General features: G+C 39.6%; 3 protein-coding genes across 14 annotated transcripts; 2 read left to right on the top strand and 1 right to left on the bottom strand.

The window, feature by feature from the left end:
* The first annotated feature begins 21158 nt into the window (after positions 1-21158).
* On the top strand, positions 21159-46268 carry PCF11 (PCF11 cleavage and polyadenylation factor subunit). Of its 5 annotated transcripts, none has more exons than XM_080688647.1 (16): positions 21159-21663; positions 25316-25441; positions 27791-27979; positions 28335-28529; positions 29325-30439; positions 30827-31007; positions 31113-31203; positions 32115-33676; positions 36947-37046; positions 39504-39623; positions 40126-40231; positions 41844-42027; positions 43393-43548; positions 43937-44029; positions 44502-44537; positions 45160-46268. In XM_080688647.1, the coding sequence occupies exons 1-16, from the start codon at positions 21472-21474 to the stop codon at positions 45373-45375; spliced, it is 4662 nt and encodes a 1553-aa protein (XP_080544773.1). In that variant the 5' UTR covers positions 21159-21471; the 3' UTR covers positions 45376-46268. The 5 variants fall into 5 exon arrangements, with proteins under 5 accessions (XP_080544773.1, XP_080544770.1, XP_080544774.1 ...); XM_080688644.1 differs by having other exon boundaries at positions 31113-31596; XM_080688648.1 differs by having other exon boundaries at positions 40129-40231; positions 45160-46262.
* A 7720-nt stretch (positions 46269-53988) lies between these two features.
* Positions 53989-112490, top strand: ANKRD42 (ankyrin repeat domain 42). 6 transcript variants are annotated; one of them, XM_080640420.1, is made up of 12 exons: positions 53990-55014; positions 57784-57950; positions 65624-65731; positions 69751-69870; positions 74135-74270; positions 83584-83784; positions 88767-88892; positions 93855-93960; positions 101839-102011; positions 103172-103298; positions 110422-110566; positions 112059-112490. In XM_080640420.1, exons 1-12 carry the CDS (start codon positions 54957-54959, stop codon positions 112146-112148), a joined length of 1557 nt encoding a protein of 518 aa, XP_080496546.1. In that variant the 5' UTR covers positions 53990-54956; the 3' UTR covers positions 112149-112490. The 6 variants fall into 6 exon arrangements, with proteins under 6 accessions (XP_080496547.1, XP_080496546.1, XP_080496548.1 ...); XM_080640421.1 differs by lacking the exon at positions 57784-57950 and having other exon boundaries at positions 53989-55014; XM_080640422.1 differs by lacking the exons at positions 101839-102011; positions 103172-103298 and having other exon boundaries at positions 112059-112294.
* A 5035-nt stretch (positions 112491-117525) lies between these two features.
* On the bottom strand, positions 117526-137694 carry CCDC90B (coiled-coil domain containing 90B). 3 transcript variants are annotated; one of them, XR_013958994.1, is made up of 10 exons: positions 137188-137689; positions 135092-135211; positions 133405-133508; positions 127578-127679; positions 126887-126928; positions 126721-126792; positions 126572-126625; positions 125295-125506; positions 124119-124233; positions 118266-118816 (listed from the first exon to the last, which is right to left on the bottom strand). XR_013958994.1 is itself a non-coding variant. In XM_080640426.1 (9 exons), exons 1-9 carry the CDS (start codon positions 137285-137287, stop codon positions 118761-118763), a joined length of 765 nt encoding a protein of 254 aa, XP_080496552.1. In that variant the 5' UTR covers positions 137288-137694; the 3' UTR covers positions 117526-118760. The 3 variants fall into 3 exon arrangements, 2 of the variants coding, with proteins under 2 accessions (XP_080496552.1, XP_080496553.1); XM_080640426.1 differs by lacking the exon at positions 125295-125506 and having other exon boundaries at positions 117526-118816; positions 137188-137694; XM_080640427.1 differs by lacking the exon at positions 125295-125506 and having other exon boundaries at positions 117526-118816; positions 135172-135211; positions 137188-137677.
* Positions 137695-144179: the final 6485 nt, after the last annotated feature.

Here is a 144179-nt window from a genome sequence, read left to right as displayed (position 1 = left end):
CCACTGTGCCTTGTGGGACCCTGATCACTTTGATAATAGTTCCTTTATAAAAAAATCTTCCTTAGCTTTGAGAATACTAACTGTTTCCCATTGGGATCTTGAGTAATACACTTCCCAATATTTATTTTCCCCTTATTTGGGAGCAGAATGCTCATTTTTACTTGAGTTCATTGCTATACAACCAAAAATATATTTTTTCAAGTTTCTCTTGTAGCGAGGCAGGGCCACAGCAGTAGAAATGATATATAGTTCTTATATCTCTTTAAAAAGGATATAAGAACGATATTCTCTCTTCCTCCATCCGATGATTCCTGGAGCTCCAACATCTGTCTTGGAACATGAGGATCAGAGCCACACCCTAGAGATGATGGAACAGAATGTTACAAAGAGCCTGGGTCTCTGACAACTGAAAACTTGCTCTAACAGCCCTGGACTACCTATTTGTTTTGCATAAGGAATAAACTCTATATTGTGCAATTCTCTGTTCTATTTGATTTTTCTGTTATGTGCAGCCAAACAAATCCTAAATAATGTATTTTTGGAACTGAGATTTTATGCTATGGTAGCTACCTGTCTACATAACCTTTATCACCTCCTAACATTATTTCCCTCCCATTAGAATGTAAGCTCCTTAAGGGTAGGGATTTTGCTTGTTTTATTGTATCCAGCACTTAGGACAGAGTTCATCAGTAGTAGGGGCTCAGTAAATATTTGCTAAATGAATGGAAAAAAACACAAACACAGATGAATGCCATCTGGTACAAATTGCAGAGATGCCACTACTGACTGAAGGAGCTACACCAGGAAGTGTTAACTCCTGTACTCATTAACATGTGATGATTACATCGAAGTCTTATTGTTTCACATCTCCATGCCTTTGCATGAGCTATTCATCCTGCCAGGAATGCCTTTTCCCCTTGTTCACAAGGTACACTACTACTTATATCTCAAGTTTTAACTTAATTATCACTTTTTCTGGGACACTATTCTCCAGTCCCTGCAAGTAGAGTTGATCTTTATTCAACTCTATTTTCAATTCTTAGTTGAATTACAGCACTTACCACACTGCATTGCATTAATTGTTTACATGTCTGCCTCCTTGACTAGACTCAGGGGCCTTGAAGGAAAGTCTGTAACTTATTTAGCTCTATATTCCTAGCACCTAGCCCTGCCCTTCTCATGGTGAAACTCAATATGTTTTCTGAGTTATTAGCAAGATGACAGAGCTAAGACTGTGATTTGATTTTTCTAGTGGGAGTAAAAACCATAAAGACACTTTTGAATTACTTGTTTAGTGGAAACAAATACTGTGCTGGAGCAGGCCAAGGAAACCTGGTCCCAATCCTGGAACTTCCTCCCAGGTGAACTCTTTAAATAATTTTAGTCTCTTTGAACATCTAAACCCTCAACTATAAACTGGGACCTCACAGGTTTGTTGTGATCAAGTCAATGATTGTGGGTGAAAGCTCTTTGTAAATATACTGGTAAGCTTCAGGCAGGAACAAATTTAAATTACCCAAGTGAGGAGTTTGTCTTTTTTAAAAGAACTATAATTTATGATCCCAGAATGTCTTCCTACCAGTCCTCGAAGTGCAAAGATATATCTATGCTGTAGTTTAGGTCTCTGCTCCTTATTCGTAGACCCTGGAGAGCCTCCATGAGTTGGGGTAGCTTTCACATTTTAAGGCCTCTCATCTTTTTATTTTAATAGTAGAGGCCCGATGCACAAAATTCGTGCAAGAGTAGGTCTCCTTCCCCGGGCTGCCGGCACCGGCTTCCCTCTGGCACCCAGGACCCAGGCTTCTCTCTGGCCACCGGCAGGCACCTGGGACCCGGGTTTCCCTCGCTGCCCCAGCTTCATCTGGAAGGTCATTCAGAAGGACATCCTGAAGGACATCTGGTCTAATTAGCATATTATCCTTTTAGTATTATAGATATTTTTATTGATTTCAGAGAGGAAGGAAGAGGGAGAGAGGGAAGCATCAATGATGAGAGAGAATCATTGACCGGCTGCCTCCTGCACATTCCCCGCTGGGGATCAAGCCCAAAACCAGGGCATGTGCCCTGACTGGGAATCAAACCATGACCTCCTTGTTCATAGGTCATTGCTCAACCACTGCACCATGCTGGCGGGGCTGAGGCCTCTCATCACGAATCAGCCTTCTTCCTCTAATGAAGCTAGTCCTAGGGATGCATATGTTTCATTTAGGGTTAATATTTATGACAAGACCCTTCCTTGCCCCCCTGAGCATCCAACACTGAATAGCAGCCAGAACCTGAAACCCCTGGTGCTTGAAACCTGGACTAAATGGTTCCAGCTCATGGAAGACCCCTCCCTCAGCCTCTCAAAATTGGGCCTTTTCATTGTGAGACAGTTTAACATTCACTTTGTTTTTCTCTTGTCCTTTGAGCCTCACCTTGATTTGCTCTAGCAGGCTAAAGAGCTTAGCAACTCAGCCAGTGAGAGGGAGTCCTTATGATCCAGTGGAAAGGATAGAAGGGACAGGGAGGTTACAGCGACAGAAGAGACTTTTATTGGCACCCTTAGTGCTCAGGAATGTTTTCATGGGCCTCACCTAGAGTTATACTTGGATCAAATAAAAGATGGGATCATTAACTCATCTCTGGAATGCTGTCTAGCAACACTGGTGACATAATTGCTATAGTCTGATTCCTCTGGGCTGACTGCTCACAGGGAGTCCCAGCTGTTGTTGGGAGATCCTGAGCATTTTGCAAGTTTCTCCCGTCTTCCTATTGCTTCTGTTTTCATGATGGTTGTAACTACCTTTTCCCATTTTCCTTTGTAGTGTCTCTAATCTCAGGTTAGTTTTTGGATTGAAAAGTCTTCCTATCAGTTCATAGGTGGCCCCATGAACACTGGAACAGCTATGGCATTCAGTTTTTCAAACTTCTGCTCCATTCAGACTATTTCTACCATACCTGCCATATTCAATCTTACTTCCTCACTTTTGCCCTCACTATGGCCCTCACCTATAGTGCTCTTCCCTTATTAATCTTTTTTTAAATTATTCTTTTTTTATTGACTTTTTTTTTTAGAGAGAGAGAGATCAATTTGTTGTTTCATTGATTTATGCCTTCATTGGTTCATTCTTATATGTGCCCTGACCAGGGATCAAACCCACAACCTTGGCATATGGGGACGACGCTCTGACCAACTGAGCTCTGGCCAGGGCGTCCCTTATTAATCTCAAATCAAAATTTAATTAAACTTTTATCAGACTCCTAGTATTTATTACATGGTAGGCATTGTGATAGATTGTGGGGACACAAAGGTTAATGAAATGAGAATGTGGCTCTTGACCTCATGGAGCTCATACTCTTGGAGGGAAGGAAGGCAAGAAAACTCATTGACTACAATGTGATCAGAGGTATCACTTGATGGCAAGGGAAATACACATGTCTGGAAGAGGTTAGGGCAAGTTATGTATTTTCTACAGAACTGTTTTGCCCTGGCTGGGTAGTTCAGTTGGTTAGAGCATCATTTGGATATGCCAAGGTCGTGGGTTCCATCCCCAGTCAGGGCACATCCAAGAATCAAACAATAAATACATAAATAAGTGTAACCACAAATAGATGTTTCTCTCTTTAAAAAAAAATAATAAAAGTTTTTAACTGTTTTGAACCACTCAAGCCCACATTTATGTATATTTTCTGGGAATTCTTATTATACTTGGAGTCACTTAGCTTAGTTCATGTTATTCTTGTGTCACAGATTTAAGCCTCTTGAATTTAAGAACCATGTTCTTTTGTATTGTACCCATAGCACATAACATATTATTGAACATAATATTCACTAATACATACTTATTTGGCTTAATTGTTGGTTGCTTGATTTGGGATAGAATGGAGTTGGAGAAAGAACTTGGGCTGGGGAATTAGGTGGCACTGGGTTATAATTTCAGCAGTGGCATCTGTAAGTGGTAGACTTTGGCAAGACAGTTAGCCTCTCTTGAGTCTCAGTTCTTAAAATGGAGATGAGAACTCTTTCTCTGAAGTTGTTACAATTTAATTAGATAATTTAAGTGAAGTACCTGGTTTTAAAGTAAAGTTCTCTTTCCTCTTCCTCTTTGTGAGAGAACTGTGGGAAAGAGATGATCTCTTCACAACTAAAGTGACCATATTTTTTTAAAATATATTTTTATTGATTTCAGAGAGGAAGGGAGAGGGAGAGAGAGATAGAAACATCAATGATGAGAGAGAATCATTGATCGGCTTCCTCCTGCACATTTCCTACTGGGGATCAAGCCCACAACCTGGGCATGTGCCCTGACCTGCAATCGAACCATTACTTCTTGGTTCATAGGTCCGATGCTCAACCACTGAGCCACACTGGCAGGGCTAAAGTGACCATATTTTTAAAAATAAAAAATATGGGAACAAGCTTTGAAAACTTTTCTTCCCAATTTGTGAATTTATTTGTATCAAAAGTCTTCCAAAGCATAAAAATTAAACCATATCCAGTGACTCATGTAATTACAAGATTATAAACTCCATGAGGACAAGGATCATGTCTATCTTGTTCAGTAGTATAACTTGCTTATCTCATGCAGGTCTTCAATAATAATCTAAAGGAATGAATAAATTGATGATAATTTCTATAAAAAGAAATACAACAATTCACAAAATTAATTTAGGTTATCTGGATACTGGATATTTGGACTATCTCAAAAAATCAAGGTCAAAACTCTACACTCTGACCCCAATCTGACTGCCTGTGGCACAAAGCCAAGCACCACCGGAGTTTGATTCAGGATGATAGGGAAGAGGATCCATACTGAAGCAGTCACTCCTGAGAGCTCAGTGGGGTGGCTGCAAGCAGAATAAGCACAGAAATGGAAGTTTCACACTGAGTAAAGTCTAAAAATGCCTCAAAATGTTGATTTTGAAAAGAACAGGAAAAGTGACACCCATCTAGTCAACTATTATCTGAAAAAAAATAAGACTTTTTACCAGTCAAGGGTTAGGTGGGGGATTGTTAGCACCGTGATTCTAGAGTATTTTCTAGTCAAAGTGTTTTTGCGTCTTTCTAGTCTTCTAGGGTAGTTTAGGTAGCTCAGTAAACATTTCAGCATTTTCTAGGTCCCAGATAGTGTGCTTAATACCATGGACACAAACATGAATGTCATTGATCTTTATAGTAGTAATAATAATTGCCACTTATTGGGCTCTTAATACTTGCCAGTCACTGTAGAGAGTTGTTTTTAAAAAATGTATCATCTCATTTAATCTTCAAATAATCTGTGAAACTGACATTATTATTGTTGTTGCTTGTTTTACACATAAAGAAAATTATGTTTAGAAATGTTAACCTGTTAAGGTCACATAGTTAACAAGTAAGGTTAACAAGTAAGTTAATCAGTAAGATATGGGACTCTAACCTGGGTTTACCTGACTCCAAAGCCCCCCATTCTCTTAACAAGCTACCAAAAGATCCTAGTAAATAAGTTGGCAAACAGTTGCTTACTGTTAGAAATGTGTCTCAAATCCTGTATGAAATAAATTAAGTTATATATTTTAAAAAATTAAAAATTTTAAATGTTCTTTGCTGAGTAGGCGTTCCTTCCACCAACTTTTTAGAAAGTCATTTGACATTATAGATAAAAATTTTAAATGCTTAACTCTTAATTCTGCTTTAGTAATTATCAAATGAATCTAAATAAGCACATATATGATAATGTTTTGAGTTGGGTTAATCCTGAAACAGTCCATGAGATAAGGATTTGACAGTAAGTGGTTAATTGGAACAGCGGCCCCAGAATCACTGATGAGGAAGTGAGGAAATGAGAGAGGGAAGGGCAGGAAGCCAATATGAGTGCAAGATTAATTAACAAATTACAACTGTGGGTAACTGGGGCTCAGTCCTTTTCAGGGGACTATATAGAATTTTCCCCAGAGGTGTCTTACCCAAGGAAGTTGAGGTAGTTATTCACAAATTTCCATCCATCATTAGATGGTGGGCTGCTGAGTTGTTAATGCCCTGCCCATGTGTGGACCAAGCCCAGGGCCTAAGTCCAAGTCACAGGTGCTTGAAGTAGAAAGAGAGCCTGAGAGTAAGGAAACAGTGAGGACCAAGGAAATATCCATGGAGCACTGGCAGCATCTGTTGTAATCTATATACATAAAAGGCTAATATGCAAAGTGTCCCCTTGGGAGTTCAACTAGGAGAACGGGAGTTCCATCGCTCACTATGGCATGCGCTGACCACCAGGGGAGGCATGGAATGAAGGAAGGCCCCACCCGGCAGCCGGAAGGCCCTGATAGGCCCTGATCACCAGCCAGGCCTAGGGACCCTACCTGTGCACTAATTTCATGCACTCGGCCTCTAGTTTACTAATAATATACAAAGGTGTCAATTGAGTCATTGTGTATAATAATTAAACACTATACACAACATACATATATTTTAGAGGGGATTGGCTAAGGATGCCTAACCAACCTTATGATAAAGATATAATTTCTGTTAAGCGTTTTCAAAGACTAAAACAAGGAGTCCTTAACCTAGTCTGGAGGGTGAGAGAAGGCCTCTTTTGGGAAGTGATGGCAGCCATGTGTACGTTGGGAGGGAAGCTAAGGGGAACAATCCAAGCAGAGGGAGTAGCACTGCTAAGCCCTGAGAAAGGAGGAGGCTTGGAGCTGGACTTATGTGACTGGAATATAGAGAATCAGGACAGACTGGCTTCCTGAGGTTCATGAGTAGGCAAGGACCAGAGTAAGTGGTATTAGGATTTAGGGACTTGATCCTGGGGGCAATGGGAAGCCATGGAAGGGCTTAAGTTTTGCAGCAGATGTTTAGAATGATGGCTCTGATTGCAGAATATAGAGTGTAGAAACCTACAGTATACTGGTTGGCCTCTAAGTTCTTTGGTGAAGTGAAGGTTGTCAGGCTGCCAATAACATATTCCAAAGCTGATTATTATTGTATTTAAACAAAAGAATGATATACTTAAATGCATAGCCCAAGGACAAGGGCAATAGGGTAGAAAAGACCTGGGGGGTTGAGAAAGGACTGGGAGGAGGGGTGAAATGGGAGATATCTATAATACTATCAACAATAAAAATATATTTAAAACAAGATATTGTGAAAAGCATTATTGGGAAAAAAGAATTATATACTCATTTCAAATAATCAGAGCTACTTTTAAAACATTTTTATTGAATTTATTAGGGTGACATTGATTAATATAATTATATAGGTTTTAAGTGTACAATTCTATAATACATCATCTGTATATTGTTTTGTGTGTTCACCACCCAAAGTCCCCCCTTTATCCTCTTCTATCATCCCTATCCCCTTTTCCTCTGGTAATCACCATGCTGTTGTCAGTGTCTGAATTTTTGTTGTTATTGTTTTGCTTAATTCCTTCACCTTTTTCATGAAGCCTCCTAATCCCCCTCTCCTCTGACAGCTGTCAGCCTGTTCTCTTTATCTATGAGTTCTAATCTAATAAACAAAATAAACTAACAAACAAAATAGAATCAGAGGTACTTTTAATTTTTATTACCTAACCTGATTCAACAGAGGATTTTGTTAATGTGAATTTTTAAATGTCCAAGAGTGACTTTGTACAAAGAAAAGACTTTTAATCAGTATTGAAATTTTAAAAAATTAATATTCAATATATTAAGATGACAATTGAAGGAACTTACTTTTCATCAGGTCTTTGAGTTAAAATAATAAATTCAAATATTTTATTTATACATCTAGGAAATGTTAAAAATGCCTGATTAATGTTCAATCAACTCCACTTGAATAAACAATCTTCATCAAACAATCAAACCTATTTTCAATTTAGTTAATTGCATTTCTTTAAACATTTAAACTACACTTAGAAATTTAATACATTTTGTTTTCTTTCAAGCACTTTAAATGCTTGACTTCATAAGCAAAATCTTTTCAAACTCTTGAGTTTTTAAATATTGCAATACTATTTATGAAAAGTAAAATCATTTTATGTCTAGCATTAATTACTCAATTACACATTTTTATTTAGAAGTTGTAAGTTTATGTGCCAGATTCTCTAAAAACCTAAATTCTCTAAAATCATAAGTAATACTTTAAAAAAGTGAATTGCTTAAATTTATGTAATATTCAATTTATTAAATACCACTCATCTCAAAACAATGAGAGTTCTTTGAACATATTATAAAGGAATAAAGTAGATTATGAAGAATAGTGTTACAATTTTGGTTCAGAGGCAGGTGCTCTTAGAGAAGGCTTTGGTTATTGAAGCCTTTGATTTATAGCAGGGAGAGTAAACACATTTCAAAGATGGTAAAAATAAGGTCATGTAAAATGTCTTACAATCAGAATATTTCTTTGATTTAAAATGAAGTGAATAAATAGAAGCATATGAAAACCCTGACTCATCTGAGATCATAGGGCAGCTGATTTTTCTGGATTAATCTGTAAACATCAAAACAATTTTTAAAATAAACATACAGTAGTTAATTGTTTATAATAGAACTCTCTCTGAAATTTTTTTTAAAAAATAAATTTTTATTGATTTCAGAAAGGAAGGGAGAGGGAAAGAGAGAGAATCATTGATCAGCTGCTTCCTGCACACCCGCTACTGCGGATCGAGTCAGCAACCCAGGCATGTGCCCTGACCGGGAATCGAACTATGCCCTCTTGGTTCATAGGTGGATGCTCAATCACTGAGCCACACAAGCCGGGCTCTCTGAAATATTTTATACTACAGGCCCCGTGCATGAAATTTGTGCACAGGTGGGATCCCTAGGCCTGGCCAGTGATCAAGGCCTATTGGGGCCATCTTGCCCAGTCCCAATCAGGGCCGGGCTGGCAGGGACCTGCCTGATGGGGGGAGGGACTGGGGGAGGTTGGCTGGCCGTGGGAGGTTGGCTGTGGGAGCACACTGACCACCAGGGGGCAGCTCCTGCATTGAGTGTCTGCCCCTGGTGGTCAGTGCGCATCATAGCGACTGGTCAACCAGTCATTCCAGTCATTCTGGGCATTCGGTCATAACGATTGCAATGGTCACTTAGGCTTTTATATGCATAGACTAGAGGCCTGGTGCATGAAATTTGTGTACGGGGGGTGGGGGGTGTCCCTCAGCCCAGCCTGCACCCTCTCTAATCCGGGACCCCTTGGGATCGGGCCTAAATGGGCAGTCGGACATCCCTCTCACAATCCAGGACTGCTGACTCCCAACCACTTGCCTGCCTGATTGCCCCTAACCCCTTCTGCCTGCCAGCCTGATCACCTGCTAACCACTCCCTTGCCAGTCTGGTCACCCCCAACTGCCCTCCCCTGCAGGCCTGGTCCTCCGCAACTACCTTCCCCTGCAGGCCTGGTTGCTCCCAGCTACCATCCCCTACCTGCCTGGTCACCCCTAACTGCCCTCCCCTGCCTGCCTGGTCACCCCCCACTGTCCTCCCCTGCTGGCCCGGTCACTCCTAACTGCCCTCCCCTGTAGGCCTGGTCCCTCCCAACTGCCCTCCCCTGCCAGCCATCTTGTGGCGGTCATCTTGTGTCCACATGGGGGCAGCCATCTTTGACCACATGGGGGCGGCCATCTTATGTGTTGGAGTGATGGTCAATTTGCATATTACCTCTTTATTATATAGGATTATATAGGATGGTGAAAGTGTACAGAGGGTCATGAATCCAAAACAGAGCAAATTCACAGGCTTCTGGCAAAATGTAAAATATTCATCAGCATATGAAAAAATGAAACAAAACCTCTGAGGAAACCATTTACTTAAGAGCTAGAATGTTAATATGTTACTGATGAAACTAAGTATTTCTCAAGCCTCTACCATTTACACAGTAGTTCCCCCTTATCTGTGGTTTAACTTTCCAAAGTTTCTTACTCACAGCCAACTATTGTCTGAAAACATTAAATGTAAAACTTCAGAAATAAACAATTTAGAAGTTCTAAACTGATGCCATTCTCAGTAGCGTGATACAGTCTTGTTCCATCCCACTCCATCCTGCCCAGGATGTGAATCATCCCTTTGTCCACAGTATCCATACTTTATGCCCATTATTCACTTAGTAGGCATCTCAGTTATCAGATTGACTCTCCTGGTATCACAGTGCTGGTGTTCACAGAACCCTTATTTTACTTAACAATGGACCCAAAGGGCAGGAATAATGATGCTGGTAATCAGCTATGCCAAAGAGAAGCTGAAAAGTGCTTCCTGTAAGTGAAAAGGTGAAATGTCTTGACTTAAGAAAAATAATCGTGTGCTGAGGATGCTGAGATCTATGGTAAGAATGAACCTTTTGCCTATGAAATTGAGAAGAAGGAAAAAGAAATTCATGTTAGTTTTGTTGTCGTACCTCAAACTGTAAAAGTTATGGCCACAGTTTGTGTTAAGTGCTTAGTTAAGGCAGAAAAGGCATTACATTTGTGGGTAGAAAACATAAATGGAAAATGTGTTTTGATTGATGACAACATGTTGCACCAGAAAGCCCATATGAAGATTGCAGCAAGGGATCCTCTGAAACAACTGACACCAAGCTAATTACTGCAAGGGATGATTACACATATTCAGAAATAGGTTCCCACTGAAAAGTATAAAAATTTCTAGAAATAGAGAGAGACCACTTTTATTATAGTATATTGTTGTAATTATTCTATTTTATTATTAGTTATTGTAGTTTATATCTAACTGTGTCTAATTTATAAATTTAATTTTTTCATAGGCATGTATGTATAAGAACACAGGGTTTATAGCGTTTTTTATAAAAACACAGGGTTTGTTACTATGCACAGTTTTAGGTATCCACGGAGGTCTTATGATGTATCCTCTACAGATAAGGGGCCACTACTGTATCAAAAATCTCAATTCGAGGTGACTAGGAAATAATGGCCAGATATTTACTGAACTACATTTTAAGCTTTATGTTATTTCTGTAATTTCCATTTGGTTCTTTTTTGTTTCAAAGATGCATTTCTTTGTTAAAATTCTTTTATCTTTACATTCATTTTGTTGATCTTTTTTTTCAAATTTCTTTAACATATTTATAAATGTATTAAAGTCCTATTTCAACACCTGAGTCATCTATGGATCTGCTTCTATTGACTTTAGTCTCTTGATTTTAGGTTACATTGCCCTGCTTCTTCTTAAGTCTTTCAATTTTTAAAAAAAAATCATTTATTAATTTTAGAGAGAGTTAAGGGTGGAGGAGATAGAGAGAGCAAGAGAGAGAGGGAGGGAGAAAAAGATCAATTTGTTTTTTCATTTATTTTGTTTATTTTATTTATTTTTTATTTCAGAGAGAAAGGGGGAAGAGAGAGAGAGAGGGAGAGAGATTGATTGATTGATTCTGGTCAAAGGCACATGCCTAGGTTGTGGTCTCCATCCCCAGTAGGGGGCATGCAGGAGGCAGCTGATCAATGATATTCTCTCATCATTGATGTTTCTATCTCTCTCTCCCTCTCCCTTCCTCTCTGAAATCAATAAAAAATATATTTAAGAAAAAATGATGGGATGCAAACCCCTACTGTTGCCACTATTTTACTCCCCTCTCCCCCAAATAAATACCAAATATGCAATAAGGGTTTAATTTACTTCATTGTCTCTATATTTACCAACCCAAGGAAACTGGAGAATTGGAGCCCACTATGACTGCTGTCATAATTCTTGAGCCTTAAGGAGCACATTGGGCTCTTTTAAATGGTATGATAGATTAAATCGTTCGCAATGCTTCATGACCTTTCTGTATTGGAATTCTGCATCTATGTCCTTATCATATGACTTTTTTATTTGTCCCACTAGAGAACATTTCCTCTCACCCCAAGTGATGACGTGCTTAGCTTTATAATTTGTTTTATTCAATTTTGAGATGTAGGCCAAAGTGACAAGTGTGCCAGTTCTAGGCCAAGAAGGCCTCAAAAGGCATCTTATGTTTCTTTTTCTATATGGTTTAATATTTAATAAAACAAATATTCACGTTTCATGCCAACCTAAAAAATCGTTACCAACCTCTTGCTTCCAAAAAGTTGTCTTTTGCCAACGAAGTCTCTCCTGCTGTTCCTTAATATCACTTTGTTTTCTTTCCATGTCATCACGGCTATCATCCATGCTCTTTCTCATTTAAGTTTTTCTCCCTCCTTCAGGCCATTTCTAACCAATCGACCTTCTAACATGCCCACCCGTAGAGCTCCAAGCAGCCCCTGCCCATTCGAGACCATGGTATCGCGTTGAGCAGCTGGTACCCAGGTCCGGTTCGGACCACCTGCCCTAGCCCGGAGGAGCAGGGCCTGCGGGTGGAGTTCTCCCCTACGGAAGTCCCTCCCCCCTCCTCTCTCCCCCCACCCCCCCAGCCTCCTGCCACATGTTATGTTTCTGCTCATTCTCTTGGACTCCAGTAACCCTCCATGAAAACATGTCCCAGGGAGCCACTGGCCCAAGGAGAATGAGGCAATATGTGGAGAGGCTTGAACCCAACCAACTGCCTGGAGTCAAGCCCGATTCCAATCAAGCCGAGCAGAGCCATATCCAACCTACACCCGTGAGAGAAAATAAATGTATTGCTAAAAGCTCCTGAAAGTTTAAAGTTGATTGATATGCAGCAAAAACGGTTTCAAACCAATGATTAGTATTAAGCATATTTTTAAAGTTTATGCTGATTTGGCTCTATAAAATTTTCTAGTTTGTCTTTTTTTTTTTTTTTTTTTTTTTCATTTGAAACGATCGGGTAGCTCATCTACTCGCTGCTTGACTGAATTGGACATTATTTTCAGATTCTTGTTTGCCTATCTCCACATTTGTTATGCTAAGATTAGAATTGCTGGCAAAATAAAAAATTTAAGTCCCCAAACTATGAACTAAACTTTGGAACATGGTGGTCACACCATCTGAATTGTCGATCTGCCTCCCTAATAACTATCTTGAAACTTGATAACATCAAGTTCAAGTTCTGTCATAGGTTCTCAGCTCAGTATTTGCCTCTTTGAGTTAGTAAGACCGCAACAGTGGTCAAGTAAGGTGAAATTGAAATCAGAAGGCCTGGATCAGTCCACAAATATTCATTGAATATCTACTGTGTGCCAATTTTAGAGCCTCCTTTAGAGGTAACACTGGGCTGGCTTTATTCTTGTCTGAGCTATCTTTCTAAGCCACAAACTTAAAAAACAAATGCTTTGACTTATATAGCTTTAGGACTGCTCATGGAAAGATGTATGTGATACCCTAAGTTTAAAAAACAAGTAATAACTATAATGATCCCATTTTTTGTAAAGACCAAAAAAATAAAATGCTATATACTTTGTGTTTGGGTGTGTGTGTTCATTGAAAAAGACATGGGAGGATTACACATTAAACTATGAACAGTGGTTACCTTCTGACCAAGGACAGCCAGAGGAATAGTCATTTTAAAAAATATATATTTTAGGAGAAACCAAGATGGCGGCATAGGTAAGCACCTAAACTGCTGCCTCGCACAACAATTTCAAAACTACAACTAAAAGACAGAACGGACACCATCCAGAACCACAGGAAAGCTGGCTGAGTGAAAATTCTACAACTAGAAGGAAAGAGAAAAGCTCACAGAGAATTGGAGGTACGGCAAAGGGTCTTTGTGCATGCAGAGAGGAAGGGCGGCTGAGAGCCTGGCTGACTTTCTCTGGGGAAGGGGGAATGAAGGCCCCAGTTCTGACTGCACTGAACCCCAGTCCTGGGCAAAACCCCATGGACCCAGGCTCATACAGGGGGAGTCTGGACTGTCAGGTAGAGAGAAAGGCACCCGGAGACTTGGAGACCCGGGGGAGACCCGGGGGAGCCCCGGCGGGCAGGGGTCTGGAGGCGTGCGCGCCAGTGTGCACAAAGGCTGCGGAGGTTGCCACAGGCTTTCCCTAGCAGAAGGGAGTCGGAAGCTCTTGACTGCACGGAACCCCAGTTCTGACTGCACTGAACCCCAGTCCTGGGCAAAACCCTGTGGACCCAGGCTCATACAGGGGGAGTCTGGACTGTCAGGTAGAGAGAAAGGCACCCGGAGACTTGGAGACCCGGGGGAGACCCGGGGGAGCCCCGGCGGGCATGGTCTGGAGGCGCGCGCGCCAGTGTGCACAAAGGCTGCGGAGGTTGCCACAGGCTTTCCCTAGCAGAAGGGAGTCGGAAGCTCTTGACTGCACGGAACCCCAGTTCTGACTGCACTGAACCCCAGTTCCAGGTGAGCCCCTGGGGACCCACACTCTTATGGGGGGGGAATCTGGACTCTCAGGTGGAGACTCGAGAGCCAGGGAAGGCAGAGGTCTGCAGGCGTGCGCATGCCAGTGCGCACAAAGGCTGCGGAGGTTGCCACAGGCTTTTTGTAGTGGAAGGGAGTCAGAAGCTCCTGACTGCACTGAGCCCCAGTTCTGACTGCACTGAACCCCAGCTCCAGGTGAGCCCCTGGGTACCCACGCTCTTACGGGGGGGAATCTGGACTCTCGGGCGGAGACTCGGGAGCCGGGGAAGGCAGAGATCTGAAGGCACGTGCGCGCGCGCAAGGGCAAGGCTGACTGGAAGCCAAGACTGTCTGCTCCGCCCTGAGACTCCACCCCATCCAAGCTGAGCACAGAGGCTATTGCAATTTGGCAGTCTAATCCTATAAGGCTGTCTCCAGCACCGAACTTCTCCCAGCATAGACACAGCTGATCCTTACAGCCAACTGGCCTGGAGGTCAATTCTTCCCAGTGATACCAACAACAATCAAGACTTAATTACAACAAGGCTGTACACACAGTCCACAAAGGGGTGCACCAAGAGTGTCCACCTCAGGTTAACTGGGGAGGCTGACCCACTGGGCCATATAGGAAACCTAGCACACAAATCTACCCTACCAACTCAGGGAAGCAGTGAAAATGCGGCATCAAAGAAACAGATCACAAACGAAAGAAATGGAGGAAAACAAACGACTAGATATAGAATTCAAAACCACGGTTATAAGGCTTTTCAAGAATATCCTAGAAAAGGCCGATAAATATAACGAGACCCTCGAAGATATGAAAAAGGACCAACTAAAAATTAAACATACACTGACTGAAATAAAAAATATTATACAGAGACCCAACAACAGACTAGAGGAACACAAGAATCAAGTCAAAGAATTGAAATACAAAGAAGCAAAAAACACTCAACCAAAAAAGCAAAAAGAAAAAAAAAAAAATCCAAAAAGTTGAAGATAGTGTAAGAAGCCTCTGGGACAACTTCAAGCGTACCAACATCAGAATTATGGGGGTGCCAGATGAAGAGAGAGAGCAAGATACTGAAAACCTATTTGAAGAAATAATGACTGAAAACTTCCCCCACCTGGTGAAAGAAATAGACTTACTAGTCCAGGAAGCGCACAGAACCCCAAACAAAAGGAATCCAAAGAGGACCACACCAAGACACATCATAATTAAAATGCCAAGAGCAAAAGACGAAGAGAGAATCTTAAAAGCAGCAAGAGAAAAACAGTTAATTACCTACAAGGGAGCACCCATACGATTGTCAGCTGATTTCTCAACAGAAACTATGCAGGCCAGACGGGAGTGGCAAGAAATTTTCAAAGTGATGGCAAGAACCTACAACCAAGATTACTCTACCCAGCAAAGCTATTATTCAGAATTGAAGGTCAGATAAAGAGCTTCACAGATAAGAAAAAGCTAAAGGAGTTCATCACCACCAAACCAGTATTATATGAAATGCTGAAAGGTATTCTTAAAGAAGAGGAAGAAGAAAAAAGTAAAGATAAAAATTATGAACAACAAATACATATCTATCAACAAGTGAACCTAAAAATCAAGTGAATTAAAAACCTGAGGAACAGAATAATCTGGTGAATATAATAGAATCAGGGGCATAGAAAGGGAGTGGACTGATAATTCTCAGGGGGAAACGGGTATGGGGGGGTTCAGGAAGAGACTGGACAAAAATCATACACCTATGGATGAGGACAGTGAGGGGGAGGTAAGGGCAGAAGGTGGGGTGGGAACTGGGTGGAGGGGAGCTATGGGGGGAAAAAGGAGAAACAATTGTAATAATCTGAATAAAGATTTATTTAAAAAAATAAAAAATATATATCTTATTGATTTTTTTACAGATGGAAGGGAGAGGGAGAGAGAGTTAGAAACATTGATGAGAGAGAAACATCAATCAGCTGCCTCCTGCACACCCCCTACTGGGGATGTGCCCGCAACCAAGGTACATGGTTGACCGGAATCAAACCTGGGACCCTTGAGTCCGCAGGCCGACGCTCTATCCACTGAGCCAAACCGGTTAGGGCGGAATGGTCATTTTTTATTTTTATACTTGTATTTGAATTCTTTAGCATAAGCATGTATTATTTTTATAATTATAAGATGTGTAAACAATGTTTAAATGGATAACATTGTTCATGTTTATAGCAACAATATATACATTATATACAATGTATAAGTATTATATATACATATACCAGGTATATGGTATGATATTGTACAGGTGGGGCAAAAGTAGGTTTACAGTTGTTCCTATCCTATCTAATAAAAGAGTAATATGCAAATTAACCATCACTCTGCTACATCCACCAGCCACGCCCACCAGCCAATCAGGAGCAAATATGCAAATAAACCCAACCAAGATGGCCTTCGGCCAAAGTGAGTAGGAGGGAGGCTTGGGTTTCCCCCTGCAATGGAGGAAGCCAAGCTTCCTGCCTGCCCTTGCTTGCCTAGGCCTCCACTCAAGGCTACAAAGTTTCAATTATAGAAGATACATAAATCCCAACAGAAATGGTTGCAGCCACAGAGCAAGCAGAAGGCTTGGCTCCACTCCAGGCTACAAAGTTTCAATTGTAGAAGATAAATAAACTCCAGATCCCAGGGCCTCCACTTGGGTCGCCAGGGGGTGTGGCCGGCCTGCAAACCACCACAAGCCCCTCACCCAGGCTGCCCCATGCCCCAAGGGAACCCCCACCCTGATCCGGGACACCCTTCAGGGCAAACCAGCTGGATATTACTCTTTTATCTAATAAAAGAGTAATATGCAGATTGACCATCACTCCAACACACAAGATGGCTGCCCCCATGTGGTCAAAGATCCTGCCCCCATGTGGACACAAGATGGCCACCACAAGATGGCCAGCAGGGGAGGGCAGTTGGGAGGGACCAGGCCTGCAAGGGAGGGCAGGTGGGGGCGATCAAGCCTGCAGGGGAGGGCAGTTAGGGGAGAACAGGCTGGCAGGGGAGCAGTTAGGCATCAATAAGGCTGGCAGGGGAGTGGTTAGGGGGTGATCAGGTTGGCAGGCAGAAGCGGTTAGGGGCAATCAGGAAGGCAGGCAGGCGAGCAGTTGGGAGCCAGCAGTCCTGGATTGTGAGAGGGATGACCGACTGCCCGTTTAGGCTCAATCCCGGTGGGCAGTCAGACATCCCTCGAGGGGTCCCAGATTGGAGAGGGTGCAGGCTGGGCTGAGGGACACCAACCCCCGTGCATGAATTTCGTGTACCGGGCCGCTAGTGGAAAATAAACAGCTAGGTGGCATCATGACCGAACGGGCAACCGATCACCATGAAGTGCATGGAGCACCTCTCGGTCCTCTCTCTCCCCCAGCCCCCGAGCTGCTCACCATGAGGGGGAGCTGGCGGTGGGGCGGGACTGGGGACTGTTGAGCGGTGGTGGTGGGCTGCTTCACAGGGTGGCCGTGAGCTTAGCGGAGCAGTCACCCAGGCAGCAGTGAGTTTCATGAAGCAGTTGTGGGGTTGGGGAGCCTTGTGGAGCAGTGGCAGGTCAGGGGGAGTTTCGCAGAGCGTCCAACGGCGAGCTTCACAGGGCGGCAGCAATCTTCATGGAGCAGTCGAGGGGTGGGGCGGGGCAGGGCGGCGGGGGGTGGGGTGGGGGGGAGACCCACAGAGCAGTCGAGTGTCCGTGAGTATCACGGAGCATCCTGGGGCGGGGAGCTTCATATAGCATTGCGGGGCGGCAGAGGCCATATGATGGAGGCCAGGCTAGGCCTAGGGACCCTAACCGGCCACGATTTAGTGTGCGCTGGGCCTCTAGTTAATAAATAACAATACAAGAATAAACTGTTTTACATACTCACAACTGTAAACCTACTTTTGCTGCTGTTTCACATACAACCATAAATCTACTTTTGCCCCACCCTGTATATACATATACTATATATATGGTGTAAATATTATTCTTGAGTATTATTAACACACACTGGATTCACATGTTTAAGGGGAAATTCCACCTGCTGGCAGTGCTAGTTAATAATCTGCTTTATGTTTTCAAAGGGTTTGCTTTTTTTAAAAAAAAATAGCTGAGGTTTTTATTTATTTATGCTTTATCATTGGGGTCTGCTGTATATATTTTAAAATAATTTTTTATTTTTTAGTTACAGTTGATGTACAATATTATGTTCCAGGTGTACAACCCAGTGATTAGACAATTATATAACTTATGAAAGGGATTGCTTTAAAAACTTTTTTTTAATCCTCACCTGAGGATTTTTTAAATTGATTTTTAGACAGAGAGAGAGAGAGAGAGAGAGAGAGAGAGAGAGAGAGAGAGATCAAAGTACTTGCCCCGACAGGGGATTGAATCAGAAAACGTTTGGAGTTTGGGAAGATGCTCCAAACAACTGAGCCACCTGGCCAGGGTCAAAGGGATTGCTTTCTAATTTTTGTTTCCTTTTGTAATTTCTGTTTAGTATACACATTTCAGTTTTTCTAATGACAAAAAATTTACATCAGAAGGGTAATTGATTGCCTAGAACAGAGTTTTTTTATTTAAAAACATTTTTTTAGGAGAAATTAACTTCTTTTGCACCCTGTGAACCAAGGGAGAATGCTATTTCCTTATATTAAAAAAAGGTTAAGTTTCATATCCTTCAGAAACACAATAGTCAATGGGTTTCGTTTTTTAAAACAGTTCTGGAATACATTCCACTGTTTCCTAGTCAGATGTAGTACTTTTTCATACTACTCTATGAGATTATAATTATAATTGGGCTTTAAATTTCATGAAGGCTGGGCCAAGGGCCTATCAGGTTCACCACTGCAAATAACAGAGATGGGAAGATAGCTGGGGCTTAATGTTGGTGCAAAGAGGTCATTAGGTGTGTATTCTGATGAAAGAACTGGCACCAAAACTATCATGGGAGAAGTTTCAGGCATTTATTTGTATATTTAAAAATACTGATTACCTAGTTTGTTATCTGTCCTGAGGATATAAAGAAAAATAGTCTTGCCCTAGCCTAGCCGGTTTGGCTCAGTGGATAGAGTGTCCTCTTGCGGAATGAAGGGTCCAGGGCTCTATTCCGCTCAAGGGCACATGCCTGGGTTGCAGGCTCAGTCTGACGTGCAGGACACAGCCAATCAATAATTCCCTCTCATCATTGATGTTTCTATCTCTCTCTTCCTCTCTGAAATCAATAAAAATATATTTAAAAAAGAAAAAGTCTTGTTATAGTATTGCACATGATTTAAGATTGCTACTTCACTCGAGTTTTCTGTGTCCTTTGTGGGTGCATAGATTTGTTGCTTTATATGATGCTAGGCATATATTGTTTACTCTGTGCTTAGCCTGGGAGTGTTACAAATAGAAGCGAAATTAGAGCTTTGAAAACTTTAAATTTTTTGAAGCACACTTGGTTGTTAAAAAAAATATTAAAAATGACAGGCAGATATGTTCTATACCTCAAAGTTTAGTAATTAAATTCACCTTTAAAATTACAAGGAAAACTGTTAGAGGACTATCTTAGCCCAGACATTTATCTCCCTTCAGAAAACAGGAACTCAGACCATTCCTAAATTTTAACAGTCTATTAAATCCAAATACCACAATAACAATGGTATGAAATTATTGAGATCAATAAATAGTTTTCAACAATGTTCCTCAGCTTCAAAACAATCTTTACGTGTAGTTTATTATATATCAATTATTCTTCAATAAAGTTTCTAAAAAACCCCAAACAAAACAAAAAAGAAATAAAAATTCTACTTTATAGGGGACAAATAAAGGAATTGCTTCGTTTATTTCTTCAGAGCTGTTACTTCTGGGGAACAACGAAGTTATCTTTACAGAGCTTGGTAACCTAAGGAAGCAAATTTTATCTAATTAGCACTTTTTTTTTTTAGCCTACATGTTTATTTTTTATATTTACGCAGTGGAAAAACAAAACAAAACACATTTTTAGTTGATTGTATTATGCTGCAGTTGCACGACAGAATTAGTTGAATGCTTTGTGCTTTTAGAGTATCATTTCCAGCCTCCAAATAGGATTTTAGAAGCTTGGGGAAAGAGCCTTAGAGTTGAAATATACACATTTTCCCGACATGCCCCAAATGGCGTATTCTAAGGCTGTTTCGAAGTGTGTAATGACAAGAGAGGCGCTATCAGGCTCGTGGCTGGTGTGGCTACTGAAAACCCAGGCGACAGATCTGAGGGGGCTTCTCAAAGATTCTTCCAAATCTTCTCTCTCTCTCTCTCTCTCTCTCTCTCTCTCTCTCTCTCTCACACACACACACACACACACTCTCAATAAAGACATTTTCCTGGGGATTCAACTCAAGAAAGCCAGCCTAGGTGTTTTTGTTGCGGGTGTGGGAAGCAGCGTGCTGAAATCGACTCGAGCGACTCTCCCGAGGTTCTGGGTAAAGTCGGAGTCTCCCCCCTCTCCCGGCTCAGTGCGGGGAGACAGCGGGCCGCAGCAGCTGGCCCCGCCCAGGCTCTGGGGAGCACCTGAGACGCCAGCGGCGAAGGGGAAGGGGAGGGCAGGGAGCCTCCGCCCCCCTGGACCCCCTCCCCGCCGCAAGGAAGGGCGGGAGGAGGATGATTGACAAAGCTGATCAGTGGCTAGGGGATCGCAGAGGGCGGGGCGAAGGGGGGCCAGCTGAGCTTTCCCCTTAAACGGTTGGGTTGGGCCTCGGGAACAGCCTCCCCAGGCCTCCCGGCCTCCCAGAATGGGTTGTTATGGTAACAAATGACCGGACAGTCCCTTACGAACTGGCCAATGAGCGGGCCCGTCTTTTCCACCACATCTCTGAGCCTGAAGTGTTGCGAAAGCCCGGGTCCGGGCGGCGAGCGGACGGTGCCCGGACGGTGCCCGGACGTTCTGCGGAAGAGCGGAGGCGGGGCTTGTGACGTCACTACAACTAGCCTATCACATTCGTTCTTACCAAACGGCTCCGCCCATTTACCGCACATTTCCCCTCCCCTAGCTCATTTCGCACGACGCAGCGGTTGGGAACACAGACATTTTCGGAGCTGGAGCCGCCAGCGCCGGCGCCATTTTGTGCCTGTGGAGAAAGAGGCTCCTGAGGCGGCTGGAAGTGGACGGAGATCACCCGTGAGAGGGCGGCATTGCGTACCCGAGGTCCCCCCCGTGTCGTCCCCCAACCCCCCTCCGCGGTCAGCATGTGGTGAGGCCGGAGCCGCGAGAGAGCGGGGAGAGGAAGCGCAGTCGGAAGGGAGGCGGGGTGTCGAGAGCGGCTTCAGCTTCGGCGGCGGCGGACCTCGGAGGGGGGCCGCGGCGCAATGTCAGAGCCGACGCCGGCCGAGGCCGGTACCGCGGGGGCCCGGGAGGACGCCTGTCGGGATTATCAGTCATCCCTCGAAGACCTGACCTTCAATAGCAAACCGCACATCAATATGCTGACCATTCTAGCCGAGGAGAACCTGCCCTTCGCCAAGGAGATCGTCTCTCTCATCGAGGCCCAAACCGCCAAGGTTTTTATACACCCCGCAGCCTCCTATTCTTCTAATACTCCCTGATTTTAGTGTCAGCCTCATCCCAGGTCTCGCTTCCATCCAAAGGGGGACAGCGTTCCTCTCCAACCCTCCCCCCTCCAACTCTGGCTCGGTCTTGGGCCCAGGCTTCGAGCGTGGGCCTCTCTTGCGGGGAGGGAGTGGGGCGGGTGAAGGGTGGAGTCCCACTTCCGCTTACCAGCTCCCTATCTAGGCCACCGCATTGTAGAGCCCGACACACGCTTTGAATAGAGCCCTTTGGGGAGGGGGGAGACTTGAAGGCAGTTTGTGGTGCGGGGAAGTTAAGAGTTAAAAGCATTTTAAGCCCCTGGGAAGGTGGGGAGTGGTTCTCCCCCCCTTCCCCCCCTCTCCCAGAACCCTTTTGGGTAATCTGTGCTGTGTGGGTTGGAAGGAGGTGAAGGGGGACCTGGGAGCGAGCTGTCGGGGGGTGGGCATAGGGCATTGGCCCCGAGTGGAGCAGCCGCTTGTTCGGAGCCCAACATGGCGCCTGCAAAGCACATGATGCAAAAGGGAAGAGAGAAGAATCCATTCCCTGCCAGCCAGGCAGCTGCTCACACCCGTCAGCCCCGTTTTGGGGTGGGGGCGGCTAGATAGAACTTCCATTCTCCTCTCGGAGTGCTTTATTTGTCCCCCCAAATGGGAAATTGGGGTTGAGGGTGGGGTATGGGTGGGGGAAGGAGGTTTATCCAACCTGTAGGTGGAGAACTGGCCCATTGGGTAACAAGTACTTGTAGTTTTTTTGAAAAGTTCAGTCCCTCCTCTTCCTTTTCTCTTTTTTCCTCCCTTCCCTGATAGTGGAGACGTGCTTTTTCTTCACCCCTTGACAGAAGTGGTCCTCTGCCACCCTATATTTCCCTGTAGTCCTCCTCTTCTGTGCATTCATGTGGGAGTGATATGTCACTTAAAGTTACTGTTCAACTTGGTTATCATAATGAGTTCTAATAGTTTCCCAGCACTACGTTTTAAGTTCTTCAAGCTTGTACTTATGGTTTAGTTTTTTTTTTTCTAGTTGTTAGTGATTGAAATGATCAGGATGAGCCTCCTTTTAGCAGAGTGAACCCCTTTTAAAAGGCCACTTTAACAACAACCACCAAATATATTGTTTAGAGGCGGTTTCTGTCTAGTGTAAAACTGAGTGGTCTGACTAATAAATGGTTTTGAAATGTGTGATTGGTATTATAAAATTTGTGAATAAAACATATAAAATATGTATTTGTCTTTTTTATTTACCTTTGTAAGGTGTAGAATCTGCTTCCAAGACTTATTTTTATCTACGTGGTTGTGTGTTTTAAACAAAAGTCTTTAAGTGACTTGGGTTCATTCTTTAGGTTCCATCCACTCTTGGGTAAATCCATTCACAAGATACACGGTTTCAGGTGGTCCTTTCATACCTTAATTTAAAAAGGATAAAAAGTAAGGTTTTTTGTGGGTTTTTTTTTTTTAAGGGCCCAACAAGTTTGTCATGCTCAGTCTGGCAGCTAAAATATAAGCCTTCATTCTCCTTTTCCTGTGAATGTTGGTGTCAAACAGCTATTGTTCTTTTTTTAAAGTATGAGATTTAAAAAGGAAGCATTCCTCATACTCAACATCCTTTTTGTTGATACCACAAACATGTTGGACATGAAAACTTAATTTTTGCCTTGTTGAAGGCTTAACTTGACATTGAATGCCTTTTTAAAAAAATGAAACCACTTGCATTTTTTAAAAATAACATTGATTTTTAAAATCTAAATACCTAGTATTTGGGGGGATTACTAATATTCCACAGAGCCTAATATTTAGTAGCTCAGGTTGTCACTCAAGTTTCTTGCTGGGTTTTATGGATCCTGAAGATCTTCGAGAAGTGAAAAGTAAATGCTGAATATAGGGTCACATTAAAACTTGTATTTGTGTATGGCTACACAGAGTGGTGAAAATAGATGGACTATTTGCTGATAAAAGACAGCTAAAAAAATTTTGGCACACATTTCCTGATTATTTTTGTAAAGCCAGATTGAGGAAAAGATGTAAAAGTCACTTTGGGGAAATACCTTAATCAGGGTTGGGGTTGAGGGTGAGGGGAGGGATTTTCTGTCATTTGGTAGCAAACTGGCTTGGTTTTGTGTTTCTGGAGGTGGATGTTTGTGTCCTTATTTTCTAGCATCTCAGCATTGCTAAACTTAAGGATTCACACTTAATTTGACTCCTCCCATGAGACAGTAGCGAAAAATATTACATATAGGATTCACTTGTACAATAAAAAATTAGCCTACTGAACAGATTTTGGTTTTATAGAGAGCCTGTTGTTTTCATAAGGATCACAATGACTAAAATGGTGTAAAACATGACATGGTAAGATAAAGACACAGCAATAAAGCATTTGACATGTTGATTCTTAATTTACCCACATGCAGTGGCCTTGTGAACCCTTTTATTAGAAGTACCGGAAAAGAAATTTTTCAAACAAGGTTATTCAAAGGTTTCCTTAGTCAACTTTGGTTGTAGTAAAGGTTATCGGAAGCAAGAGCACTTCTACACACTTCTATGGGCAATTGGTTTTGTGAAATACGGTGGAATTGTGTACTGCAGAACTGTGAGCCTACCCTAGCTACAGGTAGCTATGGGTGTTGTTCAGGGTTAAGATTCCTATACACGGGGGATGGGTAAATGGGGATAATTTTTTTTTTTAATCATGGTTGCTCCTGTGGAGTCGGATTTAACACTTAGTTTATATGGTGTGTCTTAATGCTCCTCAGCAAGTCTGTGAACCTGCTGATGCTTTCTGGAAACTTGCTGTGCCTTCTAAAAGCCAGTGATGGGTAGACATTCCAGTTGGACTGGGGCAACATTTGTTTGCTTTGGAAAGGGCCACCTGTATCCGCATCACCACACTGGCTCTGCACAAATTTAGAACCTCTGGTTTGTGCATGTCAGAGGAAAAATAATTTCGACGGAGAGTCCATGCTGTGAAGAAAATCTTCAGGACAAATCCTGGTTTCCAGAGTCAAGTTCAACCTGACTTACATGACTCAGCGGCCGCTCCATCCAGTTTTTCTTGTATCAGTAACAACTTGCACCTTCCTGCAAGTTTAAAAGTGGTGTTTTTTTTGCCATTAACTTCATAAGTGAAGTATACTTGATTTCTTTGTACATTGGATTATAGAGAAATAATCCTAATGATTTTACAGGTAACAAAAGCTTCATAGACTTTAACATATAAAATATGCTTACGGAAATTAGGGTTTCTGCAAGAAGTTTGAAAACTTCATTTAGTCTAGGTACACCATTATAATTTAATGTGGGTCACATTATACTTGGATTGCAGAAAATATCTCCCCCCTACTTTTTGGTCACTTAAACCAGGTCTTTATCATATGAACCTGAAATTTTATTAAGCATTAAATGAGTATACTAGAGATTAAGGTTTTCTTAATGGTGATTTTGAGCTTATTTTGTATGCTCAGCTAAAGATCACTGTAAGAAATGACTACTTGATTGACCACAAATGTTTCATAAACGTTAATTTTAAATTATCAACAAAAATAGAGGTCTGTATTGTATGTTTAAAAATTCACTTTTAAAAGTATTTGGTGGCAATTCATTATACTAAACTTATCAGTTTCTTTTTATTCAGGCTCCTTCCTCAGAGAAGCTTCCTGTTATGTACCTTATGGATTCTATCGTGAAAAACGTTGGACGAGAGTATCTCACTGCCTTTACTAAAAATCTAGTTGCAACATTTATTTGTGTGTTTGAAAAGGTATATATGCATTTAGAAACATTTGAATTTTAAAAAAATGTGTTCCTGATTAAATAAATACTTGCCTTTGTGTTGGGTTTTCTTGGGTGGTGAAATATTTATTCTCTTGGACATTTACCAAGTACCATGCTAAAGTTAGTGTTTTATGTTAGATTTTTAACTCAGACTCTAGGAATTTTACAATACCCAAAGATTAGATGACTTTGCTTTTATTTTTATATTTAAATTTATTTTTGCTGAGGGTATTACAGATGTGTCCCCCATTTTCTCCCCTAGATGACTTTGATTTTAGATGGGCAAAAAGATCTGAAGCTATCAAGAGCATTTCAAATTTCATTGTTTACATTTCTGGTGTTAGGTTGTTGGCTATTCCTATCTGGAAAAAAAAAGTGTAATCTACCAGTGTGTCTCAACCTACCATTGATTCCTGAAACTTTTGTGATTTTTTTTTTTGTTTCCTCTTGTTATTAGGTCAAGTATATTTTATATGAATGTTCTAGGTATGTGTGAATAGTGGACCAGTTAATTGCCTTAGGTTATATTGGAAATACTTTTTAACCTCTTTAGTGTTCAGAAGAAAGGTTGATTAGTTCTAGACCTAGAGATTGTACATTCCTTCAATAACATTGTATCTGATAGTTTGGTAAATACAGTTACTATGTTGAGACCAAGGGATTTGCTGAAGTAATTACCGTCCTGTCAGGCTTTATCTTTCAAATTTAGTAAAAGGGCATTTATAAGATAATTAGGTTTAGAGATTGTTTCCTAACAAAAAATTGGTAGTTCTTATATTTAGAAGTACTTGTGTTTGGAGAAAACTTAAAAGTTGTCAGACTAGGACCGTGGTGGGCAAACTGGCTCGCGAGCCACATGCGGCTCTTTGGCTCCTTGAGTGTGGCTCTTTACAAAATACCACGGCCTGGGCGAGTCTATTTTGAAGAAGTGGCGTTAGAAGAAGTTTAAGCTTAAAAAATTTGGCTCTCAAAAGAAATTTCAATCATTGTATTGTTGATATTTGGCTCTGTTGACTAATGAGTTTGCCGACCACTGGACTAGGAGAATTGGGATTATTTTGAACTATTCAGTATCAGATTTTATTTGTTTGTTAGAACAGAAAATGTAGTTGCTACTTGAGCAATTTTTTCTCCTTTAAATTTCTAGAGAAAAGAAATACTGCTAAGTAAGTACATGCAGAAGAAATTTGGAAAGCTATATTTCAGATTGTGTTAAGGAGCTTGTTAATAGTAATTGTAGACCTTTGCTAAATACTGCTACCTGAGCCTATGGACTTAAGGAGAAGTTAACTGCATTGTAGAAGTTGGGGAGCTAAACCAACTTGGCTTCAGTTTTAATATGTTCAAATTCATTTGGGTGTTTGATAGAATACCTTTACTGAATCTAACTGGGCCTTAAGACCTTAACAGTTGATGAAAATGACCTTGTAGTAAATATAATTATTATCTGAAGACTTGAATATAGTCAAGGCTTTATTATCCTGAAGTTAAATAATTCAGTTTTCCTAAGTACAAGGTTTCTGTGATGGCTAATTTAAAAAATAGTTATGCCCATCATAAGCATGAGCAGTTAAGTTATAAAACTAAAGCTCATCAGTGGGTAAGATTTTGAATTTTATTAAGGTGCCTTCCACACCACAAATAGTTTATTCTGAGGTATGAAACCATATTGTATTGCAGAAGATGTATTAGTGAGATAGTTCTGTCTTAATTTTAACTTTATACTACCATGTAAATAATTTAAGAAATTTAAGCCATCAGGTAATAAACTGTTTCCTAATTTTATGGTCTTATGTTTTGTCCAGAGTAAGAATAACATTAGGAATGCTATTTTAAGACCTAAAATTTGGAAACATTTTGCACTTTTTTTTTTTCAATAGGCCTCTTTTATTTGGCTACAAGCAAGTAAGTGCAAGAAAGTCTATAAGTTTTTTTCCACATCTGCATTCTGGCCATAAGGGACTTTGAGGTTTTTCTGAAGCACATGAGCATCTGTGGGCTCTATCTGCATATAGTAGTTCTTTGTCTCAGTAATCTCAAAGCCAAACTTCCTGTAGAATTGTACTTTTAAAAGTAGAAAGATGCCTAGTGGTTTGCTTTCATGAAGGCTAGATGATGACAACTTTAATTTTTCTGATTTTTTTTTTTGAGAGAGAAATTTCTTTAACATTTGTAAACTATATCTTGAATAAATTTTTACTGTTGTACATATATTTATGAATGAGCAGTATGGGTGCTATATGTGAAGAAGAAGAGACTGATAATAGCTTTATACTTAATATTTAAAACATTCTATAGTGACTTAACAAGCCATAGAATTGTTCTGTTGTTCTAGGTGGATGAAAATACTAGAAAAAGTTTATTTAAATTACGTTCCACATGGGATGAGATATTCCCATTGAAGAAACTTTATGCCCTGGATGTCAGAGTCAATTCGTTAGATCCTGCTTGGCCTATTAAACCTCTACCCCCCAATGTGAATACATCTAGCATCCATGTGAATCCTAAATTTTTAAATAAATCGGTAAGTTTTACATGAATGGTGTATAGCTAATATTTTTAACTGTCAAATTTTGACTTCTCTAAAATTTCTTGCCAGAAAGAAATATCAAAAATAACCTGTGTTTGAAACAGTTTAAAATTTTTTTTCTCTTCAGGTTCACAGTACATGTAAACATATATTCATGTTTAGGTATTACATAATATACTTATTTTGATTTTAAATTCCTGAAAAGTTTTCTGTGTGTTTTTAAACATGATTGGCCATTTAAAATTATGGATGGTATTTATTAAGAGATAAACTCATAATTTTCAGTTCCCTCTTAACTTCCTTTTTAGCTGTGATACGTAGTTTTTTAACAAATAATTTTCTCTTATAGCCTGAAGAGCCTTCAACACCTGGCACAGTGGTCAGTTCCCCTAGCATCTCCACTCCTCCAATTGTTCCTGATATACAAAAGAATCTTACCCAAGAACAACTAATAAGGCAGCAGTTACTTGCAAAACAAAAACAGTTATTAGAACTTCAGCAGAAAAAGCTGGAGCTTGAACTAGAGCAAGCTAAAGCACAACTGGTAAGTACAGGAAATCTACATTTTAAATATTTCAATCATGTCTTCTGATAGAGAAGTAATTATTTTATGTTTGAATTCTCTTAACGTTACTTTTATTAATAGTGTCTTTTCCCACTTTTATTTCACAAATTATGGTGTATTTGTTAGAGCAAATTTTTATATCCTTATTGTAAAACGCGAGTATAAACTACACTATTTTCTTCTCAAGTACTTTTCTATTGGATTGCTATCTTTGAAGATAACACCTTAGTTTTGTTAACAATTAAATCATGTAGATTTAGTATCAGTCCCAATATGGTTGGTGTGGTGTGGCGAATGTTTTTGCAGAGTCTTGAATCTTTTATGAGCTTGTGCTTCATGAGCAGAAGTCAGGTTCATAGAAGGAGACAAAAGAAAAGACACCACAAAATTAATGACTCTAGGAAGATTACATGTTCATATGCATGAATGACCTTATACAAAGTTATTTTACTTGGCACTTAAGTTTGTTTGAGAGTGAGGAGGTTCAAGAAGGCAGAGTTTTGTATGTTTATTATTAGTGCCACTTTTTTCATTCTACCTAGAGATTATATTATAAAACCCCAAAGTAAAGGACTAGTAAGAAATAACAGGCCACATAAGTATATGAACTTTCTCTTTTCACTTTAATCTCCACTTAAACATTAGAAGTATTCAGTGTAAAAACAGTATTGAGTAAATGTATTGAATAAAGCATATTCTAGGTTTCAATTTCTTGATAGATAATTTGATGTTTTACAGTATTAACATAAACATTTACTTTGTATTGTATTTCAGGCAGTTTCTCTTAGTGTTCAGCAGGAGACATCCAACTTAGGTCCTGGATCTGCACCATCCAAATTACATGTTTCACAGATTCCCCCTATGGCAGTTAAAACTCCCCATCAGATTCCTTTGCAACCTGAAAAAAGCCGTCCAGGTCCATCCTTACAAATTCAGGACTTGAAAGCAACAAACCGGGATCCCCGTCTTAATAGGATGAGTCAGCATTCTTCTCATGGAAAAGATCAAAGTCACAGAAAAGAATTCCTAATGAACACATTAAACCAATCTGATATTAAGACAAGTAAAACTATACCTTCTGAAAAACTAAACTCATCCAAACAAGAAAAAAGTAAATCAAGTGAAAAAATAACCAAGAAAGAACTTGACCAGTTAGATTCTAAATCTAAATCTAAATCTAAATCACCATCACCTTTGAAAAACAAATTCTCTCACACAAAAGACTTGAAAAATCAAGAATCTGAATGCCCAAGGGTGTCTGATTTGAGTAAGAGAGATCCAAGATTAAAAAAACATCTTCAAGATAAGACTGATAGCAAAGATGATGACATAAAAGAGAAAAGAAAAACTTCAGAAAAAAAAGATAAAGATGAGCATATGAAATCATCTGAACATAGACTGGTTGGAAGTCGAAATAAAATCGTTAATGGCATAGTACAAAAACAAGATATAACGGAAGACTCAGAAAAACAGGGAACAAAACCAGGGAGATCAAGTACTAGAAAGCGATCAAGATCGAGATCACCCAAGTCTCGGTCACCGATTATACATTCTCCTAAGAGAAGAGATAGGCGGTCACCCAAACGAAGGCAAAGGAGTATGTCTCCAACCTCGACAGCCAAAGCTGGAAAGATTCGCCAATCTGGATGTAAGCAGTCACATATGGAAGACTTTATGCCACCTTCCAGGGAAGAGAGAAATGCTAAGAGAAGTACTAAACAGGATGTTCGAGATCCAAGGCGAATAAAGAAGACTGAAGAGGAACGACCACAAGAAACTACAAGTCAGCATTCTACAAAGTCAGGCACCGAACCAAAGGAGAATGTAGAAAATTGGTCAAGTTCTAAGTCTAACAAAAGATGGAAATCTGGTTGGGAAGAAAATAAAAGGTAGGATGTTCACATTTTAAATCAAGTGAAATAATATGTGCATTTTAAAGTACAGTGTTAACTTAAAAATTGGATAATGTTCATGGGGTGCTGTAATTGTTGCTTTATTTTTTCACTTAATTCTTACGACATCATGGGTTAAATATCATTATTACTTCTATTTTACAGATTAGGAAAGTGAAGTTTAGAAAGGTTTATCTAAGGCTGCATACCCAGGACATGAAAGAATTAGAATTTATCTGATTTTCCTGACTTAAGATCTTGTGCTTTTAATTAACTTTTATGATTACATATAATTATTTTAACCAGAGGCTTTGAAAAGGATTCTTAAATATGGTCCTGAGTATTTAAATTTTATGAAGTAACATACTGCTTTTATGGTTTCAGCTTACAACAAGGTGATGACCATAATAAATCTCCTCATCTAAGGCATAGGGAAAGCTGGTCAAGCACTAAAGGAATCTTGTCACCTCGAGCCCCAAAGCAACAGCATCGATTAAGTGTAGATGCCAATCTTCAGATTCCTAAAGAGTTAACTCTTGCAAGCAAAAGAGAATTACTTCAAAAGGTAGTTACCATGATCCCATGTAATCAATATTGTTCTTGTCTTAAGTTTTTTTGTAAGTACTTTTTATATTTAAAATACTTGATTTCTTTTTATCATCCCATGCAGACGAGTGAACGTTTAGCATCTGGTGAAATTACACAGGATGAGTTCCTTGTTGTTGTGCATCAAATTCGACAGCTATTTCAGTATCAAGAAGGTAAACATAGATGCAATGTACGCGATAGTCCTTCAGAAGAAAATAAAGGTGGATTAAAAAAGAAACCTCTCTTATCTGATGCTGAATTAACCTACTATGAACATAAAGCAAAACTGAAAAGGACACAGGTTCAGCATTCATTTCCAAGACTTGATCTCTTAGATCCTGATATTTTTGACTACCCTTTGACTGATGCCTTGTTGTCTGGAATAGAATGTGAGCCATCCAAAAGTAAACATGCAAGTAGGAATAGTGGAGCACAGTTTGACAGAAAAGAACAATTTAGTGAAAGAGCAAGACGTCTTTCTCCTATATCTGGGAGTCGTTCTTATGCTGAGAATCTTTCACCCCATGAGGGCCGGAGAAGACATGACGAGCAAGTCTCTGCTAAAGGTAGAAAGTTAAATCAGATTATGCCTATTGAATCACAGCAGTGAAGGGAAAATGAACAGCTAAGTGGGGATGGTTTTTTTTGTGACTGTTCAGACTACCTTTTTTTGTTTCAATTTGTTTTTCCCTCAGAGGGAAGGGAGTTAATATTTATAAAACCAACTATATGTCAGGTATTTTACTAGGTTCTTTATATATGTAATCTGATTTAACCCTTACAACAACCCAGTGAAATATATATTATCCCCATTTTACAGATAGGAAATAAGACCAGACAAGTTAAATAACTTGCTTTAAAAAAAATAATTGGTAAGTTGACAGAATGGGGATTTTTTAAATCCTGGTGTGTCTGACTCTAGAGGGCATCATTTTACCAAAGGCTGTTTTGATGGTGTCTTTTCCCTCCCCTGTAATGAAGTGAGATAGTTATGGATATTTTTGGATAAACATTTACATAAGATTTGAAGATAATTTTATATAAATTCAGATTCAAGGAAAATAATTTATTTTCTTTTTAAAAGGTGTACGAGAAGAGCAGAGGTCACCATTCAATGATCGTTTTCCACTTAAGCGACCTAGATATGAAGATTCAGATAAACCATTTGTAGATAGCCCAGCATCACGATTTGCCGGCCTCGATACAAATCAGCGACTTACAGCATTAGCTGAAGACAGACCATTATTTGATGGACCTAGTAGGCCATCAGTAACAAGAGATGGCCCAACCAAGATGATTTTTGAAGGACCTAATAAATTAAGCCCTAGAATTGATGGACCTCCTGCACCAGGTTCTCTTCGATTTGATGGGTCACCTGGACAAATGGGGGGAGGTGGCCCTTTGAGATTTGAAGGACCACAAGGTCAACTAGGAGGCGGGTGTCCTTTGAGATTTGAAGGTCCTCCAGGACCAGTAGGGACACCTCTGAGGTTTGAGGGGCCAATTGGTCAAGCAGGCGGAGGTGGTTTTCGATTTGAAGGTTCCCCTGGTCTGAGGTTTGAGGGATCTGCAGGTGGTCTACGATTTGAAGGACCAGGTGGCCAGCCTGTGGGTGGGCTCAGGTTTGAGGGACATCGGGGTCAACCTGTGGGAGGTCTGAGGTTTGAGGGACCTCATGGTCAGCCTGTGGGTGGACTTAGATTTGATAATCCCCGAGGTCAGCCTGTAAGTGGACTTAGATTTGAGGGGGGTCATGGTCCATCAGGAGCGGCAATTAGGTTTGATGGACCTCATGGTCAGCCAGCAGGTGGGATCAGATTTGAGGGCCCTTTGCTACAGCAGGGAGTTGGAATGAGGTTTGAGGGCCCCCATGGTCAGTCAGTAGCTGGTCTGAGGTTTGAAGGACAACATAATCAACTCGGTGGGAACCTTAGGTTTGAGGGTCCACATGGTCAACCAGGGGTTGGGATCAGGTTTGAGGGACCTTTAGTCCAACAAGGAGGTGGAATGAGGTTTGAGGGTCCTGTACCAGGAGGTGGACTGAGAATTGAAGGGCCTCTGGGTCAAGGTGGTCCAAGATTTGAAGGTTGTCATGCTTTAAGGTTTGATGGGCAGCCAGGTCAGCCATCACTCTTACCAAGATTTGATGGATTACATGGTCAACCAGGTCCTAGATTTGAAAGAACTGGTCAACCAGGCCCACAGAGATTTGATGGACCACCTGGACAGCAGGTTCAACCAAGATTTGATGGTGTTCCTCAAAGATTTGATGGTCCACAACACCAGCAAGCATCAAGGTTTGATATTCCCCTTGGTCTTCAAGGCGCACGATTTGACAATCATCCTTCACAAAGGCTTGAATCCGTTTCTTTCAATCAGACTGGCCCATATAATGACCCGCCTGGCAATGCTTTTAATGCCCCATCCCAAGGACTGCAATTCCAAAGACATGAACAAATATTTGATTCACCTCAAGGACCAAATTTTAATGGACCACATGGCCCTGGAAACCAGAGTTTCTCAAATCCTCTTAGCAGAGCTTCTGGACACTATTTTGATGAAAAGAATCTTCAAAGTTCTCAATTTGGAAACTTTGGCAATTTACCCGGTCCAATAACAGTAGGAAACATTCAGGCATCTCAACAGGTAAGTCTGTTGTGTTGTATTCTAAAATTAAGTTGTGTGGAGATATGAACCATTTTTAATGTTTTTAGGGTTTGAGGAAGGTCTTCAGGAGACAAGTTCATAGATTGGAAAGTTTTTAATGTACTTCAAAAACCCCACATGCTAGGGAAGTGGGAAGAGTGTCTTAGGTCTAAAATTTGCAATTTCAATCAAAAATTGACTTTGGCTATTCCAGTAACTAGAGAAATCTCTCTCTCTCTCTCTCTCTCTCTCTCTCTCTCTCTCTCTCTCTCTCTCTCTCTCTCTCACACACACACACTCACACACACACACACACACAATGCATGCACACACATTCACACTTTTTATTTAAAAAAAAATGTATTGATTTCAGAGAGGAAGGAAGAGGGGGTAGAGAGAGAGAGAGAAAAAAACATCCATGATGAGAATCATTGATTGGCTGCCTCCTGCAAGTCCCCACTGGGGATCAAGCCCACAACCCAGGCATGTGCCCTTCACCGGAATCGAACCTGGGACCTTTCAGTTTGCAGGTTGGCGCTCTATCCACTGAGCCAAACAGGCTAGGGCAGGGGTGGGCAAACTTTTTGACTCGAGGGCCACCATGGGTTCTTAAACTGGACCAGAGGGCCAGAACAAAAGCATGGATGGAGTGTTTGTGTGAACTAATATAAATTCAAAGTAAACATCATTACATAAAAGGGTGCGGTCTTTTTTTTTTTTATTTCAATAGTTTTATTCATTTCAAACATTTTAACAAGAAGAATGTAAACACTATTATAATTTGAAACTTCAAAAAATGGAGGAATCATAGCACAATAACATACCTTATATTGAAGATGGCAAAGGCAAAAATTGCCTAACAAAGGAAAGGTACAAAAGCCTTTCAAATTAAACTTAAATATAATAAAGTAATTTAAAACAAATAGAAAAGAACAAAATGTGTAAACAGTAAATTAAACATTTTCTTTAGTGCAACTTCCAAATTATGCCCGGGACGTAGATGTAGATGGCAATGTAGACTGGGTTGAAAGGTTTTTGGTCTTTAAAACATCAACTTCAGTGGGAACAGTGTTGTTGGTCTCCTTTTTAGCTAATGCTCTGATACTGTGCTCTCCAGGGGCGTGTCTCCCTACATCACCAGGATAACGTGTGTACGCATTCCCAGGGTGATGTCGGGGGACGCGTCCACGGGCATTACAAGGAGCCTCTGGAAGATTGAGAGGTTGTTCCTTCTACTGAATGGGCGGATATAAATCCGCCCACTCAGAAGAAGGAGCTGCGGCCGTGTTTCCCGACGTTGCCATGTTAACACTGCTGCTGGTTAAGGAGTGGAGGGGAGAGCAAGAGAACCCTCCGCTCTTTCGGCTCCGCCGGCTGGATAGAACAGCCAAACGGGCCAGATCGGATCCGACCCGCGGGCCGTAGTTTGCCCACTGCTGGGCTAGGGCTACACTTTTTTTTTTTTAAAGTGGACTATTTAGAGTACTTGTAGGTTCATAGCAAAATCATGCTGTGAAGTATAGATATGTCCCTTATACTTCTTGCCTTCATACCTGGATAGCTTCCCCATAATGTTTTTGTTTGTTTGCTTTAGGCTACAAAGCTAGTAAAGTATTACAATTGTGAGGGTGTTTAATAGATCTCTGCTACATTGTAGAACTGTGAGCCTTGATAAGCTTTAAACTAACCAGAGATCTTACGTTTTATTTTTTATTGATTTCAGAGAGGAAGGAAGAGGGCTAGAGAGGGAGAAACATCAATGATGAGAGAGAATCATTGATTGACTGCCTCCTGCACATCCCACACTGGGGATCAGGATTGAGCCTGCAACCTGGGCATATGCCTTGACCGGGAATCGAACTGTGATCTCTTGGTTCATAGGTTGACACTCAACCCCTGAGCCACACCGGCTGGGCTAGATCTTGTTTTTTAGATTGCTCTTTAAGAACTTCCTTAGTAAGAAAATCAAATTGTCCATGCTTTTACAGCCTATGAATATTTTTCTTCCTCTCCTACTTTGCAGCATTTTCCTAGTCATTCCAGTCAAATAGAAATATTTGATATTAATATCAACACAGCAAACCTGTGACTTCCCGCCCAAATATATTCATTTTATCACTTGTTGGTATTCTTTTGCACTTGCTGACACTAGGACAAAATCATGTTACACTAGTAGTAACATTGCATGGAAGAAAATGTAAAACAAAAAGATTTTTAAAATCATATTATAAGCATTATTTTTAAAATACATGGGATTGGGCCTAAATTGGCAGTTGGACATCCCTCGAGGGATCCCAGATTGGAGTGGGTGCAGGCTGGGCTGAGGGACACACACACACACACACACACACACACACACACACACACACACATGCGCATGTGCGAATTTTGTGCACTGGGCCTCTGGTTATTGATAGAAAGCAATCTTCTGTTGATATCCAGTAATTTGAAAAAACAATTGTTCTGCACAGATTTACTCTATTGTATGTTCTTTAAAAAATGATACTGTTATTGACATATTTAGGAGTGGGATTTGACTGAGTCTTGCTTGGTACATTAAACTGAATTGGGTTTTATTACATATACATACCACTGAAAGTTCACATGGATACTGAACAAGGCTTATGAATGGATAATTATTTACATGGCGGAAGCATGTAGAAGTCCTACCTCATTCTGAACTACAAATATAGTATTTGTATGCCTGCACAATAGTTTCATGACTTTTTCATTTTTTTAACATTCCCTTGATGTCTTTTACAATCTACTTTGTAACCCAAAGTATTATGGCCAAGCAAGATGATCACAAAAGAGTTCAATTGCTAATTAAAACTGACGTTTGATACCTGTGATCAGGTCAGGCGTTCTGGTCTCATTTTTGTTGCTAACTCTAGCCATTATGACTATGTATAGGTCACATCTCTGGATGTCAGTTCTTCTATTTGTAAAATAAGAGAAAGCGCGATCAAGTAAAGTAACTTGTATAAGGTCACACAGCTAGTTGTTGATGACCTGATATTTTCATGGTGTTTTCAACTTTTCAAAGAAGCTTCACATCCATTCTCAGTTCTTTATAATTTTATAGAACAGATTTGGTAAGGTATTATTGTTCCTTTTTTTTGTAGAAAGCTTAGAAGTGAAGTGACCCAGTCAGGTTACACTCGTAAATATTTATTATTATAGAAACCAGGCCTCGTGATGTGATAAATATGTTAAAATTTTACTTAAAATATGGAACAGATGTTCTCAAAACCAATGTTTCTTTTAAAGGTTCTGACTGGTGTTGCTCAGCCAGTACCATTTGGCCAGGGACAACAATTTTTACCAGTTCATCCACAAAATCCTGGAGCATTTGTTCAAAATCCTTCAGGTATGTACTTGCTGCTGACCTTTGTGTTTTTCAAAAGGCGAATAATTATTGTCTTGTTGAATAGCTACTGAGTTTGTTTACATTGTTGATGTGTTCACATTGATCCTATTTACAACTAGAGATGATTATTGAGGACTAGTAGCTCATTTAAAATGGGAGGCATGAAACCTATTGGAAGCTGGAAGGTGGGGGAGGAATGTGATACCTATGTTAAAGTGATAAATGACAAACCTCAGAAATCTCATTTGATATTTTATGTATATGTGTGATGATTCAATAAACTTTAAGTAAATACTAGGGATATTATATTGCCTTATAAAGTTGATTATGGGCACTCAAATTATAATTATACCCAACATGTTAAAAGAGTAGAAAAAAACTGTGTTTCCCTAGCCAAGTACACTGATAAGCATCTTTGTTAGTCTGGGGTGAAGCATAACAATATCGTTATGGGTATAATAACATATTGGACACAAGGGCTTTAAAAATGAATTTTGTTTTTTAAAATATATTTTTATTGATTTCAGAGAGGAAAGGAGAGAGATAGAAAAATCAGAAAAATCAATGATGAGAGAATCATTGATCGGCTGCCACCTGCATGCCCCCTACTGGGGATGGAGCCCACGACTGTGACCTCCTGGTTCATAGGTTGATGCTCAAACACTGAGCAACACCAGCCAGGCTGTTTTATTTTTGAATCTTCAGAAACATGCTTTAACATGGTACTATTCAGTTTACAAGGTTAGGGAATTGTCCAAATCATTTGAAGTAACTAGGGAAGTCCTAGCCAAGTTCTGGCTTATGCATTAGTTCTTAAACAGTATCATCATAAGGAATTCACTCAATTAATTTGAAAGTTTTTTGTTTTTAATTTCTAGTTTGATTTAGGTTAATTAATGTTTTTTGGTGTCATTGTAATGGAAGGGAAGGAAAGAATTTGGAATCTAAAGTCAGAAGACCAGCCTTAGTATTTTCACTCTTATTTCTGAATAGGCAGGTTATTAGCAAAAATCCTCTCTGGGCTTCATTTTCTTCCTCTCTAGAGAGAATATGATAAAAGTCAGTATTTGCCTGAAAATTTTTTTTATAAGATAATCAATGAGATCATATATGCAAAAGTATTTTGTAACTTAAGTACATTATATACATTCAAATGTATTTTACTTTAGAATTTAGTTTTTCTTTTTGAGTAGAGGATTTGTTGCATGGAGGTTAGTGTGCAAAACTGCAAATTTAAAAACAAAAATAAACCTATACATAGTGCGTTAAAATTATGAATTCATTTAGTCCTCATAGCAATCTAGGAACAATTATTATTACCCTTTCATAAGTAAAGGAAACATAGGTACAGATAAGCAACTTGATCATGTCACACACTAAAATGTGGGATTTCTAGTTAGAATCCCATCAGTCTGGTTCCATAGTTCAGGTTTTTGTTTTTTTCATAGTTCATGTTTTTGATCACTAAACTTTGCCATCTGAAGACCTGTAAATAGCTAGTTAGGACTAAGACAAATAATTCTAATGAAAGGTAAATGTTAAAGTAATGTGTGAAAGGCTATTGTAATTGATCTCAGGGTTGATTTATTCATTCATGTATTCAGACATTTAATTTCAATAGACATTAGTCTACTGTGTCCAAGGCATTGTGCTAAGTGGAAGAGTATGCAGTGGTTAAGAGCAGGGATTATGTGTATTGTGGATGCAAATTGAATTTCTTCTCAAGAAGGAATTTTTAGTGATCCATAACATTTTCTAGATGTGTAGTGAGATGCAGTGACATACAAATACATTGAAATAATACTTTTGTAGTTGAGTGAAAGAATCATAATTAGATTACTGCTTAACAAAATATGTAATTGTGAATTGATTCCTCACCAGTGAGCTTAAAGAGATAATTGTTATCTCAATTATTGAAGTTTTGATAATCCTCACCCCTATTTAGCAATAGTTTGAACTGCTTTGCAAGTGCAGTAATTCAGTAAAGGTCAGAGAGGCAGGTATACTTGGAGCCACATGGTTCATCTTCCTGCATTAGTTCCCCTGGGTAGTCATGGGGGTGGAGGCTGAGGAGTACTTCCACTTGGGCTTTGGGTATTCCCCCCTACCCCTCAGTATAGTTAGATGACGACGAATAAGAAATTTTAGATAGTTGGAAATAGAAGTGGTTTGTAGTGATGGGCTGCATTGCCTAGAAGGGAGTATGAGTATAAAGTATCTGTGTTTTTTTTAGTATTTTTCCTAGAGTATATTTTTAAGAGGTGATGATTTACTTACCTAAATGTAAAGTTCATTTTAGGAGCTTTTGATGTAATTAATTTATAGTCATCCTTAACAAGAGTTTATAAAATTTATTGTTGATAGGACATCTTCAAGAAATCAAGAAAACTTTTCATGTTTAGTATAATTTATATCTTTAAGTTCTTCTTTCATTTTGAGACTGTTATTTTTTTAAAGGAGCCCTTCCTAAGGCATATCCTGATAATCACCTCAGTCAGGTGGATGTAAATGAATTATTTTCAAAACTGCTAAAAACAGGAATTCTGAAATTGTCCCAGCCTGATTCAGCTACAACACGTAAGTGTGTTTCCATGCTTCATCTCTACAGAGCTCCATTAAGTTATACAGGTGTATGACATAATATTATATAATGTAAGTTATAAAAGTTCTTATTTACAATCATTGAATTTTTAGGGTATACTCTTTATTTTTTGGAAATCTAAAAGAATTGGTTTATAATAAAATTATTTTTAAATTTAGTGAACATTATTTTAATTTATTAACATTTCTATAGATAATGTACAGACTTTTTACTATTCAATGTTAATGTAGTTTTTTTACAAATAATTTGAATATTGCTGAAGTAAAATTTTGTGAAGATTGACTTTTACAAGGTCAAACCTAATATCACTTATCAAAATAAGTGATAAATATTTTGGCCAGTAAATAAATATAAGTTTAGAAGCGCTGAATAGACAATATGGGGTTCTCTATTGCTTATAACACTATAGTATTCCCCTATAAAAAAATACGTGGAAGAATGGTATTGAGAAATTGGTATATTTCTTTTTAATTGAAGAAGTTAATGAAGTTGCTGCTCAGCCTCCCACTGAAGAGGAGGAAGATCAAAATGAAGATCAAGATGTTCCAGATCTTACCAATTTTACAATTGAAGAATTAAAACAGTATGTAATCTAATTTTCTAATATAAAAAGGGCAATGACTTTATTAACAGTGGACATTATTATTAGTGCTATTAATTTTATCCCTCATATGCCCCTTTTGAAATCTAGGAAGCCTGTTTTCTTTTTTTTAAATTTGTAAAATACACAATATAAATTTAAGGAAGCCTGTTTTTAAATCCCCTTTTAAAATATGTTTGCACAAATATTTAGGCCCAAGGCTTCCCCCAAATTTCTATTTTGTCATATCTGTGTTTGGTGTAACAAATACAGGTGGTGTAAATATTAGGTATTAATAATGACTCATCTATTTTATCTTAATTCTTATTTTTTCTTCATTGATATTATGCTTTTGGGGCTAAGAGGATTAAATTTTTGTACTCTAGTATTAAAAAATTTTTTTAAAATCTATTTTCCCTTTATAAGTAATACTCATTGAGGGGAATTAGAAAATACAAATTAAGAAAATAAAATGACCTACAATTCCCACTTTACTGATAACCACTCTTAACCTTTGGTGCAAATCTTTTTATAATTTTCTATTGCCTATATATTAGTTATAAAAGAACATTTAAATTCTGTGGTTCCTAATATTTCTCTTATTTTCTTACAAGAATCATGCACGCACGGTGGGGCAAAAATAGAGGTTTACAGTTATGAGTACACAAACTTGTATTATTTTTAGTGAATTATTGTATTACTTTCCATCCAAACAACTCTAAACCTACTTTTGCCCCACCCTAATTTTTCTGATTTATCACGTTTTTTTCTTAAAAATTGAAATTTTATTGGAGTGATATTGGTTAATAAAATTATAGATTTTCAGGGGTGATTGATCATATTGCTTGATTTATCATGTTTAGAAGCCTTTTGACTTTCTGAAAGTGGAGATTTAGCTAGTTCTTTTACTGTTTTATCAATTTTCTTATATAGTTATATAACCATTTTTTATGAAATAATTCACTATTAATATTATGACACTATTTATTTTGTTTGCTGGTATACAAAGTACTAGTGTATTGTCCTTTGCTTTATTCTGCTATTTAAAAAATTATTTGGCATTCCTAACTGCCCTGTTTGTGGATTTACTTGCTCTGTATACAATTTCAATTAAAGTAGGGAACCTAGAATTTTAAAAAATGATTATTGCTGATCTTAGTTTCCCATTAGTCTTATAATTTTTCTTTTTAGTAATCCATACAATTAGTGCTTCTGTACCTCTTCCAGTATTCTTTTAGACCAGGGTGGGGCAGTTGAGTTATTGAGAACTTCAAAAATCTGAAGAGGTGAACTCTTAATTATTCTGCCATGTCTGCTTGCTGTGTCCGCCTTGATACTGACACTAGTCTAAGAACAGGCCAACTATTGCTCTATTAGTTAGCACATGGTCATTCCATTTTTAGCCAAAAGGAAATAAGCAATTAGGCCAGGTCTGTCAATAATGGGATAGATTCCATGTTGCATATTCACCCAAGTTAAGGAAAGAGTGTCAGTAACATTATTTTGTGACATAATAATGGCATCAGCATTATTAAAATAATAGAAAATGATAATATTTGTAATTGTCTTTTTTAAAGTCCATTAAAAACTAAAGATTCTTTTTTTTTCGAAACAGGCGTTATGATAGTGTTATAAATCGACTGTACACTGGTATTCAGTGTTACTCTTGTGGAATGAGGTTTACAACATCACAGACAGATGTATATGCAGATCACTTGGACTGGCATTATCGGCAAAATAGAACTGAAAAAGATGTTAGCAGAAAAGTCACTCATAGACGTTGGTACTACAGTTTAACAGTAAGTAATCCATATGTCTCTGAACTGTCAGCTTTTATTTTTTTTATTTATTTTTTAAAATCTTTATTCAGATTATTACAATTGTTTCTTTTTCCCCCATAGCTCCCCTCCTCCCGGTTCCCACCCCACCTTCTGCCCTTACCTCCCCCGCACTGTCCTCATCCATAGGTGTATGATTTTTGTCCAGTCTCTTCCTGAACCCCTGAACTGTCAACTTTTAAATTCTATCATTCTAAAAGTATATTAATTTAAATCAAGCATGTCAAACTCAAAGGCTAACATGGGCCAAATAAACAAGGTTTAAGTTTATGTTGGTCGCAAAAAAACAAAAGCTTCAATTTTCATAGAAACGTAGGTTTATTTCGATAGAGACATGCTGAATACAAAGGGCTGAAATAATGAGTAATCGTTAACATAAAATAATAAAACATTTTTACTAAAAATTAGTATTTTTTCTTGAACATTAACTTACCAGACACTGAAGAATTGCACGAATTAATAAGCATAACGCAAATAAACCTATTTTTCTTGTTCTCTGAAAGTGAAATATTTCCTGTTGCGCACACCAAACAAGTCAGTCCAAAGACTAATGACATGGCTATTGGCTGCTAAGATATTCGCTGCTAGTATTAGTGGAGAGAAATGGTGCGCCAGCACGTAAGGGAAATGAATGCAACACGATTATAGAAATCAGTCAGTGAACATTGTAGTTCGTTATTAATAATTATGTATAACAGGATATTGTAAAAATTAAGTTACGAAATTTTTATTAAAACATTTCTTACATACTATTATATTGGCTGGGCCGCAAAAATACTCATTTTGGGCCACGTGGGCTGCGAGTTTGACATGCTTGGTTTAAATAATTGCTGGGATCTAACTTGTGAATGTTTTGAATAATATTTGACCCCTAGAATATAAAAGGTTTTTTAAAGAAAAGAAATTTGAACAGTATGTATTTTTTGTTGTTGTTGAAATTAGAGTGGAACACAGATTTCTTCTAGGCCTAAAATTCCAAGTTGCTGTGACTGATTTTTTTTTAAATTGTACATAAAATTTATCTTGTTTAAATTTAGTAGTTGTAAGTCTAGAGGCAGTGGAAAATATTAAGGTCCTAAGTGTAATTAGTGGCTTTATGTTGTCTATTAGTTATGGGGCTCAAAGAGAATACATAATTTTATTTACTTACTTATTTTGACTCTTTTAAAACAAATGTTGGAAGAGAACGCATAATTTTAAATAATATTAAGGTATATTGTAGAAGAAGAAGGTACCCATACCTTTAAGTGGCATTATAATGAAGATATGCAGTAAAAGTTTAGGAACAAATGAAAATATTCTTCTTTTAAATCAACTCCTTTTAAGGATTGGATAGAATTTGAGGAAATAGCTGATTTGGAAGAACGTGCAAAGAGCCAGTTTTTTGAAAAGGTGCATGAAGAAGTTGTGCTCAAAACTCAGGAAGCTGCTAAAGAAAAAGAGTTCCAAAGTGTACCTGCAGGGCCAGCTGGAGCAGTGGAGGTAAGAAAAGAATGTTACATTTTCTACCTCTGGTCATGTCGCTCACTTAAACATATTTATTTACATCACTCTTTCAGTGATACTAAGATTTTGTGTAAGCTTTACTCTTCAGTTGTACTCTGTGATTTGACTTGGGGTTTTATAACCCCAAGTCAAATCACAGAGTATAACTGTAGTTATTTACGTAATATCTATCAGTGACCAATAGCAGTGAAATGTTTGCTTTTTTTCCATAGAAGAATGCAAAATTCTTAGAACTTTGTATCTGTATTATGTCAAACGTTGTTTAAACGTTCAGAAAACTCAAATTCTTCTTCCACTTAATGTTTATATATTTTTACTTAATGTGTTCTGTTAGTACATTTCATTTTATATTACTCCATTTTAGAGTTGTGAAATCTGTCAAGAACAATTTGAACAATACTGGGATGAAGAGGAGGAGGAGTGGCATTTAAAGAATGCCATTAGAGTCGATGGAAAGGTAATGTTCAGTTCTTTATAGGAAGCTTTAAAATTTTTTTGTAAAGGTAGCTCACCACTTTGAAAGAGAAATGTTTTTGTTTTTAATAAAAAAGGATATTTCGGAGGTACTGGAATTTAGTCAGTGTTTGAGTTGAAAGGTATCTTAGCAGTCTGGTTCTAGACTCATTTATATAAGAGGTTGCAAAACTAGTTAATGATAAACCTAGGACTAGGTCTTCTGAATCTAGTGAGTCTTTCTGCCTAACCACACTTCGTATTCTAAATTTCTATTTCATTAAAGCTGTTACTGCCTTGAAAGCATACCATGTTATCTATTTAAATGCAGAAAGCCAACTTTAAAGAGATAAACAATTGATTTTCCAAACATAGTTATCTTCTGGTTTAAATTAGAAAAGAAAATCTTACTAGAATAGCCATTAGAAATGAATATACATGTGAATATCTACTTACTTTTTTTCTTTTTGCTTCAGATTTATCATCCATCATGTTATGAAGATTATCAAAATGTAAGTTCTTTTTGGTTACTGTTCTCATTTACATTGTTATTTTTGCATAGAACATTATTGCTATTTTAATCTTATATTGTTAGAATCTGATTTAAATTTCTTTATTCCTTGCATTCCATTCACTTCAATCATGATGATGTCTTTTACTAGAACACTAGTCCGAGAAATGTGAGGAAAACTGGAAGATTTGAAGGATCATGAATAGGAATGGGTTTCTAGAATTATGGGGTAGCATTTACAGCTTTTTTCTTACATACTTCACTCAACCATATCATACAGGAATACTTTTTAAATGGTCACACATGAAATCTGAAAAAGATATCAATGTGTTTCCCTTAGAAATGCAAACATTTTTTTTATAGTGACCACTTTTTTAATCCAAACAATGGAACAAAACATACTGCTTTTCAAATATTTCATGGGTTCAGAGAGGCAGTTTTGTAGATATATGTAGGCCATCAAAAGATTAGGCTTTTTAGTAGTCTTGTTTTGTGGGGAAGCAGATATTTCAGTTGCATGTGGTATTATGTATGTTTCTTTGCCCATATAAGTGTCCTATAAAACTCATTTAATATACTTTTGAAGTGTAATCAGTACTTATATAAGGTTTTTTATTTTGTAGACATCTTCATTTGATTGTACACCATCTCCCAGCAAGACACCAGTTGAAAACCCTTTGAACATTATGTTGAACATTGTCAAAAATGAATTGCAGGAACCCTGTGAAAGTCCCAAAGTTAAGGAAGAACAAATTGATACCCCACCAGCTTGTACAGAGGAGAGCATAGCAACACCCACTGAAATTAAAACAGAAAATGATACAGTTGAGTCAGTTTAAATAAAATGAGAAAGGTATGTTTTTCTTTTTTAAAAAAGCTGCTGTTTGGATCTAGAAGGTGAAGAATTTTTTTATGTATATATAGACCTATCTATATAAATTGTCTAGCTGAGGCAGGGCCTTCAGCTATCATTTGGTTAATAAATACATTTTAGTATTTGCATATCCTACTGCCTGCACAGTTTCAGGTGCTTGTTGTGTGAAAGTTCTGTAGATGTGTGCAAATTTAACAAAATGAAATTGTATATGTAAAAATGTACGATTTTCACTTGTGAAACTGTAAATTATAAATAAAAAATATTTTTGCTACCCATGGAGTGTAATATTTATGCACACCATCAAATAAAGACAGTGTTTCTGTACTTTTTATTGGGTGAAAATGGAATTAAACAGCAACCTCAACATAAGATTTTTTTCTGTTAGTTCTCATGATTAAAGCAAAGTCTAAGTTTTATCCTTCAAAGGGGGGTTGTGAGAGAGCACTGCAGGACTTTTCTCAAATAGGAAAGCCAGATTTGAAAAAATTTTAGAAACAATAGGACATTTATGCATATATATATATATATATATCTCCAGCTATAGAGAACCATCCAGATGTCCATTTTTGAAAAGTATCTAATGAAGCAACTTTTATTCTTTAACTTGGACATTGATGCCATCAAATAATTAACGAATATATTTAAGTACTAAAGGTGACTTTTTTTTTAATGACATTTTTCAAATTTGTCAATTTTATGCAGTGGACATATTTCTATTTTAAGTTACAGGGGAGTCTGTAAGAATGTTCATTTGAAACATGGTTAACCTTTTTCATTTGTTGGTTTTGACTGAATTAGATGGATACCATGAGATGTTAATATTCATACATGTAATAAATAGAATGAAGAAACTTGGTTTGTGTCTCTTTATTTCTTGAATGGCTTTAGCTTGTGACTATTTTCTTCAGCTTTAAAACAAAGTGGCACTTATGAGCCTTCTATTGGAGGAGATAGGCATATAAAACTAATGAAACTTATAGTTGAGCATTTACTATGTGGTAGACATTGATAAACATTTTATATATATTCTCTAGGACTTAAAGAAAATTTTGTATGATAGATGGTATCCCCCAATTTACAGGTGAAATTGAATCACCTTAGGTGTAGAACAAGAACATAAAGCAGGCTTTGCTTCATTTTAGTGCACACTATTTCTATAGTTAAGAAAAATGCTAGGATAGAAATAGGCACACCAAACTACCTGGAGATAGGTTAAACAAGGCTTTACTAGTATAAAGGTGGTGATAGTTACGTCTTAGAGGAGATAGCTAGCAGTGGAGTCCACATTCCTGAGAAGGGTATCTCTGGAGAATGAACAGCAAATGTAAACATATGTTTTCAAAAATTAAATTTTACATGGTTAAAACCCAGTAACTTGGAATAGATTATGTAGTCTTGGTCATGCTAAGGAGTTTGTATTACACTGACAATGGGAGCCACTAGAAATTTTTAAACAAGTATATCCTAATCTGCATCTAAGGTTGGCTTTTCTTTTTTGAAAGAATATTTTCAAATATAGAGGTCCAGTAAGAAAACTGGATTAAGTATGTACTGGACTTGAGATAGCTGAACTTTTGAATAGAATATACAAGCATGGAAGAAATGCTGGGGTCTGAATTGAAAAATGTAGGAAAAGTTTCCTGTTGTGCTTCTTTTTGGGAAAACCATAGTTTTTATCAAATGCTTTAAAGTATGACTATCGCCCTGGCTGGTATAGCTCAACTGGTTGGAGCATTGTCCAAAATCCTGAAAGGTGGTGGGTTTGATTCCGAGTCAGGGTACATACCCAGGTAGTGGGTTTAAGAGGTGACAGATGGATGTTTCTCCCTCTCCAAAATCAACAAAAACATACAAAATTAAAATACACTTCAATTTTTAAAAAAAGTATGTGAAGTCAAACAGAAGGTGGCTTTCAAACCTAGTGTCTGTATAGAGATCCCTGGGGAACATTTAGCTTTGCAGCTAGGAAGGTGAGAGCACAATTAAAATAGGAAAACCAGTAATGAGGAAAACATTTCAAAGACTGGGTAGTCAGAAAAATATGGGAAGATTGAGAAATATCCCCTAATTATTGAGTGCCAATGTCAGTTGTGATGGATTGTGTGGGTGATAGGGGACAAAATAAGAGCTACTCCTAAGAAATTTAATTGGAGAGATTAAATTGTGGTTAGAATGAGAGATGTTAGCATTCTGAAAACACATTGGAAAGAAAGGTTGAAGAGATGACCAGTTGTAGCTGGAAAGACTATCTGGAGCACAAGAGAAATTAGCTTTAGAATGAAGGGACCACCTGGCTGGCATGGCTCAGTGGTTGAGCACTGATCTTTGAACCAGGTCACGGGTTCAATTCCTGTTCAGGGCACATTCCTGGGTTGCAGGCTCGATCCCCACTGTGTGGCGTGCAGGAGGCAGCTGATCAATGATTATCATTGTTTTCTATCTTTCCTCTCGCTCTCCTTTCTCTGAAATCAATAAAAATAAGTATTTTTTTAAAAAAAGAATGAACAGTACCAAGATGGTCACAGGTTTTGGGCCTGGAATTGAGAATTCAATTCCTATTTTTTCTTTGAAGTAGGAGGCTAGATTTAGGGTAGTGATTTAGATCCTTCCCCCTCCTCCAATTAGAGCTGTGCACTAGAATGACAATGTTAAGAATAGATTCCTTATCTCTGGAGAGTCAATGGATTCTCATTTAGAAACACCTTAGTATTTCAGATGCTCCATTAGTTATACTCAAAATTAATGTCAATTATATCAATAAAAAAGTTCCAGCCTGGCTCAGTGATTGAGGACCTATGAACCAGATCAGTTTGATTCCGTCAGGGTACAAGCAGGGGTTTCAGGCTCAATCCCCATTAGTGGGTAGCAGGAAGCAGCCAAACAATTATTCTCATAACTTGTTTCTATCTCTCCCTCTCTGAAATCAATACAAATATACTTTTTAAAAAGTTCTTTGCCCTAACCGGTTTTGCTCAGTGGATAGCATCAGCCTGCAAACTGAAAGGTCCCGGGTTAGATTCCGATCAAGGGCATATGCCTGGGTTGCGGGCTCGATCCCCAGTGGGGAGCATGCAGGAGGCAGCCAATCAATGATTCTTCTCTCATCATTGATGATTCTATCTCTCCCTCTCCCTTCCTCACTAAAATATATATATTTTTTGAAAGTTCTAAACTTGATTCTAACGAACAGGCAAATCTCCTGATCTAGAAATCAGAGCATTGAACTTTAGCCCCAAAAGATGGAAAAATAACAGTCACCACATAGCACTGGGAACTAGAAATAATTTATACTGGAAAATGTAGCAAAGCTGGAAAACTTAAAGATGGAACATTCTCATTTGAAATAAGTTTGAGAGAATAAAATAGTCTATTTCTTGAAAACTACCGATTTCATTGTTTATACCCTGTACATCATCAATATAATTTACCTACTTAAAACTTCAATGTTCTGGAAAATACTACACAGTGACCTGTTATTCAGCTAAAAAGCTTTTAGGGATAGTAAAAATAGGACCTAATTACCAATTAAAAGATTCTTCTATAACAGCTTAACAAATAGAGAATTCTATTTTCCTGGCTGGCTTTCTTTACAGCCTATTTTAATGTCTAATATATGCTCTGAAAGGTTTATACAAAATATTCGGTTAAGTATGAGGCATCTAAGCATGTCTCCAAGTGAAAAGATTTAGCTGACTAAAAAGGTAATCTGGAGGTAGAAATGGAAAGTCAGACTATTGTCAAGGCCTTAACTTCTGCAGGAGTAGCTTTTTCCTAATCTTATATGGGGTCAGCTCCCTGAAATAATGGACACTTTGTTGGGCAGGTGAGGAAGAGCAAGTTAAAGAAAAAGCCAAAAAAGCACCAGTGGGATGCCCTGAGGGAGAGCAAGAATGCCTGCAAAGCATGAGGGAACAAAGTAAGAGATGGTCACCAAAATCCTTAAGTCAATTTTTGGTCTGGGGTTGGTCCTACTTCCTTCTCTGGAAGTAGATGCAGACCTGATTAATTACCCAACTTTGGAAATCCTAAGGTAGACAGGTGGAGGACTATCCATTTTTACTAGTTGGAATCATAATCTTCCTACTTACAAAGGGTTCCAATTATCTGGAATGCTGATGCCCACTTCTGTGTTGTGAACCTTCTCACCTGAGAAACTTCCTTAATGCTAGTCCCTTACTTACCTTGAAATCCTATGCAATCTGGCTTTTACATCTTGGCTGCTTCATTAAAATTGCTCTCTTGAGTATTGACTCCTTGCCAAAACGAATGTGCTTTTATTAGTCTCTTAATCTCTCCTGGCCCATGTACTCCTTAAAGTATCTTTTGCTTTATGTGACAATACATGTCTTCCTGTGCTTTGCTAGTTTTACTTAGGAAAAATTAAATTTTAAAAATAATATGTAAGTAGTACAGAAAATAGTCCTTTCACATCCTCTTTCTTGTTACATAAAGTAACCACTGAGTTAACAATTTGGTAGATTTTCTCATTTACCATTTCTTACAACCCTTTCCATGTTGCTAAATGCATTTAGCCATTTTTTCACTGATGGATATCCAAATTTCTAATTTACAATTAAAAAGTGTTGCAATGACTATCCTAGTACATACAAGTTATTTTGAAGATTTTACAACTCGATGGAATTTTGACATAGTGTGAAACTGTCCTTCATGGGTCTCACCACTTTAGTTGTTCACTAGCAGTCTTCAGAGTACTTGTTTAGACCATCTCTAAACATTCATTATCTATAATCTTTTAGTTTTTATCATTGTGATGTCTCAACAGTCTGAGTTTGAGTATCCTCTCGTTAATTTGCTCTTGGTATTTTTATCATGTTTTTTGCTCATTAATTCTACTGAGTTATTCTTTCTCACTGAAACAAATTTTCTGTATTGTCTCAACACTTTATAATTGTTAACAACTTCTGAAATTTCTGTATGTGAAAATTATCGAAGAGCCTATCTTTCTCTATTTGAAAAACTCCGCCTCTATAATGGGGTTATTTCTGGATTCTAGTTTTTTCCACTAATCTCTTTGTCTAGTCCTGTTCCAATACCACCCTGTTCTAAGTGTTCTAGTTTTATAGTTCTAATATGTATTTGGGTTGTCATTAATTGATCTTTTCCAAACATGTTTTGGTTAACCTTGCACATTTAATCTTCCAGATAAACTATAAAATCATCTTGCCAACTTCCACTAAAAAATTACATTTGATTTCTACTTCAAATGCAAATTTACTTTCAGGAGAATTCTATCTTTGCAGTACTGAACCTCCTCACACAGGAACATAGCATCTTTCCTTTTAGTTGAATCTTCGGTAACATCCATAAATGAAATTTCATGTTTTTTTCCATGTAGATTTTGCTTACTTCTTACTAGGTTTATTCTCAGAATTATTTCCCCACTGTTGCTGCTAATGTGAATATCTTTCTTTACGTTTACACATTGATTTTAGTTTATAGGGAATCTTACTTCTGTATGTTGCCCTGCTAGCTCTCCATCTTACTGAACTCTCTTTTCTAGTATTTAATATTTTACAGTTGTCTTATATTTTCCAGGTAAACAATACATCACTTGTCTTAATTTCTTCTTTTCTAATTTCATACCTTATCTTGCTTATTATTACACTGGTTCCAAAATTCTCAGAACTATGCTGACTTGCAGGACTGACAGTAGATAATCTGGACTGTTAACATTAAATGTGCTATTTGTTCCTTCAGTAAAGTAAAGCTTCCTTTTACTACTTAATATGAATTTTGTCTTCTTTTTGAATAATGCTAATTTTTCAATATCAATTAAGATCATATAATTTATCTCCTTTATTAGGAAATTTTCATTGCTATATTATCTAATGTTAACCCATCCTTGTACTGGCAGGATAAACCCAACTTGGTTATGACATGGTTCTCTAAATACACTGCTGGCTTCATTGTTCCTAGGATAGCTGCATGTACATCGATAAGTGAGACTGAGATGCAAGTTTTTTCTCCTCCCTCTCCTTATTTATGATACTTCATAGTGGGGAAGTATTCCATTCTTCTCTATGCTTTGTTCTTGGTAACTTTTGTCAGGGCTACATTGGTCATTCTTTTATGATTATCGGCTTATTAAGGTTTTTTAACTTGAACCAATTTTTTTGAAATTTACATTTTCCTAGAAAATTATACATCATTTTTCAGGACTATTAGTGTAATTTTACACTAAATTATTTCTGATTTTCAAAAACCCTCATGTCAGTAATATGTTGCCTTTGTTTCCAATATTGTTTTCTCTCCTTCCTCAGATTTGCTAAGTGTCTATTGTTTGTTTTCAAATACCAGCTATTATTGGGATCAATTTATTTCCTAGTCCATTTATCTCTGCTTTTATTTTTAAATCCTTTAAAATTAATTTGAGGGCATTTTACTATTTCTGTTTTTCTTCTGTTTCTTTTTCTAATCCTTCCTGTCATGTGTGTATCTAAGGATGTGCTGCCTCCTTCCCTCAGTGAGTTTACCCATACAAAACAAAAAATGAAGCCTTTACCATTATTATATAAGTGGCTACAACCACTATATTAATTTGGAGCAGTCATAGTGGGCTCCAATTTTCCACCTTCTAGTTATGTGATCTTGGCCAAATCTGAGCGGTTTCTTCATCTGTAAAAACAGGAACAATACAGATTAAGTTTGAAACTATTTGTAAGTCACTTAGCATAGAAACTGTCCCATATTAATAATTCAACAGATGTCTGATAAAAGGCCTCAGTTGCCCCATTTTAAAAATGACTAATCCCCAAATCCCCTCCAACTCTAAAAAAACTTTACTTTCAGTCTATCACTTCATCCACCAGAAAAAATCAACTCATCAATCCACCTGCTCACCCACACAACAGTTAGTAAGCCCTTCCCCCTTGAGCCAAATATTTTAGATGTCAGGAACTCCAAGATGAATAATGAAACAACAGTCTCTACCTTCCAGAAGCTCAGAGTCCTTGAGGGGTAGGGGTAAGGATTAACTGTTAAACAGGTAATTATAATACAATTGATGTGTTTGATATAAAGATTGTGGGAATTCGGAGACTTTGAGGAATATGTGCAGCAAAATCAAAGATCTAGGTAGAAACCCCAATTCAGGTACTTATTACTTATGAGCTGTGTATCCTCAGGCAATTAACTTTGCACTTTATTTGTAAAAGGCAATAGTAATACTATGCTGATAGGTTATACTAAGGATTAAAGAACAAATATGAAGCACTTAGTAGAGTGCCATACTCATATGAACTCAACAAATGGCAGTTATTAATATTACAAGAGGGTATGGAATTTTAAAAAAAGGCAATTTACCATATTTCAAGAGAGTAAAAATGGGGTCAGGGGAATTTCCTAAATGTGTTCACAGCACAAAACCTGTGGTGAGGCACAGGTCAGGGAGTAGAGGGACTGAGTGAAAAAGGTGAAGGATTTAGTACAAATTGGTAGTCACAAAATAGTTACAGGGATGTTAAACACAGCATAAGGAATATAGTCAATAATACTGTAATAAGTATGTATGGTGTCAGGTGGACACTTGAAATATCAGGGGGATTGCTTTGTAAAATATATGATTGTCTACCACCATGCTGTACAACTGAAACTAATACAAAATAATAATGAATGTAATTGAAAAATAAAATTTAAAAAGTTTTGTGGCTAAAAAAACAAAACAAGGTAACAATAACAACAACAAACCCTGTGGCAAAGCAATAACGATGGAAAAAAAAAACAGGGTGAGGGGAATCAAGCTGGGTGATGCCCTTGGAGGGCAGATAACTTTAATTTCTGTACTCTCAGCTGTTGTACATTTCCATACATTTGAGCCATACTTTTACAATAAATAGTGAATGGAAGAATGCACGTTAAGCAATAGGACTGGAGAAAAAGATCAGGGCTAAACTGTTGAAAGTAAATATTTTACAGTGAAAGGAATCTTGGATTTGAAGTCAGAAAACCGGAAGCAATTTTTTGACTAATGACCTGTATTTTTACACTGGCTCTACAACTTACCTGATGTTTGGCCTTAGCAAAATACTGACACCTTCGATCTCCTCACCTGTAAAATAGGTATACCACCTACCTTACCAAATTATTGTGAGAATTAAGTACCAAGCGAGCGATTATCAAAGGGCCGGGCACTAGTAAGCACTCAATAATGACACCGGCTGCAGCTGCTAACTTCTCCGTTAGGTCTTTTTCCATATTTGTGAGAAGTTAGGGTGAAGAAGAGCTTTTCTTCAACATTCCAACCTGCACTGAAAAAAATTATACTTGGTTTGCCAAGGACGAGAGGCCCCGCCCGGCAAGAGCCATACAGGTCACCTACGCAGACGGCAGTCCTGGGGCCTCCACCTGAGCGCGGGGCCGTGGAGGCCGCGAACCACGCCAGCAGTTACAGAGACGGGGCCAGATAAGGCTGGGTGTGGGACCGAGCGGAACTTCACCGAAAACCGGTCTCTACCACCATCCGATTCGTCTGCAGGCCAAGCCTTGCAAAGGGTGAAGGGAGGGAAGCCGGAAGTGACGCAAAGCCGCAAGGAACAGGAAATGACCCTATCATGCCGGAAGCCGGAAGTTTATTCGTTTCCAAGGCGACGTCTCCTCTACCGCTCCCACCAGGCGGCCTGAGTCGGGACGCTGGAAAGCTCCTTCAAGGAGAGGGTCCCCATCGACGGCGGCCGCCGCCTCAGCGACTCCCGGGGAGACACAGCCGAAGACGGCGGCCGCCGCGCCGGCCCTCTCGTGTGGAGGATAGACAACCGACCCAGTCACCGCGGCGGCCAGTTTGAGGAAAGGAGTGAAGACCAGGAGTTTCGTCTCAGCGAAGACACGGAAACAATCCGCAAAGAGGACGACCGCCACTGCAGCGTCTCTGCGGGAAGAGTGAGAGAGGACGGGGGCCTCTCCGGCAGGGACCCGAGAAGGGTCCGTGAAGACCTGGGCCGCCGCCGCGGTGGTTCTCAGGAGACAGTTAGGGGAGACGGTGGCCACGGTCACAGCAGCTCTTGGGAGAGTGTGAGGGGAGACCGCGGCTTTCCCAGCACCGACGCCAGTCTCTGTCAGGTCGGCGGCGCCCAGGGCAGTGACTCCGGGGGAGCCGTCGGAGAAGACCGCAGCCTCCGCCTCGGGGGTACTTGGGAGGGAGTCGGAGAAGCCCGCGGCTCTGGAACCAGCGACTCCGGGGAGAGGGGCAGCGACGAGCTACGCCGCCGCCTCAGTGGCTCTTGGGAAGGAGGGAATGTGGATGACGGCACCAGCTTCAGTAGTTCCTGGGAAGGAGTGAGTGAAGACCGCGGCTACGCGGCCAGCGACTCCTCCGGGGTGAGCGGCGGCCAAGACTACAGCCACCGCCTCAGGGGCTTCTGGGAGAGAGAAAGTGCGGACGGAGGTTCCCGCGGCAGGGGCTCCTGGGAGAGAGCCAGGGAGGACGAAGACGGCCGCTGCAGTGGCTCATGGGGGATAGCGAGTGAAGACCGCCGCAGCAGCCGGGGCCAGGATTCGTCTCCTCCTCGGCATCCGTGGGATTGCACCATGCCCGGGGTGCCCCCTTCAGGCCCCTCCGCTTCCTTCACGGAGTCTGCAACCCCGTGTGAGTCAGGTTAATGACTTCGATGACCCTCATCTCTGCCACGCTCTCTCTCTCACTTCTGCCCACATCAGCCTTATCTTTTCTGGCCGTTCCCTTTCTCAGCTGTCACTCCTCTCTCCACCTAAGTGACCTGTTTTCAGTAGGTCCCAAAGCTGTTCCCCTTTCCCCCAACCTTCCTCATTTTAGCTTTACTCCCTTTCTTTCCATCTGCACATTCCCGAAACTTCTCGCCCAATGATGACCAAGCTTGTTAAATCTTATGAACCCTTTTAAGTTCTTACTTGACTTCTCTGAAGCATTTGACCCTGTGGAGATGACATTAGACTTACCTCGTTTTCCTCTTCCCATTCTGTTGACTCTCCCTTTTCTTGGCTGACTTTTCTTCCATCCTCTCCTTAAATGTTGCTTCTCCCTTCCCCTCAATGCCCCCCTCCAGTGCCATCGTTTTATGTTATGTACTATGACTTTAGCCCTACTGAGGAAATCTATGTTATTCATTCAACCATCCAGTAAATATTTATTGAGTGCTTAATATGTGTTCTGTTAAGGATATTAAGAAGACAGGCATATTCCTTACCTTCTACTGGGGAAGATAAGTACTGAGCAAATAATGACTAGTGTGATGAATATTATAAAGAGGAGTAGAGTGCCATTAGTTCCAGTTTACGGGTATCAGAAAAACCTACCTAATGCTGGACACATCTACTACTGAGATCTGAACTCCAGATATCTCCTCTGAGCTGCAGACTCATGTAGAAGTCCCTTCTGGAACTCATCCTGAGCACCTTAAAATCAACATGTCTACAGTGTAATGTTGGCCCTGGCTGGGTGGTACAGTTAGTTGGAGCATCATCCTCTACACCAAGCATGTCAAACTCAACAGCTAACAAGGTTTAAGTTTATGTGGGCCACAAAAAAACAAAAGCTTCAATTTTCATAGAAACATAGGTTTATTTTGATGCTGAATACAAAGGGCTGAAATAAATGAGTAATCGTTAACATAAAGTAATAGAACATTTTAATAAAAATACTTTTTTCTTGAACATTGACTTATCAGACACTGAATAACTGCACAAATTAATAAGCATAACGTAAATAAACCTATTTTTCTTGTTCTCCGAAAGTGAAATATTTCCTGTTGCGCACACCAAACAAATCAGTACAAGACTAATGATGTGGCAAGATTAAAAATATTCGCTGCTAGTATTAGTAGAGAGAAATGGTGCACCTGTGCGTAAGGCACGTAAGGGAAATGAATGCAACGATTATAGTAGTCATTAGTTCATTATTAATAATCTATGTGTATAAAAGGCTAATATGCAAGGTGTCCCCCCAGGAGTTCCACCGGGAACCTGGGAGTTCTATCACTTGCTATGATGTGCGCTGACCACCAGGAGGCGGCACAGAGCGAAGGAAGGTCCCTGATGGCCAGCTGCCTAGGGACCCTACCTGTGCACGAATTTCGTGCACCAGGCCTCTAGTTATGTATAATAGGGTATTGCAAAAATTAAGTTATAAAAGTTTTATTAAAACGTTTCTTGCATACTGATATATTGGCTGGACTGCAAAAATATTCATTGTGGGCTGCATGTGGCCCGGGGGTCGCGAGTTTGACATGCTTACTCTACACCAAAAGGTTGCTGGTTTGATTCCCTTTCAGGACACATAGCTAGGTTTTGGTTTTGATCCCTGGTCCAGGCATGTGTAGGAGGCAACTGATGCTTATTTCTCTCACCGCCCTTCCTTTCTTTCTAAAATCAATAAAAACATATCCTTGGGTGAAGATTAAAACAAAAAAAAATAGCCCTAGCCTGTTTGGCTCAGTGGATTGAGTGTCGGCCCTCATACTGAAGGGTCCCTGGTTTGATTTTGGTCAAGGGCACATGCCTAGGTTGCAGGCTCGATTCCCAGTAGGGGACATGCAGGAGGCAGCTGATCAATAATTCTCATCATTGATGTTTCTCTCCCTCTCTGAAATCAATAAAAATATATTTTAAAAATTCAAAAATAAAATAATTTTGTATCCACATGGCCTTTCTGTCCTCTAGTGTTCACTGTCTCAATTGTGCCACACCACTCAGAGAACTAAGCCAGACTCCTTGAAGTTATCCCAATACTCTCCTTATTTTGTCCACTATTACATCCAAATTCAGTTCAACTTGTTTTTATAATATTTGTTGAATATTCTGTTTCCAAAGCCATTCTCTGGGTTGAGGATCTCAGTCTTTCTGCTGTAGACTACATAGCTATTTTCTGACATAGCCTCCCTGAATCTCTGTTACTGCATTTTTGCTCCCCAATGAATTCCCCTCACCTGCAGCCAGTCCCATAAATCCAGCATTACAAATCTGATCATTATTAGTCTTCTGTTTAAAATCCCTCAATGATTCCCCATTTCAGTGCTTCTGGTTCTTCGTTGCTCCCGTGGCTTCTGCTCTAGGTGAACTGAGCTTAACTGTATTTCTCTGTATTTGCCTGTCTTTCCAGATTCAGGGTGGTGGTTTGCTGAGACTTCAGTTCTCTGATCAGTCTAAGAAAAGTTATTGGTTTTCAGTTTGTTTTCTCCTGTGTATAAGGGAATGATACTTCCATGCTTTTTAGACATTAGAACTGAAATGGAAGTCTGATTAAGAAGATGTTAATCATAAACATCTTTGTATTAAATTATTTGGAAAGTCAAAGTGATTTTGTGCTTTCTTTTGTCTTATTGCTTTAGTCTTTTTCTATTTTTTGGCATTGTAATATATTTTAAGCAATTTGATTTTTCAGTAGGTGCCAGAAAGAAGGTGCATTTTAGTAGCATACATGATGCAGTACGTGCTGGAGATGTAAAGCAGCTTTCAGAAATAGTAGAAGGTGGAGTCAGCATTAATGAAGTTGACATTCTCCATAAATTTACCCCTTTACATTGGGCAGCACATTCGGGAAGTTTGGAGGTAAGCTAAATAAAACTGGGATAAGTTTACAACTGTTAGCAGTTTTATAAATTTAGCAAACAGGACTGAGGCATTGCAAATAATTTATTTTTTAATTCAGTCTATTATTAGGTGTTTTGTTTACTTACAATGGCTTTGTAACAAATTATCCCAAAAGTTGGTGGCATAAAATAACCATTTATTTACGCTCAGGACTGAACGAGGAGTTTGGATCTCAGACATAGCTTGTTTCTGCTCCATGATGTCTGGGGCTTCAGCTACAGATTGAAAAGCTGGGGTTGGATCCTTCTGAAGGCTTGTTCACACAGCTGTCTGGTATATGCTGGCTCTAGGCACCTTAGTTTTTCTTTGTGGGCCTATTTGTGAAGATTCTCAACCTTGCTAGTTTGTACTTCCTCACCGTGTGGTAGCTGGATTCCAAAGGAAAGCATAAAGGGTAACTTAGGATAACAGAATGAATACCTAGTTCTCTTAAATCCTAATTTTTTTTTGCTATAGTTGCTTCAGATTTTTAGAAAACAAATGGAATATTATAGATACATTTGAAATCCCTGAGCACCCCTCCAGGCACTATTTCTCTTCTTCCAAATCCAGAGACAACTATTACCCTGAATTTGCTATTTATTATCCCTATCTATATTTTATGCTATTATTGCATATGATTATATCATTGCTCTAAATGACATATTTTATATAAATGACATATGTATCATTCTGCAGCTTGATACATGTAATTAAATATATGTACGCTAGTTTATTTCAGCCATATTTTAATAGTCTATTCTTACACTAATATCAGAATTTATTCATTTTTCAACTGATGGATATTTAGTTGGTTTCAATTTTTAGCTAGTACAAGCATTCTTAATGAATTTTTTAATGCAAAACTTCTTATTCTTGGACTGGATACAAAGCCAACTAAAATTTTTCTCATGATTCAAGGCTGTGTGTGGAGAGCTTATTTTAGCTACTACATTTCCCCAGCCTGTGGACTGCAGTGGGTCTATTCACTATGCAGACCTTTTCCCTGCTACACCAGCAGAGACTGCTTTCTATGAATATGGCTTCTCTGTGTGATTTCTTGTTTGTCTGGGCTTCTCTGCTTCTTGGAACCAAATCTTGTTTGGAGAATCTCTCTCCACCAGTTTGTGTGCCCCGCTGGAACTGTTGTAAACAAGAATTTCCCTTTGGCCTTTTAGTGACTTCCTCTCAGCTGGGAGAAATGTGCCTTGATGGATCTTTCTGCACATACAGCCCTGGGTGGGGATTTTCTCTGCTGTTTCCTCCCACATCCCTCTTTGATCTCTAATTTGGCAACTTTCCCATCTGTTTTTGTGGTTTGAGTTTCAGATGTCTTCTACTTCCATCAAAGGGGGTTTTCTCCCTGTTTTTCTTCCTTTCTTTTTTTGGATGATTTTGAAGAGATGAAATACTGATTTTACTCTGCCATATTCCAATAGAATAGGACTTTTTTTATATACCATTTATTTAATCTATTTCCTGGTACCTTTTCAGCTTCTCTGATTACTCTCATTTAGGCTTCTTTGGTTAACCTCCCGTGCCTATTCTATAAAGATAGGTATTTGTATGATTCTGCCTTTTCTCTCCAGGCAGTTTTTTAGACTTCATTGGCTTTATCATCTACATACATAAAAGCCTAAGCGACTGAATGACCTGTTGACTAGTTGCTCTGAGGTGCACTGACCACCAGAGGGAAAACGCTCAATGCAGGGGCTGTCCCCTGGTGGTCAGTGCACTCCCACAGCGGGAGCGCCGCTCAGCTGACCTACAGGTGCCAGACACCAGGCTCACAGCTGGCAAGCATAGCTGCAGTGGCACGAGCCTCTCCTGTTTTTGTGGTAGCACTACCAAGTGGCGGCAGCGGCAGGCACAGTGGGGTTGGGATGAGCAGGAGTGGTGCGGTGCCCACCCTGGGCTCAGGCTCCTCCCTGGCACCTGCTGCTTAGTGCACTACTACATCCCTGAGGAATCCCAGATTGTGAGAGGGTGCAGGCCAGGCTGAGGGACCCCACCGGTGTATGAATTGGTGCACTGGGCCTCCAGTGTCTACATAAAATGCATGGTTTTGCTTCCTCTCCTTAATTCTGGCTTATATATCATGCTTGATCAACAGCTCATGCATATCTGACTAGCATTTCAAATTCAGTTTCTGTAAAACTAAGCTATTATTCTTTTCTATCCCTTTCTTAGTTTTTTTAAAATTTCTTTTTCACCACCTAAAGTATTTCTTTAATAACAACCTCAGGAAAAAAACCCCACAGAATTATTATAAAACAATATTGTCAGTTGGTGATCATTGTAATATACAATACAAAGCAATTAATTTCCTCAGAAATCTGAGAAGCACCAAATGTGACCTATTTTGAAATGTCTGCTTGAGTTGTCTCAATTTTTTTTTAAATAAATCTTTATTCAGATTATTACAATTGTTTCTCCTTTTTCCCCCCATAGCTCCCCTCCACTCGGTTCCCACCCCACCTTCTGCCCTTACCTCCCCCCCCCCACTATCCTCATCAATAGGTGTATGATTTTTGTCCAGTCTCTTCCTGAACCCCCCATACCCCTTTCCCCCTGAGAATTATCAGTCCACTCCCTTTCTATGCCCCTGATTCTATTATATTCACCAGATTATTCTGTTCCTCAGGTTTTTAATTCACTTGATTTTTAGGTTCACTTGTTGATAGATATGTATTTGTTGTTCATAATTTTTATCTTTACTTTTTTCTTCTTCCTCTTCTTTAAGAATACCTTTCAGCATTTCATATAATACTGGTTTGGTGGTGATGAACTCCTTTAGCTTTTTCTTATCTATGAAGCTCTTTATCTGCCCTTCAATTCTGAATAATAGCTTTGCTGGGTAGAGTAATCTTGGTTGTAGGTTCTTGCTATTCATCACATTGAAAATTTCTTGCCACTCCCATCTGGCCTGCATAGTTTCTGTTGAGAAATCAGCTGACAGTCGTATGGGTGCTCCCTTGTAGGTAATTAACTGTTTTTCTCTTGCTGCTTTTAATATTCTCTCTTTGTCTTTTGCTCTTGGCCTTTTAATTATGATGTGTCTTGGTGTGGTCCTCTTTGGATTCCTTTTGTTTGGGGTTCTGTGCACTTCCTGGACTTGTAAGTCTATTTCTTTCACCAGGTGGGGGAAGTTTTCAGTCATTATTTCTTCAAATAGGTTTTCAGTATCTTGCTCTCTCTCTTCTTCTGGCACCCCCATAATTCTGATGTTGGTACGCTTGAAGTTGTCCCAGAGTCTTCTTACACTATCTTCAACTTTTTGGATTTTTTTTTTTGCTTTTTGCTTTTTCGGTGGAGTGTTTTTTGCTTCTTTGTATTTCAATTCTTTGACTTGATTCTTGCGTTCCTCTAGTCTGTTTTTGGGTCTCTGTATAATATTTTTTATTTCAGTCAGTGTATGTTTAATTTCTAGTTGGTCCTTTTTCATATCTTCGAGGGTCTCGTTATATTTATCGGCCTTTTCTAGGATATTCTTGAAAAGCCTTATAACCGTGGTTTTGAATTCTATATCCAGTCGTTTGTTTTCCTCCATTTCTTTCGTTTGTGATCTGTTTCTTTGATACCGCATTTTCACTGCTTCCCTGAGTTGGTAGGGTAAATTTGTGTGCTAGGTTTCTTATGGCCCAGTGGGTCGGCCTCCCCAGTTAACCTGGGGTGGACACTCTTGGTGCACCCCTTTGTGGACTGTGTATACAGCCTTGTTGTAATGAAATCTTGATTGTTGTTGGTATCACTGGGAGGAATTGACCTCCAGGCCAGTTGGCTGTAAGGATCAGCTGTGTCTATGCTGGGAGAAGTTCGGTGCTGGAGACAGCCTTATAAGATTAGACTTGCCAAATTGCAATAGCCTCTGTGCTCAGCTTGGATGGGGTGGAGTCTCAGGGTGGAGCAGACAGTCTTGGCTTCCCGTTAGCCTTGCCCTTGCGCGCACTCGTAGACCTCTGCCTTCCCCAGCTCCCGAGTCTCCGCCCGAGAGTCCAGACTCCCCCCACAAGAGCGTGGCTCCCCAGGGGCTCGCCTGGAACTGGGGTTCAGTGCAGTTAGAACTGGGGCCCAGTGCAGTCAGGAGCCTCCGACTCCCTTCCACTAGGGAAAGCCTGTGGCAACCTCCGCAGCCTTTGTGCGCACTGGCACGCGTGCTCCTTCAGACTTCTGCCTTCCCCGGCTCCCGAGTCTCTGCCCGAGAGTCCAGACTCCCCCCCGTAAGAGCGTGGGTCCCCAGAGGCTCGCCTGGAACTGGGGTTCAGTGCAGTCAGAACTGAGGTTCAGTGTGGTCGGGGGCTTCCTTCCCCCTTCCGCCAGAGAAAGTCAGCCAGGCTCTCAGCCACCCTTCCTCTCTGTGCGCACAAAGACCCTTTGCCGTACCTCCAGTTCTCTGTGAGTTTTTCTCTTTCCTTCTAGTTGTAGAATTTTCACTCAGCCAGCTTTCCTGTGGTTCTGGATAGTGTCCGTTCTGTCTTTTAGTTGTAGTTTTGAAATTGTTGTGCGAGGCAGCAGTTTAGGTGCTTACCTATGCCGCCATCTTGGTTTCTCCGAGTTGTCTCAATTTTTTACAGAACAGTACACATCCTCGACATTTGTCTAGTTGAAGGTGCCCTACGTGGTGCACATTGATACAGTAGAAACTGATCACTAGGTCCTTTGATTCTCTTCCATCTTTGACTTTCAAATTTGTACTCTTCATCCACATAGCCACTGCCTTAGATCTAATAGATTTTCTTGATTTTTGTCTTGTCTATCTCTAGTTCATATTCTGTATATAAAGTTACCACTCTAAAACTAAAATCTGATATTACTTAACTCCTATCCTATAGGATAAAGTTCAAGCTATTTAATACAGTAGACATATCTCCAATCTCATCTCCCAACATATTTGGACATTTTGAAAACTAGACATTTTAGATGATATATTATGGCACTGGAGTCTGATCCTACTCCTTCACCCCTACCCAGGCATGGTTGTTCCTGTGTGTTTATTTACTTGCCTAGACTAATTATGTGGAGTCTGTTTTCCTAATAGTGTGTGGCCACTGCTCAGTTGTTCCCACTTTTAATTCTTGTTTTTATTTTTAAGCCTGGCTCCCCAGGGTTCACCCCTGGGCCTGCATAGTTTAGTGGTCAGCCAGTGACTTATGAGAGCATGTGCTTAAATACCGTAAGGATTTAATCTTTTACTGATGGGTATGTATGGAGAAATTCAAGCAGCTTACAAGCCAGCCTGACATCTTTTTTAAAAAATATGTTTGCAAGGCCTCATGTTTAGCCAGGGATATCTTACCAACTTAGTCCCTCTCCAGTCTTTTCTGGGTCTGAGCATTCTTGTACATGCACACAGCCTTTTAGATCTCAAGGGATAAATGGAATAGTAGTAAGGATCACTTTGGCCATCTCATTTTTTGGAATTTCCTATTAATTTTCTGGATAGTCTTTAGTTTTGTGCATGCTCCAACCAGTATCATGACTTTAGGCTAGCTCTGATGTTGGCTTTCTTGGATTGTTCTGAGGAGCAGAATTGTTTTTGACAATGTATCTGGGCATGGAATTTTATGTGTTCAGCTCTAATAAAGTCAGCCCCTCCAGCAGAGCAGTGGAGCCGTCCACCTAGTAGATCTCTGCACCATGCAGCGGGGTAGGCGAAGCTATAGTCTCAGTCTCCTGTTCTTACTAAGATCCAGTAGATTTTTCTCATATATATGCTTCTCATTTTATTATATGCCTTTGGTCAATTTCCAGTCTTTAAATTGTAGTTTTTGACAACTTTGTCTAGTTTTATCATTGCTTCTCAGGGAGGATTTTCCAAGCTCCTTATTTATCCATTTCTGAATTCCTGCTTATTTGTGCATTGCTTTTTGATAAGGGTGAACATGTAATCTAATGGAGAGAAGACATTAATTTCATTAAATGGTGCTGGCATAATTGAACATTCATATGTAAAAAGAACAAAATTTGACTCATACCTGGCACCATATAGAAAAATGTACTCAAAACAGATTATAGGCAAATTTGAAACTTAACCTTATAAAACTTCTAGAAGAAAGCATAGGAAAAAAATCTCTGCAAATCATGTATCTGAACTTGCAACCAGAATAAGAGACTCACAACTCAGTAGTGAGAAAAGAAAAAAAAAACACAATAAAAAAAACGGCAAATAACTTCAATAGACACTTACTGAAAGATAATATGGATGGCAATTGAACACATGAAAAGATATTCATCATCATTAAGCATTAGGGAAATACAAGTTAAAACCACAAAAGATGCTACTACACACATATTATAATGACTGAAAAAAAACAACCCCCTACAGATAACTCAAGAAATGACGATATAAAGTATTGGCAAGGATATGTAATAACTAGAACTCTCATACATTGCTGGTAGAAGTATAAAATGATACAGCCACTTTGGAAAACAGTTTGGCAGTATCTTATAAAGTTGAATATACTTATCTGTGTTCTAGCAATCTTGCTTCTACATAGTATTTACCTAGAACAATTAAACCTGTACATGAATGTTTATAATGGTTTTATTCCAGTATCTAAACAGTGTTAGTACATAGTAGTATACACGCAAATATTTGTTGAATAAGTGAATTATTTACAGTGATTATTAGTGAAGTTGAACTTTTAAAAATATATATTACTGGCCACTAATCCCTGTGACAGGCAAATGATACCTTATGGTAAGCTTTCAACAAATGATAGGACTGTGATTCCAATGATAGTCAATTTAAAAAAAAAGAAACTTCTTGAAGGTAGAGTATAAACATGAACATATAATGACAGTAATACTATATGTGGCACAGACCTCTAATTACTTTATTATAATGAGCCTTAGGGTAATTTTTATAAATCTTAAATGAAGATATATTTGATTCCCACCACCCCCCTTTTTATATAAACCTCTTTTTAGAGAATATCATCAGAATAACAAAGTTTGCCTTGATACAGAAGTTTCTTGACGCATTCAAAATCTATGTAAAAAAACACAACAAACCAAAAAATAAAATCTATGGTAGAGGTTGCAAACTAGTAGCCCTTAAGTGAATTTGGCTCACATGTAGGTTTTTTTTTTTTTTTTTTTTTTTTTTTTACCATTTGCCACATTCTTTTTTTTTATTTTAATTAAATCTTTATTCAGATTATTACAATTATTTCTCCAACACATGTATGTTTTTTGTTTGGCTTGTACAGTACTGGTCAAACATAAGATTTGGATCAGCATTTTAGTCACAACAACAACTGGCTGGAATTGAGTGGCATCTGCACCTTATTGACAAGGAATGGCATCTCCAGTTTGTCACAGTTCCTACTGCTATTGTTTACCCAACACTAAGGCCTGATGTTGGTATCCTGTCATTGTGCTTGTGCTTATACCTGGCTCCCTCATTCATTTATAATATTTCTCAGGTTGTAGTATTTCTTGATGACAGACTAAATTTAAAAGAACCCAAAGGGATAAAAAAAGAATCTATGAGACCTTTGTGTAGAAAATGGAATAACTTTATTGAACGATACTTTTAAAAGACCTAAAAATAAAAGGGGGATAACATAAAAAAAATAAATTTAAAAGATATAAAAATGTTTAAAACATCTATCTTATCACTTATTAACATGGTTATTTTCTTAACTTAGTGTCTTCATTGGCTCCTCTGGCACGGAGCTGATATAACACAAGCAACTATGAGAGGCTGGACAGCAGCTCACATAGCTGCAATCAGGGGTCAAGATGCTTGTATGCAGGTAAAAATAATTTTGTTTATTTTTAAAAAATTCAATAAGTTTACTTTAGCATAGTTCTGTTAAGCTGTTGCTTTTATTCTAATAATTTGATCCTATAGATTTACTTTTAAATAAGAACTTATTAGCCTTAACCGGTTTGGCTCAGTGGATAGAGTGTTGGCTTGCGGACTGAAGGGTCCCAGGTTCGATTCCGGTCAAGGGCATGTACCTTGGTTGTGGGCACATCCCCAGTAGGGGGTGTGCAGGAGGCAGCTGATCGATGTTTCTCTCTCATCGATGTTTCTAACTCTCTATCCCTCTCCCTTCCTCTCTGTAAAAAAAACCAATAAAATATATTTTACAAAAAAGAACTTACTGGATTCCATGTCTTAGATATTTTGGTATCAACTATCCACTTAAGCAAATGATATATGAGAAGAGACCCTTTTATCTTCAAAGTAGTTGATTATCTGTCTAGATTGTTTTAAGGGATGTCACATTCATGTACAGATTACCTTGTTTATAGCTTTCCATGCCTAAAATTCCTTATTTAATGTGTTTCCTAGCCAGAATAGCACATTAATATGTGACAGGATCTAATTTATTAGAGTAGCTGGATTTAATCAGTGTACAATAGACTAGAATTTGGAGAAATACAAAATCACATAAGCAAACAGTCCCTGCCTGTAAGAAACCTGAGATTCTGTTTGGAGTGAAAAGAGCTCTGCTCAGTGCATTACAATGCAATACAAGGCACATTTTATGATTAAGGTATTAATGAAAAGTACAGATGAGAAGAATTATAGAACTTAGCTGGAGATAGAGAAAGTATAACTGGAGGAAATACAATTTCAGCCAGGCCTAAAGGAATGGGTTGATTTTAAAGAGGTAACTAGTAAAGAAGCATTATTGGTAGGGAATATGTCAGGAGCAAATAAAAATAATGATGATCATTTATTGAACATTTTTAATGTGTCAAATCAGTCTCCCATGCATCACCTCATTTAATACAACAGTCTTATGAGTTCCACTTTTTATAGATTAGGAAACAGATTCAGAGAGTTAAGTACCTTGCTAAATAAGTGACAAAGCAAGGATTTGAACCTACACTTTGTTCTGTTAATCTCTATGTTGTAATTCTATGTGAAGTCCCTGAATTGGAAAAATGAGATGTGTTCAGGGGATATACTATAACATAAGTTTGACTGAGTGTAGATGATTAGTTCTGTGGACTGTTACAAAGTTTGGATAAGCTAGTTTGTAAAATGAGAAGTAGAATAGAGATCTTACTTTCATTTATATAGGAAAGAGGTTTTATGCACATACTACATCCTCCTATACAATAATGAAGTAATATGCAAATTGACCCTCATGCCCTCAAAGATGGCTGCCTACAACCAGGCCAGCAGGGGGGTTAGTGAGGGATGACCAAACGATTGAACAAGCAGGCTGCGTGGGGCAACCAGGCCGGCAGGGGGCTTAGTGAGGAACGACCAAACGACTGAACAGCAGGCTGCGTGGGGTGACCAGGCCAGCGGGGGGGGGGGGGCAGTTAGGGGCGACCAGGCCAACGGTGGGTGCAGTTGGGGGTGACTAGGCTGGCTGGGGGGGCAGTTAGGGGCAACCAGGCCAGCAGACTAGGCTGGCTGGGGGGGCAGTTAGGGGCAACCAGGCCAGCAGAGGGGGGCAGTTGGGGGCGACCAGGCCAGCAGGGGTAGCAGTAAGGGGTGACCAGGCCGGCATGGGGGGCAGTGAGGAGTGACCAGGCTGGCTGGGAGGGGGCAGTTGGGGGTGACCTGGCCAGCAGCGGGGAGCAGTTAGGGGTGACCAGGGTGGCAGGGAGGGCATTTAGGGGCGATCAGACCAGCACGCAGAGGTAGTAAGGGGTGATCAGGCCAGCGGGGGCGGGCAGTTAGGGGCGACCAGGCAGGCAGGCAGGTGAGCAATTAGGAGCCAGCGGTCTAAGATTGTGAGAGGGATGCCTGGGATTGGGCCTAAACTGGCAGTCGGACATCCCCCAAAGGGTCCCAGATTGGAGAGGGTGCAGGCTGGGCTGAGGGGACCCTCCCCCCCACCCCATGCATGAATTTCATGCACCGGGCCTCTAGTGTGTGTATACACACACACACACACACACACACACACACATTTATGTACAAATGCACATGGAATGATGTAATGAAAGCAATATTTCAGGAAATTATTCTTGTGAAATGTATTTAGGATTACCTAGAATGAAAAGAGAGTTCGGAGGCAAGAAGACCAATTAGAGATTTTTTGTGTACTCACTAACTATAGAGGGTGAAATTAGGTGGTGGCAGTGGGAAAGAAAATGATTCAAGACATCTTCCAAAGCAGTCATTGACACTGTATAGTGAGAAGTTAAAGTTTTGAGTCAGAATTATAGCTAATTATGAAACTATAGATAGGGATATCTGAAAGGCTGGGAGATTTGGGAGGAAAGAGGTTGAGTTTAATTTGGCACATTTCGAGTTTAAGTTGTCTGTAGGTCATTCAGGTGCAGAAGGTGCAGACAATTTAAAGGAGGCTGGAGACAAAGATTTGAGGAATAATAAACTATAGAGAAGAATTCTTCAAGTGTTGAAGAATGTTACTAGTAGGCATGAGAGAAAGCAGAGAAAAGAGTAAGGAATTTGGAGGAGGAAGTCTGAGAGGTAGAGCCAGGATCCATTAGGGCTGTGCAAGTGAGGGAAGAAGTTTAAGAATTAGGCAGAGTGTCAGTTACAGGATAAAACTAAGGGGAATAAAGCTTAAGGAAATGCCACTGAACTTAAGAGCTCACTGTAGAGTGAGGCTGGCTGTATTTCTCTGCAGTGGTGGGGGTGACACTCATTTTGCAAGTGGATTTGGAGTTGAGATATTAATTTGAGAAGTAGGAAGTGAAAATGGTAACTTTAGGAGTTATCAGGTTCCAATAAAGCTTTACTTGATACTTTCCTTCTAAGCAATAGTTCAAGCCATTCCCTCTGCCTTGATTGTCCTTCTCTTCCTCAAAGTGACCTCTTCTCAGAGGTGGTGTGATGCCTTTTTTGTACTATACTGTTTAGTGCTTGCTTATCAAGGACAGCTTTGTATAGTTGATTATCTTTGTCTCTCCATAAGCCCTAATTCCCTATGTTAATAAGTCTTTATATTCTTTGTAGTGACTTTTAAAACATAGTAAGCACTCATTATATGGTTTGTGATGATTATTAACTGATTTGTTAATGTGAATCAGACAAAATCATAGAGGTTATTCTTTCTAAAACTCTTTTTTTTTAAAATAAATTTTTATTGATTTCAGAGAGGGAGAGAGAGGGGGAGAGAGATAGAAACATCAATGATGAGAGCGAATCATTGATGGGCTGCTTCCTGCATGCCTCGTACTGGGGATCGAGTCCACAACCCGGGCATGTGCCCTTGACTGGAATTGAACCCTGGAACCTTCAGTCCGTAAGCCCGATGCTCTATTCACTGAGCCAAACCAGCTAGGACCCTAATAATTTTTTGAAGCAATTACTCTGTACATTACATAGGGAGATAGATGTACTTGTATATGATGTAACCCATATACAGAAACTGGGCCAATTGTAAATTCAGGTAGGATCTTCTCAGATGTAGTTAGAAGTTTGATTTGGAGCTTAGAACTAGTTACTTTAATAATGAAATCCTTTTATTCTATCCAAATCCAAGTTAATAAAAGATTCTGTTTTGAAGTTTAATTTTCAGTTTTATTAGCTTAACATTAAAGTATTTAACTTAGTGGTTATGAATCAGTGCTCATGAAAATTGTGCTTTATAAATTGTATGTCCATGCTCAAATCAGATGGTGAAATTGTGTATTATAAATATCTCCTGGGCAGTGTTAAAAAGGATCCAAAACATTTTCATTGGATTAGCTAAGAACTTCTCACACTTTGCCTGTGGCACATATGTAAGAACATAGCAATTTAGCTAGGTTAATAAATTGCTTGCCTTTAAATAATCTGCAACTACATTTATGATTTAACATAAACTCATTCTTATTTCTCTATTTTTAGGCTCTTATAATCAACGGAGCAAATTTGGCAACTAAAGATGATCGTGGTTGCACTCCTTTACATCTTGCTGCAACACATGGACATTCTTTCACTTTACAAATAATGCTCCGGAGTGGAGTGGTGAGGGATTCCTGTTAGTATGTGAGGATGTATAACCATATAAATGAAATAGCATTTGGTAGCCCAGTTATCTCTTTCTGACTTTTTAAATATCCTTTATGACTTTAGGGAAGTAATTGGATCTCTCTCTTTAGTTTTTCCATCTTTAGGAATAGGAGTAATAATTTAGATAAATCTTCAGAAAACCCCAAAACACCCAGTTAGTAGTATAAACTATTTCAAAGGCTATGGGGTTCTTCATATCAGCTCAGAGTTTAACTGGGAAGATTCTGAAGCTTTTAAACATATGTTAACCAATGATTGTAAGTCTTTCTGAATTTCTGTGTATAACTCTTACTTCATACTAGTGGCCTGGTGCATGGATTCGTGCAAATTGAAAGGAAATTAATTAGAAGAAATATTTTAATATCGCTATTTGCCCTTTCTTAATAATAGAAGTGTCAGAGATGAAAGAAAATTAGTAAAATGTATATGAAAATACATTAATAAATACATTAATAAATTTATTAATAAATAAACTAACAACATAATATAACAACAACAAAGACATGATATAAAAACAACAAAAATGATATAAAAACAACATTGATACAAACAATGACTGAAAAATTGATTAAACTTATTCTAATACCTCCCTGTAAACCACATTAAGAGTAAAAACACTTTCAGAGTGCTTGACTAATTTCCCTTGTGATAAAGTATTTACAACTTTAATGTCACACACTCTTCGAACTTGAGAGAAAGCAACATATAACTGACCGTGTCTGAAAACGGGTTCAGGTATTCCTACTCTGTCTAGAGTTTGTCTTTGTGATTTATTAATAGTCATCGCAAATGCTGGCATTATGGGAAACTGTCCTTGAATTAATTTAAGTGGGAGGCCAGTATCAGACAGGGACAAATACCGCGCATGCACAAGTCAACGTTTATTTATTTATTTATTTATTTATTTATTTATTTATATTTTATTTTTTTAAAATATATTTTATTGATTTTTTACAGAGAGGAAGGGAGAGGGATAGAGAGTTAGAAACATCAATGAGAGGGAAACATCGACCAGCTGCCTCCTGCACACCCCCTACTGGGGATGTGCCCACAACCCAGGTACATGCCCTTGACCGGAATTGAACCTGGGACCCTTCAGTCCGCAGACCAATGCTCTATCCACTGAGCCAAACTGGTTAGGGTGCAACGTTTATTTTTAAATTGCCAGTGTGCAACATATATACCGGCTGGTCAGTCAGCCAGTTGGCCAGTTGGACGGACAGATGGTTGGTCACTTAGCCTTTTTATTATTATAATCTATATATATAAAAGGCTAATATGCTAAGTGTCCGTCCAGGTAATGACGTCACATAGCAATGCCTGGCTTCCTCTCCCTAGCGACTAGCCTCCTTACAGTTTCTTCAGCCCAGGAACATGACTTGCTTTATAGCAAGGTGGAAACATTTTACACTTTAACAAAATGACTGTGAAGCATTTTCCCATGCCTCATCTCATTTGACCTTCACAGAAGTCCTGGAGTAGGTAAATAGGAGACTCGGTGACTCGGTGCCACCCCATTGTTTTTTTTTTTCTTTATTGATTAAGGTATTACATGTGTCCTTATCTCCCATTGCCACTCCCCCCCCCCCACCCCGCCTCCACACTCATGCCCTATTTTCTTTTTATTAGCCGGAAAACGGAGATTTAGAAGGCTTAGAAACTTGACCCAACTGAAAAGAAGAAAGAAATGGTGGATCTTGAAAATGACTTCAGGTTTTCTCACTGCGCAGAATATAGTCAAACACTATTTAACTATTTAATATAGTTAAATATTTTACTCTTTATTCTCCCTGCATGATCTACAATAATAATCTGCTTCATGTTGATATTTACCGCTGTGTTGCTGACAATTACCTGAAAGAGAAGTTGGAATGCTTCACTGGACTGGGAAAAGTTTAGCTAAATTAGAAAGAAGATCTAATTAAGCAAGTTTATCTATCTATCTATCTATCTATCTATCTATCTATCTATCTATCTCTATATCTATCTATCTATCTATAAAGAGTCAGAGTCTGTAACGTCCAAAACGACCAAACGGACAACCAAACACCAGAAGTCAGTCCTGTAGGCACGGCGATCCAGCACTGACTGTAGATCAGTCCCAGAGAGAGGTCCAGAGAGAGAAGCAGGGTCTGATCCTCAAGCCTCCGTGGCAGCTGTTGATCAGCCCTTGCCTCTCTTTCTCTCCAGGCCTTGCCAGCAGTTGCGAGGGCTGCTGATCAGCTCCGCCTCTCTGATCAGGCCTGGAGATAGGCCCAGAGATGCTGACTGGTGTAGAAACTGACCAATCAGAACCAAATCTGGGTGAACTGCCAGGAGCCAATGGCTGCCTAGGTGGCGGAGCTTTTGAAACTGACTGGCATAGAAACCGACCAATTAGAACCTAATCTGGGTGAACTGCGAAGGCAGAACCTAACGTGGGGGCTGAGGAGGGGTTTTAAGGGCAACAGCTATTTGGTGTAAGGTGTAAGAAAGTGGTTCAATTTTTTAATGACCATTTGGTAGTATAGTGCATATGGCTGGCTATCAGTCCAGATATAGGGATTTTTTCTGCCAAGAGCATCTCCTCCCACTGAAAAAGGCTCCCCCCCATTTAAGCAATCCCTAACTGCCCTCCCTCGCCAGCAGCTGCGGGGGCTGCTGATCAGCTCCACCTCTCTGATCAGGCCTGGAGATAGGCCTGGAGAGAGAAGCAGGGTCTGATCCTACATAATCTATACTAATAAAAAGGTAATATGCTAATTAGACTGGATCGACTGGTCATCTTCCAGATGTCCTACTTCCTTCCAGGCAAAGCCATGGTGGTGGGGGCCGAGGCAGAGGCAATCAGGCCAGCAGGGGAGGGCAGTTGGGGGCGAGATCAAGTCGGCAGGGGAGGGCTGTTGAGGGCGAGATCAGGCTGGCAGGGGAGGGCATTTGGGGATGAGATCAGGCCTGCAGGGAAGGGCAGTTGGAGGCGAGATCAGGTTGGCAGGGCAGGGCAGTTAGTGGTGATCTGGCCGGCAGGGGAGAGCAGTTAGGGGCGAGATCAGGACAGCAGCGGAGGGCAGTTGGGGGTGAGATCAGGCCGGCAGGGGAGGGCCATTGGGTGCAAGATCAGGCCAGCAGAGCAGGGCAGTTAGCAGTGATCAGGCAGGCAGGCAGAGGGGTTAGGGGCAATCAGGCAGGCAGGCAGAGGCAGTTAGGGGTGATCAAGCAGGCAGGCAGGTGAGCAGTTAGGAGCCAGCAGTCCCAGGTTGCAAGAGAGATGTCTGACTGCCACGTTTAGGCCCGATCCTCAGGCCTAAACCCGGCAGTCGGACATCTCCCAAGGGGTCCCCAATTGAAGAGGGTACAGGCTAGGCTGAGGGGGACCCCCTCCCCCGCCGTGCACGAATTTTGACCCAGCACTGACTGCTGAGGGGGCTGCAGATCAGGCCCAGAGAGAGTCGTGGAGAAAGAAGTAGGGTCTGATCCACAGCCCCCATGGCAGTCAGTGCTGGGTTGGTGCCTGTATATGTATAAAAGGCTAAGTTAACTTGCACATGCACAATACATATAAAGCTTTCGCTGGTGCCATTCGCACGCATGTGTTTCAATCTGTCATTGTCATGAATTTGGTTGATACTTCTATTATAAAGAAAGGGTGAATAGCGATATTAAAATATTTTTTCTAATTAATTTCCTTTCAATGTGCATGAATTCGTGCACTGGGCCACTAGTAATTTATAAAGTGATTTATATCTCCATAAATTTCACTTATTATATTTGTTTTTAATATTGCCCTATGGTTGTAAAAAAAAAACTTCTGATAAAATAACTACTTATACTAAATACGTTATTGTAAGAATTGGTGTTTCTATAGAGAAAAAGTAAAAAATCTTAGTATTTTTTCATTAACTCTTTCTTTTTTGTTGTTTGCTTTTATTAATCCTCATCCAAGGATATATTTTTTTTTTCCTAGTGATTTTTAGAGAGAATGGAAAGGAGGAGGAGAGACAAAGAGAAAAACATTGATATGAGAGAGACACATCGATTGGTTGCCTATTTTATAAAATTTCATTAGTATGTTATTAGCTTGTATGCTCAAATCAGTGGTTTCAGTACATTTTTTTTAATATTTAGTATTTGCCTTATAGTTTTAAGAACCTCCAGTTCTTAATTGTTGAGTTAAACTGCTACACTAGTGTTTCCCCTACAAAATGGAAAGAAACTTAGTCCTTGTGAATGTTACCTCTAGGATCCCAGCATAACTGATGTGAGAGAATGGAAACCTGTACATTATGCATCTTTTCATGGACGACTTGGCTGTTTGCAACTTCTAGTTAAATGGGGATGTGGCATAGAAGATGTGGACCACAATGGAAACCTTCCAGGTATCCACAAAAGCAAATATTTTGGATTTTCATTAATGTAAGCTTTTAAAATGTTGATCATGTTTTAAGAAATTTAAACTGTCATCATGCTAATAGTCCCTCACAAAATGTAAGTAGTAAATATGTTAACATGAACATTTTTTAAATCTTATATTACTTCTATATTGTGTGCCTGTCATGGGACCGATTTCTTTTTCTGGAACTATATCAGCAAAAGAGAAATTGGCAAAATTAAACTTGGATTTTCTCTTCTAGCTAGTTGTTTCCTTCGTCTACTGTCTAGAGTTATTTTTTTAGCTTTATACATCTCTGTCCCACAGACTACTTTATTTTTTATTTTAAAATATATTTTATTGATTTTTTACAGAGAGGAAGGGAAAGGGATAGAGAGTTAGAAACATCGATGAGAGAGAAACATCGATCAGCTGCCTGCTGCACGCCCCCTACTGGGGATGTGCCCACAACCAAAGTACATGCCCTTGACCGGAATTGAACCTGGGACCTTTCAGTCCGCAGGCCAACGCTCTATCCACTGAGCCAAACCAGTTAGGCTATTTTTTTAATGTGTTTATGATTTTTAGAGACAGACAGGAAGGGAGAGAGAGAGAGAGAAACATCGATTTGTTGTTCCACTTATTTATGCAGTCATTGGTTGCTTCTTTATGTACTCTGACCTGAGTTTGAACCCACAACCTTGGCGTATTGGGACGATGCTCTAACCAACTGAGCTTCCCGGCCAGGGTCTCCACAGACTACTTTTTAAAAAGTATAAATAGTGGACACTAGTGTATATGAGTTAATTTGCTAACTGCAGTTGTGCAGCCTGCAATCAACTGGCTAGTTGAGATCTATACTCTAAACACTGTTTCGTCTTCTTTTTTTAAAAATATATTTTTATTGATTTCAGAGAGGAAGGGAGAGGGAGAGAGAGAGGTAGAAACATCAATGATGAGAGAGAATCATTGATTGGTTGCCTCCTGCACGCCCCCTACTGGGGATCGAGCCTGCAACCAGGCATGTGCCCTTGAGCGGAATCAAACCCAGGATCCTTCAGTCCGGAGGCTGGCGCTCTATCCACTGAGCCAAACCAGCTAGGGCACTGTGTCTTCTTCTAAGAGCTGCTGTAGAAATTCATAAGAGGGGTAGGTTACAGTGAGATTGGAGTGAGAGTTACTAAAATGATACTTGAATTATTTCTTAAAGGAATTTTTAGCAAACAAATGAACGGGAAGTCTATGCAGAATTATATGAACAGGTTTGATGCAATCTTTTGCTGCTTAAAATCCCCTAGTTCCCTGTGGAGCTCTGATTCCTTACCTTGGCATGCTGGGTCTTCATTATTTGGCTCTTACCTATCTACCTCTCTGGCCTCATCTCCACACCTTTACACTGCTATCTGTAATCATTTTGCTTCTTTCTTTTAAAAGAATTTTTTTATTGATTTCAGAGAGAGAAAGGAAAGGGAGAGAGAGGTAGAAACATCCATGATGAGATAGAATTATTGCTCGGTTGCCTCCTGCACACCTCGTACTAGTGATCAAGCCCACAACTTGGGCATGTGCCCTGGCCAGGAATTGAACCATGACCTCTTGGTTCATAGGTCGACACTCAACCACTGATCCACACTGATCGGGCTGAAGTATATTCTTTAATGTTCATTTAGTGAAGGTCTATTGTATAAAATTTTTCAGTTTTTGTGTATCTGTAAATGATTATTTTGCTCTCATTCTTTTTTAAAATAATTTTTGAATAAAATTTTAAAAATAAATTTATTTGTGTATATGGTGTAACAAAGCGGTCCAGTTTCATTTTTTGCATGTATATGTCCAGTTTTCCCAACAACATTTATTGAAGAGATTATCCTTTTCCCCTTGTATATTCTTGGCTTCTTTGTCATAGATTAATTGACCACATAAGTGTGGGTGTATTTATCTCTGCTGTTCTGTTGATCTTTGTCTTTTTTGTGCCAGTACTATACTGTTTTGATTTCTATGGCTTTGTACTATAGTTTGATATCAAGGAGCATGATACCTCCAACTTTGTTCTTCTTTCTCAAGATTGCTTGGGTTATTCGAGGCCTTTTGTGGTTTCATATAAATTTTAGGATTATTTGTTTTAGATCTGTGAAAAATGCCATTGGTATTTTGATAGGGATTGCATTGAATTTGTAGATTACTTTGGGTAATATAGATAATTTAATGATATTAACCTTTCCAATCCCTGTCCCACGGTATTTATTTGTGTTGTCTTCAGTTTCCTTCATCAATGTCATAACAGTTTTCAGAATACAGGTCTTTTACCTTCCTGGTTAAACTTATTCCTAGGTATTTTATTTCATTTGATGCAATTGTAAGTGGGATTGTTTTCTTAATTTCTCTTTCTGATAGTTTGTTATTAGTTGATTAAAGTCTTAAATATAAGACCTAATACCTAGTAGAAAACATAGGCAGTAAACTCTTTGACATTGATCTTAGAGGTATTTTTTTGGATATGTCTCCTTCAGCAAGGACACCAAAAGCAAAAATAAGCAAATGGGAATACATGAAACTAAAAAGCTTTTGCATAGCAAAGGAAACAATCAACAAAATGAAAAGACAGCCTACTGAATGGGAAAAGATATTTACAAATGATATATCTGGTAAGGGGTTAATATCCAAAATACACAACAAACTCATATAACTCAACATCAAAAAACCCTAAAAAATCCAATTAAAAAATGGGCAGAAGACTGCAATAGACATTTCTCCAAAGAAGACATACAGATGGCCAACAGACCTATGAAAAGATGCTCAGCATCACTAATCATCAGGGAAATAAGATATCATATCACACCTGTCAGAATGGCTATTATCAAAAAGTCAACCAATAACAAGTGTTGTTGAGGCTGTGGAAACCCTCATGCATGGTTGGTGGAACTGTAAATTGGTGCACCACTATGTAAAACAGGAGGGAGGTTCATAAAAAAATAAAAAATGAAACTGCCTTATGACTCTGCAATTTTACTCCTGGGTATTTACCATAGAAAATAAAAACACTGATTTGAAGATACATGCGTTCATGTGCTCATTGCAGTATCATTTACAATAGCCAAGATATGGAAGCAACCCAAGTACCCATCAATAGACAAGTGGGTAAAAAAGCTGTGGTACATATATACAATGGAATATTATTCAGCCATTAAAAAGAATGAAATACTGCAATTTGCAGCAATATGGATGGACCTAGAGGGTATGATGCTAAGTGAGATAAGTCAGAGAAAGACAAATACCATATGATTTTACTTACATGTGGAGTCTAAAAACAAAACACCAAGCAGACAAATAAAACAACAGAAGCAGACTAATAGATACAAAGAACAAACTGATTTTGCCAGAGGGGTGGGGATGGGGAGATTGGTGGTGAAGGAGAGAATCAGAGCTACAAAATTCTCTAAAGACTCCATCAAAAAACTAATAAACTTAATAAATGAATTTGCAATGTAGCAGGATACAAAATTAACACCCAGACATCTATGGCATTTTTTATACACCAATAGTGAACTTACAGAAAGATTAAAAAAAACCAATCCCATTTACCATCACACCAAAAGAATTAAGATACCCAGGAATAAACTTAACTAAGGAGGTAAAAGACCTGTACTCGGAAAACTGTAGGATATTGAAAAAAGAGGTAGAGGAAGACATAAACAAATGGAAGAATATGCTGTGTTCATGGATTGGTAGAATCAACATCATCAAAATGTCCATACTACCCAAAGCAATCTATAAATTCAATGCACTCCCCGTTAAAATACCAATGGCATATTTCACAGACCTAGAACAAACTCTCCAAAAATTCATATGGAATAAAAAAAGACCTCGAATAGCTGCAGCAATCCTGAGAAAGAAAAACAAAGTTGGAGGGATCACAATACCAGATAACAAGCTATATTACAAAGCCACAGTTCTCAAAACTGCCTGGTACTGGCACAGAACAGACATATAGACCAATGGAACAGAACAGAGAACCCAGAAATCGACCAAAGCCATTATGCTCAATTAATATTTGACAAAGGAGGCAAGAGCATACAATGGAGTCAAGACAGTCTCTTCAATAAATGGTGTTGGGAAAATTGGACAGATACATGCAAAAAAATGAAACTAGACCACCAACTTACACCATACACAAAAATGAACTCAAAATGGACAAAGGACTTAAACATATGACAGGAAACCATAAAAATCTTAGAAGAATCCATAGGCAGCAAAATATCAGACATATGTCCTAGCAACATCTTTACCAATACAGCTCCTAGGATAATGGATACCAAGGAGAAAATAAACAAATGGGACTACATCAAAATTAAAAGCTTCTGCACAGCAAAAGAAACCATCAACAAAATAATAAGAGAGCCCACTACATGGGAGAACATATTTGCCAGTGTTACCACCAATAAGGGTTTAATCTCCAAAATTTATAGGGAACTCATACAACTTACCAAAAGAAAGATAAACAATCCAATAAAAAAATGGGCATAGGACGTAAATAGATACTTTTTGAAAGCGGACATACAGAAGGCCAAGAGACATATGAAAACATGCTCAAAGTCACTAATCATCCAAGAGATGCAAATCAAAACAACAATGAGGTAGGTACCATCTCACACCTGTCAGAATGGCTATCATCAGCAAATCAACAAATGACAAGTGCTGGAGAGGATGCGGAGAAAAATGAACCCTCATGCACTGCTGGTGGGAATGCAGACTGGTGCAGCCACTGTGGAAAACAGTATGGAGTTTCCTCAAAAAATTAAAAATGGAACTGTTATTTGACCCAGTAATCCCACTTCTAGGAATATATCCCAAGAAATCAGAAACACCAATCAGAAAGCATATATGTGCCCCTATGTTCATAGCAGTACAATTTAAAATAGCTAAGCTTTGGAAACAGTCTAAGTGCCCATCAGCAGATGAGTGGATTAAAAAAACAGTGGTACATCTACACAATGGAATACTGCGCTGCTGTAAAAAAGGAGGAATTCTTACAATTTGCAACAGCATGGATGGACCTGGAGAGCATTATTCTAAGTGAAATAAGTCAGTTGGAGAAATATACATATCACATGATCTCCCTCATTTGTGGAATATAGTGAACAAAAATGGATCTAGAGGCACAGAAGCATCGAACATACTATGAAACCTCAGAGGGAAGGCAGGAGAGTGGGGGAGGGGTAGTGGTGGTGGTAAGAGATCAACCAAAGGACTTGTATGCATGCATATAGGATAACCAATGGACACAGACAGTAGAGGGGTGAGAGCATGTGCTGGGGGGTAGGAGTGGCTGGGGAGGGATCAATAGGGGAAAAAGGAGACATGTAATACTTTAAACAATAAAGAATTTAAATGAAAAAAAGAGTTACAAACTTCTAGATATAAAATAAATAAGTCATAGGGGTGTAATGCACAGCATAGGGAATTTAGTCAATAATATTGTAATAACTTTGTACAAATATGTTTACTAGACTTATCATGGTGATCACATCATTCTATATAATAAAAGGGTAATATGCAAATTGACCATCACTCCAACATACAAGATGGCCACCCCCATGTGGTCAAAGATGGCCGCCCCTATGTGGACACAAGATGACCACCACAAGATGGCCAGCAGGGGAAGGCAATTGTGGGCAATCAGGCCAGCAGGGGAGGGCAGTTGGGAAGGACCAGGCCTGCAGGGGAGGGCATTTGGGGGGGACTAGGCCTGCAGGGGAGGGCAGTTGGGGGGGACTAGGCCTGCAGGGGAGGGGAGTTGGGAGGGACAAGGCTGGCAGGGGGGGGAATGGGGGGGGACCAGGCCTGCAGGGGAGGGCAGTTGGGGGCGACCAGGCTGGCAAGGGAGGGCAGTTAGGGGTGACCAGGCTGGCAAGGGAGGGAAGTTAGGAGTGACCAGGCCTGGAGGGCAGGGCAGTTGGGGGTGACTGGGCCATCAGGGGAGGGCAGTTGGAGGCCATCAGGCTGGCAGGGGAGGGCAGTTGGGGGTGACCAGGACTGCAGGGGAGAGCAGTTGGGGGTGAGATCAGGGCGTCAGGGGAGGGAAGTTGGGGGAGACCGGGCTGGCAGGGGAGGGCAGTTGGGGGCCATCAGGCAGGCAGGGGAGGGCAGTTACGGGCGATCAGGCCGGCAAGGGAGGGCAGTTGGGGGCGATTGCTCCTGCAGGAGAGGGCAGTTGTGGGCAATGAGTCTATCAGGGAGCAGTTAGACATCAATCAGGCCAGTAGGGGAGCAATTAGGGGGTGATCAGGCTGGCAGGTAGAAAGCGGTTAGGGGCTATCAAGCAGGCAGGCATGCAGGCGAGCAGTTAGGAGCCAGCAGTTCCGGATTGTGAGAGGGATCCCAGATTGGAGAGGGTGCAGGCCGTGCTAAGTGACACCTCCCATGCATGAATTTCATGCACCGGGCCTCTAGTATATAGATAAACTTGCTTAATTAAACCTGCTTTCTGATTTAGCTAAACTTTTTCCAGCCCAGTGAAGCACCCCAACTTCTCTTTCAGGTACTTGTCAGCAACACAGCAGTAAATATCAACATGAAGCAGATTATTATTGTAGATCACGCAGGGAGAGCAAAGGGTAAAATATTTAACTGCAGCAATGTTTGACTATATTCTGCGCAGTGAGAAAACCTGAAGTCATTTTCAAGGTCCACCATTTCTTTCTTCTTTTCAGTTGGGTCAAGTTTCTAAGCTTTCTAAATCTCCGTTTTCCGACTAATGAAAAGAAAATAGGATTCCATTGAGCCTCCTATCTACCTACTCCAGGACTTCTGTGAGGATCAAATGAGATGAGGCATGGGAAAATGCTTCACAGACATTTGGCTAAAGTGTGAAATGTTTGCACCTGGCTATAAAGCGAGTCATGTTTTTGGGCTGAAGAAACTGTAAGGAGGCTAGTCGCTAGGGAGAGAAAGCTGGGCGTGGTTACATGACGTCATTACCTGGCGCCCACAGCGATTGTATCCAGGCTGGGCTGGGCTGTGGGCCACATTTTGCGCCATGGGATCTTGGCAGCATTGCCTGCATTTTTGTTGGGCTGTTGCTCTGGGGTGGTGGCAGGGCCAGTGTCCCACTTGGGGGAAGCTGAAGTTACTTTGTGGGCGCCAGTTCCACAGTGCTGTTTCTCTGTAAATGGCCAGTGCTTGTCACAGCAGCTCCTGCATTGAGCGTCTGTCCTCTGGCTGTCAGTGCTCATCATAGCAACTGATCATACGGTCAGACACTTAGCATATTAGCCTTTTATATATACACTAGTGGCCTGGTGCATGAAATTCGTGCATGGGGCGGGGGTTAGTGTCCCTCAGCCTGGCCTGCACCCTCTCCAATCTGGGACCCCTTGGGGGATGTCCGACTGCCAGTTTAGGCCCAATCTCGAAATCTGGGACCACTGGCTCCTAACCACTCACCTGCCTGATCGCCCCTAATCACTCTTCCTGCCAGCCTGCTCGCCCTCAACTGCCCCCCCTGCTGGCCTGATCGCCCCCAAGTGCCCCTCTTGCACCCTGCTCTCCCCCAACTGCCCCCCCCCCCCACTGGCCTGATTGCCCACAAGTGCCCCCCCCCTGCTGGTCTGCTCACCCCCAACTGCCCCCCCCCCACCGCCAGCCTGATCACCCCCAACTGCCCCCATCCTGCCGGACTGCTCGTCCCCAACTGCCCCCCGCCCTGCCAGCCTGCTTGCCCCCAACTGGGCCCCCCCCCGCCCCGCTGACCTGCTCACTCCCAACTGCCCTCCCCTCCTGGCCTGATCTCCCCTAACCGCCTCTGCCTCAGCCCCACCACCATGGCTTTTTCTGGAAGGACGTCAGGAAGGTCTCCCAGAAGGTATCCCAGTCTAATTAGCATATTACCCTTTTATTAGTATAGACTAGAGGACCAATGCATGAAAATTCATGCAAGAGTAGGCCTTCCTTTTCTTGGCTGCTGGCACTGGCTTCCCTCTGGCACCCAGGACCCGGGCTGCTTCCCTCCTCCTGCTGCCCGCTGGCACCTGGGACCAGGGCCAGCTTCCCTCCAGCCCTGGCTTCATCAAGAAAGATGTCCAGAATGATGTCCAGTCTAATTAGCATATTACCCTTTTAATACACACACACACACACACACACACACACACACACACACACACACACACATATATATATGGAGCCCTACCTGGTTTGGCTCAGTGAATAGAGCATCGGCCTGCAGACTGAAGGGTTCCAGGTTCGATTCTGGCCAAGGGCACATGCCCAGGTTGCAAGCTGGATCCCTAGTAAGGGGGCATGCAGGAGGCAGCTGATCGATGATTCTCTCTCATCATTGATGTTTCCATCTCTCTCTCCCTCTCCCTTCCTCTCTGAAATAATAAAGAAATATATTTAATTTAAAAAAAAAAGAAGAAATATGCAAACTAGGCCGGGATGCCGTAACAGGTCATAACTGGACAGGAGGAGGTTGCGCATGCAGGTGAGGCCTGGAGGGGAGATGGAGACAGAGACAGGGGGGCTGGCGAGCCTCTGCACCTCGGCTTGGGCCAGCTGGAGTGGACATGGACAGGGACAGGGGGCCGGCCCGCAGCCTCTGTGGCCAAGTGCAGGCCCAGAGAGGAGACTGCGGGCCCACCTCCCATGGAAGCGGCGCGGCTCCCTCCTGCCTCCCGCAGAATCAGCCCGGGTCCCTCCCGGCTACCACAGAAGCAGCACTGCTCCCTCCTGGCTCCCGGGGCACCAGTGGCTTGCTTCTGCCTCCCACAGAAGCCACATGGCTCCCGTGGAAGCGGGGCTCCCGGTGGCGCGCTGCGGTTCTTGCCGGCTGCCGCGGAAGCGGTGGTTGGCCTAATGCACGTGATATCACGCAATGGGCTACTAGTAGATAGATAATATTTATGGAAAAGTGACAAAATACATAGTGATAAAAATAACATCAGTCATATTTGCATAGTGACTATTTTGGCTTATTTCCCCTTTTTTGCAAAATATTTAAGAATTTTGTCTATCATTTATCTATCTTACATAGCAAGCATTTTCTCATGTAATGATAAGCTGCATAACTGGGATTTCACTTTCCAAGAAAACATTCTGGGGCCTGCTCTTTGGTGACTCTCCTCTGGCTTCTCCACACTCAGAGTAAGTATTGCTTTGGCATGACTAGAAGGCCGAGTAAGGACATGTAGGCTGGAAAAAGGTCTGTTCTCTTTGCTCAGAGTATGTCCCTCTGAGGATTAGAGACAATGTATCATTTATTTTTTTATGATTACTTTATTGTCAATTTAAAAATGAAATTCTTTTTTCTCTCTCACCTATAGTTCACTTAGCAGCCATGGAAGGCCACCTTCACTGTTTTAAATTTCTACTCAATAGAATGAACAGTGCAACACAAGCTTTAAAAGCCTTCAATGACAATGGAGAAAATGTGCTGGACCTGGCCCAGAGGTTCTATAAGCAGAACATTTTACAGTTTATCCAGGGGGCTGAGTATGAAAGAAATGATCCAAAAGATCAGGAAAGTAAGTAATAAACCTGAATTGCTTTAGCATTTAATATGTAGAATAAATGGAAAAGGAAAAGAAAGAAGTTGTAAGTTAAACATTAAAATATGTTACATACCATTGTCCGTATATTTATACAGTTTCTTATGTTTATTGAGAAATATTTTAGGCAGAAATGTACAGAGATTAATATAATGAGCAATCTTCATACCATTGGATTTAAGAATAAAGTAGTTGTTGCTAATTCAGCTGGAGATGGGGAGGGGAAAAGAGTATATGTCAAGAAATAGAGGTTTTCCAAGTCTAATTTGAACTCATCACTTTTGCTAACTTTCCACTGGCAAGAGTTTATTTACCTGGCCATATACTAGTATAACTAGGAGCCTGGAGATTTTGCCACCTAGATGAGAAGCATCATCTCAGATGCAGCTTGCTTTCTAATGAAGGAAAGGGATTTTAGTAGACAACTAGCAGTCTTTCAAACTTCTTTTAAAACTTTATAAAAATGGCATAAAAGGGTATGTATCCTTTTATGACTTACCTTCTATGACATATTTTTTAGATTAGGTTGATAGATGTATCCTAGTTTTGTTTTGTAAATCCTCACTGGAGGATATGCTGAGAGAGAGAAACATCGATGCAAGAAACTGATGGGTTGCTTTATGAACATGTCCTGACTGAGGATCGAACCTGCAACCTAGGTATGTGCCCTGACTTGGAATTGAACCAGCAGCCCTTCAGTGCACAGCACCATGCTCAACTGAGCCAATCTGGCCGGCTGCTTAATGATTTTAAATATATTTTATTGATTTTTTACAGAGAGGAAGGGAGAGAGGGATAGAGAGTTAGAAACATCGATGAGAGAGAACCATCGATCAGCCGCCTCCTGCACACCCCCCACCGGGGAAGTGCCCGCAACCAAGGTACATGCCCTTGACCGGAATCGAACCCGGGACCCTTCAGTCCGCAGGCCGACGCTCTATCCACTGAGCCAAACCGGTTTTGGCTGCTTAATGATTTTAGAGAGAGGAAAGGAGAAGGGGGGAGAGAGAGAGAGAGACGGAGGGAGGGAAGAAGAGAAAAAAAAATTTCGATGTGAGAGAGAAACATCTGACAAAGAATATAGGCATAATTTTGATTCATTCACTGGACAGCTATTATTGTGTTGGTTGTTGTCATTTTTTTTTTTAAATTTGACAGTCTAAGGGAAAAGAGGTCAGTGCCCCTGACTAAATAGTCAGGTATTGCATCTTCTAAAAATTCTTGCAGCACATCAGTTGAAAATTGCTGATATAAATTAGTTTGATTTTTTAAATTAATAATTTTGAATTTTATCTGTATATATATACATATACATATATATATATATATATATATATATATATATATATATATATATATATATCTTAGTAGTTCATTCCTTTTTATCTCTGAATAGTATTCCAATTGTATGAATGTATATATTTTATCAATTCACCTGCTGATGAGTATTTGGATTGCTTCCAGTTTGGGCTGTTATTAATAATAGAGATCTGCTCTGAACATTTACATAGACATATGTTTGCATTTTTCTTGTTAAATACATAGGAGTGGAGCAAAACATTAAAAGGTTGTCTAATTGTTTTCCAAAGTAGTTGTATCACTTTACATCCTCACCAGATATGCATAAGAATTCTATTTGCTCCAGGGAATTCTCAACATTTCATATGGTCATGTTTCATTTTAGCCATTCTAAAGGATGTGAAGTGTTATATTATTGTGGTTTTAATCTACATTTTCCTGATAACTAATGATATTGAGCATCTTCTTATATGGGCATTCATGTACCTTCTTTTGTGAAGTGTCTATTTAATTCTTTTGCCCATTTTTATTGGATTGACTGTCTACTAATTATTGAATATTTGATAGTTCATTATGTTTTCTCAGATATATGTATTGCAAATATTGTCTCCCACTCTGAAGCTTGCATTTTTTAGTAGTGTCTTTCAAAGAGTAAAAGTTTTAAATTTTGATAAAGTACAATTTATCAATATTTTACAGGTTATGTGTTTTTTGTGTCCTATCTATGAAATATTTGCCTACCCCAAGGTCAGCAAGATATTCTCCTATGTTTTCTGGCAATTTTACAGTTTTGGTTTTTTAATTCATATCTTTGATCTCCACATCAAGTTAAATTTGATGTATTGAATGAAATAAAGTGTTGATTTTAACTTATAAAAATATAGCCACTTGTCCTAGCTCCATATTTTTGGAAAGCAGCTTTATAAAAAATCAGCCATGTGTATATGTATAGGTGTATTTCTGGCCTCTGCATTCTATCTATCATACTAATATATCTGTTTATTTGCCAGTACTACCCTGTCTTGATGACTGTTGCTTTATAGTGAGGCTGTAAGTTTCAAACTTAGTTCTTTTTAACATACTCTTTGGCTATTCTAAGTTGTTTCTTTTCCATATGTAAAAATGAGAATAGCTGTATCTCAGAGTTGCTAAAAGGCTTAAACGAGGCAGTCCTTGAAAGTGCTTACAACTGTGCCGGGCATTCAGTAAAGGCTCAATATATGTAGTTGTTATTAAAAAAATTTTTATCAAGTATTTGCTACTAGAGGCCCAGTGCATGAATCCGTGCATGGGTGGGGTCCCTTGGCCTAATCTGCAATCGGGGCTGATTGGGGGGCTGGCCTGCCAGTGGGGAGGGACCATGGGATGTTGGCCCCAGCAGCAAGCTAACCAATGGGTGATTCCTCAAGGAATCGGGCTTCCTCCTCCCTCCTGTCTGGGTCCAGGGTGCGGGGCTGTCAGGGCCCCAGCAGCAAGCTAACCAATGGCTGATTCAGCGAGGAATCAGGCTCCCTCCTCCCTCCTGTCTGGGTCTGGGTTGCGGGTGAATCAGATTCGGGGCTGTCAGGGCCTCAGCAGCAAGTTCTGGGTTAGTGTGTGTCATAGCTACTGGCTAGTTGTTCCAGTTGTTCCAGTCATTCAGTCGTAATGGTCGCTTAGGCTTTTATATATGTAGACTAGAGGCCCGGTGCACGAAATTCATGCCAGAGGGGGGTTCCTCAGCCCGGCCTGCACCCTCTCCAATCTGGGACCCATCCGGACATCCCTCTCACAATCCGGGATGACTGGCTCCTAACCACATGCCTGCCTGCCTGCCTGATTGCCCCTAACCCCTCTGTTTGCCGGCCTGATTGCCCCTACCTTTCCCCCCTGCCAGCCTGATTGCCCCTAACTGCCCTCCCCTGCTGGCCTGATCTTGCCCCTAACTGCTCTCCCCTGCCTGCCTGATCGCCTCTAACTGCCCTCCCCTGCTGGCCTGATCTCACCCTTAGCTGCTTTCCCCTGCTGGCCTGATGGCCCCTAACCTCCTCTACCTGCCTGATCGCTCCTAACTGCCTTCCCTTGCTGGCCTGATCTTGCCCCCAACTGCCCTCCCCTGCAGGCCTGATCTCGCCGCCAACTGCCCTCCCCTGCTGGCCTGATCTCTCCCCCAACTACCCTCCCCTGCTGGCCTGATCTCTCCCCCAACTACCCTCCCCACCAGGCCTGATTGTCCTTAACCACCTCTGCCTCGGCCCCAACCACCATGGCTTTGTCCAGAAGGAAGTCAGATGTCTGGAAGATGGCTGGTTGACCCGGTCTAATTAGCATATTACCCTTTTATTATAGATAGATTATGTAGGATAGGATTGCTTAAATGGGGGCTTGGAAAGCCTTTTTGAGCAGGAGGAGATGCTCTTGGCAGACAAAAATACATAATCCCTATATCTGGACTGATAGCCAGCCATATGCACTATACTGCCAAACTGGTCATTAAAAAATTGCATCACTTTCTTACACCTTACCCCAAACAGCTGTTGCCCTTAAAACCCCTCCTCAGCCCCCATCTTAGGTTCTGCCTTCACAGTTCACCCAGAGTAGATTCTGATTGGTCTGTTTCTATGACAGTCAGCATCAAAAGCTCTGCTTCCTAGGCAGCCATTGGCTCCTCGCAGTTCACCCAGATTTGGTTCTGATTGGTTGGTTTCTATTCCACTCAGTGTCAAAATCTCTGCCTCCTAGGCAGCCATTGGCTCCTTGCAATTCACCCAGATTTGATTCTGATTGGTTGGTTTCTATGCCAATCAGCATCTCCGGGCCTATCTCTGAGCCTGATCACAGAGGCAGGGCTGATCAGCAGCCGCCCTAGGCTGCTGGTGAGCGGGCTGAACTGCTGACCTCTGGGAGAGAGAGAGAGGCTTGGCTGCTGGCGAGGCCCAGAGAGAGAAGCAGGGTCTGATCACCCTGCTTCTCTCTCCGTGCCTCGCCAGTAGCTGCTGCCCCTGCTGATCAGCCCCACATCTCTCTCTCTCCGAGAGGTCAGCAGTTCAGCCCGCTTGCCTGCTGTGTGCGCAGCCTGGCCTATGGTCGAGCCTTTGGTCGTTTTGGATGTTATGACCCTGGCTCTTTATATATATATAGATATGGTAGGCACTAATAGATCAGGTACATACACACACACACACACGTGTGTGTGTGTGTGTGTGTGTGTGTGTGTGTATGTGTATACTGTATGTATATATATATTTGTATATGTGTATATACATACCTATACTTTATCTGCTTACGTTTACTTTTTTCACTTCCTTGCAAACAGAGGGAAAGAGTGGTTTATGCTAATGTAGGAGTTGAGCCAAGTATGTCTTTATGCAAACGGTCAAAAATGACCATCTCTTTGTGTTTTGTGGTGGCTCACGGGTAAAAGGGAATATGACTAAGAATAGTTCTGGTATAATACTACTCCTAGCATATTTGAGGTCCTGAGGGGTGGAAAGGCTACACAGTTAATAATAATCTTATTTTGTGGTTCTCTTTTTATTACTTTATTGTTAAGAGAACTAATTCCAATGTAACATTCTCATACTTCAGTTAATATTGAAATCTAAAATGTGCAACCACTTAAGGCAGGAAAAAAGAATGAGCTCAAGTGTTTACTGAAATGCTGAATTTTTTATTCATAGGTTTAGCATTTCCAGGTCATGTGGCTGCCTTTAAGGGTGATTTGGAAATGCTTAAGAAATTAATAGAAGATGGAGTAATCAATATTAATGAACGTGATAATAATGGATCAACTCCTATGCATAAAGGTGAGTTATGATTCTTGTTTAATTTTCAATTCTGACACAATTGCTATTGAATTATTTACCTTTTTAAAAAAATATATATTTTATTGATTTTTTTACAGAGAGGAAGAGAGAGGGATAGAGAGTTAGAAACATCGATGAGAGAGAAACATCAATCAGCTGCCTCCTGCACACCCCCTACTGGGGATGTGCCTGCAACCAAGGTACATGCCCTTGACTGGAATCGAACCTGGGACCCTTCAGTCCGCAGTCTGACGCTCTATCCACTGAGCCAAACCAGTTAGGGCGAATTATTTACCTTTTATAATAATTACCCATCAGAAACACATGAAAATGCATGGCAGAGTGCTTAATTTTTATTTTATTTTATTTTATTTTATTTTATTTTATTTTATTTTATTTTATTTTATTATTTTATTTTATTTTATTTTAATTAAAAATGTTTTAATTTATTTGAGAGAGAGAAAAAGAGAGAAAGGAAACATCAATTTGTTGTTTCACTTGTTTATACATTCATCGGTTGATTCTTATATGTGCCCTTACCAGGGATACAACCTTGGTGTATTAGGATAATGCTCTAACCGACTGAGCTACCCGGCCAGGGTCAGAGTGCTTAATTTTCAATTCAAGTGTGATATTCCTTTTATGATGTCAGATATTTACACATTTTCACATTTGAGGGTAATTCCAATAAAAGTTCTCTTTTGATTTTGTCATGTAGTTGAGATGTGAAATTCACTGTTAGAGAAATTTCTTAAGAGTAACATTTTCTTTGGACTGAAAATGGCCGGTTAATGCTAATATCTATCTTTTAAAAATGTTTTTATTGATTTTAGAGAGAAAGGAAGAGAGAGACAGAGAGAGAGAGAGAGAGAGAGAGAGAAACATTGATCAACCTCCTGCACGGCCCCCACTGGGGACTGAGCCTGAAACCTGGGTATGTACCCTGATGGGGAATCAAACAAGCAACCTCTAGGAGAATTTTCTTTATTATAATACTCTGCAAAAAAATGTTTTTACTTCTATAGAAATATCAATGAACATGACATGAACACGTTTTCTAGATATGCACAATTTTTCTCTGCACTCTCCTTTCTTCTATGTGGAATTCTAAAATATCGATCCGTGTTTTTTTGTTATTATTTTAAATCAGACTGTCAGATTGTTAACTCAGTGCAGGGAGTATATCTCTAGGACTTATTCTTGCCAATCTCCCTTTTATTTATAAAATAAAAAGCCAAATCTTTAACTTCCAGCATCTGAAATTTCTATTTTGCTTCATTTGTGATATTATACCTTTTTTTATAATGTGATGGCTGGTATTTCTTGTACAAGTCTTAGAGTAAAAAGAGTAATGTTGCTCTAGCTGATTTGGCTCAGTGGATAGTGCATCAGCCCGTGGACTGAAGGGTCCTGGATTTGATTCCAGTCAAGTGCATGTACCTTGGTTGCAGGCTTGAACCTGGCTCTGGTCAGGAACCATTCAGGAGGCAACCAATCCATGTGTCTCTCTCATATCCATGCTTCTCACTCTCTCTCCCTTCCCCACTCCCTTCCATTCTCTCTAAAAAGCAATGGAAAAATATCCTCAGGTGAGGATTAACAACAACAATAAAAAGACAGTAGTCTTGTTAATATAGTCCTGTGTTTGAATAGGATTTTATTTCATAAATAATTTATGGTTGTTATTTATTTCATAAATTATGAAATAACATTACTGTTGTTTAGGTTCTTAGCTTAATCATTAAAGTTTGTTTAATTTATAATGTATCTTAAGAATCTTAAGTACCATGTGTACCAATCTTATATAATAAAAGCCTAATATGCTAAGTGTCTGGTCTACTGGTCGACTGTTTAACCAATCAAAGCGTAATATGCTAATGATATGCTAAGGCCACTCAACCGCTTGCTATGACGTGCACTGACCAACAGGGGGCAGATGCTCTGACTGGTAGCTTAGCTTGCTGCTGGGATCCGGCTGATTGGGACTGAGCGAGATGGGCCGAACATGCTCTGGAGCCCTCCTGCAGTCCCTCCCTGGCTGGCCAAACTCCTGTGTCCCTCCCTGGCTCTGACTGTGCACCGGTGGGGTCCCTCAGCCTGGCCTGCACCCTCTCACAAATCTAGGACCCCTCAAGGGATGTTGGAGAGCCCAGGTTTTGGCCTGATGCTGCAGGCCAGGCCGAGGGACCCCACTGGTGCATGAATTTGTGCACTGGGCCTCTAGTAGTTTTATAAGAGAAAGGGTATTTGGAGCAGAAAGAAGCGGAAGTGATAGGGGTTTCTCTTATACATAGAGGTGGCCCACTTTGGTAAATGCTATTCTGTACTTGGAGAATCTCACTCTATCCATCTCTACTAGCTGTCTAGGCATTAAAACTTTTCACTATGGGATTTATGAATGGAGTGGATACTTTTATGAAATGTGCATAAAAGATTGTGGTTTTTAAGAAAATGTGCTGCCTGGAGCAAAGCCCCTATTTCATAACCTAAGTATAACCAGTTTTTATTCCTAATGTGTATGTGGGGTGTCATTTATGGGAGAGCAAAAGAGAGGCTCACTCACAGTATTTATAATGCATCTTTGGAGGGATGATACATTAAAGTTTTACTTGCCAGATGGTTTTCAGACTCTCTCAGTCAATTCTTTACCAGTTGAACTGAGATGGAAATGAGGGAACTGGAAGAAGGTTCTAAAGAGATTGATGTTCAACAACAGAGTGTTTGGGTTACAGCCATTGTGAGAAGGTGAGAGGGTGAAAGTGAAGAGGAACCAAAAGGGTTTGCCCTTCACCCCTTCTCTGGTCAGTTTGTCCGTAAGGACTCCTGGGGCCAGGGGTGGATCAGATGGTGTGGTGGAGGGGTGATAAGTGGCTGCAGCAGGGGGAAGGGACATTTTTGTGTACATTATCTTTTTTTCTGTGGAGTATCTGTATGCTAAATCATACCAACTTGGGTAAATGAAAGTTACCTTATAATTTAATTAACATTTTGTCAGTCTATCTGCTTCTTTTCCTTTCATTTTAATTTTGATTCAGTAAATAAGCTGCAGTATCAGTCATTTAATGATTGTTAAATCTACTATAACTTCTCTTTCTTCGTTTACTTTTAAGTCTTAATTATTTCAAATAATTAAAAAAAATTTATAGCCACTGCATAATTTTATCTTGTTCTCTTATAAAACATTGGTCAAATTAATAAATATATTCTAATCAATATAAAATAAGGATCTTAGATAAAAATTCTTTTATTGTATTTCATTGTAGATAAATTACTTAGCCCTCCCCCCTATAAATATTACCTGTGTAATAAAATGGAAATGTTGGGTTAAACTCTGTTTTATAAAGCTCATCATTGTTCATGATTCATAAATATGGTTTTATAACTCTTAAAGAGAAAAGATGTTGCTGTTTTTGTGTAAAGAAGGGTTATGTCTAGAGGTATGGGAAATCCTGTAGTATTCTTTGTTAGCTATTTTGGATTTGCTGAAGGAGAAAAGAGAAGCGAAAAGAGAAGCCCCAGGCTCCTCAACTGCCAATTCTGAGTTTGGAAGATGGATCTGAGTCAATTCGGGAAAGGTAGGACAAGAGTGCTTATACTAGTAGACCTTTTGTAAGCTGGGCCATAGGGCTATAGTGATGGGGTTGCTTTGTCATTGGATCTGTCTTTGTGTCCTTTCCTCTCTGTTCCCAGTATTGAAGGTGTATTAACTTTTTAAGACAGCAAGCCATACCAAAAGTTCATGCTCTGATTTATTTTACAGAGGCACATATATATTCAGCACCAGTCATGTGCCCACACCATGGAAATCGCGTGAGATCCAGACCTTACTGTTAAGGAGCTATATACTTATACCATGAACAACTAGAGATTTGTATAAGTCAGGATGTAATAAATGGCAAAAAGTTTTTGGTTGTTAAAATACATGCAGTGGAATTCAGGAGTAGAAATTGAACATAACAAGTTGCTAAGGGTTAAATTATTGAGGAAATATTCATGGGAATTCATAAATAACACCTTATGTTTATATGACATTTAACAGGATGCAAAACTGTCATGTTTAACCCTTATTGTAATTTTATGAACCAGCAGTGTAAATCACTACTGCTTTATAAATATGAAATTATCTGTGTAAAAGATGAGAAAATTGAGGTCCAGAGGACACAGGTTTTTTGACTGAGGTTACAGAGTTGGTAAGAGCAGAGCTTAGATTTCATTTACTTTTTTTCTTCATTCATTCACTCATCAACTCTATAGATATTGGTTGCAGGTCTATATGTGCCAGCCACTTGCTAAATTCTGTTCTGTCCTTCAGTCTCATTGTTTAGTAGACCTAAATTCAGCTCTTTTAAGTCTATTAAGTCCCCACCCCCCCCCCCGCCCCAGTTTCCCTGAGTCTTGAGAAGGACTTAGAAGGATGGGTAGAAGTCAGATAAGCATAGAGTTGAGTGATGGGCACTAGGTGAGAAGACACATAAGCAGCGTTGTGGAGGTGAAAATTAATATCGAGTGCATGTGTCTTAAGGATAAGATTTAGAAAAAGGTGTAAACAGTTTAGGTAATTGGGGACCTATAAATTTTGAGTTGTGAGAGTCAGAGGAATAAGTTCTGTGATATAAGGTGTGATATAAGATTGGTCAGGAGCTATAAATATCAGCAGACAAACACTCAATAAGGATTATAAAAAACTAGATTATAGTTTCAAATCTATTACTAATTGTGTGATGTTAAAGAAATAACTTCTTTGAACCTCAACTTTTATATCTGTATGTAAAGTTCTCTGTATAGGTGATGAGCACAGTGTATATTTGATTACATGTTTGTCTGATGAATGAATAAATGAAATGGTGAAAATTACATCTGCTCAATTTATTGGTTATTGCAAGTATTCTCTAATGGTGTTTAAAATTTTGGAAAGTTGCTACTAGTAACAACTTTTTGTATATTTTCTGTTTGTTTTTACAGCTGCTGGACAAGGTCACATAGAATGTTTGCAGTGGATAATTAAAATGGGAGCAGACAGTAATATTACCAACAAAGCAGGGGAGAAACCCAGTGATGTGGCTAAGAGGTATTCCTATCTGCTTTACTTTTTTTTCTTGATTTTGTTTTTAAAGTTTTGCATGTACTCTGTTATACTTAAATCTCTGAAGATTCAATGGGATGATATTGTCAAATGCTGATAGAATGACAATATTCAAGCTGAATAGACATTTGACAGTATATCAACTCTTTTCTCTAAAGCAGTGATTCTTAACTGGGAGGTAATATTGTCTCCTTTCCTGGAGGAGGGTCTTTTGGAAATTTGGGTTTGTCACAATGACTAGCAACCATCTATATATATAAAAGCCAAGAGACCAAAACACTGGAACAACCGGAATGACCGGTCGCTATGATGTGCACTGGGGAGGCCAACCGGCTTGATCAGGGCCCCGATGGGCCCCCATTGGGGTGGGCCGGCCTGACCCCACCTGTGCACAAATTCATGCATTGGGCCTCTAGTCACTAATATTTAGTGAGGTTAGGTCCAAGAATGCTTAAATGCAAAATGTTCTATAGGACTCAGAATAGTGGTGAATAACATAGAATCATCCCACTCAAATGCTGGCACCTCTTGAGAAATATTGTATGATAGAGTTAATCAAAAGGAGTCATATGGGTTTTGAAACAAATTTTGGTCTCAGGTCCTCAAGGAATATTTAGACCATTTTTTAATTTGGTTGTGGGTTTTTTTTTTTTTTTTTTTTTGCTTGTTTGTTTGTTTGTTTTTGTTGTTAATCCTTACCAAAGGATATTTTTTTCCATTGATTTTTTAGAGTGGAAGGGAGGGGGAGAGACAGAGAGAGAGAAACATTGATGTGAGAGAGGCACATTGATTGGTTGTCTCCCAGATGTGCCCCAATCAGGACCAGAGATTGAGCCTGCAACTGAGGTACGAGGTACGTGCCCTTGACCAGAATTGAACCCACAACCCTTCAGTCCATGGGCCAATGCTCTAACCACTGAGAAAACCAGTTAGGGCTGTTTTTTTTTTTTAATTCAACTTTATTATACTTACCATGTTTCAAATGTTACGGTTAGTGTTAGTGTTACAAAGATGAAAAAACACAGTTCTTGCCCTCAAAGGAGCTTAGCATCTTGTGGAGTGAAAAATTATAATTATTGTAATAATCATTATTAATTATAATAATTATATGTAAACATAATTATTGTTAATTTTAATGATTATATTACATTGCTAGAGGCCCAGTGCATGGATTCGTGCACATTGAAAGGAAATTAATTAGAAGGTGGCCGGCGGGAAAAACCAAGATGGCGGCATAGGTAAACACCTAAACTGCTGCCTCGCACAACAATTTCAAAACTACAACTAAAAGACAAAACGGACATCATCCAGAACCACAGGAAGGCGGGCTGAGTGGAAATTCTACAATTAGAAGGAAAGAGAAAAGCACACTGAGACTCAGAGGAGCTGCAGGAGGCAGAGGTAATGAGATGCACGCACGTAAAGGACTGGCAACTGAGTGTGCGGCTGGCCTTCTCAAGCGGGAGGGAGACAAAAGCTCCTGACTGCGCTGAACTCCAGTTCTGGGTGACACTCTGGGGATCCAGACTCATACGGGGTGAAACTGGACTGTCAGGAAAGAGAAAAGCACACTGAGACTCAGAGGAACTGTGGAAGGCAGAGGTACCGAGGCGCACGCGTGCAGAGAGGGCGGGCAACTGAGTACGCGGCTGGCTTTCTCAAGCGGGAGGGAGACTAAAGCTCACGACTGCACTGAACTCCAGTTCCGGGCGAGACTCTGGGGATCCCAACTCAATCGGGGAGAAACTGGACTGTCTGGAAGTGGGAGGAACTCGAGGGTGGCTTTCTCTCAGAGGTGCTTGCAGAGATTACCATGGGACACTAAGACACAGGGGCCTATTAGGGCAGGGCTAACGGGAAACCAATGCTGTCTGCTCCGCCCTGAGATTCCACCTCATCCAAGCTGAGCACAGAGGCTTTTGCAAGTCCTGTCTCATAAGGGTGTCTCCAGCACAGAAGTTCTCCCGTGTAGACACAGCTGATCCTCACAGCCAATTGGCCTGGAGGTCAATTCCTCTAAGTGATACCAATAACAATCAAGGCTTAACTACAACAAGACTGTGCACACAGCCCACAAAGGGGTGCACCAAGAGTGTCCACCTCAGGTAACTGGGGACGCTGAGCCACTGGGCCCTATGGACACCTAGCACACAAAGCCACTCTATCAACTCAGGAAGCAGCCAAAATGCGGAGATCACAAATGAAAGAAATGGAGGAAAGTAAACTACTGGATATAGAGTTCAAAACCATGGTTATAAGGTTTGTCAAGAATTTTCTAGAAAAGGCTGATAAGTTTAGTGAGACCCTGGAGGATATGAAAAAGGACCAACTAGAAATTAAGCATACACTGACTGAAATAAAAAATATTATACAGAGATCCAACAGCAGACTTGAGGATTGCAAGAATCAAGTCAAAGATGTGAAATACAAAGAAGCAAAAAACACTCAACCGGAAAAGCAAAAAGAAAAAAGAATCCAAAAATATGAAGAGTGTAAGGAGCCTCTGGGACAACTTCAAGCGTACCAGCATCAGAATTATGGGGGTGCCAGAAGAAGAGAGAGAGCAAGATACTGAAAACCTATTTGAAGAAATAATGACTGAGAACTTCCCCCCACCTGGTGAAAGAAATAGACTTACAAGTCCAGGAAGCACAGAGAACCCCAAACAAAAGGAGTCCAAAGAGGACCACACCAAGACACATCATAATTAAAATGCCAAGAGCAAAAGACAAAGAGAGAATATTAAAAGCAGCAAGAGAAAAACAATTAGTTACCTACAAGGGAGCACCCATACAACTGTCAGCTGATTTCTCAACAGAAACTATGCAGGCCAGAAGGGAGTGGCAAGAAATATTCAAAGTGATGAATAGCAAAAACCTACATCCAAGATTACTCTACCCAGCAAAGCTATCATTCAGAATTGAAGGTCAGATAAAGAGCTTCACAGATAATAAAAAGCTAAAGGAGTTCATCACCACCAAACCAGTATTATATGAAATGCTGAAAGGTATTCTTTAAGAAGAGGAAGAAGAAGAAAAAGGTAAAGATAAAAATTATGAACAACAAATACATATCTATCAACAAGTAAATCTAAAAATCAAGTGAATAAAAAAACTGATGAACAGAATAAACTGGTGAATATAATAGAATCAGGGGCATAGAAAGGGAGTGGACTGACAATTCTCAGAGGGAAAGGGGTGTGGGAGGTGTGGGAAGAGACTGGACAAAAATCGTACACCTATGGATGAGGACAGTGGGGGGCGGTAAGGGCAGAGGGTGGGGTGGGAACCGGGTGGAAGGGAGCTATGGGGGAAAAAGAGGAACAATTGTAATAATCTGAACAATAAAGATTTATTAAATTAAAAAATATTATTAAATATTTTATTAATAAATATATTAAATTTAAAAAAAAAACACACTTAAAAAAGAAAAAGAAAAAAGGAGGTTGCCGGCAGGGTGGGACTGGGCAAGATGGGCCGACACACCCTGGAGCCAAGCTCCCGCAGTCCCTCCCAGGCTGCCCGCACCTGGGGCGGTGCTGGGGCTCAAAGGGTGTCTGCGAGTGAGTGGGGTTCCTCCAGCAGGTGGGGTCCCTTGGGCTGGCCTGTGGGGATTGGGCTAAAACTGGCAGTCCAACATCCCCTGAGGGGTCCCAGAGTGTGAGAGGGCACTCTGCAAAGCTGCTGTTGCTTGGCAGCTCCTGCATTGATCATCTTCCCCCCTGGTGGTCATTATGCATCATAGCTACTGGCTGGTTGGCTGGCCGCTTAGGCTTTTATATATTACTAGTGGCCCAGTGCATGAAATTCGTGCACATTAAAAGGAAATTAATTAGAGGAAATATTTTAATATTGCCCTTCCTCTATAATAGAAGTATCAGAGATGAAAGAAAATTAGTAAAATGAATATGAAAATCTTCCTCCTGTTAGAGTCTGGGGTGCGCCGTGGGACCCAGAGTCAAGTCCCCACCCACCTGCGCATGCCTCGAAATCGCGTGAGACCCAGACCCGGCTGGCCCCACCTCCATCAAGCCCCGCCAGGCGGGGGGTGCAATCTCAGGTCCCCCAGTCCGGCACCAGGTGGGGGCCACAGCCTTAGGTCCCCCGTCAAGCCCTGCCAGGTGGGGGGCGCAGCCTGAGGTCCCGCATCAAGCCCTTCCAGGCGGGGGTTGCGGCCTGAGGTTCCCTGGCCTGTCACTGGGGTGGGGGGAACAGCCTGAGGTTCCCAGTCAAGCCCCACTGGACGGGGGGGTGCAGTCTCAGGCCCCCCGCCCCGGCCCGGTGCCATGCAGCCTCAGGTCTCTGCTGATTGCTCGTTACAGGAACCCCGCCTCCGCTGTGGGTGCAGCCATCTTGTGTTACGGGAACCCCGCCTCCACTGTGGGTGCAGCCATCTTGTGACAGCGTTATGGTGTGAGGGTCAATTTGCATATTACCTATTTATTATATAAGCTATTGATGTATAAGGTACAGTAAGAACATAGGAGAAAAGTGCCCAAGTCTTCCTATTTGAAAGTTGTGGGGGAGAAATATTAATACAGATGATGGTAAGAGTTATGAAGGAAACTGTAGGACGACAGAATTTATGTAGAAGTCAAGGAAAACTTATTTTTTTGGAGAAAGCAACATTTATGCTGCACTTGAAGGAGAAGGAGCTATAAGAAGACACTTGTGTGTTTGAGGAACTGCATGTGGCTCAGTACCACTTGAATCTAAAGTAGGAGTGTGTGCTCTGGGTAGCTCAGTTGGTTAGAGTGTTTCTGGTTCAATGCCCAGTCAGGGCACATACAAGAATCAACCAATGAATGCATAAATAAGTAGAACAACAAATCAATGTTTCTCTCTCTCAAATCAATAAACTAAAATAAAAAAATAAAGTAGGAGTGTGGGCTAAAAGATGCATATGAAGCTTGAAAGGATGTAAAGACCTAATAATTAAATTGCCATGAAATTTTTATTTGTGAGTTCATGTTTCTTAAAATTTTATCTGGTATTTCTTTGAAGCATTGGAGGGTGGTTTTTGTTGTACTATGTACCTAGGATTGTGATCAACTGAGGCCCACTTTATTTTTATTTTCATAAACAGCTTTATCAAGGTATAATTGCTATACAATGAAGTATACATACTTGTACAGTACAACTTAGTGAATTCTGATATATATAGACACCCATGAAACCTTCACAATCAAGATAGTGAACATAGTAGTATTCATCACCCCCAAAAGTCTTCTTGTGCTCCTTTGTAATCTCCCTCCCTCCCATTGCTGGCTTCCCTAAGCAAACACTGATCTGCTTTTTGTCACTGTAGATTAGTTTGCATTTTTAGAGTTTTATTATGAATGGAATCATATAGTAAGTACTATTATATAGCTGGCTTCTTTAAGCCAGCATAATTATTTTGAGTATTCATATGTATTAGTAGTTCATTTCTTATTGCTGAATAGTATTCCATCAGATGTAGAATTCTATAGTATTCCATAGTTTGATTATCCACTAACCTGTTGAAGGAGATCTTGATTGTATCCATTTTTTGGTGATAATGAATAACACTGCTATAAATATTCACATACAGGATTTTGTGTGAATATAAGCTTTAAGTTTACTTGGGTAAATACTTAGGGGTAGTATTGGTGGGTCATATGCTAAGGGTATGTTTAACTTCATAAGAAGCTGCCATAGTGCTTCCAAAGTGACCATAGGCATTCCAAAAGTCTCTGTTGTCAGGTTCTTTGATTTTAGTAGGTATGCAGTGGCATCTCATTGTGGTTATAATTTGCATTTTCCTAATAAAAATGATTTTGATTTTGAGCATTTTTTCATATGCATATTTTCCATTTGTATATTTTCTTTTGGTGAAGTGAAGTTTAGATCTTTTGTCCAGTTTTTAAAAGTGAGTTGTTTTCTTATTGTTGCTTTACAAGCTATTTATATATTCTGCATACTAGTTTTTTCCTTACATTTTTGTTTTGTAAAAATGTTCTCTCAGTTTGGGCTTGTTTTTTTAATTTTATTAACAATGTCTTTGACGAGAAGAAGTTTTTTTTTTAAATCAATTTGTTCTTTTATGGATTATGGTTTTTTTTTTTTGGTATCATATCTAAGAAATTGTCAATTAAAACGAAGTCACAAAGATTTTCTCCTTTGGTTTCTTTTAGATGTTGTATAGTTTTAGGTCTTACGTTGAGGTCTATGATGCATTTTGAGGTATGCATCCAAGGTGTTTTTTCTTTTCTTTTTTTTTTTAAATATAGATATCCAATCGTAGCACCATTTGTTGAAAAGGCTGTCCTTTCTCCACTTTATTACCTTTGTGTCTTTGTCCAAGTTAGTGTCCATATTTGTGTGGGCTTATTTCTAGACTTCATATTTTGTCTGTTGAATCTACTTGTTTATCTTTATACCAAGATTACATGGGTGATTTAACTCTATGGATGTATCTGGATTAATCATAATTTCTGGCCCACATTTTTTTTTCATTCATGCACCAAAAGGCTAAGTGTAAGTGTAGTGTTGAATCTGGTATAAAGCAAGTACTCAGTAAATGAAAGCTGTTAAATTACAACATAGTAATAGAACTAATGATTTCTGTTAACCTTATAATTTCCTACATATGTTTATTCCTATATCTTTAATGATTTGCAGTACCTGGTGAAAGGTAAGAATATATGTATGTGTATGTGTGTGTGGTTATGTGGTTATGGAAAACATAGAATTTGAGGTTTTTGTGGTTAGTGTAAGGTTTAATCAGAGATGTAAGACTTAACCCGACCGAAACCAATAAGTTGACCAAGACAAGCAGGTTAAAAGCGAAAAATCGCGTTTATTGAAAGCTCTCGGGTGAGGTCCCGCGGTCCGAAAGCACAGGCCGGGGGAGTCACACTTTATTCACCGGTGGGCTACACCAGTGGGCTTAGAGAAAATGAATTCAAATTCTAAGCAAGGCTACAAGCAGAACTTCCCTTTTTATTAAAGAGCCAGCCCTATGTGCATTTGGTTATCTCGCTGCTGGTCTTGAAAACAACACAGTTCTATCCAATTAAAAAATGCACCTGGCATGGCATTGAAATTATGGGCATATCTAGTCTCTGGCCTACAAGGTCAGACAGCTTAAGTTTATCTTCCTCATTATTCAAGCAGGCTAAAGCAGGCTAGAAAGCAAAGTTTGTAAAGTTCCTGCTTTCCCAGCCCCAGACCTTACAGTTAGCGAGTAATTATCCTTGTCCTAAGAGAAAGCATTGAACATCCTAATTAGCAAAGCTGTGGGATAATATGCAGATTACATGCAATTACAACAACTCCAAAATCAAAGGTATATTATTGGAAGCTTCAGAGATGTAGGAAATAGCAAAGAAAATAGAAAATATGGATGGAAAGTCATTATTTTTCCATTAAATTTCAAAGCCATGTCAAGTGTTTTGGGTTGAAGAAGAATCAAGAATAAGGGTGCTAGAGCTATAAGTTAGCCTTAAATCTGCAACCATAACTAACTAATTCTACAATCTAAATTAGGCCATCAGAAAAAGGTAGTAAATGCAGGTGATCAAATAGGGTGGTTTTGAACTTTCTGTTCAATTTAGCAATTATCTTTGGGTCTCCTCTTTCAGTTGGGTTTTTGCCAATAAAAATGATGGAATCTGTCTTTAATGATCTCTTGTCCTTAGTGTTGAATAACTGAGTTTCCCATGTACTACTAGCTGGATATAGTACATCAAATTGGCACTGATATTCAGGTACAGTTTTGTTCCTTTACTGAATGGGTGGGTTGGTGGCATAATGTACAAAGTGTAATTACTTAAATTAAGTTCAAACTGCAGTTTCAGTTTGAAAATTGTGGTTCTTGTTCATTGTTGATTCTTTTCTACAGGTTTGCCCATTTAGCAGCAGTACAGCTATTAGAGGGGCAACAGAAATATGATATAGATGATAATGAAATTGATGAAGATGATATAAAGTGTTTTATAAGACATGGTGTTGAGGGAAGCACTGATGCTAAAAATGATTTATATCTTAATGAGTCGGATAAAACAGATGCCAGAAGTAAGTGTGCCAACTCTCTTGTGATTTGTTCTTTAAGAAATGCCATAGCCATTGTCTTTTCCACAAATTTGAAAATTATCCTAAAGATAGCTATTATATACAAAGTAAAATACTTTCATTTTGGGGGGAACCAGAACTATAATTTTGGTACTAGGTGTTGTTGAACATATAAAAAATGTAAGACATGATCTCTTTCCCTCAAGGAGGAAAATGTTATATAAGAGGAAATATTATTTAAGTGGATCATAGGAAACAGGAAGAGACATCCCAAGAATTTCCATGGTTAGTTGGCAAATGTTTTTACAGATAATAATAGCAGCAAATATTTGTTGTCTACAATGTGCCAGATACTGTTGTAGTTATTGGAGAAACAGTGAACAATATAAAATCCCCAGCATCACCCAGAACTTACATTCTGGTGATGTGGTGGTGACAGATAATAAGAAAATAGATACATAAAGAAAATAAAGTAGGGTAGTGCTATAGATAAGATAACCATTAGAGGAGTCCTCTCTAAAGGAGTGACATTTGAGAAGAGACCTGAGCCTGTAGATGCCATTAACCTATTCTTCTCCACCCATCAAGTTCACAAGCAACAATGTATCCAGATGATGTCAAATGTCCTTAGGGGAGAAAATCACCCCAGGTTGAGAAGCACTACCACACAGGATAGAAGGTTTGATAGTTGGAGAATAGCTAAAAGCAGCTCTCAACATACTTCCTTCTCTCAGTATTCTCTTTCATAGATATTACAGGTAACTAATCATAAAATTTGGGAGCTGGGCTAGTTCTTGTGTTAAATAAATGCAGCATATTTCAATTTTTATATATTTTTGTCATATCGTAGATTATGCATGGTCCTGTAATATACCACTACTCTAAACCACTACTAGTCTACAAACTTTCTTGTTCATAGTTTAAAAAGTCATAACAATCTGATACATCCTCCAAGAGCAGGAGGAGAACCCTTCATTCAGGTTTATCATTGCTTGTTCATCTAAATATTATTTACTGATATTTATCCTTCTGTGTGTATGCCACCTCCTCCCACCTCCTCCCCAAACCACACAGACACTGGCTTTAGAGGAAGAATAGGCTCCAGGATGAGCATCCCACGAGCACCTGTCTAAATTAGGTTTCTATGCAACTCTGTCTTGCAGTGAGAGCTTATAAGAAAATTGTAGAATTGAGACACCTCCTGGAAATTGCTGAGAGCAACTATAAACACTTGGGAGGGATAACAGAAGAAGACTTAAAGCAGAAGAAAGAACGGCTGGAGTCTGAAAAGTAATGTCCTCCAAACTTTAATGGTTTCTTTTTAGTTCTCTCTCTAAATGCCATGTGAGAGTTTGTTGACCAACACTTGTTTTTTTTATCCCCACCAAAGGGCATCAGAGTCTATCCTGTTTTCCTCCTAAGTCCCCACATGGAGAAAGCATTAAGATTTTTTTTGTGTTAAAAAACACATGAAGTATAGCATCTTAACCATTTTTAAGTACAATTCAGTAGTGTTAAATAGATTCACATTTTTGCACAACCTATCTCCAAAACTCTTTTCATCTTGTAAAATTGAAATTCTATAGAGTTGTTTTTTTTTTGAGATCACAGCTACTTTGAGCTTTTCAACCAGCACATCTATAACCATCCCTATCAAATTGGATTGTTTATTCATGAATCTGAGGCCCAGGGCTGTGGTACCTCATCAGAGGATGCTCTGTGTCCAGAGGCAGTGAGCAGTTGCAACCTTTATTCCATGCTCCCTAAGTTGGCTCTCTGCACATTTGGTGCCTCTCTAGTTAATTAATGGCAGCTGGAATAGAGGATGCCTAGTGTTTATTTCTTCCCACTGCCGCTCTGCTTGTCTGTCTGCTTTTCAGAATGGACAGGGAACAAAGGGAGACAGGGGAGGAGACTTTTAATCAAAACTTGAGTCTGTAAAGAGGATTCTCTTTCTCCGCCCTCTCCTTTGGTTGCGTCTCTTTTCCTCAGACTCTTAGAACCTCCTGCTTCCCTTTTCTCTGTCTTCTTCTGAATATAGACTCAGTAAGAGGTCTGGTAAATGCATTCAGAGTAATATCTAAATCTTTGATAAGGGTTATCCTTCTATGGGTACTTGGTAATTTGAGTAGAAGACAAAGCTTTAAGCCAAAATACTCTTATCTTTTAGTGGGTTTTTAGACACTAGGAAACTGGGGCAAAACTTAATTTTTTTAAAAAAACCAGGGGCCTTCTTGATGTCTCACAAATCACATTGTTTAGTTAGCTGTCCATTTCCTCTGTATTGATTACAGTATTCTAAGATATGGAATATTTTTAGTATTGCCCTTTGCGAAAGAGCCTAACTGAAAGTTTTTAGATCCCTTGTAGTCTAGAAAAGTACTTCACAACGGAACAATTCTTTCCTAGATAATGAGTTTTAAATTTTGGTTTCTGTTGCTTCTCTTCCAGGCAGATTATATACTATAGCTACAGCATCCCCCCCCCCCTACTTTTTTTGAAATTTTATTTTATTGTTTAAAGTATTACAAATAGTAGTACATATGTCTCCTTCCCCCCCCCCCCCCATTGACCTTCCCCTGGACTCCCCTACGCCCCCGGCACATGCCCTCACCCCCCTCCCCCGCAGTGTCTTGTGTTAATTGGTTATGCCTATATGCATGCATACAAGTCTTTTGGTTGATCCCCTACCTCCCTCCCCTGCAACACTCCCCAGCCTTCCCACTGTAATTTGACAGTCTGTTCGATGCTTCTCTGCCTCTGTATCTATCTTTTCGATCATCAGGTTATAATGTTCTTTATTTTCCATAAATGAGTGCGATCATGTGGTGTTTTTCTTTCACTTCCTGGCTTATTTCACTTAGCATGATGCTCTCCAGTTCCAACCATGCTGCTGCAAATGGTAAGAATTCCTTCTATTTTAATTGCAGCGTAGTATTCCATTGTGTAGATGTACTATAGTTTTTCAATCCACTCATTGATGGGCATTTAGGTTGTTTCCAAATCTTAGCTATGGTAAGTTGTGCTGCTATGAACATAGGGGTGCTATTATCCTTTCTGATTGGTGTTTCTGGTTTCTTGGGATATAGTCCTAGAAGTGGTATTACTAGGTCAAATGGCACTTCCATTTTTAAATTTTCGAGGAGACGCCATACTGTTTCCCACAATGGCTGCACCAGTCTGCATTCTCACCAGCAGTGCAGGAGGGTTCCTTTTTCTCCGCATCCTCTCCAGCACTTGTCATTTGTTGATTTGGTGATGATAGCCATTCTGACAGGTGTGAGGTGGTACCTCATTGTTGTTTTGATTTGCATCTCTCGGATGATTAGTGACTTTGAGCATGTTTTCATGTGTCTCTTGACTTTCTGAATGTCCTCTTTCGAAAAGTGTCTATTTAGGTCCTTTGCCCATTTTTTGATTGGGTTGTTTATCTTTTGTTAAGTTGTATGAGTTTCCTGTAAATGTTGGAGATTAAACCCTTATCAGTGATAACATTGGCAAATACGTTCTCCCATGCAGTGGGCTTTCTTGTTGTTTTGTTGATGGTTTCTTTTGCTGTGCAAAAGCTTTTTATTTTGATGTAGTCCCATTTGTTTATTTTCTCTTTAGTTTCCATTGCCCTAGGAGCTGTATCAGTGAAGAAATTGCTTCGGCATATGTCTGAGATTTTGCTGCCTGTGAATTCCTCTAGTATTTTTTATGGTTTCCCATCATATGTTTAAGTCCTTTGTCCATTTTGAGTTCATTTTTGTGTATGGTGTAAGTTGGTGGTCTACTATCATTTTTTTTTGCATGTATCTGTCCAATTTTCCCAACACCATTTATTGGAGAGACTGTCTTGACTCCATTGTATGTTCTTGCCTCCTTTGTCAAATATTAATTGAGCATAGTGGTTTGGGTCGATTTCTGGGTTCTCTACTCTATTCCATTTAAGGAAGGCCAAGTGACATAGGAAAACATGCTCAAAGTCACTAATCATCCAAGACATGCAAATCAAAACGACAATGCGGTACCATCTCACACCTGTCAGAATGGCTATCATCACCAAATCAACAAACGATAAGTGCTGGCGAGGATGAGAAGGAAAAGGAACCCTTGTGCACTGCTGGTGGGAATGCAGACTGGTGCAGCCACTGGGGAGAACAGTATGGAGTTTCCTCAAAAAACTAAAACTGGAACTCCCATTTGACCCAGTAATCCCACTTCTAGGAATATATCCCAAGAAATCAGAAACACCAATCAGAAAGGATAATAGCACCCCTATGTTCAAAGCGGCACAATTTACCATAGCTAAGATTTGGAAACAGCCTAAGTGCCCATCAGCAGATGAGTGGATTAAAAAAATGTGGTACATCTACAGAATGGAATACTACGCTGTGGTAAAAAAGAAGGAATTCTTACCATTCACAACAGCATGGATGGACATGGAGGGCATTATGCTAAGCAAAATAAGTCAACCGGAGAAAGATAAATATCACATGATCTCACTCATTTATGGAATATAATGAACAACATAAATTGATGAGCAAAAACAGATCCAGAGAAAGAGAAGCATCGATCAGACCGTCAAACCTCAGAGGGAAGGTAGGGGAGGGTGGAGGTAGGGGGAGAGATTAACCAAAGGACTTGTATGCATGCATATAAGCCTAACCAATGGACACAGACAATAGGGGGGTGAGGGCATGAGTGGGGGGGGGCAATGGAGTGATAAGGACACATATACCTTAATCAATAAAGAAAAAAAGATACTTTATTGTTTAAAGTATTACATATAGTATTACATATGTCTCCTTTTTCCCCCATTCACCTTTCCCTGGCCACCCTACCCCCAGCACATGCCCTTACCCCACTACTGTCTGTGTACATTGGTTATGCTTACATGCATGCATATAAGTCCTTTGGTTGATCTCTTACTCCCCCCACCCTCCCCTGCCTTCCCTCTGAAGTTTGACGGTCTGTTTGATGCTTCTCTGTCTCTGTATCTATTTTTGTTCATCAGTTTATGGTGTTCATTATATTCCACAAATGAGTGAGATCATGTGATATTTATCTTTCTCCGGCTGACTTATTTTGCTTAGCATAATGCCCTCCATGTCCATCCATGCTGTTGTGAATGGTAAGAGTTCCTTCTTTTTTACAGCAGCGTAGTATTCCATTGTGTAGATGTACCACATTTTTTTAATCCACTCATCTGCTGATGGGCACTTAGGCTGTTTCCAAATCTTAGCTATTGTAAATTGTGCTGCTGTGAACATAGGGGTGCTGTTATCCTTTCTGAATGGTGTTTCTGGATTCTTGAGATATAGTCCTAGGAGTGGGATTACTGGGTCAAATGGGAGCTCCATTTTTAATTTTTTGAGGAAATTCCATACTGTTTTCCACAGCGGCTGCACCAGTCTGCATTCCCACCAGCAGTGCAAGGGGGTTCCTTTTTCTCCACATCCTCACCAGTACTTGTTGTTTGTTGATGATAGCCATTCTGACAGGTGTGAGATGGTATCTCATTGTCGTTTTGATTTGCACGTCTTGGATGATTAGTGACTTTGAGCATGCTTTTGTATGTCTCTTGACTTTCTGTATGTCCTTTTTCAAAAAGTGTCTATTTAGGTCCTTTGCCCATTTTTTGATTGGATTGTTTATCTTCCTTTTGTAAGTTATATGAGTTCCCTATAAATTTTGGAGATTAAACCCTTATTGGAGGTAACATGGGCAAATATGTTCTCCCATGCAGTGGGCTTTCTTGTTGTTTTGTTGATGGTTTCTTTTGGTGTGCAGAAGCTCTTTATTTTTTATGTAGTCCCATTTGTTTATTTTCTCCTTAGTTTCCATTGTCCTAGGAGCTGTATCAGTGAAGATATTGCTACAACATATGCCTGATATTTTGCTGTCTATGGATTCTTCTAAGATTTTTATGGTTTTTCCATATTACGTTTAAGTCCAAATAAAAATGGCTACTAACAAGTACCTATCAATAATAACCTTAAACATAAATGGATTAAATGCTCCAATCAAAGGACATCGAGTGGCTAAATGGATAAGAAAACATGACCCATATATATGCTGTCTACAAGAGACCCACCTCAGAACAAGGGACTCACACAGACTGAAAGTGAAGGGATGGAAAAATATATTTCAGGCAAATGGAAATGAAAAAAGAGCTGGGGTAGCAATACTTATATCTGACAAAATAGACCTCAAAGTGAAGGCCATAACAAGAGATAAGGAAAGCCACTTCATAATATTAAAAGGATTGATACAACAAGAGGATATAACTCTGGTAAACATATATGCACCCAATGCAGGAGCACCTAAATACATAAAAAAACTTCTGGAAGACATCAAGGGAGAGATCAGCAGCAATACAATCATAGTAGGGGACTTTAATACCCCATTGATATCACTGGATAAATCCTCTAGAGAAAAAATCAGCAAAGAAAAAACAATCCTAAATGACTCCAAAAGATCAGATGGACTTAATCGACATCTTAAGAACATTTCACCCCAAAGCTACAGAATATATATTCTTCTCAAGTGCACATGGGACATTTTCAAAGACAGATCACATATTAGGACACAGGCAAAGTCTCTTCAAATTCAAGAAGATTGAAATCATATCAAGCATATTTTCAGATCACAATAGCATAATATTAAAAATAACTACAATATAAATAATCAAAAAAATTCAAACACTTGGAGGTAAAATAGCATGTTATTAAACAATGATTGGGTTACCAAAGAGATCAAAGAAGAAGTAAAAAACATCCTGGAAACAAATGACAATGAAAACACAACAATCCAAAATTTATGGGACACAGTGAAAGTGGTCCTGAAAGGGAAGTTCATAGCATTACAGGCCTATCTCAAAAAGCAAGAAAAACTGGTAATAAATTACCTAACTCTACAACTGAAAGAATGAGAAAGAGACTAACAACAAAAGCTCAGAGGGAGTAGAAGGAAGGAAATAATAAAGATCAGAGAGGAAATAAATGACATAGAGATTAAAAGCACAATACAAAAGATCAATAAAACCAAGAGCTGGTTCTTTGAAAGGATAAACAAGGTCCATGAACCTTTAGCCAGATTCACCAAGAAGCAGAGAGAGAGGACCCAAATAAACAAAATCAGAAATGAAAGAGGCAAAATAACAACAGACCATACAGGAATACAAAGGATTGTAAAAAAATACTATGAACAACTCTGTTCCAATAAGCTGGTCAACCTAGAAGAAATGGACATAATCCTAGAAAAATACAACCTTCCAAAACTCAGGAAGAATAAAAAAATCTGAATAGGGCGATAACTATGGAGGAAATTGAAGCAGTAATCAAAAAACTTCCAGCAAACAAAAGCCCTGGGCCAGATGGCTTCACAGTGGAGTTTTACCAAATATTCGAAGAAGAATGAAACCTATCCTCCTCAGACTATTCCAAAAAATTCAAGAGGAAGGAACACTTCCAAGCTCTTTCTATGAAGCCAGCATTACCCTAATCCCAAAATCAGATAAAGATACTACAAAGAAAGAGAATTGCAAGGCAATATCTCTGATGAAAATAGATGCTAAAATCCCCAACAAAATTCTAGCAAATCAGATTCAGCATTACATTAGAAAGATCATACACCATGACCAAGTAGGATTTATTCCGAGGGATGCAAGGATGGTAAAATACCTGCAAATCAATAGAAAACACACACACACACACACACACACACACACACACACACACACACACACCAAAAGAAAAAAGAAGTCTAGATCAATTATGCCATTTCTCTGCTCAGACCCTCCAATGGCTTCCCATTTCACTGAGAGTAAAAGCTCTACTTTATTGGATTCCTTTTACCTCTCTGACCTACTATCCCTTTTATACTTTAAACTATTCCAACCACATGGCCTCTGGTTTTCTTTCAGGTCACCAGGCATACTTCTGGTGTAGGGCCTTTGGACCCATTCTTCTGTGTGGAATGCCCTTCCCCCAGATGTCTGCTTGATTATCTCCCTCATTTCTTTAGAACTTTGCTCAGAAGCACCTTCTCAGTAAGGGCTTCTCTGCCACTGTGTGTGAAGTGTTAATGCCCTCTTCAACAACATTTTATATGACTCTTTCTTGCTTTATTTTTTCTCCCTTGGCATTTATCAACTTCCAACATACCATAATTACTTATTTTCTTTCCTGTGTGTCTTCCTCCACTGCTAAGGCAAGACCTTGAGGGCATATTTGGCCCATTTGGTTTACTGCTGATCCCCAGTGTCTAGATCAGTGCTGGTTCATGTAGCTTCTCAATACATATTTGTCGAGTACACAGTTAGTTTTTGATTTGCCTTAAATACAGTGCATGGATGCTTTTCACTATTACCAAAATCATATTTAGTTCATATTGGAGACTGACTGAAAACAAAATCTGTTTTTGACAGGACTATCCAAGAGCTGCAGGGCCAGCTGCAGTATGAACGACTACGGAGAGAAAAGCTAGAAAGTCAGCTGGATGAATGTCGAGCAGAGGTGGATCAGCTCAGAGAGACCCTGGAAGATACTCAGGTCCCCAATCTCGTGGCGGTGGTTAGTGTCCTACTTAACACATTGATCTTTCTCAAGAAGTAGCATACAAGAGTAATGAAGAGTTCAAGCTTTGGACTGGGGATATCTGGATTTGAATCCTGGCTACAACCTTTTTTGATTTGAGCAAATCATTTAACTTCTCTTTGCCTTAGTTGTAAACTGGAGGTAATAATTTATATTTTCTAGAGTGTTGTAAGGATTAAATGAATACATATCTATGTATATTCCTTCATATATCTATAATAATAAAAGGAGGGTAATATGCTAATTAGACCAGACATCCTTCTGGATGACCTTCCAGACGAAGCCGGGGCTGCAAGGGAAGTCCGGGTCCTGGGTGCCTGCTGGTGGCCAAAGGGAAGCCAGGGTCCCCGGTGCCAGAGGGAAGCCGGTGCCGGCAGCCTGGGGAAGGAAGGCCTACTCTTGCACGAATTTCGGGAATCGGGCCTCTAGTACACACATATCTATATATATATTTACATATATATTGGTTAGAACAGCAGCCTGGTTCATAAAAGTGCAGTAAGTGTTACTGTTCTTATTATTGCCCCATATAAGTAAAAAATATTTGCAGAGTAATCAATAAGAATTCTAAGGCAATTAGAGAGTATATATATAATTTAACATTCTAAATAGCCAAAATAAAGTGCTTTGAGTGGAATCCATGTAAGAAAGCGTCAGTTTCTCAAAAGAGCAATTTTAAGAATAGAAAGCCAGCATGGAAGTTGTCATAGTATTCCTTTGTTCAGATTACATTTGCAACACTTACACATATTATCACATGTCATTTGATCTGCCCTCATTTAACATCTGAAGAAACTGAGGCTCAGAGAGTGGAGTTGTCTAAATTCATGCAACTAGTTATGGTGGGATCAGTATTCAATCTCTAACTTTTGATTCCATAGCCTTAGCTCTTTTCATAATTTCCAGCTGGAACTATGAATTGGAATATAGAAAAATGCTTATAGTTATAGATGAAAAGGACAAATCTCTAGAAGGAAGCTAAAAAGAAACGAATATGGAAACAGATACAAAGAACAAATACAGAAAAGCAGGTGGAGTATTTTTATAACTGAGTGACAGTGTCAGCAGGAAACCTAGTGGCACTTTTATTTCAGGCCATCTGGTCTCATTAGAAGAGGCAGAAAGTACACTGGGGAAACTTTGACCCTTGCTCCCTTCTGTGAGTGAAGACAGCCATGATGTGGTCCTTGTGGACAGCTCATGTGACACAGTGTAGGGATATGGGTACGTTACATATTTTCCTTTCACAGGAAATTTTTTCTTTAGTCACAAGGTGAGTTAGTTCTGTTCCAGGCCTGTATCACCTCAAACCTGATCTGTAAGGCAAACTTCCTGACACTGTTTTATTTTACTTTAATCTAGAGTTGAAAATATTAGTATCATTAATTTTTTTCTTTTGGAACAGATAGAAAGATGAAATGTGTCTAGGGTAGAAATCTTACTTGGTTCTCTTTTTTGTCATTTGTAGGAAGATGACTCTTCTTTTGAGTCAAGCAAAGAGAAGAAGCGAGTGAAGAAAAAAGTGTCTTCTGGGGGTGTTTTTGTGAGAAGGTACTAATCAATGAAACGAATTTAAATAAACTTGCTTGATATCTCCTTTATTTTAAAAATTGATATGTTAAACTCTTCTAAAGTTACTCTGATATACAATTACTCCAATTCTTAAGGCAGAAATATGTTACATAACCTCAAAGGAATTGTTAAAATTACATGTACTCAGTTGTATTCCCCTCCCAATATATCCTCTTTATAGTTATGTAGGCAAGTCAAGATTTAGATTTATGAGTAATTAATTTAGCCAATATTCACATAAACTTTAAAATATAATATTAAAGTTTCCAAAGAAATACAATTCTAGATGTTAAAATTATGATAGATATTAAAAATTTTTAAAAATTCTATTATAGCTTCATAATAGATTATGTTTCTCTTATTTTCTAGAGAGTACCTTACTACTAAGGTACATGTGTTTTTTGTTTTGTTTTTTAACTTTTCAAGTGACTTGACTTTTAGAAAGCATTTGGACTTGGGAGAAAATGCAATATAAGAACAGTAAGTTTTAGAAAAGGCCAACTTTGCAATAACGACCAAATATCTCACTCAGGAAAGTTTTACAGAAATGAAGACCAGTACTTGTAAAAGAATTTTAAAAAACACGTGTGCTTACTAAGAATACCCATGTATATAACCTGCTTTAAAATTCAACCATTGTTCTGTCTTGCAAGCTCTCTAAGAAAGGAATGTAGAGACGAGGCAAATTGGGCAGAATAAAAAATACATGGTTTTATTGTTTTTTCCCCAACTTAGCTGACTAAAAAAAAAAGCAAGTTCTGACTTCAATTCCCTCCCTTTTCCTACCCGACCCCACCCCTTGACCTAGAAAAGATTTGTCACGCTCCTGGGGAAATTGTCTAGATCCTGTTTCCCCCTGAAGATCTGATGGCTAGCTTTGGGCTTCACTGACAGCAGCTTCTTGCTGTACATCAGACTGTCCACCCTCCAGGCCCTGGCATGTACCTTATAAGGAGGCTAAAGGCTAATTGGACCCTGTTTCACCAGTTTGCTCTGACATGAGTGCATGTTATTGCGAAGACCAGTACAGGGCTGGTCAAGGGTCTGTAAGCTAGTATTAAACCCTTTTCATAACCTTTAGTCATTATTGTTAGTTTTTCTGTGGTTTCCAAAAGGTTTTCAATCTGTAGTAATAATAGTTGTCAACATTTATTGGGCACTTACTATGTGTGCGATCTGTGCCAAATCCTTTACAAATACTCTCTCAATTCTCACAACAGTATGTGATAGATGCATGGAGGTTAAATAATTTGCCCAGAACCACACAGCAAGAGGGAGCCAGGATTCTAATCTTAGCAGGGAAAGTTCAGAGTCTGCATTCTTCTTAACCACTGCTAGAATTCACAAATCCAACATTTTTCTCATATTCTGGGACATATAGCCTTACTTTTTCCTTCTAACCTGGTGACCCTATCGTTAAACTCAATCCTAGAACTAGTCTGTTATAATTACTCCAGTTTTCTCAAATTGATGTCTCTAGTCTCTCTCTGAACAAATGAGGTAGGAAATAGCAGAGGTTCCCTGGTTGTTCTCCAATATCTACCCTCCCCTTTTTCTACAATGTTAGGATTTACCTGGGTTTGTGGCTGCTCAGGATAAGGATGTACTTTTCAGCCTCCTTTGCATCTAAGATACTAAGTTGTGGCCCATAGTGTGTGAGCAAAAATGGTGTGTGTAACTTTAGGGTCATTCTGCTGAAGGAAAGCGTTTGCCCACCTCTTGCCCATTTCCTCTTCTGGAATGTGGATGTGGTGCTGAGTCATTGGACCTTGAGAATGAGGCAATACAGGGATGTTAGAGCAATAAGATAGGTCGGAGGCTGGCCCCTGAGACATAGAGCTGACATACTAGTGCTAGAATGCTTACACTTGGATTATAAGTAAGAGAGAACTAAACCTCTATGTTATTTAAGCTACTATTATTTTGGGTTTATTATAGCAGCTAAATTGTAATACAACCCCTAAATTACATGTGTTTGATTAGCAATCACAAAAATATATTATCCTCATGTTATCTGTGGTGTTTTCCAACACTAACAATCAATTCTCTGAGTTTTTTTGGACACCAACTGGTGTTCAACAATTCAATTTGGACATCAACTACCCAGAGTTAGCATTAGACTCCACAAGTTAAGGGCTCAGTCTCACTAAACTGCCTCCAATTCAGACACCATTTCCAAGTCCCAGGTTGTCATGGATACTTCTGTTGTTCATCTGGGGTTCCCATATCATCCTCCCCAGGTTCAATAATTTGCTAAAATGACTCATGGAACTCAGGAAAATATCTCAGAAACAGCCAAATGGGAGATGCACAGGTGTGTGAAGCTTCCATGCCCTGTCAAGAGTGTTTCACCCTCCTAGCACCTCGATATGTTTACTGGATTGGCGATTGGTGATGGAACTTTCAATGTTCAGCTCTTCTTTCCTTTCCTCTCCCTGGAGGTTGAGGTCAGGGGGAGGGGAGACTAAAAGTTTCAACTCTCTAATCATGCCTTGGTCTTTCTGGGAACCAATCCCCATTCTGAAGCTACATAGGGGGTCCTAGCTACCAGTCACCTCCACATAAAAAAGACACTCACTCTGGAGATTCCAAGTGATCAGCTCTATCACTCCAGAAATAACAAGGAATTTATGAGCTCTGTGCCAGGAACTGGGGACAAAAACCAAATATATATTTATTAGCCACATTATAGTAAAGTAAAAAAAGTAAAAATATATAATATAAAGTATAAAAGATGTCAAAAGAGATATAAGTAGAAACGCTAATATTTTCCCTCATGCCTCAGTAGATTGTTTGTCCATCTCTAGGGTACTGAGTAAGAACATGAGATTTGGAGTTTATATCACTTACCTGCTGTGTGACCCTGGCAAGTTACTTAACTTGCTTAGCTTGTTTATTTAGCTATAAAATGAGGATAATACCTGCCCAAGAGGATTGCTGTGAAAAATAAGTGAGTTGATACATATTTTCTTTTAGCATATTCACTGTTATATAGTCACTAGTCTACGAAATGGTAATCACTTATTTCCTTGTTGGTGGCCCATAGCCTTTTCTACTGCCTCATTTCTCTTTATATTAAAAAATATGTAAAACTTTTGAATATTTAAAACTTAAGATGTTACATATCTAAATTCTTAACAATTGATAAAATGGGCATTATAAGCCTTAAATTGTTTTTCAAATATGGTGAAAGGTTTTTACTGACTCTTAACTAGTCCTTACATAATATTGCCTGGTCTACTATCACCAAATAGTTTGAATGGGCAAGTTAGGATCTAGTCTATGGCCATAAACAAGATGAAGGTAACTAATCCTCTTGGAGACTTATCACCTACATAAAATGCTAAAAAGGTTTAGTGTTCTCAGAAACTCTATAAATGAAACATTCTCATCACACCCATAATAAAATATTTAAAATATTAACAAGTTGGATTAAGATTGAGATCTATGCATATCACTTATTTCACAGGCATAAGAAGTACCTCATATATACTTAGAGGCCTTTGGGTAACTCAGAGTTTAGTATAAGAAATAGATGTACAATAGCTATTTTATAGTGGGTGCAAGTGCTGGAATAGAGGGGTAGTTTTGAGATACCTGGGAACACAATCCTCTCATATTTCACTTCAGATATTTCTATTCCCTAAACAAAAATCTATCTAAACTCCAAAACTAATATAAAAACGAAGTCTCCATGGAAAAGGTATAGAATCTAGAAGTAATGGGAATTGGGGATGGTGTATATACTTCTTCCATTATTGGATGCAAAGCACTTCACTTGCTAAATCCCTACAGATGGAACACATCTATTTTACTATTAATGGCTGTGAACTGGGAATATGCATCTTTGTTTTGGTTTGAGGAGATCCAATAAATGGCCACCCCCTCCTTCCCATCTGGATTGTGAACCTAATTGAGATGAAGAATAAATTGAATTGATAGAGAGTCCTAAATAGTACCTTTTTCTATATATATAAAAGCTTAAGCGACCGTTATGACCCGTTGACTGAATGACGGGTTGCTATGACACGCACTGACCACCAGGGGGCAGACGCTCAACACAGGAGCTGCCCCCTGGTGGTCAGTGCACTCCCACAGCCAACCTAATCTCCCATGGCCAGCCAACCTCCCATAGTCCCTCTGCCTGGACTGGACGAGATGGACTGGGAGAGATGGCCCTGATCAGCCCAGATCGCTGGCCAGGCCAAGGGACCCCACCCATGCATGAATTTGTGCACTGGGCCTCTAGTTTACTATTAAAACTAATATTGGAGAATATAGTTTAGTTCTTCAGTCCAATAAATTTCCTATCACTGAACCACAGAATTGGATAAACTTATTCACCCTGCAACAAGCAACATTGTACTGGGGTAGGCTTCACTCTGCAGAGACTGAGCCTGATCCCACAGGAGCAGAACAGAATGAATACTCTCTGACGACAAGCTGGTCCCAAACAGGACTGGGGAGGAAGTGGCAACACAATGCAACAACTTCAAGTTTCTATTTTCTGGTGGTTTGATATCTAGAGCTTACCAACCAAATTATTTTCAGAGTGTTACTTGGGTCCTGTTTCCCCTTTCACTTCACTTTACCTGGGGCAGGTGGATGAGGGGAGGAAGAGTGATGACAATAACGTTATGCTACTGGAGTTTCATGTGGAGGAAAGAAGTATGCCCTCTCAATATTTTATTATAAATTGTAACAAATTAATAATTTGCTTGTTTCCTGTCTTCACTAAGATAGTCTAAGAAGGAAAACTGCGTTCACCTTTGTGCACAAGCGGACCAGCATGTTGTCTGGTACTCAGTAGGCATTCTTATTTATTCAGTGAACAAACACATTGTAGAATTTGTTACAGTGGAGCCTTTTGGTCCTTATTTATTAAATCAATAAAAATTTATCTACAGTGTGCCAAGATAATTCTGAGATGGAAATGAATCAGGACGTCCCAGGATATTAAAATGGAGTTTTGCTTTGAAAACAACCCAGTAGTTAGATCTGTGAAGAACATTTAGTTGGAGAGCCTCTGATTCTCATTCATTGGACCATATGGGCCAGTCTTTGACTTCTCTAGTCTGCAAATTCCTTATTTATAACTAAACAAATGATGGGGTTATTTTTAACATTTTGAATAAATAATGGATTATCAAACTTTTAAAGCTATTGCCAAGGCATTATGAAATCTTTAGTACTTCCTGGACTTGGCTTTTTGATGGTTAGAACTAAAGGTCTGAGTTGAACATATTTTGTACTTTCCTTGGAACTACACATATTCTATTAATAGATACTATTACATAAGGAAAAATATATAGTAGACCCAACAGCAATAAAACCAAAGTATGAGTTTCTTGAGAGTAGGGATTATATATCAATAGACATTTATTGAACTTAACTGTCATAAGAAAAAGCTTTATTTTAAGCAATAAATTTGAAGTATGGACAAACAAGTTTTTGTGAATCAAAAAATTTAAAAATATATGTAATAATCAGGGCTCAAGATTAGCAACTCAACAGATTTCATATTAAGTGTCATACACTTGTACTAGGGCACACATTTAAAAATTTTAAATTTGTTTTTAATTGTTCAAAAATGTATGCACCCTATGTTCATAGCAGTGTTATTTACAATAACTAATATCTGTAAACAGCATAAGTTCCCATCAGTAATAAGTGGGAAAAAAAGCTGTGGTACATTTATACAGTGGAATATTGAGCTGTAAAATAGAAGGATCTCTTACCCTTTGCAACAGCATGGATGGACCTGGGGAATATTGTGCTGAGTGATATAAGCCAGTCAGAGAAAGACAAGTATCACATGATCTAGCTTATATGTGGAATCTAATGAACAAAATAGTGACAAAAAAAAAAAAATAGGTCCAGATGCATGGATGCATGGAACAGACTGACAGATCTTAGAAGGGAGAGGGATAGAGGGACGGGAAGAGATTAACCAAAAAACTTATATGCATAGCCTTTGGACACAGATAATAGTGTGGTAAAGGCCTAGGGTGGAACGGGGCCTGGGTAGAGGGGGGGGGGAGTAGGAGGAGAATAGAAAACATCTGTCATACTATTAACAATAGAAAACAAATTAAAATTGTTTAAAATTGTTTTTAATTGTTCATTATAAAAAAATCTCCAGCTATATGGTAAGTCACTTTAACAATCCAAACAACTTTCTTATAATATTTTATTAAATATGAAAAGGTAATTGTGTAATAGTTATCAGAAAAGTTGCATAACAAAGTATGTAGGCAGCAGATACCAAAGAAATCCTATATGATTTACACAGTTATTCAAGCAAACACGAAACTCCAGTTCAGTTTCTATAAACTATCAAAAGGATAAAGACAAAAGGCCCTTCTATCTCAAATTAACCAGGTTTTGAATGGCAGCTTTTCAACATAATAAAATAGACATAAAAAAAACACAAACTACATTTTCTTATTCTAAAACATTTTTTAGTCCATACGTACTTTGAATAATCTTGTTGTATTAAGTTTTGCTACAACTTTCAATGTTCAAAGTAAATCTATCCTACAGTGTTTTAAGAAGTCAATGGAAGCAGTAGTAGAAGCATAATATAGTTGTTTCACTGCTATTTCCAGAATCTGTAAAATCCCAATGCTATTGCCAGGCAAGTGAACACTGAGGCTGTAAACAGAAGGAAACATGTTACAGTAGGTCATGCATTTGTGATTACTTTTTTGCAGAGAGAAACAGAATAATGTTATCTTCAATTTAAATGAACAAAAAACAAAGGGAATCCAATCAATTTTGTATCTTAGGTTTTTCATTTACCAGTAAATGAAGCTAAAGATAAAGGATATCCTTTAGGGCAGGATACCAATTCTTCTTAAAAGCTTTCTGTATTTTAAACCCAATAAAGGATGACAGTAATTTAAAAATGTAGGTCATATGTCAGAATGTATAAATTGTTTAAATCCATTAATATTAGCATTAACAGTGACAACAATTATGAACTTTAATTTCAGATCTTAGAAGTGAAAAACTATTTCACTTATATTTAAAAATTATGTAGTTAAGTTAGTAAAACTGACATCAGATCATCCATGAGAAAATTTGCCTTTTCAATACATTTAAAAATAAATTTTCTCACAAATATTAAAATTCATATTAAAAACATAAATAAAAAATTGTAATGAAACCTTTAAAAAATCTCAGTGAGGTAGAAGCAAAGGCAGAACAAGCATCAGACTTTAACAGTTAATATACCACCTCTCTTTGTTACATCATTCTGGACAAAAAAACCCTTCCTGTTCTTAAGCAGCTTAATCTGGGTGAAGCTTTTAGGGACTCCCTAGTTTCTTGTTTGTTTAAACAGCCATGACTTTTTTATGTCCATGCACAAAGATGTTTATTACATCATTATTTATATAGAAAATATTGGAAATTATCTATAATAGAAGTAATCTATGATGCCATTAAAAATGACATGTACTCATAGAGTAAAAGACTAAAAAAATACAATAACATGTCTGTAATGATTATTTTTAATTGATGGGATTATGTGTGATTTTAATTTTCTTCTTTATAATTTTTAAACAGCCATGACTTTTAAAATAGAGAAACTGAAATGAAGGGCAAACTTCAACTAAAGACAAAAGAAATAGCCTTTCGTAGTAAAGCTATCCTAATTTTAATGTATAAAATGATACATTATCTCATTTGATCCCACTACTTATTGAAACTTCGTTAATGACAAGATCATTTCCTTAATTTTAAGAAATGGGATTAGGTCTCCTTAAGACACATAGGAAATGAGGACATTTGAGAAGAAAGTATAATACTAAGAGTTTCTTGTCTTGATCAATTAGACATTCTCCCATTTGATTATGCTACTATTTACCATCTTCCAAGCAGTGTGCTGAGGAATGATTACATAAATTACCTTATTTAACCATAATTAAAATCCTATGAGGTAGGTGATATCATTCCCATTGTATAAATGACACAAGTCCAAAGCTATATTGCTACCAGTGGTGGAACCAGGACTCAACACTAAGTGTTCCTGATTCCAAAGGAAACCATTCTATTATCCTATTTATCCCTTGTCACCTGAAGGACTCAATCTAATTTGTTAATTTGGGGGCTACATAGTGCTATCTGGTATATTCTTGCTAACACAAAGAGCTAAGTTGTCTTAGACTACTAGTGAGTACTTCATTGTAAGGAAGGAGGTATTTCATTCCTTTATTAGAAAACACAATGTGTGGGAACCACGCCAGGGTCCCCAGCTAGTCCAGGCCAATGGGAACACAGAAGCCTTGTTGTCAGCACACCAGAATGGCCAAGGCCTCTCTAAGCATAAGCCTAATTGGGGTGTCCAAGGCCAAGATACCATGAGTGGGTGCAAGAACACATGGTACACTGTGCCCTTCTATAGCCAAAATATGATTGATGAAACTATTGGCACGAAGCCATCTTTGTCTAAGGAATAATATAAAAGGATATTACTAAGGCCAGGGTGCTGGGCAGAGCAGAGGCAAAAGAGCTCAGATACAGCTACCATGTTCACCAGCCTGTGCGCTGGGCAGGGGAGATAGGAGACACTACGGAGCCAGAGAGGCTAGAGAAGCTGCTGAGGCAGAGAGCTTAGGCACCACTAATATGTAAGGCGGTGAATCTAGGGGGCAGCGTGCGGCTGCTCAGATAATAGGTGTGGGTACAGGTGTGTGTGATGCTGCTTTGTGGGAAATATATATCTGTTCACCAGCCGGTGTCCGGCTGCCTGCCTGTGTGGACTTTGCTATGAAGGACTGTTTTGCTTGTATAGGACTGTTGTGCCACTGACTTCTGCAATAAAGACTTCTTATACACTCACAACTTATCATGGCTTCTCCATCTAAGACCCAGTGTCATAGGAGGTCCAGCCCTAGACCAAGGGGCTCGGACCCAATACCTATTGTACTCGTGAACAGAGGATAAAGGAGGAACTTGGACTAAGTCCCCAACAGTTAGTACAGTGGCAGGGTTCGAGAAGGAGCCACCCCTGGTGTAGTCTGGAAGAACTTAGAAGAATATATGGACTCAGGACAACTCGGAGCAGCAGTGCTGAGTAGTGCTCTTGCTGTCTCTGACACAGTGGTTACTGTATTTAAGTTTCTCATTTCTGCTGTCAACTGTTACTTCTCATTGCTATCATTGTGCCAACCCAAAATTGCTTTCAAATTTGTTGTTTATCTTTTAGGGCCTATCTGAGACACTTCCTTTGGGTATATAAAATGCATAGGTGAGCCTGTGCCTGGTACATTTTAAGTTCTCTGTGTTAGATTTTACTACTTATCTGCCCAGAACAGAATTTGCCACATTAACTATAGATTAAATGGAAACTGCCATCTTACAGCTCTAGTTTCCTTGACAATAGTGATCTGGGTCAAAGGGTGGTATATGACTCAAGATGGCCATTCAGATCCCTTCCCTGGGATTTTCTGAATTGGAACTAAGGAAAAGGATAATTTTTCATGGTTGGTGAAACTGGAATATGAGTCTGGTGGCCATGTTTATAATCCCATGGAGGAAGCTGGTTTAAGAAAATGAGACAGATATTCAGAGACAAGATACAGAGAAAGTTGTGATTCCAATTATCCCTAGGCTGAAGCTATACCTCTGCATTTCTTCCATAATTCAATATGTAAATTCCCCTTTATGCCTAAGCTAGTTCAAGTTCAAAGTATAATACTTGAAATGAACAGCACCTTGGCTGATACATGCCAGGAAAACAGAATTATTAAGGTTAACATTTTAGAAGGATTTCTTCTATAAGGGAAACACAAGATCTTTACTGCTGGGATTTTATTAGTATTTTTTCTGTGTTTGTGATTGAATTCAATATGTGAATCTCAGGTATGTGGAGTAATACTGTCTTACTGGCAACATCTCAGGTATTCTAGAACCCAGTGGATCCACTCATGACATTAACTACCCACCTGCTGGGAGTGTGGGATTCAGATTTCCTAAAAGGCTTACCAGTAACAGCAGCAATAAATAGTTGGAGAAGAAAGGAGGAGGAGAAAGACAATAACTTTAGAATTGTTGGTTGCAAATCCTCATTGAAAAAAGGAAAGGAAGACAACTTAGGAAAGGTACTTTTCCAAACAATGACTTGCTAATTTCTTTTTTGTGTGTGTGTGTGTGTGTGTGTAATTATATATAATTTAATCCATGTAAATTGAATTAAAAAATGTTACAGCACATAAAAAAATGGTAATTTGGAGCAAGAATTTTCTCTGCCAACTTGCTAATTTCTTTTGCTTCTGCTGCCATTAAATTGCTTAGAATCAGCCTTGTATAAATACACTACTGAATGAAAGTCTGATGGAGACCATCACCTTCTTCACACTGAGTATAAAAGGGATTTTATTTTTATCTAAGATATTATTTTAGTAAATACTCTAGAGGAAGCTAAGTGGAATTTGAAGCTCTCCCTAAACTGGAGTGCTTTAAAAATCCATTTTGAAAGTGGAAACGAACTGGCTGTTTGGAAATTTTCCCTGAGCATTACCACTGAATTGATCTCTAGTTCCAGAGACTTTGCTAGAATGGGGGTTTCCAAAACTTGTTTTCCCTTTAGAACTCTTTCTTCAAATGAATCTTTGGCAGAAGCCCAATATTTTAAAAAGATAGAAGCTGAGGCATTCAAGTTGAAGAAATAAAGGGGGTGCACCACTGAAGGCCGGGGGCTCCATCTTCACTCCTACTGCCACCTCAACATCATTAGTGGCTGCCCAGAAAACCACTGATAGTATAAATCAGCAATTTTGTTTTGGACAGGAGTTCAATAATATGAAAATTTTTAAATGTGCACATCTTTTAAACACGAAAGTATAGATGTGCAAAGCAATTTATACAGAGATACTAGCATGAGGGCACAAAGGAGTGTGTGTGTGTTTACTCAAACACAAACATATATATGGCTGTTCAGTGCATTGTTTTTAATAATGAAAAACTGGTAGCAGAAAAGTTGTCTGTACAATATGATCTAGTTATTATTTTTAAAAATTGTAATGTTTATATAAAGAAGAGAAATCCTGGAAAGATATATACTACTAACAGTAAATACCTATGAGGGAGTAAAAAGCTTTTACTTTTACTATATTGTTTCTGAATTACATGAATCACTTATAAGGAAAATATATTACTTTTTATAAGAAGAAATAAAAAAGTACTATTTGGCTAGGGCAGTGGTCGGCAAACTCATTAGTCAACAGAGCTAAATATCAACAGTACAACAACTGAAATTTTTTTTGAGAGCCGAAAACCGACTTCTGCGCATGGGCCACGAAGTTTCAATAGCACTGTATGTGCGCCCCTGCACGTGGTATTTTGTGGAAGAGCCACACTCAAGGGGCCAAAGAGCCGTATGTGGCTCGCGAGCTGCAGTTTGCTGACCACTGGGCTAGGGCATTTTTCCTACCTCCTTGGGGTCCTATAATTGGTTCAGGTCCCATGGTACTTGAGGCACCTAGTATGGGACAGATAATCTAATATTGGGGTAGTATCTGTGCTCAGTCAATTGGATTCAAGGTAGGAGATATTTCCCCCCTTTGCTTGCTATAATTTTTAATGGCCTACATATATTTTAGCTATAATTTCCTGTAAGTCCACTCAAATACTGATGGAAGAGCACAGCAATAAAAATAACATTTTTTCATTGTAGAATACCTAGTTAATCTTTGCAGCATTTTGTACTTGTGTTTATATATTTATTCATCCATGTTTTTTCCTATTAGTAAGTTGCAAAGTTGACTGTTAAACTTATATCCTAATCTTATTGCCTTCCAAACTTAGATTCTTCACACACTGCAGGGACCAAGCAATAAAGGAAACCTCCATTTTTTCTTCTTTGCTGGCCATGGTTACCTTGGGAGGTAGGAGCTGACAGGTCTGATAATCAAATGACAATAATTCTTTTCTCTGACAAACACAGCCTTACCTGCAAGATAACGAATTGTCTCAAGCTTATTAGATTCCATTAGTGTTTTTAAAGAAGCAATTTCAGTGTCAATTTTATTACTGGTCTCTGAAATAATACTTTTGGTTATGGTATCCTGTAATAAATGAGAATAAATACAATTAAGTTTTGTCCTCAATATATTACTGGGAAAATATTTACATTAAAATATTATTTATGGGTGATTTTGTGTATTACAATAGTCTTTTTTAAATCCTCACCCAAGAATATTTTTTTCCATTGATTTTTTAGAGAAGAGTACAAGAAAGGGAGAGCGAGAGAGCAAGAGAGAAAGAGAGAAACATTGATGTGAGAGAGACACAGATTAGCTGCCTCCCGCATATACCCTGATTGGGGCCGGGGATTGAACCTGCAACTTAGGTATGTGCCCTTGACTGGGAATTGAACCCGAGACCTTTCTGTCTGCGGCCAATGCTCTACACACTGAGAAAAACTGGCCAGGGCTTTTTTTTAAAAAAAATGTTTTTATTGATTTCAGTGAGAGGGAGAGAAGGATAAAAACATCAATGATGAGAGAGAATCATTCATTGGTTGCCTCCTGCATGCCCCTCACTGAGGATTGAGCCCACAATCTGGCCATGTGCCCTGACCGGGAATCAAACCATGACCTCCTGATTCATGGGCCAACGCTCAACTACTGAGTCACACCGGCCACAAAAATCTTAATTGGGGCAACAGTTAAAAGCAGTGTGATATTAAGAAAAAACATTATGTGAATATTACAGACTAAAAAAAAAATATTCCTTCTACTTTGATATTTGGAGAACATTTATTAGGATTATCACATTCTGGATACCTCCTACTAAAAGCCTCATAGTAAATTATTTGAGGCTTAAATATATAAGAGGATAAACTAAGAAGGAAAAAATTAACCGTATTTTTCTGTGTATAAGACGCCCCCATGTGTAAGACGCCCCCACTTTTCCAACCCAAAATTAAGAAATCAATATTTTAAACATTGTGCTGTTTTTCCTCTTAAGGTTTTCTTCTTTTTTGGTATCTTAAGGAATTGTTTTTCCTGTTTTCTACACTCAGTGGGAAGAGGTCCAAATTGTCTCTCTGAAGCTCTATTTCCATGCTCTTTTGCATAGCTGATTACATTCAGTTTGAATTTTGCAGAGTAAGACAATCGCTTACCGGTATTTATCTTTTTATTTTTTGACATCTTTATGGGCTCAGAATGCTCCGGTCCCTGTTGCATCTGTGCACTCTCCACCTCCAATTACAGCATCAGCTGATGTCAGTAACAATAAGGTTCGTGATTGGAGGAAGCCTGTTTGACAAAGTATGGGCAGCTATGCACTGCACATGGCTGACTTCTGTGTATAAGACGTTCCTCGATTTTCAGTCTAATGATTTTAGAAAAAAAATAGCGTCTTATACAAAGAAAAATACCGTAGTCACTGAACTATCACTTTATGTATAAAAAGGCTAAGATAGTTAAAAATTTAAGTACGTTTTGCAGAAGAAAAAACGTGACCAAGTTTATAATGTGAACTGGCACCAACATTAAAGGAAATGGCAGAAATACTTGTTGGGTAACACTGAATGCTATGTGTATAGGAGCTAAGAGATGGGAAGAGAGATGGTACTGAGAGCTCAGAAATTAGCTCTGAAAGAATTATTACATTTCCTTATCTCCTTTATCTGGCCAAGAAGTAGGAAGACAGAACAGGATGCTAAGAAGGACAAATGGAACCTTCCCTTCTATTAAATTAGAAGCAAGAAAGAGTGCTATCTCTTCTGTTAGAATGTAGACCAAATGGCTTTTAACTTTTAAGAAAAGGACTAGGCAAAGCCAGAAAGCTGGGTTTTACTCAAGTCACAGAGATTAATGATTACAATTCAGGATTACTGAGAAGGTAACCATTAACAATGAGTATGGGGTTTAAAATCCAGGTTCATATCCCAGCTCTACCGCTTATTAGCTGTGTGACCTTAACGTCCCTGTGCCTCATTTTTTAAATTGGTAAAAAGGAAATAAGACTGCCTGCCTCACAGAGGCTGATGTAAGGATTAAATAACAGACAAAAGTAAAGCAAGTAGAACAATATCTAACATAATAAGCACTCATTAAATATTTACTATTATTTTTTTAAAATTTAAAGATAATTTAACCTAGACACTTAAATACTAATTATAAATCCTTTTTTTTTTTTTATATGAAAGTAATTTAGTTTGGAAAAAGTATGCTACCAGGAAAGCTTGGTGCTGACTCAGAGGTCACAGCTCAGGTACTATCACGCACCTGGTGGCATTACCCCCAGTGCTGGTCAACCATAAAAGCTATGAGGAAATCATGGATTCTTTAGGGCTAGCTGTTTAAAGTCCAAACTTATAACATGATACACATAAAAGCAGGTATACAAGGCCTGAGAGCTGTACAAAAGAGAAATTTTTACATACTAACTTACCTTTTTGGTAAATTCTGTGGTTGCTTCCATAAGTTTCTTTTCTTGATCTGTAAACTAAAGGATATGATGCATCAGGAGGTTAAGAAAAAAGACTAAAAGGGATTAAGAAGCAGTAAGTAACCAAGAAAATACATTTAAAAGCACATTACCATATCTGTTACTCTGCTCCTTTCTAGGTTGATATCAAGTTTATTATCTGCTCTGATTCGACTGGTTTCATTCTTTAAAGAAAGTAAAAATATTTAAAAAGTGATCTTGTGATGAGTATTTTGAAAATAATAAAATATTTTAAATGGGAAGAAACATTTCACTTACTATTAATTGTTGCTTAACTTGTTCTAATTCACTCTTCATTTTCTAGATGTAAGAAAGATCACATACAATTGGCATTAAACCAAAAGCCCATATTATGATTTTTCCCCATAAAATTTGAAACCCTAGATTAGCAAAAACTGGATGATCTAAGGATTTTTTTGAATAAAAATAAAAAAGAATAATTCATCATATTTAGAAAATAATTCTTAGGAAAACATTAGAAAATATATTTATATTTTAGTTTTCTACTTCTTAAAACAATTGATAGTCTACAATTAAAACTATTAGTAAATAATCTACTGGATAACAAAATTCCCCTGAATTACAAAAACACATTTTTCTCTTAAATGACTAATTAGTGCAGAATCAAATAAAATGGAAAATGCCACATTACTTAAGGTTCTGAGAACATTATACTATGCGCTATTCTAAAATTGTATATAATATAAAGAGTTCAAATATCTAAGTGACTTATATACATATAAGATACATCTCTTACTCTTTACTATGCAAGAAACTATGCTTTATACATCAAAATATTAGGTATGGTTAAACATATAGTCTATTTTTACCTAAAAATTTATAAATAAATATTTAATAGCCACATAAAATTATTTGGTCCTATTATTCACCAAGTAGACCACTTGTGAAGTCAGTTATTTTATTGGTAATAAACTGGAACTTTTGTCACCTCGTTCTCTGCTCTCAGATTTGCAAATTCACTTTTCTCTAGGATGACCATGTCTTTCCTGATAGAGTCCAAATGAGCCATTAGCTGTTGTACTGTTATTTCCTAGAAAATAAAATAAAATAACAGTGATCTATGGAAAGCCATCCCCTCCCATGGAGTCGTTTTCATGAAACTTCAGTATCATATGCTAAAGATACACTGTCACTTGGCTAAGCAAAACAAAACAACATATAAAACCTATATATCTGAGTTATCAAAATGAAAAGCAACAGGAGATTCAAGGAAGCTAAAGTATTTCCCAGCCCTAGCCAGTTGTGCTCAGTGGTTACAACGTTGGCCTGTGGACTGAAGGGTTGAGGGCATGTACCTCAGTTGCAGGCTCAATCCCTAACCTGGTTGGGGCATGTGTGGGAGGCAACTAATCGATGAGTCTTTCTTATATTGATGTTTCTCTCTTTCTCTGTCTCTCTCCTACCCTTCCACTCTCTAAAAATCAATGGAAAAAATATCCTCGGGTGGGAATTAACAAACAAACAAAAAAATTAAAAAAAGCATTTCCTGAAGCAAAATAAATGTCTGGAAACATTTATGAAAGAATCCCAATAAAATATTTATTTAACATCTATGAGTTCCTCAACAAATATTGTTTTTAAAAATGGCTACATGGAAAGGGTTTTGTTAATCTTTTTACTGCTTTAATTTTGAGGGATTTTCTACCATCAGAAAATTCCAGGGTACTGATTAAGACGCAGAAGTTAAGTAGTAAAACAAAATAGGTAGAAGTATGATTTAAATAACTACCCCCTTGTCAGCATCGTGATTTTTAAATGTCATTTCAATTCTGTATCTCAGCTGAAAACAGATAAAGCAAGAGACACATTGAAACGAAAAAAAAAAAATTATTTTTAGCTATTAATTAGTTGATTTTTGTTAAGCCTTTAAGCCAATTTGTAATTTATCAAAATAAGTTTGCCCATTCCTGGTGGCAACATCATGAGTAAATTAATATAAACATACACACAAAATAAATAAAATAAATTCCTGGGTAACTTTCCTATATTCAGCACTACAAAGAATATGTGAAAGAAAAGGTGATCCCTATCTGATAGATTTATAAGCTTTTGCTTTGCTAAGGAGGGACATTTCTGTAGAAATAACTTTAACACTAAACTTTTTTTTGTTGTTAATCCTTACCTGAGGATAATTTTTTTCCATTGATTTTTTAGAGAGTGGAAGGAAGGGGGAGAGACAGAGAGAGAAACATCGATGTGTCTCTCACATCGATTGGTTGCTTCCTACATGTGCCCCCAACTGGGATGAGCCTGCAACCTAGGTACGTGCCCTTGACCGACAACACGCTAACCGCTGGGTTTAACACTAAACTTCTTAAACTTGGTAGCTTGTTGACTCATTTCTCCTGCTTTACCAAAAGAAAAAGCAGATGAGGACGTAGCCAGGAAAAGGACCCTCTATACCAGGGTATATAAACAATACCAAAAAAGCCTAAGTAAGACCAGGATTACTAGTGGAACTCCCATTTTTCTGGTCACAGTTTGTGGCCAGGAGTTCATTGTTGAGTTTATGGTCCTCCACTGACCAATATGGGCAAGAAAGACTATTTTAAAACTGACTTGACTTTTAGAAAACAGGCTATCACAGTTCCAGATGCGTGACCAAGAAATGACTCAGTTTTCAAAAGGTCTGGAATACACAACGGTCTCCAATAACAACTCCCAGATGGCAGTCAAGTGGAGTAGATGTTAAAAATGTGAGTTCTGGAGTCAAGCTGCCTGGCTTTGAATTCAAATGCTGCCATTTACTGTGAGACTTTGACAAAGTTATTTAATTTCTTTGACCTCATTAGTAAAATGTAAGTAATAACAATACCTACACCTTATTGAGTTATTTGGAGAATTAAATGAAATAGTGAACATCAAATGCTTAATGTAATACTTGGCACATGGTTAGCACTCAATGAATGTTGTCTAATTATTAATATTACCAGAGACAGGGATGTGATGGCTGAAGCAGGCCAGTGTAACACCAATGTTTTGATGTGGAGACGTTTTGCCTTAAATATTAATCCTATCATAAATTATTATTTTTGCTGTGCACAATAAACATCCCTGAGTCTTATGCCTTCTCTAACCTTCATCCTTATTATTGGAAGGAGGGGGTTCATTTCCTTTTTGCAGTTTTACTTTATATAGTCATGAGAATTAGTTCAGAAGTCATTTAGAAGTGGCTCTATGGGCTGTGTTAGTCCTACTCAAAATGTCATTATGAAGGAGTTCTAAAGCATTAAACATAATGTTACCTTTATTTGAATCTTTAATAAAATGTTATTACTGAGACTATGTAGAGAATAGCTGAAAATGTAATCATAGATTTTTTTGTGGAGTCTGAACCTGAGATAAGGAATTGTACTATGACCCTAATAGCCTCTATTTATCTCCATTTCCTCCTTTAAATACAGTTTGTGACTCAACAGGCCTATAAAACAGCACAGGTGTCCATCTTCAAAAACTTGAAATGGAAAAGTATAATCCAATATCAAGTAGTCAAATCTATTAAGTGTAATCACTGTAATTATTATGGAGCCACCAGAGAATATGAATATAATTCAGATTATAAATGAATTCAGAATATAACTGTATTCCCAGATTAAGCAGAGTCGACTTAGTATGGCCCTTCCTGAAGTGATCAAGTATGAAGCTTGTTTGTCTCACGGCCCTGAGCCTCAGCCCCATCCTTCATGACATCTTTGTGCGTTAGTCTATCCTAGAGGTGGGGTCAGCAAGGGGATTAGGCTCAAGGATGGAATGGGATTTCAATGTCACACACCAGTAATAAAAAAAATCAATAGTGTAGCAGTAATATTCTTACATCCGATCCTACATTTTGAATATATGATTAAATGGTCCTAGCAGAAGCACCCCTGCCCGGCCAGACCCAGCCCCCACCAGCTTTCCCTCCACCTCACTCTCCTCTTCCCCTTCCCCAGGTTTTTTTTCCCAGGCTGCTGCCCCTAAGGAGCCTAAAAAAAAGTCCTGGCAACATAAACATTTCTCAAACCAGTTTTAACTCACTAATTACTTATCAGGTAAACTTAAAAATCTGATTTAAGAGTATATTACTTTATTAAAAACTAGAGGCCTGGTGCACAAAATTTGTGCACAGGTGTATATGTGTGTGTGTGTGTGTGTGTGTGTGTGTGTGTGTGTCCCTCAGCCCAGCCTGCGCCCTCTCGCAATCCAGCTTGCAATCCAGAACCCCTTGGGTAGGGTCTCTAGGCCTGGCCGGTGATTAGGGCCTATCAGGGCTTTCCTTCCCCTGGCTGTGGGCAGCTGGCCCCGCCCCCGCCACTGCTTGCCATCTGTGCAGCGGTGCACCCTCTTCCCCCGCCACTGGTTGCTTCCTTCTGCAGGCAACAGGCGCAGGGTGCAATTGCTTGGCTGGCCTGGGCCTAACTCTGTGGGGCGATCATGGGGCGATGGTGGGGCCCCTCAACCAATCGCATCGCACCCGCCTTGGTGCCAGTGTGTGTCATAGCGTGGTTGTCTGGACCATCATTCTGCTGTTTGGTCATCCGGTCGATTTGCATATCACTTTTATTATTATAGACTAGAGGCCTGGTGCACGAAATTCGTGCATGGGGGGGGGGTCCCCTCAGCCCAGCCTGCACCCTCTCCAATCCAGGACCCCTCGGGGGATGTCTGACTGCTGGTTTAGGCCCTAAACCGGGCCTACACCAGCAGTTGGACATCCCTCTCACAATCTGGGACCACTGGCTCGTAACTGCTCACCAGCCTGCCTGCCTGATTGCCCCTTGATTGCCCCTAACTGCCCCCAAGCTGGTCTGGTTGCCCACAACTGCCCCCCCTCCCCGCCAGCCTGGTCACCCCTTACTGCCCCCCTGCTGGCCTGGTCACCCCCAACTGCCCTCCCCTGCTTCCCTGGTCGCCCCACGCAGCCTGCTGTTCAGTTGTTTGGTTGTCCCTCACTAACCCCTCTGCTGGCCTGGTCGCCCCCCCAGCCTGCTGTTCAGTCATCTGTCTGGTTGTTTCTGTTGTGACGGCCCCTGGCTTTTTATATATTAGGATGTCAGTAGCTCCATTAGTTCTTTCAGGATAGCCTGGAGAGTTGGGAGAATGAAACGATTGGCTTTTTCTCAGTAGATTTAGTAGTCTATTATGATTGTGAATAAATTAAGCTAAAATAATGCACATACAAATTTTTAGGTAAGTTAAATTCAGGAGTTGAATATTCTTAATTCTAAAAGTCTAATTGGAAATTATTGTAAATATCTTTAAAAAGCTTTTGGTCCTTCATGACCTTTAATGTAATGAAATTTTATGTAAGAGCTGCTAATTTTACACAAGAAACCCTCTGCAGTGAAATATTTATCTAAGGAAGTTGAAATTTGAAAAATTACAATTTAAAAAATATAACCATAAGAAGATTCTTAAACATAGTGAATTGATTCATGATGACAAACTATGAATTATTTCAGTTAGGTTCACTGAGATTATTCTATTCTTTATATAAACTTGTAGCTTTTGTCCATAGCACCACAATGACAACCCTTGCAAATTACTCAACCTCTCTGATCATCTCTTCAGTGGCAAAAGAGAAAAATTCTACCTACATTTCAAGGTTGTTAGAGTGGTTAAATACTAGTAATACATGAGAAGTCCCCAGCATTGTGCCTCTAACATCTTAAGTTCTTAATAAATGGCATTCTTTTGACTTAAAGGATTTGCGTATCCAGTCAAATTAAAGCATCTTAGCCAGGTGATTAATGAAGTCATTCCCAGCCATATAAGTACCTTCTGGCCTTCTAAGTTTGTGAAAATTAAGCAGAATTTACACATGACTGCAGTAAAATATTTTATTATATAGAAGGATTAGCTTTTCTACTGTGGTGGGCTTTCAACAGGGAAAAAGTTGTTTCACTAATGATCTACCACCATCTCATGATTCTAATAATATAATTATCTCACAATGTAAGATTTGACAAAATTTCATTCTCTGTGTTACCATAATTGTGATGACTATTCTCACTCCTTAATCTTTCTAGGTACTGACTTTACTAAAGGTTTTTTTTTTTAATCTCTTTAGAGAGAACAATAAGGAAGATGCAGGTGTGTGTGGGAGGTCATTGGGCAGACAGAGATGAAGTTATAAAACAGACTAGAGGCCTAGTGCACGAAATCCGTGCACAGGGTTGGGTGTCCCTCAGCCCAGCCTGCACCCTCTCCAATCTGGGACCCCTTGAGGGATGTCCGACTGCCCGTTTAGGACCGATCCTACTGGGATCGGGCATAAACAGGCAGCTGGACATCCCTCTCACAATTCAGGACTGCTGGCTCCCAACTGCTCGCCTGCCTGCCTTCCTGATTGCCCCTAACCACTTCTGCCTGCCAGCCTGATCACCCCCTAACCACTCCCCTTCCAGCCTGATTGATGCCTAACTGCTCCCCTGCCAGCCTGATTGCCCCTAACTTCCCTCCCCTGCAGGCCTGGTCACCCCTAACTGCCCTCCCCTGCAGGCCTGGTCCCCCCACAACTGCTCTCCCCTGCAGGCCTGGTCCCCCCCAACTGCCCTTCCCTGCAGGCTTGGTCGCCCCCAACTTCCCTCCTCTGCTGGCCTGGTCACCCCTAACTGCCCTCCCCTGCAGGCCTGATTCCTCCCAACTGCCCTCCCCTGCTGGCCATCTTGTGGCAGCCATCTTGTGTGTTGGAGTGATGGTAAATTTGCATATTACTCTTTTATTAGATAGGATGGTCTAATGAAAATTAGAAGTGATAAAAAAGAAAATGTTACCTGTTGGGCTTGAGTGACCATCTCCTTATAGATAGTATCCAAGCTGACATTTGATAAAGTGGTTAATGCTGATACAATTGTTTCTGCTTGTGCTTTGTCAAATCCTGTAGGCAGCAAATAGGTATTTATGTATTTTTTAAAAGTGCACATTCTTATCAGAATAGATAGGTGGAATAACTTTCCCTATAAATTGTTAGATATCTGTTTTTATAAAATAGTTACAATAAAAATTTGACAGATTATGCTAAATTATTAACAGCAATCTACAATTTTAATGCCCGCTGTCCACTACCCCAAATCTATATCAACACTGATATTACTAGTCTTATTTATTATTTATTAATTTTTAATTGTACATTTTATTTTGAGATTTTAGTTTTATTTACTTTTTAAATAAGAAATACATTTACATGATGTAAAGTTGAAAATGTATAAAGGGTGAGAGGTCTCTGTTCCAGTTATATTTTACTGCATAGCAAACCACCCCAAAACAGTGGCATACAAGGTAACAAGCAGGTCAGTTCTCCTTCAGGGGTCTCTTTAGTCTTTTTTAAGTGTACAATTGCCATAAAAAATGGTATTGCATTGTTATTTTAATCTGTACTTAAAATTTGCATTTCCTTGGTCAAACATCTTTACATATACTTATTGACTACTGATATTTATTTTTCTGTGAGCTGTTTATAGCTTTTGCCCATTTTTCTGTAAAATTGCTGAACTTTTTCTTATTGATTCATATGGACTCTTTATTAAAACACAGGCTCATTGTCATGTTTCTGTAAAAAAATATTTCTGTAGTCACATCTGTCAGTATTTACTTTCATTGCTTTAGAGCAGCTGTGGGCAAACTACGGCCCGCGGGCCGGATCCGGCTGTTCTATCCGGTTCTCTTGCTCTCCCCTCCGCTCCTTTACTTTGAATTTATATTAGTTCACACAAACACTCCATCCATGCTTTTGTTCCGGCCCTCCGGTCCAGTTTAAGAACCCATTGTGGCCCTCGAGTCAAAAAGTTTGCCCACCCCTGCTTTAGAGTTTTATGTTTTGCTCCCTCTAAAAATCTAAACATATTCTATATTCTAGTACTCTATTATAGTTTTTCTTTCATTTTTTACATTTAGCTTTTAGTAATCTAAAATTTATTTTTCAGTAAGGAGATCATATATATTTTCCCCAATGGCTAGTCAGTTACCATAACTCATTTATTAAATAGTCCTTCCTTTCCCTATTTGTGATACTTTCTTTTTTGCTTGCTAAGCCCATATGTGTGTGTGTCTGATTCCCATTCTATAATCTACTTTTCTATGTGATATTACATAGTTTAAATAACTGTTTTGATATTTGGTCAGTTTTTGTGCTTATTTATTTTCTTTTTTGCTGTTCTTAAACATTGTCCTTGTACTTCCACATGGACTTCAGTATCAGCCTAGAAACTCTTGTGTTTTTCTTTTTTACATAATTGGAATCACTCTATACATGTAATTTTACATAATGCTTTTTCCACTTACATACTTGAACATAATCAAGCAATACCATTTTTTATGACTATAAAATATTCCATTGTCTGGATGGCACTTACATTTAAATAGTGACTCTTAATTGTTCCTAACAGTGATATTGTCTTGACTAGGTAATATATCATGAGTGGTGTTAATTTACTTCTGTCAAGAGATACCCATGTTTCTCACCATGAGTTTCCAAGTCCTGAACCAATGCATGGGTATCAAAAGTTAATTTCCTTTGTTCTAAAGGAGTTATGTCCACTCGCCTTATATCATGTCCTTCTTTGGTTGTGGTGGTTAAGAAGTCTGAAAAGAGAAGACAATATTTTTATTTCTTGTTGTAACTAATAGAAGCAGCATACTTTAGCTTTTAAAGCATTTTCCCCATTTATTTATAATACAGTTCCAGCTCTTCTACTTAGGAATTCTGTAATTTCAGGCAAGATAACTGACTCCTTTGAGCCCCTGACTCTTTTATCTGAAAGTGTCTATCATTATTTGGCATAACAAACATTCAATAAATGTTTCCTTCTTTTAGTATTTAGAAATGTTTGTTAAGAGTCATTCTAAAATAATATACATCAAAAGCTTTGATTATCACTGCCACATCTCTACTGGAGAACATAAATTGCCCAACTTGCCTCAGTGCTCAAGTTTTTTATAGAGCTATGAGAATTTTTAATACCTATATCCCCATCCAAAGTAGCTTTCTGTACTCCCACACTCTTACATATTCAGTTTATTTCCCACATAGTTCTCAGTTCTAATCTGAAATCATGCACCGTTTGTTTCTCTGAATCACAATATAAACTCCATGAGGCCCTGACTCTGTTTTTCATTACTGTGTTGTTGTTTTTTAATACCTAGAACAGTGGTTGAAAAATAGTCTGGCTAAAATATTTTATTGTTGAATCAGTGAATTTGACTTTAAAAGCTGGAGTATTTACTGTTAACACCAAAGCTCTAGGAAGTTTCACATTTTAAAAATATATGTCCTGTTTCAATAAAGCACAAATTTTTAAGGCATGGGGATGATGAGCAAAATCAGACATAACATGTTTTCATTGACTTTATAGGTTAGTAGGGAGGAAATAGATTTTTAAAAAATCTAAATATAAACTCAATTCAAATGATGAAAAGAGTAAGGGGCCACTTAAGGTTTCTCCAACAGATTCAAGAGCCATAACTCAATAAATATGTTGAAGCATTATAATTCACTTATGGTGATGTATTATCAGTATTATATGCACTTCAAAGTTCTCTAAAACGGTTTAATATTGTTTTCATTTGAATATGTAAACAAAGTTCACCTCTAAAAGTTTACACAGATAGGACTGAGATTGGGGTGATTTCCCAGGGTTCAAAAAATGCTACCTCCTTTTTGTAAAGGCCATCTAATGTGCATGCAAGTTAAACACCTAAATATAGAACCAAAGAGGTTGTGAAGGACCCTGGCAGCTGAACAGCCGTCTTATGGGGGAATCAACAACTGCGGTCTTACTGTGAGTAAAATGGAGCAATGCGCAAAACAGCACAAAATACAGTGGGTACTGGTTGGCTCATTTCACCTGGCACTGGAGATTCCAGGTGGACACAGAATGCTAATATTAGTGCCAATCGCCCACTCTGTGGACAACCTTAACAGGTTTAAAAATTGGTGGTGGTGTGTGTGGGGGGGAGGTTCTGAAAACCTCTCTCAGAATAAAGTCAGCTGTCCTTCTGGACACATTGCTAACAGGGGTGCCAACAGTTCAACCTGTAAGTTCCAGGATCCACACTGTTTTGTTTTTGAACGGCTACTACTGATCGCGGAGTACTCAAAATCACAGCGAGCATAAAGCAGGCCTGACATATGCTGCAGCCTCCCAATAACCTGGGCTTGAGGCCAGCACCTACATAACAGTCTAAATTTGAACAGGCCACGGGGGAAATCAGTCTCTCCCGACACCGATTACCTTACGCTGGCACCTGACAGACCTACGAGAGGCGGGGGTCACCGGCTCTATGACAGTAAAAAGGAAAGGAGAGCTCAGAAAGAAGCCTGGCGGGGCTCTCGTGGTGCCGCCGGGCGGGAAAGCCCGGCCTTCAGAGGCTCGCTCTCAGGAGGGGCAGGCAGTCCTCCCCTCAGTCCTTGCCAACCGAGGCGAGGCCCGGCAGCAGGGTCTCCAGCACCAGGAGAGCGCCGGGCAGGAGGGCGTGGCACCCGCACCCTGGTCTCGGGCTCGCTGGAGCATCCTTTCTCTTGGACGCACCCCGACCTCGGGACACGGGGCCTTCCTCACCTCTCCGCAGAGCCGGCGAGAAACGCCCGCGGGGCGTAGAAACCCGGCGGCCCCCGAGGCTTTCAGAACGCAGGAGCCGCCAGACACTGCGACCCCACATATCCCGAGTTTCCCGGTCAGCGGGAGGAAGCGAAAGGCTGGGTGGATCACGCTCAGACTTTCGGGCACGGTAGTTCTGGCGCCGCGAGGATGCTGGGAAATGTAGTTTTCAGGACGCAACAGTGCTGACCAGCGCCAGCTCGCACAGCGGCTCCGCAAAGTGGGGCCTCCTCACAGACGGACCCACAATTCACTGGCATAGGTCAGAGCGGCTCCGCCTCGCCCACCACCCCTTCCCAGCCCCTACGCGCCGTTACCGCCCTAAAGAAGCGGGATCTTGTCTTTGAACCTTCTGGCGCCCGCTTCCTGGCAATGAGGTACAGTTCAACAGCAGAATAACCCTGGAGAACTAGCAGCCATTGCGCCTTTGCGTCTCTGGGAGATGGGAGTCACATTTAGCCCCACAGCAACCTGGGACCTGAAGTCCTTAGCCGCTAGGCCTTCTGGGGGGTGGGAGTAGGGGGGTGGGTCACGTAGAACCCTTCTGGGAAATGTAGTCCAGAGAATTCCTCATTCTTGCTGCCTTACATCCTGCAGCTTCGCCCTCTGGTGCACAGGAGGAGGAACTTGAGCTGGTTGAGTCCCTCTTCAGGGAAACTGAATTCCTCTGCTTCTAGGGTGCATCTGATGATATTCACCACTTATCCCTCTCAGACCTCAGTTCCTTCAGACTTTGCTCCACTTGGTAAAATGCTGAAAATAACAACACACAGTAGTTGCGGAGCTAATACACTTTTTTTTGTGTGTGTATCTAAGGTGGCAGCAATCATTAGTTTTTAATGGCTTAATTATTCTCGTAATTATCCAAATAGTAAGTTCCTTGCTGTTTTGGGAACGTCAGCTATGTAAAAAGCACTATTCTACCCACTCAGGCACGTTAAAAGAACATTCCTGCCAGCAAGGGCTTTAACAGGTAATACATAGAGAGGAAATATAAATGGCTACTAAAAATTGAAAATAAATAAGAAAGAATAGTTTAATTTCACCAATTAAGGAAAAACCTTTAAAGATTTTTAAAAGTGATAATATTAATGCTGTCAAGTATGCAATTAAGCAGGAGTGTAAATTAGTACAACATACTTGGAAAGCAATTTAATAATATATATGAAAACTCTAAAAAGTGAGGAGCTGAAGTTTCACTTTTAAGAATATACCCTAAGAAAAAATAATTACACTTGTAGCTAAGACTTAAAATTTATAGTCCTTGCAGTGTTATTTATAGTGAAAAACTTGAAACTATCTAAATATGCAAAAGTGATTCAGTAACTTGCAGAAATGTTCCAAGTTGGAATAATATGCAACCATTAAGTATTTTTAAAAAATTCTTAGCGACAGAAACATTTACACACACACACACACACACACACACACACACACACACACACACACACACAGCTGACCCTTGAACAATGGGGTTGGGGTTCAGAGTGCTGATCCCAGCCTAGTCCAAAATCTATATATAACATTTGACTCTGCAGTAGAGAGGGGATGGGCAAGGTCTGCAAGGGAGGGAAATGAAAACAATATCCCATCCACAGATTCAACCAGTTGGGGACCAAAAATGGTATTTTCCATCTACAATTGGGAATCGCGGTTGTGAATGTAAAAATACTGTTTTCTATCCAAGCTTGGTTGAATCCACAGATGTGAAACCTATGGATACAAGGTCTGACTGTATTTATTGGAAAAAAAATTGGTGTGTAAGTGGATCAGTGCAGTCCAAGCCAGTGCTGTTCAAGGGTCAATTGTGTATTTCTAATACGATTATAATTCTGTTAAATGATATGTTCCCTAGGCTGGAGGAGTTCACAGCCACTGGAAGATACAGACCAGTAAGTGGGACCACAGTATTTTTATTTACCTTAATGTAATGATAATAAAAAAGCACACCTTTTTATTTATTAATACTGGCTATTGTTTATATTACTGTAAGACTCCCCAACAGAAATACAAGTGTTGATTAGTCAGTGACCAAAGCTGGACCAATCCTGTTCTCTTTCGTGGAATTGGCTATTGGGTTCAGGGATTATTAATCATTCACTAAAACTGGCTGGAACTATAGAGCTGGGACAGCCATATTCTGCCCAGTGGGCAGCAGCAGGGGTAGCAGATGGAATGAGAGTGGAGCTAATAGATTTAGCTGCTTCCTGAGACCTCTTTATATTTCCGTGTGTTTCCAAAATCTCCTTTTTGTATGCTGCAAGTCTTAATTTATAAAACTATTTTCCCATAAATTTGTTAATATTTTTTATAAGCGTGTTGAGAGAATAAAGGAGCTAATACATATAAAATGCTTAGCACAGTACATGGCACATGTAAACATCCAGTAAACAGTAGCTATTTTATTAATAACTAGAGGCCCGGTGCATGAAATTTGTGCACGGGGGTGTGTGTCCCTCAGCCCAGCCTTCACCCTCTCCAATCTGGGACCCCTTGAGGCATGTCCGACTGCCCGTTTAGGCCCGTTCCTGGTAGGATCGAGCCTAAACGGGCAGTCGGACATCCCTCTCACAATCCAGGACTGCTGGCTCTCAACTGCTCGCCTGCCTGCCTTCCTGATTGCCCCTAACCGCTTCTGCCTGCCAGCCTGATCACCCCCTAACCACTCCCCTGCCAGCCTGACTGATGCCTAACTGCTCTCCTGACAGCCTGTTTGCCCCTAACTGCCTTCCCCTGCAGGCCTGGTCCCCCAACTGCTCTCCCCGGCAGGCCTGGGTCCCCCCCAACTGCCCTTCCCTGCAGGCCCGGTCGCCCCCAACTTCCCTCCTCTGCCAGCCTGGTCACCCCTAACTGCCCTCCCCTGCAGGCTTGATCGCCCCCAACTGCCCTCCCTTGCAGGCCTGGTCCCTCCCAACTGCCCTCCCCTGCTGGCCATCTTGTGGTGGCCATCTTGTGTCCACATGGGGGCAGCCATCTTTGATGACATGGGGGCAGCCATCTTGTGTGTTGGAGTGATGGTCAATTTGCACATTAATCTTTTATTAGATAGGATAGAAGCCTGGTGCACAGGTGGGGACCAGCTGGTTTGCCCTGAAGGGTGTCCTGGATCAGGGTGGGGGTTCCCTTGGGGTGTGGGGCAGCCTGGGCGAGGGGCCAGTGGTGGTTTGCAGGCTGGCCACGCCCCCTGGTGACCCAAGTGGAGACCCTGGGATCTGGGATTTATTTATCTTCTATAATTGAAACTTTGTAGCCTTTAGCGGAGCCAAGCCTCCTGCTCGCTCCATGGACACAGCCATTTTTATTGGGATTTATTTATTTTCTATAATTGAAACTTTGTAGCCTTGAGCGGAGGCCAAGGCAGGCCAGGGCTGCGGAAGCTTGGTTTCCTCCATCACCGGGGGCAACTCAAGCCTCCTGCTCTCTCCAGCTCCGTGGCTGCTGCCATTTTTGTTGGGATTTATTTATCTTCTATAATTGAAACTTTGTAGCCTTGAGTGGAGGCCTATGCCTGCAAGGGTGTGTGGAAAGCTTGGCTTCCTCCATTGCTGGGGAAACCCAAACCTCCTGCTCACTCCATGGCTGCCGCCATCTTGGTTGGGTTAATTTGCATACTCACTCCTGATTGGCTGGTGGGCGTGGCTTGTGGGTGTAGCAGAGTGATGGTTAATTTGCATATCACTTTTTTATTAGATAGGATACCTGTTGATCTTGCTCAATGTTGGGAGGTAGTTCTCCATGGGTCTCTCGTACCTCCCGTACAGAGGCCTTCTCTGCATTTTGTCATGGACTCTCTTTTTATTATTATTTTAAAAATATATTTTTATTGATTTCAGAGAGGAAGGGAGAGGAAGAGAGAGATAGAAACATCAATGATGAGAGAGAGAGTCATTGATCGACTGCCTCCTGCATGACCCCTACTAGGGATCAAGCCTGCAACCCGGGCATGTGCCCTTAACTGGAATCAAACCCAGGACCCTTCAGTCCGCACGCTGACACTCTAGCCACTGAGCCAAACCAGCTAGGGCATGGACTCTCTTTTTTAAGGAAGTTTGTATGATGAGCAGCCTTGGGAAATATAATCTCCCTCTGGAGCAGTAGGCCTCATGCTTGCTGCTTAGTAAAAAAGATTTGGCTTTTCCTAGCTCAGGGTTTCTCTCTGTAATGCAAGCCACTGGATACTCAGGTACATTCCTGGGTCCATCTGCATCATCCCCATGAGACTTGGGAACTGGCACAAATATGCTGATGCTCATGTAGCTCGCTGTGCCATGAGTAATTATGTCCTTTGTTTCTGGCCAAGGATCCTCATGTCTTTTGCCAATATCCATGCAACTGGGACAGGCTAACTAGTTAGCCTGAAAATAGGATAAGATCTCAGATCCTTCACAGTCCTTGACAATCATTGCCCTATTCTGGACTTAAAACATTTTTTTTCCCATCCTTTCCATTTTACTCACAGAGTACCAGCCAGGTTTAAGGTTACATTGAGGAATGTAAGGAAACAACTCAGAAACATAACGATTAGATTTATTCCTGTGTGCAAAGATTTCTGCTCTTTAAGAACTTGTAATATAGCTGGGAGAAAGGAACAAGTATATCGCTTCCACACAAGGCAGTAATAGATTAGTGTCATATAAAGATTACAGAAAACAAATCCTTCGGATTAGTTGAGAATTATACTTTTCGGTTATGGTTATCAGTAAGAAATAAGGTTTGAGCCCTGTCTTAAGGGTTTTTGTTAGGTGGAGATTGTAGGGCAGAAGTATAGGAGAGAGGATGGAATGAGCAAGGATGGTTTAATAATCTCCATGCTCTTTCCCACTTCACAGCTTTGCACATTGTCTTCTCTCAACCTTTCTCCTCTTTTCTACCTGGTTAATTCCTTCCTGTCCTTTAGATCTCAGTTTATATGCCACTTCTGTAGGAGGCTCCCCACTCTCCACATGTAGATTTCATTTTTTCATTGTGGACTCCTATAGCAAGCCAGCCTTCCCATGTCTCTGCACTCCTCTTTTGTGTCCTCCATGAAGGTGGAGAACATGTCTGTCACTGTTTTCTCCAACACCTAGTACAATGCCTGGGCCAATATGAGCCTGCGGTAAGTATGTGCTGGATGAATACGTAAATGTTCAAAACATAGTCACAATTGAATGAGGAGACCTGTTAGTCTGGGACACAAGGAGTTATTTGGGTGACTGGGTGGAATTGGAGGACAGAAATCTGAGAAAAAGAAGAATAGAAAAGACCAACAAACTTGGGTTTCATACAGTAGACTCAGAAGACTTCAAAAGTTTTTGAGCCGAGTGATAAAAGCCAGTTTTTTAAAAGGAGTGCCTTTCCAGAAAGTAACTGTTTGGCCTTCACTGGTCCAGGCTAATAAAGCATTTCTCCTCCAAATGCCCAATGAGGTGGCCTGGCCCTGAGAAATGCTCCCTGTCTGAAAGCAGCCTAGTTTATCCGAACCTCAGAGGCCAGTAGGGGGGCAGAGAAGTGGGTCCTGGATTTTTCATTGTGAAGGAGCACTTTCATTATTATTAATTTTTACCCTATGTGCCTCAAATTTAAACAGTCATTATCAACCACATGTAGGAAGCCATCATTTATTTTACTATATTCAGTGAATTCAAGACTGTTAGTGCCATAAGCAATGCTGATCCAACACCAAGCCGATACATTTCAGCTGAAGGCAAAGGCACTTGCCAATTTTTTTGGTGGTTTTCAGTTTTATCTCCAGTGATGGTACAGTTTCTTCAGACATTTTGAAATTCCAGAACCCTCTCCAGGACCCCAGTGCTCTTTCCTCTGAGGCCCAGAGGTTTGGGGACTCAGGTTGGACACAATTGCATGAGATGGCCAACGGCCTTCCAGCACAGTGACTGTAGCTTTGGTGACTTCAAGGAGAGAAGATGCAGCCTGGACCACTCACGTGAGTCAGGCCTTTTCTCCTGGAGTAGGTGGGAAGAGTACTTTGGGAAGCAGGTGAATGAGACAGAGAGACTGCAAGGGACCCAGTGGTCTCCATTTCCTTTCTTAGCTTACTTGCAGTTCTAGACACTAGAGGGAGTATGAGGACAGAACAGAGGACAATCCTTTGCTCTTATTTCTGCAACTCATTTTACAGTTTATGAGTCAGAGGAGCCCATTGTTACAAAAGCTTTGTGTTACTTTATATTAATACTAGAGGCCTGGTGCACGAAATTCGTGCAGGGTGGGGTCCCTAGGCCTGGCCTCCCCACCTCCTACTTCCTCCTTCCCTCGCTCCCTCAGCACCCTGCTGCTGCCACTGACCGCCTGCCATGTTCTGTGCCACCCCTGGTGGTCAACACACATCATAGCGAGCAATCGCACTCCCAGTTGAACTCCTGAGTGGACAATTTGCATATTAGCCATATATATATATTTATCATGGCTTGAAAGTGACCACCTACCCCTGTCTCCACAAATCTGGGGAAAAGGCTTTTCCTGAATTGTACTAGGGGTCTGGCGATGACACCCAATTACACGTTTGCTGTTTATAATGAATTAAAGGGAAGAATGATTAAAAGAAAAAGGAAGGACTGTTAAAGCATTATATACTTTGCATTGTTACATCATATCTGACAGTGACTCTTGTTGATGACTTATTTATTCCTTCAACTAATTCTTCCTGAAGACTCTTCATTGTGCCAGGCAACGTGCTAAGCCATGAGGCTAAAGACAGAAGACACAGTCCTACCTTCAGGTTACTGTCAGTCTAACTGTAATCAATACTATGATGAAGGGAAGTATAGACCGCGGAGGGGAATGCATAAGAGAGGATGATATTACCCTGGAAAGACTTCCACTTGGAAGGATGACTAGAAAAGTATTTTAGTTAAGTGGATTTGGTGGTCAGTGGTGTGGGTATGTTGTGTGCAAAAGGCAACAATACTTGCAAAAGCCAGGAAGTATGTGTGAGAGAGCCTGTCTTGTCC

Source organism: Plecotus auritus (assembly GCF_963455305.1).
Source record: "Plecotus auritus genome assembly, chromosome: 9".
In the NCBI taxonomy this organism is placed as follows: Eukaryota; Metazoa; Chordata; class Mammalia; order Chiroptera; family Vespertilionidae; genus Plecotus; species Plecotus auritus.
The sequence above is the reverse complement of the archived record's forward strand: the minus strand, read 5'-3'. Positions and strand labels throughout refer to the sequence as shown.

Bases quoted from the DNA above. Each gene is read 5' to 3' on its own strand.
- PCF11 (XM_080688644.1), top strand. From the start codon at position 21,472: ATGTCAGAGCCGACGCCGGCCGAGGCCGGTACCGCGGGGGCCCGGGAG. The intron at 37,047-39,503 runs GTATGTACTTGC...ATTTTTTTAAAG, and splicing joins ATTTGTTCAAAATCCTTCAG to GAGCCCTTCCTAAGGCATAT. The intron at 44,538-45,159 runs GTAAGTTCTTTT...TTTATTTTGTAG, and splicing joins GTTATGAAGATTATCAAAAT to ACATCTTCATTTGATTGTAC.
- ANKRD42 (XM_080640420.1), top strand. From the start codon at position 54,957: ATGCCCGGGGTGCCCCCTTCAGGCCCCTCCGCTTCCTTCACGGAGTCT. The intron at 69,871-74,134 runs GTGAGGGATTCC...TGTTACCTCTAG, and splicing joins TAATGCTCCGGAGTGGAGTG to GATCCCAGCATAACTGATGT. The intron at 103,299-110,421 runs GTAATGTCCTCC...TGTTTTTGACAG, and splicing joins GAACGGCTGGAGTCTGAAAA to GACTATCCAAGAGCTGCAGG.
- CCDC90B (XM_080640426.1), bottom strand. From the start codon at position 137,287: ATGTGGGGTCGCAGTGTCTGGCGGCTCCTGCGTTCTGAAAGCCTCGGG. The intron at 126,793-126,886 runs GTAAGTGAAATG...CTTTCTTTAAAG, and splicing joins AAGTTAAGCAACAATTAATA to AATGAAACCAGTCGAATCAG. The intron at 118,817-124,118 runs GTAAGGCTGTGT...TTCTGTTTACAG, and splicing joins GACAATTCGTTATCTTGCAG to CCTCAGTGTTCACTTGCCTG.